The sequence below is a fragment of the Falco cherrug genome, chromosome 3 (assembly GCF_023634085.1).
Source record: "Falco cherrug isolate bFalChe1 chromosome 3, bFalChe1.pri, whole genome shotgun sequence".
Classification (NCBI taxonomy): domain Eukaryota; kingdom Metazoa; phylum Chordata; class Aves; order Falconiformes; family Falconidae; genus Falco; species Falco cherrug.
Window position 1 is genome coordinate 37,155,987 of NC_073699.1, and position 121,896 is coordinate 37,277,882.

At 42.3% G+C, this 121,896-nt stretch overlaps 1 protein-coding gene across 14 annotated transcripts; it reads left to right on the forward strand.

Annotated features, from left to right (window-relative positions):
- Window positions 1-5,019: 5,019 nt before the first annotated feature.
- PAG1 (phosphoprotein membrane anchor with glycosphingolipid microdomains 1) lies at window positions 5,020-121,167 on the forward strand. 14 transcript variants are annotated; one of them, XM_055706511.1, is made up of 11 exons: window positions 5,023-5,446; window positions 31,790-31,849; window positions 33,517-33,566; window positions 46,095-46,193; window positions 72,814-72,878; window positions 98,712-98,923; window positions 101,194-101,245; window positions 101,783-101,879; window positions 104,832-105,421; window positions 109,782-109,841; window positions 111,801-121,167. In XM_055706511.1, the coding sequence occupies exons 6-11, from the start codon at window positions 98,799-98,801 to the stop codon at window positions 112,146-112,148; spliced, it is 1,272 nt and encodes a 423-aa protein (XP_055562486.1). In that variant the 5' UTR covers window positions 5,023-5,446; window positions 31,790-31,849; window positions 33,517-33,566; window positions 46,095-46,193; window positions 72,814-72,878; window positions 98,712-98,798; the 3' UTR covers window positions 112,149-121,167. The 14 variants fall into 14 exon arrangements, with proteins under 14 accessions (XP_055562495.1, XP_055562486.1, XP_055562489.1 ...); XM_055706520.1 differs by lacking the exon at window positions 33,517-33,566 and having other exon boundaries at window positions 5,020-5,446; window positions 104,835-105,421; XM_055706514.1 differs by lacking the exon at window positions 46,095-46,193.
- The last annotated feature ends 729 nt before the right edge of the window (window positions 121,168-121,896 follow it).

The following is a 121,896-nucleotide window of genomic DNA, read 5'->3' on the forward strand; positions in this document are numbered from 1 at the left end:
GACACACAGCTCCATTGGGCTTCTCTCCTTCCCCCTTGGTGAGAAGCAGGGAAGTGGGCTTCCTCAATGGTGGCATCACAAAGAAAAATTTAATTCATTTAATAGATTTCTCTCTTTTGGAGAAAGCCTAGGCCCAATGCTCCTGTCAGAAGATAGCTTACTTGCTCGCAAGGCCGGCAGAACTAACAATGATGGTCTCAGATAAATTGGCTGCACGAGGAACTGCTCCTTTGACCGAACTGTTTTACATGCCTCAACCATAATGCAATTTGTCATTGATTTCAGAGATGCAGCATGTAGACATCCAGGCTTTCACAGGATTCTTTTGGCCTGTAAGGAAGCTCTGTTAGGCTATTTATTTTGTCCTCTTGATGGTGGCATTTTCTTACTGATGTGCCCCCTTGAATAGAAGCAATGCCTTCCTACCAGCCCCCGTGCCTCCTTTGAAGTCCCCTTTCTATCCCTAATGGCTTGATTTCCAGAAGTGATGGTACCCTCAGGTGCTTTTTCTCCTTAAAGAAGTGAGACTGCTCAGACCTCTTGAAAACCAGGCCAACAACGTATGTATAGAGAAGTAACTGTTGTCTTTCTGGGCAGCTCTGGGCAATGTCATAGTACGCTTTGTTAAGTGAGGATACAGTCCACACTAGATGGATGAGAGGCTAGGAGTGATGCAGGGCTAGTATGAAGAAAGAAACACACATCAGTCTATTCCAATTTTTTTCTCCCAGAATGCAGGGAGAGGGAGCTGAGCAAGGATAAGCCTCTCCCCTGTCTTAATGCAGATAGAGAACATTAAATCACACAAACTAGCATGGGTGAGGGACACTGGAAGAGCTCGTTTAAACCCACGGTACTTCTCTGCAGTAGTCACCCATGGGAAATTTACACTTGTGTAGTTTGAAGTTGTCTTCTCTTTATAACAGGTTTGCTTGTACTATAAAGAAATGATAATATAGGGGATATACTGTACTTTCAAAAGATACTTCAGTTTTCCCAAACTACAGAACCCTGCAGGCTGAGAACTCAGATTTCCCCCAAATTACTTACTAAAACTTCTTTAATGAGTATTTCTACAGGAATAAAAGATGTGGAACTAGGACCACACTCATATTATATAAAATAGGAATTAATTTAGAGATTACATGGAACTGCAGAGCTGCCTGCTCCTGCAGAGCTTGTGCATTCCTGGGTTAACACGCATAAATTGACCTTTAAATCTGCATCTGTGGGCATCTAAACATAACCAATGGCTTTCTCCTGCCGTAAGGGGGAAGTCTTGTTCCTTCTCCGCCTTTTCTGTCTCCTCTGACCCAGACCTCTTCCCAGCCAAAGACCCTGCCTCCCCATTTCTGGTGGCTCTGGAGCTTATATGACTTGCCTGTGAGCTGATTCAACTCACTGACCCAGCAGAAAACTAGGCAACCACTTCTTTCCAGGTCACTTTTCTGCTTGGTTAGTGAACAGAACTGGTGAGTGAAAGGCTTCTTCTTTCATTCGCAGGTAGCAGAGCTGATAAAAGAGAGATGATGGGATTGCACAGCTGGGAACAGGGCTTCCTCATATGGGTGGAGGAGGCCTGCTGGCTTAGCACATACCATCCTACGCAACGGAAACATAACGTGTCTAAATTTGAACACCTACATCCATTTCAGACATCTCAAAATGCAGTATAGTAAAACCACCTGCCTTGCACAAGCACAGCTGAGGCCAATACCGTGCACCTGGAACACAACGCCTCCAGCAGCTTGTGCAAGCCACACTGCCCCTCTGCCTGCCCCCACCGCTCCCTCCCACGCCGGCTGGCTGGGCAGCCAGGGTGTCTGTGTGTGCCTTCACCAGCAGCTGGGATGGGGACTGATCCGGCTGAAAAAATAGCTTCTGTATCCAGCCCACTCCCAAAGAGTTGTGCCAGTACAACTCGGGGCAGTGCAGGGGCTGAACAAGGGACAGACATGGGTTATTCCAGCCTGGGTCACAGCAAAGCTTGTACATGTCCAGCTGCTCCTTGCCACTGCTCTCCCGAAATGTTACAAGCCAAGGGCTGTGACCTCCAGCTGCTCGCATGCCTTTTCCTTCAGCTATTTCTGTGTTAGTCTGCTGCCCTAGCTACTACCAACAGCTGTTTGGGCAAAAGGTTAAATCAGGTGCTTGACTTCTGGTTCTTGAAGGGGAAAAAAAAACCAATGAAAGTGCCTGAGATGGAGGGTGGGTTGCTACTACCTATGTACATTACTCTTATATTATTTGCATATGACTATAACCGTGAAGTTGCATAACACAGGCTGCAATGTAGGCTTGCAAGGTTTCAGCTGTCCTTCCTCTCCTGGTCCCTCATGCTGTTTTTTACATTCCTTTGTTGCATTTTGGCTTGTGCTAAACTGTAAGGCCCTTGTGGCAGGGACCACATCATTTATGTATCCGCACAATGCCTCGGATAACGAAGCTCTAGCAGTGACAGGGGCCTTTGGGAGCGCCTGTCACAGAAATGACAGGAGGGAATAGTCTCACTCTTGTGGGGTACAGAATTAATCATGTCTAAGAGTGCTTGATTTTTCCTAGCCCTTTTGAAGGACTTCATCTTTGCCTCTCACCTACCCAGTTCCTTTCCCTCCATCTCTGCCAGCCACCCATTGCCTTTACAACTCCCACCTACCCCTCCATTTTGACTCCATGGCTGATCTTTTCCTTTTGTTGAGAGATCACAGGCTGCCTCTCCTTTATTCTCTCTGCATCTCCTCTTTCCTTCCTGATCTTTGCCTGTGTGCTGAATAGGGCTGCAAATAAAGGTTAGTTAATGAGCAAACCCCACTTCCCTAGATTTAAAAGAGAAACATACAATTGGTGTTTTTTTTTCCTAAATACAGAGGAAGATAAATTAAACCAAATGGTATTTGGAGTTGGAGGGCAAAGAGGAGAGAGGAGGTGGGAGAGAAGAAAGGAAGAGGCAAAGGAGAGCCGCCCCTCTCCTTTGGAGCTGTCTTAGGCTTTGTTTACATTTTAACAGGGGTATAGGTTAAGATGAGAATATAAATTGTTACGGTAGTACCCTTTTTATACCACAAGTAATGACTCTTGTTCAAAAGCAAGTATATGGTTTTGATTTAGCTTATGGTTTTTGGAAGGTTCTTCCACTAATTAAATCCAAATAAACTAAGTATCCGGAGGACTGGGAATGTCTACAGTAAGTTTAAGGAGATGGAAATTTCCTGTGGGTTTTGGTGTGCTGGCATGTTTTGTGCATCCCTTGTGAAGACTTGAGGAAAACTGCATTTTGCTGATGACATCAAACTGTGCCAAGAGACACAGCAGAAGGGGAGTAGCTGCTAGAACACTGGTTCCTAGTCTTTTTGGACCTACACGCTACTGTTAGCCTCCAAAATTTCTTACAAATCACAGTGTGATTTCATACTTTAAATTGAAAACACTATGGAGACACCAAAGGGCTACGATGGGTTACCACTGCTTTATATGACTTCTGTGATCCTCAAGCAGAGCTGGGGAACCACTGGTCTAGAATGAGGGAGGACTGAGGTGCTGATTGAAGACTCTGCATATGCAAATCTTCACTGACCGTAACAACAAGAAACCAACACAATTGGAGGGGAAAGAGTTAAAGTCTCTTAGGTAGTCGGGTTCATTGCAGTTACCATGTGGGATGTGGATGCAGATGTTAGGGGTTTCACAAGGCCTGCATGTTACTAATGGAAGGATTTGATGGGAACTCTCTGCAAGAAGGATGGGCAAGGGAAACCAGAGAACGAAGTCTAAGAAAACATCATTAAGTCAGCTATAACGTGGCATGTTAGGAACAGAGGAGAAAAGCAACACCAGATTGGTAAAATCACATGCATCAGCTGGATATTACAAGAGCTGGCAGGCTACAAACTAGAATAATACACATTTTGTTGCAGGGGCCATGTGGACGCACATGGTGTCTAGATGGGCTATACTCTGCTAGACATGGACTACGTTGCCCAATGAGAACAGAAGTGGTTGGATGAAGAGCTTAAAGGAGGCCCAGAAGAAAAAAAGCAAACAAATCAACAGCGGAACCCAACAGCTGGCAATACTGAAAGACAATATGAAGAAAGGAGCAGCTCTGAGGATTCATTGCATGGATACGCATGGAGATAATAAACTGAGCTGTAATCTTGCCAAAGATGAGGTGAAGATGAAAATGCTGATGGTACCACTGTATTTGGATTATTGAAAAACAAACACCCACTCCCACCCCCCTGCAACACTTTCCTGCGCAGGCAAAGCCTTGCTTGGTAAATGCAGATTCAGGCTCAAACCCTGAGCCAGCCACATGTGCGGTATCGGTGTTAGTGCAGAATGCAATATGAGGCTTGAACTTGTTCTCGGGAAGCAAGAAACTCATTGGGTGTTAGGTCAGTCCTTACATCTGGGTGGAAACTTAATAGTAGTTGTGCAATTTCCCTAAAAAATCCCCACAGATCTAAGTTAGGCGTTTTTCGTTTCCTGCCTTTGCACTTACAGTGCTTTTCACTCACAGTCCTTGCACTTCCCTGTATCATGTAAATATGGTTATTTCACTTAAGGACCTTGGTACAACATTAAAAAGCCACCAATAAGTACGCGGAGGTCCCTTTTGTCGTAATACCCGTCTTCATTAGACATGCTCACTTTACAGAGGAAAAAAAAATAACAGGACGCCCGGATTCCTCCTTTTTTCCTCCTTGTGTAGGCCGACCACCGGTGCACCCTCCGGCCGCGCAGCCTGGAGGCAGCGCGCCCGTCTGCGGCACCCGGGGGCGCCCGCTCCAGCAAGCCCTGCGGCCCCGGGCCCCCGCGCTGCCGGCGGCCCGCCCCCGCTCCCCGCTGCTCGGGGCGGCCGAGGCACCCCCGCCCCGGTAGGCACCCCCGCCCCGGTAGGCACCCCCGCCCCGGTAGGCACCCCCGCCCCGGTAGGCACCCCGGCGCCGGCTGGCGCGCCCGCCTGCCCCCGAGCAGCCTGCCTGCGCGCAGCAAGGCGATGCGGCGGCAGCCGCGCCCGCGCAGTCTCCGCAAAGGCGCGCTGCGGGGCGCGGGGGGCGGCGGGGGGCGGCGGGCCTGCGCTGCCCGCCCACGGCGCTGCCGCCGCATCGGTCGCCTTTCGGCGCTAGGCGCGGGGACATGCGCACTGCCGCGCTCCTGCCCGCGCTGCGCTCCGCGGCCGCGCTGCGTCCCCCTCCGCCGCCTTCCCCCGACCCTGCTGCTGCGCGGAGAGGGAGGAGGGGGAGGGCGAGGGGGAGGGGGGAGAGGCGAGGAGAGAGACGCGCCGCAACTTGCTGCTGCTCCTCCCTCCCCTCCCCTCCCCTCCCCTCCCCTCCCCTCCCCTCGCCGCGCCGCTGCCCGGCCCCTGCGGGCTGCGCTCCGCGGGCAGCGCTCCGCGGGAGGCGGCGTTCCCGGGCGCGCCTCTCCGCGGGGCCGGCGCCTCCCGGTGAGTTGGGGACGGTGCGCGAAGTTGCCGCGTCCGTGTTTTGGGGGGCTGGTGGGTGCCGTCGCTGAGGGCGCGGGTCGCGGCGCGGCTGCGGGCGGCTGGTGGCGGGGCCACCGCAGGGCTGCGGGGCTCGGCGCGCTCCGCAGGGCTGCCCTGCCCGGCCGCGGGCCGTGCTGCGGGCGCGGCGGCCATTTGGCTGCCGGGGGCGGGGGGGCCCTGGGCCGGGAGCGGCGGCAGGTGCGGGGCACGGTGCGGGGCACGGTGCGGGGCGGGCAGGGCTGCGCTTGCGGGGCGGCTTCCCGGGCGCAGCGCGGCGGCGGGGCTCAGCGCGCCGCCCGGCTCGGGGTGCTGCGGGTCAGCCTCGCAACTCTGTTTTCATTCAGATCCTGTTAGGTGCTGACAGACTCCGGTTTGTTTCACGGCGGCATCAGCGCTGGGTCTCGGAAACTCTTGAAGAGGCAGGGATCGCTGGGGGAGAGCAGGGCTGCTTCTCCCGGCGCGGTCAGAGCCGCAAGCACAGCTTAGCCCTAACGCACCGTTTGCTGCTCGGAGCCTTCGTTGCCCTTAGTGATTCTAAGAGGGCAAAGGAAAAACCGGCAAGCAGTCATAGCAAAAAGTTGTGTAGCTTGAAGTGTTACCTAGGCTAATGGATCCGGTTATCTAAATAAACAAACATCGGGATTTCTAGGTGTCTGAACTGTAATGCTTTGAAGGATGGAGGTCTTTAACCTTTCTTTCAAATCTGTCCCTCAGAGATTTGGGGTTAAGGAGAGTAATGTATCATCCGTGGTGCTGAATACTGGAGTTGATAACATTTGTAAAAGGAATGGCCTCTGAAATAATACCGAGCCATTAAGCAATAAATGCAGAAAAAGAGTGAGAGAAGGAGCAAAGATCAAATTATGGCAGACAATATTTTCCCCCTTCCTAGCAGCCGTGCTTGATTAACTTTTATCTGGAGTTCTTGCTTTATTCAACTTGAATAAAACAAGAGCGCTGTGTGAACATGAAGCGAGTCTTCCTTAGTCCTCTTGAAGTCTGTCTGTGTTGCAGTTAAACGATGATCGGAGTAGTGTCTGGTAAGAGCATTTGCAGAAGCAAGCATTGCTAAAGGTACCCAGTAGGTAAACAGAAGGACGTTTTCGTTGTCTTTGTTTCTCTTCAGCAATACAGAATTAGAAATTTCAAATTCCAGGGTTTGTTATTCTACATCTTTAAAAATTTTGCCCTGATAAATGTACCTGTATGTGAGGTGCACGGCGTCAGTGTAGTGCAAGTGCCTCCCCTTCCTGGAAAAGTCATTAGTTCAGGGGTTAGCTTATTTAACAAGGGCCAAATCCTGCAGCCTGTGGAGCATATCCTGTAAGGGGTAAGTGTCCTTTGCCCTCGTTGAAAACAAAAGCAGTGAGTACATTATGTGCAACGTCCTGCAGGCCTGAAGTACAAGAGCAATTTTATGTTTAACCAGTATTTCAACACAGGATTTTATTAACATAAAATCATCGTTCAGGTCAGCAATGGGGATCTGCAACTTTCAAATGAGAAGCAGATCTGAAGGCAACACATTGCTCATGTGAGCGAAGGTGGTGGGATATACCACTCAGCAAGCTCACCTATCTTTTGTTCAGTTCCTTTTATGAAATATCATTTAATGAGGAAAAGAAACAGGTATTCCATTGCATTTTAAGCCACAGTGCTCCTCATGAGCCTCATTGCCAGGCACTTCGATGTGAATGTGGCTTTAGCTCATGTATTATATACAAATGACTGCTACTAGATAAGCTTTAAATTTATTCTACTATTAAAGTTATATTGATCTGAAACTGGCAACTGGATTTCAAGTCCTAAATAAGAAATGCTCAGTAATCTAGGGCTGATTCATATTTTAAGAAGCACAGTTCTGAGGAATCCACAAGGAATGTGGATCTCACAAGAAATTCTTACTGGCTGTTAATGGCATTTAGTTAAGAAGCGCTTGTTCCTGGGGCAGTGCGGACCTCCTTAACGCACAAAGGATTTAAATCTGTTTATCAGCTCATCGATGTCCATGGTAAAGTGCTGTAGAGTTCAATGATTGGAACGGGACACAATTTTCTTCCTTGTGGAAGATGGAGGGATGGAGGAGGGAGGGTCTTTTTCAAAGTAGTTGCAACACTGTATCATCTGCAACTGCAAAATATAATTTAAGAGTAAGATTAATAGACAAAGAAGGCTTGGAAACATTATTTAGCACTTAATTGAAACAATAAATCATTCAAATAACATAACCCAGGCTCCTATAGTAATGCTTGTGCTTCCAGGTGTTGGGAATGGAGCAGATTTCAGGCATGGGGCGTGAGGGTCGCTCAGCCCCAGAGGTGTTGCGGGCTGGGGGCCGCGCTGCGGCCGGGAGGGAACTCAGGCAGGCTGAAAGGGCATGGAACGCTGAGACTTGCCCTTATCCACGGGTTGCCAGACTGGAGCTGAGAGAACCCCCTCCCAGGTTTGAGTGCTGAATGAATGGCAACGGCTGGCTCAGGCCCTGCATGGAGCCAGCAGGGAAGATGCACTGGATGAGGCCCTGGTGGTACAGCCTGTAGCTTGGATGCAGGGTGCCCTGGCTGCTTGCTGCCCAGCCCTGTGTCACACAGATGCTATCGGTTGCAGGTCTTACACTGTGTATAATGACACCAAAAAACTAACATTCTGGTGAGGGTGGAAGTTCAGGATGGCTTCTTTGGGAAAATGGTGTCTTTCTAAATGTTCGTATAATCAGATATCGCTTACATTGATTAAAACATGGAAAGGGCAAGCAGTGCACACTCATTTGTGTCACACTGCCAGTAATAAACTCTCTAGAAACCACTGTGCATTTGTGCAGGCTCTTGGAGGCCCTGTAAATCCTGTTAACAGATGAGGAAGCTGAAGCCTGAAGATTTGGCTGCCGGTTTCCTGAAGGGAGTTGAGATGTTCTTGGTTGCTGTTTCCCCATCTCCATCCTGGTATGCCTCACGCTCTGAATTGTCATGCCATCCTGCAGGTTCTCTGTAGGTCTCTCAGAGGTGTGTGTGCTGCATCTGGCTCACCTTCGCCCTGGCCCCTCACCTCCTGAAAACCCTGTGTGCCGAGCAGCAGCGCTGCCCTGCTCGTGAACCAGGGTAAATGCCAACCTGCAGGCGTCTGGTGACTCACTCGAGGCCTCAAGCTGCAACCCCCTCTGCAGTTTCACTCTGCTTTTCTTCCATGGTGAAGCAGTTTTTTTACAGCGCTGGGCCTGCTGTTCCTGCGCTGGGGAGGGTGAGCTGCAGGTGGTGGGACCTCCAAAGGCTGCTTCTGCAGAGGTGCACCAAGCAGAGCTGTCACGTGAAGATGATGAGTGACAGGAGGCGTTCCTGTGCTTTGTGCATGTGATATAACCAAGTTTTAATCAAAGCAGCAGCGATAGATTATTAGGGCAGATAAATACTGCCTTGTTACAGCCCTCTTGGGTCATATGTAAGCAGTATTCCTTTTAGAAAGGATGAATGAATAGTCAGTGTGAAGGATAAAGATCAGCATTGTTAATCACTCTGGAAGTCTTCCGTGGGAAAATGTAAACTCATGAGGAAAGACAGTGTCCATAAATGTCATTTAAATATTTAGATAATTTGAGGATAAAATTTTGGTATTAGAAGGCATGCAAGTATCAAGTCTTGTTTGGGTTCCTGTCGGAGATAACTAGGACTTGTACACAGCTGGGGTTGGTCAGTGGTGGGCTGTATGTATTTCTACGTAATGCTTTGCTAGCAGTAATGAAGAGCTTTTCTTCAATACCACCTGTGAAAAAAGGTCTAATTGTTCATGTCAAAGTGCAGATAAAAAGATTAGAGACTTGGGAGACTACATATGCTTAAACTCTTGTGCTTCAGGTGGGATGAACTCTTCACTTCTGGTGCTCCTCGGTGAGCAGTGTGCCAGTTGACCTTATCTAGGCTGGGGCATGAGGATGATCATCCACTTACAGTTTGTGGCTGTTGATGCATCTGCAGGATGAGAAAGAATGACTCCAGATGGGAAAGAGTGGTTTCCTTCCCGCACACCCCCCCCCCCCAAATAACTAGAAATTATAGGAATTCTTCCTCTACTGATCCTTGATTTCATAACTCTCACAAAAGTTTCTTTTGTCCTTTTCCAGTTCTCAGAATGTGATACAACCCTTGAAAAAAATCTGTGCGCTTTCATGTAAATACCATGAGGATGAGCCTTTGAAAACATATCTTAGCTGATGTTGATGAATAAACAAACTTGGCCAGAGTAAATCTTTTCATCTAACTTCAAGAGCCACACTGTAATGAAGTAAATATAGATGTACTTAATGGGCTCCTTTCATCCCAATACATAACAAACTGTCTAAAGTAATGCAAACAAATCTAAAATGGATTTTTAAGTGGGGTTTTTTTTTTTTTGGTTGGTACTGGCGCAGTTAGTTTAGTCTAGCCAGGTTAGGATGGGAGTGGAGCATGCTCCTTGGAGCTTGGAGATGCTGGGTTGAGCACTGTCCTAAATGGGATGGGGCAGAGAGTGCTTGAGATACTTGGCTCTTCTCCAGTGGTTGTTCTGCAAAAAAGCCAGAAAGTGCTTGTTCCACGTGTGGTTTAAAACATGTTATTTGATGAGCTTCTCCCCACACTCATCCCTTTGGAAGGCAGGCTTCGAGGGGCAGCGGAACCTGCAGAGGCTGCTGTCTGCTCTGCCTCTGGGGCAGCCTGCGTGCAGTTCGCCACCGCTTGGCCAGGCACTAACCAGCCTGGGGGGCTTGCTCTGCAGGACACGTCCTGGCAGGGCTCCGGCCTGGTTCCTGGGTTCAAGGAGTACCAGAATTTGGTGTTAAAGGTGGCCCCAGGGCCACTGTGACAGCTGCTGTAGACACAGGCACTGAAGTATGACAGTGGTGGCTGTGTTGACTTTGGCAGCATCTTGTTGGTTGGGAGCTGTGGGAAAAAGGAGCTCAAAGAACAGTTCTACAGATCTGGACGTTCACTGTGTGGCAGTGGGTTTGATTTCATTTCAGGACTTGCAGGATGACTGTTTTCAATGACAGCATTTGTAAATAAATTAATGACTTATTGTGGAAAGCGTGCCTAGCAAATACAACCGTTTGGTGTCACTGGCCTTGCTTCATTGAGAAGACCGATGTGTACAGTTTGTATTTCTCGTATCACAGAAAGAGTCTTTAGATCTGCTCTTTAAAAAGCACAGTTATAAAACAATTTTACTATAAGGACAACAGCTTTGTTTTGAAAAGCATAAACCCTGTTTTGAAGAAAAAGACCATAACTTGGTCTTACCTTTTATTAATAGGAAAAGTTCAGGTCCATTTCATTCCATTGTGGAATAAAATTCCATTCAAAGCCGTGCAATATGCTTATAAGAGTTTGAGTATTAGACTATTTAGACAACTATGTCAGCATAATTACAGAAATTCTTCAGTATGAGATTTTTCTTTGCTGAGATCTTGATGAGTGGGAAATATTATAAAGAATGATTTCTGTGAGTGTTGGAGGAATTCTGTGAAGGAGCTTTAAATCTAGGAGACTGTTGTACTTTTAAAAACGTAACAGTGATTTACTAACGTCTGGATTCAACTCACTCTTTGACACCTCAAATAGTCAGACATCCAATTTAGCTCGTGTCTGGTTGTGTTGTGCCATGTGTACAGAAGTGAAACGTATTAAAAACTGTTCAGCTTCGGATGTGTTCATCTGGGGATTTACTCATAAATAATTGATAACCCTCTGAAACAAAATCTCTTCATTACTCCATGGATTGCTCACCTCTTCCCTCCCATGCTCATTGTTCTCCCAGGCGGGGGAAAGAAGGAGGTGCTGCTTTAATGAAGGTGTACGTCAGCCTCCACTGCTCCTTTCAAAAGGTCATCCAACTAAACAGCGGCAATGAAATGCTTGACAAAAGCTGAACATTTTATTGTCCTACGGAGATATGTGGCATTCCAGTGTTTTAGAGGAACCACTTAGCTGCTGTATTTAAGACTTCTTTTCATCCTAGCATAGAAGCAGTGCTTATGATGAATTACTAAATCAATGAAGTGTTTGTGTCTACCGCACCGCAGGACAGGACATCAAATTAAAGGGCTGTTTGATATGCAGTGCCAATTACAATTGTAATATTTGGTCTTGATCTTTCAGGATTTTAGTGCTGCTGAGTATCCTTGCTCAGACTGTTGACTGCAATGGGACAAGTCTTTGTGAGCTGTGGTTTCTCTTTTGAGCAAGAGTTTGCATGATTGAGCTCCTGTTTACCAGACATTGTAGTGATGAATTTCCTCTCCTGCAAAAAGAGCCGTTCTGCTGTCCACTGACTTAATAAACCACTGACTTAATAAAGTGTATTTGAGTTGATCTAACAGAATCTAATCTTAATGGAAAAAGTGTCTTAATGTAAGATCAGTTCATCTTTCTGATGACTTGATTGCTTTAGAGTTATTAGCCAAATTCTGTAGCAGTCTTTAAAGGTGCTAATACTTGCTTGCGGTTTAATAGCACTAACTATGGCTAATGTACAGGAAATGTTCAAATCACATCATTGAGAGAGAACCCTAACAAATCTTACAGCTATTTTAATGTGAGGTTTCAGATGTTACTCATGTTTAATTGGAAGGTGAATGCTATAAAGGCTTTGTCAGTCTGTTGTTTCCAGATGATGGCACTTTCTATGGAGGAACTGTAAGTCCCAGAGCACTGATCCCAGCTTTCAGCGGCAGGATTCATAGCTCAAACTCTTCCTTTTTCACCTGGCAGAAGTGTGCATCTGTGGTGTTGCCTGGGTTTGTGTCTTCTGAAAAAATACTGGTTTCAATCAAATAAAAGGAGAAATAGTAATCACGTTCTGGCTGATATTGGAGAAAACAGGGCCTTCTGTCCTGCTTCTATAAACCAAGAAGATTAAGCTTGCTTATAAAGGATTAACAGAGCTCTCTTCTGTCAATTCGTAGTGGTGTAGTCAAAGTGCCTGATTCTACATCAGTGGAAAATCCATTATCAATCAATGGGAATTTTGCAGCTGAAGCCAAAGGGATTAGAGACTCCTCATTTGGAAGTGACTGAAGGAGAGAAAGGCATGGATATGCTTGTTGCCATGTGGCTGTGAGCCACCACGGGCGTGTGGCCACAAAAAATGGGATAGAAAAATCTTAGTTTACCCCAGGCAGGCTATTTCCAGACATGCATGAAAGGGCTAGTGCTGCTGTGCAGGGCTGCAGAGAAGCTTTACCTGGAGTGCCGCTGGTCCTGAGTTGTTACGTCCAAGCAAGATGATTTCAAAGTGGAAGAGGTACACAGAGAAAGATGACCTGAAGTCAGTCCTCTTCTAGGGTTTGTGCCATGGTGGGAGAGAGTTAATGAAGAGGTCAGGCTTGCAATGGTAGGAGGAGTTCGGAGGAGCAGTGGAAGATGGCACAGATTTGGGGGTGAGGGGTGCAGGGGAGCACGGGTGCTTACATCATGCTCTCTTACCTGATGCTACTCGGGCTGCCACCCAGGCAGATTGGTTTAAGAAACTGGAGTGTAAGGGAGATGCCTGAAGAAATTCCTGAAGCTATTGCTGAAGAATTTGCTACTGGTGGTGTTGAGGGTGGTGTCCTAACATTCTGCATTGCCTGCAGAAGTTTCTTCCTTTAATAAATAATACCTACTTTTTGTTCTAGTAGAGGGCGTAAGACCAACAAACAGACTGTCAGAGCCTGCGAACTATAAAAAACCCTGTGGTTCCACCAGACTTACTTTAATGAGGAATGTTCACCAAGCACATTCCAAAATAAAATTTCACTTTCTTCTGAAAGACTGTCATAGAGCTTAGCTTAGAAGTAGCTCTGATCCAGAGCCTAGTTGTGGAGAAAAGCATGATCTCCATGACCTCTGCTCCAATGTTTGGTAGGTACTTTTCCAGGGCTGGAAGCTAATACATCACAAAAAGCTATTCAGAGTGAAATTTACACTTTCTACAATTATTTGGTAAATGTGAATATATTGTTTTGATCTGTTATGATAGGCAAGATTGTGTCATTTAGTTTGGCAATTACAGCGATTAAATTAATTTCCTTTACTTTTAAATGCAAAATAATTGAGAATACATCATGAAAGGTTGGGGCTCTCTTGTTTGTAGCTTCATCATTTATTAATCTAACACACTAGATGAGAGGCTTTATAGATTTGCTTGCCTAAGGAAAAAGAAGAAGAAAATATTGAAAGGCCAAAATAGATTTGTATATTCTGTCTCACACTTCTAGGTACTGTCAAGTATTGCCTCATTTTTAGTACACTTTGTAAGAAAGGACACTGCTTTTCCCCCAGAAGGGTAAATAGTACCCTAATGCTTAAATAGTCTTATATTTGGATAGGCAAAGTCCTTTGTGCAGTTCCTCCCCCTCACACTCTTCACATAGAGGTATAATGTTGTAATTGGGCAAGCAAAATAAACTGCAAATGAACATGTCATAAAAAAGTACGTTTTGGCACTATCCTGGCCATCTGAATTGACTGTCCTGTTTACAGGAGGAAGTGGGGTTTGGCTTGCGACTTTCTCTAATTTAGCCTTTTCAGAAAATGGTGTTGGCCCAATACAGGCAGGTGGTGGAATAACAGCTCAGTGGGGGCAGGAATGCTCTTATATCTTACCTTTATGTAGCTGGAGGGGATTTGAAAATTGGATATTTCTCTCCATCTCTGCAGCTCCAAGTAGCCCCGACACTGCCAGCCATGGATTAGTGAAATAAATCCCTCATCTTCATAGTGAAGTGGAAGGTATAAAGAGCATTTTCTGTCTTTTTTTCCCCCTTTTTAATGTGTCATTTGCTAGCTGGCACAGCGACCTCCATTTCGTGACTCTTGTGCTGTGACTTGTCGCAGAGCTTTTCTGTGTGGATTAATAAATCACTCAAGGGAGTAGTAGCATGTGACATTATGCATGTGGTCCTGAGGTAAAGTTACCTATAGACCATATATAATGAGTCTGTACTTCAAATATTCTCTGTTAATGTGGTTTGATTTTTCTAATGTAATTTGCTTTCCTATTTATCTGTTTTCTTAACTATATACTTGATAGTCAAATGGGTTGCATACATATAGTCACCTGGTGTTGCCAGTGTAGCTGAATTTGGAAAAAAATATCCCTGGCAATTTGGTACATGAAATTTGCCAATGCGTTGGGAAATGTTTTTATGCTAGTTACATAGAGGTACAACAGTTCAGTTTCCCAGGGTATCTTGGTGGACAGTCTGTCAAATCTTTTAATTTGTTGTTACAGTCAATTATATTGACTGAGGTGAAAGCAAGAATTAATCTTCTTTTCCATTCTTAAAGTGAAGATTTAATTTCATAGTCTTAATTTACATTTCAGTATCATTTGTGTGTTTTAATTTGTGTGAGTGAACCCTGAAGCCCTTACTCAATTGTGACTCCGTCTTTAATTTTGCCTATCAAGTTCATCTCATTTCTGGAAAGCACATGCACCAGGAATTGATTAGCATTAACAGTCAGGTGGATGGTAGGGAAAGAAGTGATGTCTGGGTCTGGTGTGGGGCCTAAACAGTTATGATGAATTGATAGATGCTTGCTTCCAGGTGATTCTGTTACCATCCTCCCAGGGGAGGTTTAGATTGGATATTAGGAAAAAGGTCTTCACCAAAAGGGTGGTCAAGCATTGTAACAGGCTGCCCAGGGCAGTGGTTGATTCACCATCTCTGGAGATATTTAAAAGACATGTAGATGCAGCATTTGGGGACATGGTGTAGTGTTGGACTTGGGAGTGCTGGGTTAACGGTTGGACTTGATGATCTTAAAGGTCTTTTCCAACCTAAACGATTCTATGAGTCTATCATTCCTCAACAGGTTTGGTTTAAAAACAGCCCTAGAGAAGTACTGGAGAAAGCTAACTAGCCCAGAAGCAGAGGATTGATTTCCCACCAAAATGGGATGTCATTATCATGAGGAAATTAGCTGAATTATTTACTTGGCAGGGAGGTAGCCAGCAGCTCAGCATTTGTTTCCCATTTATTTAGGGCTCAGGCATAGCGTGCACAAGTAGCATGGTGCAGTTGGTTCCCAAAAGGCACATCAACACCCACAGCTGCCCTGGGAGGAGAAGCCTGGTCTGTGAAACCAGTGATGGGACCCCTGAACTCCTGCAGGGGTGGCCTTGACAGACCTGCCTGGCCATGTCCTCATTTCTAGCAGCTGCAGGGGTCTTGACAGGGTAGGTAAGGTGGCAGATAATGGAGCAGCGGGAATCTTCTCTTAGGGGTTTTTTGGAGGCAGGCAACCTGGGGGTTTCATCTCCAGCTGTAGACCATGGAACCTGGAAGTGCTGGAGTCATCCAGCACCATGGGATGTGGCTCTGTGCAGAAGCAAGGTGGACCAAGAAGCGAGTTGTAGATACCCCAGGACAACAAAGCTCTGGAGGTTTAGACCCCATGGTTGGCAGTCTGGGAACCTGGAAACCCTTGGTTGATTTTTGTCACTTCTTTGCTTCTCCCAGATGTGGGAATTACTGAAATGTTAGTTCTTGGACAGTGGTGAAATTGCCAGGAGTTGTCAGTTTTAATCAGCAGTAAGTACCTTTTTATTCAGAAAACACAATAACCAAGAAAATTTGTTTTCACTTGGTTTTCTGAACTAGGCAGGAATCATACGTTGCAGTGCTGTGGTTCCCTGGGAAAGAGAATTTCCAAGTCTTTGCAGTTTCTGTGTTCCACCCAGCACGATATGTGCCCTGCTCCACAGAGCAGTTGCATTTTCTGTATTAAGTATTAGCATGTATAGTTAATTACACTGATGCTCCAAAAAAGCAACAGCTTTAAACAGAAAAGGCTTCCTTTCACTGGAGTCTAGAGGAATTAAAACAAACAAACAACCCTCCAGAATTTCTGTGCCTAAGCTATCTGTCAATAGGTAGCAATTGATTTTCTGAGGTGTAACTCTGAAGTGTTAGTGTTCATCATTTAAGAAAAATCATGCTCCCTGCAGTTCATCAGCAGCTGGCACTTAGAAAGATTGAATTCAGGAAAAAATAAGTCTGAAGATTGCTGTAGGTGAATGTCCAGAGCTGACAGATTTATACCTTTTAAACACCTTGCCACCTGGTTTTATTAACACTCCAGTACCTGTGGTGTGTGTCTGTATCAGCCTTATTTTATGCAGATAAGGAGCAAGCTCTCGCAAACAAAAAATAAAAAATTAGTCCTATTAAGTGAGTTGCGTGCTAAAGAGTGAGGTTTCTTTCGGTGGCAGGGAGAAATGCAGAGCTGCTTTCTCTTCCTGAAACTGGTGTTTCAGTTAGGCGGTAGGGGAGTGTTGTGGCTGAGGGCATGCACTGCAAGCTTAAACTTCTCTCTCTCCTGCGTTACCCTCTCTAGTGGATTTTTGTCCCTCAGCCCTGGCAGTGGTGGGTGTTTGATACGGGAAAGGGTTACCATCCAAAAGAATGGTCTGGCCCTTTGGTACATATGGAGCTTTAAATTAGGGGATGCTGATACAGTGCAGATTGTAAAGTGGAGCTTGCAGCAGGATGTAACCAACACGGGTCGTTTACATGCTGACAGGAGTCTGGCTTCCAGGGGGGCAGCTGTACCTGTGGCTGGCCCCAGCTGAGCAGCGCTGTGTCCAGGGGATGTCACCTTCTGCTCCGCTGCAGAGAGCGGCTAGGAATTATCCCACATCCAAAACTGGAACTGGTAAGTGGTATAGCTACCAGGAGCAAGGGGAAGTGTGAAGTTCTGCCCCTCAGGAGGAGCAACCCCAGGCACCAGTATGTGCTAGGGGCTGGCCAGTTCGAAAGCAGCTTGGCAGGAAAGGACCTGGGGTCCTGGTGGACACCAAGTTAGCCTTGAGCCAGCAGTGTGCCCTTGTGGCAAAGAAAGTGAATGGTGTCCTGGGCTGCATTAGGCAAAGCATTGACAGCAGGTGGAAGGAGATGATCCTGCTCCTCTGTTCAGCACTAATGAGGCCACACCTGGAGTGCTGGGTCTAGTTATGGGTTCCCCAGTGCACCAGAGGCATGGACATACTGGAGGGAGTCCTCCAAAAGAAACATGAAATTATATAAGGCACTGGAGCATCTCTTCTATGAAGAGAGGCTGAGAGAGCTGGGGCAATTGAGCCTGGAGAAGAGAAGGCTCAGGGAGAATCTCATAAATGTCTTTATAGACATATTTATAGACATGTTTAATGTCTTTTCATTATGCCTGAAGGGTACAAAGAGGACGAAGCAGGCTCTTTTCAGTGGAGCCCAGTGACAGGACCTGGGCACACACTGAAACACAGGAGGTTCCCTCTGAACATCAGGAAACACTTGTTCAATGTGGGAATGACCAAGCACTGGCACAGGTTGCCCAGGGAGGAGGTGGAGTCTCCATCCTTGGAGATACTCAAAAGCCAGCAGGACGTGGTCCTGGGCAGCCAGCTGTAGGTGGCCCTGCTTGAGTGGGGGAGACCAGATGACCGCCAGAGGTGCCTTCCAACATCAACCATTCTGTAATTCCACCAAGTACACTCTTAAGCAGCTGTGCTGGCTGGCAGTAGGACCACCTCTGTGCCACCTTCTTAGCAGGCAGTCTTTTTTTAAGAGAGTGTGTTCTAAAATAAGAGTTCTCTAGTTCTTAAAAAATTTGAAAAAGATTTTCCATTCTGACCAAAGAAAGGGTATCGACATATTCTTGGTACTTTGTGTCTGCTTCTCAGTTCATTTTCACTGTTTTAACCTTCAGGTTTTAAAACAAAAAATCTCTTATATGCTCCCTAGATTGTACAGCAGGGATGCAGTATCTGTCATCATCTTCTGATCCTGTAGGATGTGTGCCAAAGAGCAGTTATTTCATCCCTGTTCTGACCGTGTATGTGAAAAATAAGCAAAAATCTCACTCTTTGCAGTGACTGGAGCCTGTAAATGTTGGACAAATAACACTTATTGTGCAAGCCTCTTGTCTTGCTTTTTCTAAGTATTTCCCTTCCTTTAAAGCCAGGTTCTTAGTAGCTCTGTTTCCAGGCAATTTGTAGCTGGCGTCATGTCCCATGTGCCTCCATGGAATAGCAGACGAGGTGCTGAGTTTAGCTGTCATACTGATAGGCCTTAAGCAGTATCATATGCAAGACTCAAGGCAGGAGACTTTTATCAACGCAAGCCTAGAGAGGGCTTTTGTTGTAAACCACAATGGTATGGTGTGCCACCGTGTGTTTCCTCCTCCTGGCAACTTAACAGACGCCTGGAAACAAAGCCCACCAAACGTGCTGCTTTTTGTGCACATGGGAGCAATGTAACTGTTATCTGTGACCTTAGCCTTCTCATTTTGGCTTGAAAGCTAATTTTGTATTAATTACAGGCATAGCTTTAATCTTTGTCAACAGGACAGCAACAGTAGAGTTATCCTTTGACTATTGATGTCCAATTTGGTTTTATCCCCTGACTCTCTGCAAAACAAGGACTGAAGCATTTTTCATATAAATTTATTTCCTATTCATGATTTTTAAAATTCACAAAGAGCCTGATCTTAGATATACTGTGCTGCCTTCTCAGTGTAACTACTATTGTTCTAGTGCAATCCTTGGAGACTGTAGGAGGCTTTCCAGGTCAGGAATAAAGTTTTTTGAGGTGAAAGAAATAGGAGTGGTCTTAGCATAAGTGGTTTGATTTTCCCAGAGGAAAAGGAACATTCTCATTTTAGGAGAGGATGAAATCCAAGCCTTTACACAGGTCCTCCCCAATTAAAGGCATGCATAAGAGCTTAGGTACTGTTTAAGTTTTGAATTTATTTGCAATATCAGAGTCTTTGAAAGAGAAACAGGTGCACGTGTGATAGAGTGACTTAAGTTGTCAGTGACCTGCAAAATGAGTGAAAATTTCTTCCTTTAAAATCTGAACTGGGAAATGGAGGTAGACTTAGGTAGGAATAAGTTTAATCAAGAAAGATATTCCTTCCTATAGAAAATATATTTTGGTCTTTGATTTTGGTACCTAAAGTCTGTGGTGTGCGAAGAAGAAATGCTTGGGAGGATTTGAGTTCGTATGGCATTTTAATTAATTTTAACATATCTAGAAAACTTCAGAAACAAACTTCATTGTTAACCAAAAAGTTGCAAAGTCTGACAGGCCAAAGGGTACATGAACAATAGCTGTTGAGAAGATTTCCATGATAACTGAAAAATGTAGATTTTTTTGTAGATCACTTTGGAATTTGCACGTTCATACGCCTTTGTGGCTTCAGAGTGATTATACATGCAAACCCCTGGTGCAGAGAGGTGACTGCATGGATAAAGTGACACTTGGTGCTACTCTTGCTCTTTATTATACAAAAGCTATGTTTATTTTTAGTTTTGCTCATGTAAAAAGTGCAACACTCCTAAAACTGAGAAGAAATATTGTAGTTAGTATTTTCATCTTTTTATTGCAGCTAATTGATATGAGACAGTGATGCTAATATCTGTCAGGCTAGTAAGAAAATAAATCAGGGGCTTTTTTCTGTTTTATATCATTTGCCTTATACTGCACATGCGGCAGGAGCAGTGAACTCGAGAATTACACTCCTCTTGTATTTAGACAAACTTACCACTTGTAATACAAAGAAAATACACACCAAGACTTCAAAGAGTTTCAGAAAAGGTCTGAATTGTGTGTGTACATATCTATCTTTTAACTTTTAGGGCTTTTTAGACACTGAAGTACCTTTCCCACACCTGAATAACAGCAGACCAGTTGAAAACAGGAGAAAGTCAGGAGGAAGAAAATTAGTACCCTCAGGCTGAGCATGGGAGACTGCTTAAACACATTGTAAAAGTCATATAAGGCATCTACATCTGTATATAAGCAAGCAGAAACAGTGGTCTGGTGAAAGAACAAATGTTAGGAGTTACTCAGACTATAAAGATATCCTCGAGCATATGGATATCTGCCCCTAAGGATTAAAAAAAACCCGAACAACAAACCAGCCAGATTGCGTTGAATTGAATGCAAACTGAGCATGCAGATCTGAAAAGGACTTTGAAGAGCAAAGAGTCTGCAACATAAAAGTAAATGATGAACTATGTATATATCTATCAGTAGGTAGGTACCTGTAGGAACACTGATGGGCATGCAGGGTCACCGGGCAGGACATCGGAAAAATGAGAAATTAGTTTAATTGGTTGTTGCAGGGGAATTTGGGCAGGTATTGCATTGAGTAACAAAGATAAGAAGGTGTCAGACTGCTGAGGTATCACAACAGAATTGCTGAAAGAAGCTGGAGAACTGCATACAGAGGTGTCACTGTGTGTTGTACAGTGCATAGCCAGCACTCTGAAGAGGCACCACTGCTGACAGAAAACAGGCCATGTGTGGGGATGCTGCAGCTGTGATTTGTGAATCTGAGCACTAGATTTCACTTAAAAAAACCTGAAATTTTTGGCAGAAAACAAATAGTGATTTTGAACAGGCTGGCAGCGACAGTCCTGGCAGGGTATGAACTCCCAGGGGGACAGTTTCTCTCCTCAGCCCCCTCCAGCCCCTTCCTTTTGACTTCTGCTGCTTTGCTCCCAGGTGGGTGGGCTCAGCAGTCCTGCTGCCTTCGGTTCCTGCCACCTTCGGTTCCTGCCATCCTGCCTGCAAGCCCCTGACTCCACCATCTAAGTCTGTCCCCCCCCAAAACTAACTCATTCTTGATAAGATACTAATCTTCAGCATCCCTCTGGTTTGTGAAAGTGGAGAAAAATAATGGGAAAAATGGGTGCTTGGCCTTTTGGATATTTCACGAGAAGGCTGTATTATTTATAAATTATTTATGACTTTGAAACTACACGCTTTCTCCCCAGGTTATGTGTCTTGTATAACTGAATTGTATGATTTACCTTAAATTGCCCATCTGCCATGCATCGTGAATCTCCATACAGTGCTGTTTCTCCTCTCCTGTACGGCTTTCACTCATGGATAAGAGATTTGCATAAAATGATTTCTTCATGTAAATGTGATTGGGCTGCAGCTCCAGCATCTTGTTATAACGTGTGTACCAATCCCATTGAATTGCGCTAGCATCCACCTCACTAATTGAATCTATTTGTTTGTTGCTATAGTTTTGGGAATTAACAGGGAGCAGGATGCATGTACTGGTGTGCTTTTACTGCAGCTTTCATAGTCTTACCTTATCCTAAGGCTTCTTTGAAAAAAACCAAGAGGTGAGGGTTGAGGTGGGGGTCGGCAGTGCTGCAGCTCGTGCAGAGGCCGGGGTGGGAGCCAGGGGCTGAAGTAGGCTCCCCAGGGACCCCCTGGTTATCTGCGCTGGTCCTGAGCCAGGCAGCCAGGGCCCCTGTGGGGACAACTTGCCCAGGGCCAAGACAACCAGCATAATTAAAATGGTGCATAAGCTGGAGAGATAAGGAACCCTGCAGTTCTGGTTGGTGTCATTCAGGCTGCGATGTGAGGCTTGCTGGGGGTCTGTGAGATGCCAGGGTGTGTGAAGTCTCTGCCTGAGAACAGAGCAATTAAAGCACCTCACGGACTCTTCCTGCACCTCGCTGCTCCCAGCAGGCTTAGCCTTGCAGTTGTGGTTTGGGTTTTTTTTAACCCAAATCACTGGTTTTGGCTGAACTTCATTCTTGGAGAGCCATCATCTCTCAGGCTTTGCTTTCCTTGCTCAGTGTGATTTCTCTTTCTGTTCTTCCAGCTCCTTTAGTAGCCATCTTGTCCCAGCGTCTGTGATCTTCCTGGCTCTTCCTTGTCTCCCCTTTACCTGAAGCATGAATAAATCAGATAATGAGACACAGGCCAGTCATCCCTATTACTTTGTATTTGTATGCATATGTATGCCCTCACCCACTCCCTTTTCTCTCATCTTTCTGTCCTTTTCTACTGGAGGATGAGATTATCTTTTGGTGTGTATTTAGCTGCAGTATGAGTAGCATTGGCTAATGGTATACATATTTTGAAAAACTAGAGCTGTGTTGTAGTGTTCATTTGAGCTAGTAATGCCTAACAAATTGCCATGTAGCCTAGCTTGTAGTCATCATCAATACAATGTTTTCCTGCATTCAGGTTGTCATTGCATAGTTTTATGTTTTTGAAGTTGTAAAGGAAGATAAAACAGAGTTGGTACAGCCTCTAATAATTATTTAATGCTTTTTATACAAATGTTGATGTGTTCTAAATAATGGTTTATGGGAAAGATCTAGTAATTTAGGTAATGGTAATAGTGTTTTGATCAGGTGTGTTGTAAATGCAGAAGTTGGAGGGTATTTTTTTTTTTGAAGGCTTCTCCATCTTTCTATAATTATCAGATAGATAATATGAACTTGCCAGATCCAACGCGCTAATGATTGCCTTCCAGCTTTTAGAGAGACAGAAATTATACACTAGCAGTGTCTGAACGAGATTCTGCTTTGGTAGTGTAATAAAACATACAATACTGTGCCCTCTTGCCATTGCATAAACATCCATGATTACATCCTTGATCTTTCAATATAGAAAATAATGAAGATGAAGCTAAATTTACTTTAGGAGTACTCAAATGGCTATTGATGGCTTGGGAATGCTGGGTTATCAAGAGCAGATGAACTGCTCTGCTGTTGTCTGACACTTTGTGGGGGTGTCTCATGAATCATTTTCAGGTAAAAGGTAAATGCTCATACTGTCCAATTTTGCTTCTTTTAAATTGCTACATTTTTCAGCTTCGTCTGCAGATTTCCTGAAGCAAGCTCTCAGTGGCTGAGATGTGGGGTATTTTCTTATAGACAGTCCTTTTTTGAACTGGCTCTGAACTGTGCTGCCTGATTAAAGGCAAGTCTGCTAGGATCGAAGCATGCCATGATCATCTGCTGTGCTCTGTTCCACAGGAAATTTAGCGCTGCTCTGTGCTGGGCCATTAGGAGAAAGGTAGAGAGGACTGTGTTTGGGTAATATTCTTAAATATATCACATACTCTCAGTGCCTTGCAGTTGGGTCTTAACTAATGGGGAAGGGAGCACTTTGGCTGTTGTGCCACTAGCCATTTTATGAGGTTGCATCTTGCTGTATCTCACTTTTCAAGGAAAGATCTGAAGCCCACTAATACCTCTGTGATGAAGGGACTTCTTTCCAGTATTTACTTTCTTCTAAAACGCAGTCAGTATGGGAGATTACTACAGAGGAGCATGGAGACTTTCAGTCTTCCATACTTAGTGCCATCGCATTGGGATGGTGTGGGCAAAGGAGGAGTCTGAGGTAGCAGGTAAGCCTTTGGATGAAGAAGAAAAAGAAATCAAAAAGTGGTAGAAGCTGCAGCAACAATATTCCTGAATGTGCAAGAAATCATCTAATCCCTAGTTAATATAAAACACTCCTAAAATCACCAGAGCTTTTGAAATTGGTTTCTTGGTTTCAGAAGTGAGGGATGCAGCCCCAAGGCAAGGAATGGCATGGATTTACTGGGATATAGCTACAGAAAGGTCTCTGGAGATAGGAGACACTAACTTCACCTCTTTTTTTGGCTCAAGAACTGTGAAACAGATCACACGTTGTTGGAGAGTACTCTGCAGGACATGGGGAAATTCTGGGAGAAAGCTTCTGTAAGCTTGTTCCATTCTATTTATTTTGAAAATCCATACATTAGATACCACTGTTAATAGTGTGTGTTTTATACTGGTCAGTGTTAGAGGAGGTGAGGCTCAAGTTCTGCTGCACTTGTTTCAAGGTGCATATAGTAAACTCTTGCTGGATATCTTCATATCTTGCAGCTGGATTTCTCTAGCTAAGGTGAGGACGGAAAAAAACATTGTCTGAGGCTTTAAGAGTGATTTGGGCACAGAACCCTCAGTTCATGGGTAACTAGAATACCAGGAAATAGACCTTTATGGTTTTGGATGACTGCTGCTTATTCTCATGCCTTTCCTTTCTCTCCCCCACCCTGGGTCTTCCCTTGAACTTGCTCGAGCTGATTATATGAAATTGGACTTCATTGGAATGACTGCAGGAGCAGCAAAGTCTCCCACACATACTTCTTTCCAGTAGCTAAGAGGCTGCTGTTGACATCTGAGTGTATTGCTGAGTTGCTTTAAAAATTTCTTCTGTACTGGGTCATGGGACAGGTTTTCAGCACTGTATTTTACCCTGATGCATCTATAACTCTAGCAGCAGCCATCAGCAGCATCACTTCTGCAGCTTTTTCAACAGAGAAATAAATCTCACTGTCATTTTTCCTGGGCTCTGCACACCAGTTCAGTGAATTAAAATGCACAAAGAGAATACAGTAATAGGGGGTGGGGGGTGTACCTGCCAGCTACCATAGAAGTCATTAAGGGCATGCTTAGACTAGTGGGACCCAGGAGCACTCAGATCTGGGTATACACTGCATGTGACCCATCAAGGTGGGACTGGGGCAGGTGTGTCCCCCCTCTTCTTGTCTCTCTCCCTCCTTTGCAGTGTGGTTTCTGCAGGAGCAGCACCTGGATATGGGTTTCAAAGGGAGTCCCCCACACTCCTGCTTCACCTGGCAGCCTCTGGAAACCTGGGGAGGGCTCTAGTGGCAAAAAGACCAGAGTGTTTCTGGCAGGTTTTGGACCTTTGTTTACTTAGAAAGGTGTTTTTTTCACTTTCAGTCACAAGCACGAAAAAGGTCTGGCCACCCATGTTGCTTGCCTCTGGTACGGTTTGGGAGCCTTGTCCCTTTCTTGTCCAGCAGAAGCTGAGGGTCATTTATTCCACCCCCGTGGCTGTATCTGGAGAGCACTAGCTGTGCTACAGGCAGTGCAAGGATGGGAGGCATCAACACCCTGCAGAGCTGTAGCTGACTGCTCACAGCCTCCCACAGATGCTGGGTGTGAGAGATTACAGGGCAGGCAAGTCTAGTTTTCCATGGGGAGTACGGACTCCCTATGGCGGACCCTCAAGCTGTTGGTGTGGCTCAAGAAGACAGTTTGAACAAAACCCACAGCTCACGTGGTAAATTGGTATGACGCCCTTAAGAGGCACAGAGCATTATTGTTTCATATTTTGAAAGAACTGTCCTGTAATACCGGTCCATTTTTATTACCTACTGCTTTATGCTACTGGTGCCAGCAGAGCTGAGAAATGAGATAAAGCAAAAGATATGTTCTAGCCCAGTTGTCCCTGAAGTGTGTATTTTATTGTGACTGCATATGTTCACCCTCTGCTTTTGACTAGACCTGTTTCTTTCTACTTCTGTGTTGCTTCTCTTTTCCTAAGCCTTATTCTTGCCTCTTTCCCTCACTCACAGCTCCCCTAGGTGTATTTCCCTCCGCAACCACACTTGCCATTTTAGCAGTCTGTACATTTTCTCTTTTTGCCCAGAAGGACTTCCCTTACTTTGTTGTTCGCTTGACTCCCTGTTGTTGCCAGTCTCCCATCCATCATCTCAGGTCTCTGCTAGTGCCTCCTTAGCTCTGTGTCTTCCTGTCTCTGCCAAGCCAGTGCCACTCTCCCCTTGTACCAGCTGCATGTGAGATGGGTCTCAGCTCACCTTGTTTTCATCCAAACAGTTCCTGATCTCACTCTCCTTTTTCACCCATTTTTTTTCTCCTTAGCTTTTGCCTAGATTGACTTACTCTCTCACCCTCCTTCCTTCCTACACTCTTGCCCTCCTGCATTCTGCTTTTCTCCCTGACTTCTCAGCCAGATTTCCTTGCCTATCCCTAACCATCACCTTCCCCGCATATCTCTTGGTCCCAATTTTTCCCACTTCTCCTTACTCTTCTCCTGTTGCCTTACTTCTACGCCTTTTTCACAGGTTTATGCCTTTCCCATTTCAGAAGGCAGTAAAAAGCATCTCTCTGACATAAAGCTTTTTCCTAGGTAATGTCAAGTCCCTGCTTCAAAAAGTAGTGATACTCACCCTTCTCAAAGAAAAAGACCTTTTGCCAAGACCTTCTAACTTGGGAAGTGAGAAGTACTTTTTTTCAGCGTTGTTTTCAGAAGTACATATCATTTTAGTGGAGATACTCAAAATTACATTTAGCGTGAGGCTGCCTTTTTTTAAGTTGAAAATTGTTCTGGAAATGGGGAAGTGCCATCAGCTGTAATAAGCAGCACTGCTGCCAGCCTCACCTCTGGTACTTATCATCAGGATATGCCATTACAGTTATCAAAGTCCGTTTTCTCAGGATGCTGACAAATACATAGTCTTGGGAAGATTTAATATGATGCTGCAATTTTTACAAGGCTCCCAGTAGAATCAGTTGTCCAAGGAGGAGGTGCGTGAGCAGTGAACTGCTGCCTACCTTGCGGATTTGTGAGAGTTAGCTGAGGAGTGAGAGCCCCACTTTTGAGTTCAGTACTGTTTGGGAGTGTGTGTGTGTCTACCTCCTAATCTTCCTTGCTCCAAGAATAGTTCTATATACATAAATAAAAAAATTATAAATAATAAAAAAAAGAAGACACCTCACAAATTACAGGAGCTTGTATCACCATAGCCTTCCCATTTTATAGAAGGGTCAGGCTGGGATGCTGGTATCCAGAAGAGGGTTGGCAATACTGCAGAAGATTCACAACTGTTGAAATAGATTTGGGGCTTTTAAATGGATAAAGTTGAAGAGCAGTTCCACCAGCCTTATATTGTGCAATGTCTCTCTGTCACATTGTACTTTTTCCCAGATAGTAGAAGGAAGACATGATCCCCAGTGAGTTAATAAGAGTATTTCTTCCATGCCAGGAAAAAAAAAATGAAAGGAAAAATGAGCTGCGTAAGATTTGCCTGTGACATTTAAAGTCTAAATCTGAGTTTGTCTGAGTAATTTATCTTTGGGTATTTGCAGGAGCGAGAGCAGGAGAATATGAATGAGTGCATCTCAGTTATGTCTGAGCTTTCTGATAGATAAAGAGAATTTTTGGTGGCTCCATCTGGCTGGAAGGTCTATCTGTGTGATCTTTTCTCCAGCAGATGGAAGACAGCACTAGGAGGAGTCCTTTGATTATCAAAGCATGGGAATTACTCTAGTGCAGTATCACCCTGAGACACCACTTTCTTTTAGTGACAGGTGATGTTTTTGGGATGTTGGAGAGCTCATTTTCCCCTGCTGCACTGAACATGTGTACACCAGATTTTCTTTAGCAATATTAAACCTATCCACCTTCTTTATCTGTTACTGATGAGGAAAGAAATGAAAATACAGAGTGTCTGTGCGGAGAACATAGCAAGTACAAAGGGACTGAAGGAAGAAGATATGTTTATCAACTTCATTAATATTTCTTTTACAGTCTGCTTGGATTCTTGGAGTTTCTATGAACTATTTTTTGAAACATGTAAAAGATGATTAGATAGACATTAATTGAGGTTTTTCCTGAGTGGAGAAGTTCTTTCTCAAAGAGCATAGCATTTTTTATTTCCCATTACAGTTGGCTTTCTGCTTGCACACGTTTGCGGTATCCCACTGAGCAACTCACACTTCTCTCAAGACTTTGCAACATGCAGTATTGCATGTGAACCTACCAGCAGTCCTGCATCCAGATCTTCCTTTAATTTCTAGGAATGACATTCAGCTTATTCTTGTGGATATGAGGAGTTAACTAATGGAGCCAACATCAGCTTTCTGTGAATTGCCTACCACTTTGGCCTGTTACCTTCTCCCTGTATCTATCAGAAGGCAGCTATTAGTGTCAGTCCTTGCTTGGAGAGAGGATGAGAAAGGACTGCAGCCATGGGAGCTGTGGTTCAGCAGAGTTTCCTCAGGTGCCTGGGGAAATGTCTGCTGGGGAAGACAGACTAATCTTTTCTGCAGTGAAGCATGTTCTGGTCCATGTGGAGGAGGGTCCACCTACCACATAGCACTTTTTGGGGATTGCTGTGTTTCTAACAGGTGTGACTGGAGCACTATGTTTATTCTTCATCCTGTACTTGTTTCTCATCTGTTTTTCCCCACAATCACACATCACGTAGAGTCGCTTGAAATACAGCTGTTTTCACCAGCTGCTTGCTGGTGAAAGGACTGGAAGGAATGCCGTATGAGGAGCAGCTAAGGACTTTGGGCTTGTCTGGTTTGGAGAAAAGGAGGCTGAGGGGCAACCTCATTGCTCTGTACAGCTTCCTGAGGAAGGGAAGTGGAGGTGGATGATCTCTTCTCCCTGATATCCAGCAATGGGATGTGTGGGAATGGTTCAAAGCTGCATCAGGAGACGTTCAGACTTGACATCAGGAAACATTTCTTTACAGAGAGGGTGGTCAAACACTGGAACGGGCTTCCTAGAAAGGTGGTTGGTGCCCTGAGCCTGTCGGCATTTACCTTAACAACATGCTTTAACTTTTGGTCAGACATTGGACTAGATGATCATTGTAGGTCCTTTCCAACTGAAATATTCTATTTTAGTATTTTACACTGGCTATGCAGTGGAATTCACCTGTGCTAATGATATACAGCAGACCATGAGGTAACAAAAGCTGTGCCTGTGAGAGCATATTTGCCTCAGCCACCACTACCCTTGCTCTGCAGGAGGTTAGGAGAAAGTCGTTTGAGGTAGCCCTTCCCTGCATGCAGACTGTGCCTCTTGCAACTTATCTGTGCTTACCATTGCAGATCAGGGTGAAGAGCTAGCGGCTGAGTCACAGCTCTGTCCACATTCATAAAGATGCGTAGAGGTCATCTTTGTTATTAGGAAATACTCATATAGGGTGTCTCACTGTCCATCCAGATGGGTCATCATGTATGAACTTGCCCATTTTACTGCATAGCCACTGTAGCCTCATCTGTGACATTAACTTGTGTTTGTACAGTCAGTGCTTTGTTCCTCAGAAACCTGGAGCAGATCAGGAGCAGTCAGGTTTTGTGTGGGGTTTCTGAAGTGACAAGAATTATTTCTGTGGAGCTTCCCTGCGTAATTCACAGGTACAACTTGCTACCCAGCCGATCACTGCCTGTTTAGTTTCACCTCTTGCTCAATCCTGGTTTTCAATGTGAAATTCTTAATCATAGTTCATGTCCTTTCTTCAGGAAATGCCATGATAGTAATCTCAGTGTTTGTCTTTTGCTGTCTTTTGGTACTCGTCAGCACCAAACAATACAGAGGGGACACTGTAACACTGAGCTTCCAACTGTCAAACCTCAAGATCCTGTTACAAAGAAATTAGGACAGCAACTGGGTTACTCTACAAGCTTTGATTAAATTGAACTTGTTTACTGCCTCTTAAATATTTTCTTTGTTTTATTTTAATTTTTATAAAACTTTTCCTACCTTAAGTAACTTTTGTAAACTTATTTTTCTATTAATACCCTAACATGGCTGGCTGTAATCGGCATGTGATTAATACATTTAATGGAGTTTTGGTCTTGAATGCAATACCTTTGGCACTTTTCCTGATTTTTTTCTCTGTGCAATTCATGTTGGCCACCTGAGACACTTTCTGATTTTTTTGGCATAACATACATTTTGATTTTGTAGTTGATAGCATTATTTTATCAAATAACCTGATAAATTGTTACAGCAAGACTGCAGCAGCAGCCAAAGCACTGATCCTTTCTAATGGTGCACTTTACCTCTGCTCTATTATCACTGCCCATTTCATTATTTGCAAGTTGATTACAGCTGCGTTTCTCAGGGGCTATGAAATATTCAGCAGCCCAGACTAGCCTGGGGAGAATTGCAGGCTTTGCAGCCAAACACCTGCCCTCAAAGGCAAAGAGGAACCAAAAACTTCTCATGTTTAAAATTGATGGGGAAATTCCTTCTTTGCTGTAGCTTTCCCACAACGCTGACTAGAAGTACATGCTAATTAAAAATTGTTGCTCTACTTGTGCTTGTCATTGGACAAGGGGAAGAATAAGAGTAAATATACAACTACTGCATTTCTGCCATACTTGCTTGGCTACAGCAAAGAAGGGGAAAAAATGTTGGTGTAATTCATTGCCTGTGTGAGGCAGTTGGTGTTCTGGGTGGAGTTGGGAAAAAAGCTCTCCATTAAGGGCAAAAATTAACACTACCGGTATGTTCTCACACTTTGTCTCTCTGGAGGACTAGCCAGGAATGATTGACTGAAATGTGCAATATTTTACAAAGTAGGAAACAGATAAGGTTTTTATAAACAGGATACTTCATCATTAAAGTAAAGAAACAATTGCTTTGACCTTGACACTGAATGAGTAAGGCCAGCATTGTGATAATTGAGAATGTAGCTAAGCAACAGTTCTCCAGGAGCTTGCACTGCTTTATTTTTAGTCGACTACACCAGTAAAGGGCAGGGGGGGAAGGAGGAGTTGAATGAGCAAAGCGACTGTTAATGCTTACAAAAAAGAAATTGTTTCTGTCTTTGTGCAAAAAGTTTGAGTTGTAATATGCACTTATACCGATTCTAATTTGGGTTTTCATCAGACGAAGTAATTGAATCAGTGTATCCTTCTGTGGTCTGAACAAGCAGATAGTCTGACTATCTCTGATTTCTTAAGCTGCTTTACAGACTTGAGTCTCTTCTGAAAATTAATGGTGTAGAAGAAATGGCATATTCCTTCAGAAATAGTCTTATTTTATATCTGTTTCTGCTTACTTTGGCAGTAATTACATTTCCTAATCTTACTGGTTAGCACTGTACAGGCTCATTTACTTATTGCTCTAACTTTGGTTTAAACTAGTCTTAAAATACTATAGCAAGCTAGTTCCTTACAAAGTTAACGGTCTAAGACCCTTTAAATCTGAAATACGCATTCAGGGAGAGGAAAGTACTTTCTTCTAGCTAAGTCAATTTACAAACCAAGTTAGTTTAATTTTTCATGTAGGCAATGGAAAGAAAATCAGTCTGAGAAGTTTGACATTTTTATTATATAGGCATTGCAGGATTGATTGCAGCCACATGGCCACTCCATTATCCCATAACTGAAAGTATGTGTTGGAAGGCTGGTGCTAATGGAAGGTTTGCAACCTCTTTACCTCTCTCTGTTCCTGGTAAATCTCTCATCACTGACCTGGATGCTCTTTCTTTAGATAACAAACCAATACAATTACTAAGTAACACTGAGTTTCTGCTCATAAAACCCAAGCAGTTGCAGAAATCTCTCTGAAGATACAATCAATGCATGGCTATAAAATACCCTGAGTTTACATATAGGAGCCTTTAATTCTGTTTTGGTCTACGAAAGCCATATTATTGGCAACATTACATAGCTGAGAGAATAAAATTGTCCTAATTCTCAACCTAACTTCTTTATCAGATCTCTGAAAGTCAGAAGGTAGTAAACAGAGAAAAATAATAAAAAGGGTTTTTAAAACTGTATTAGTTTCTTGTGTTACTTAAATACAGGAAGGAAACCTTTTTCTAAAGTACTTTTCTCCGGATATGATTTAAAATCTGAAGAAATAGAGGATAATGTGTATTGTCTGTTATGTTCTTATAGTGTGGCATAATTGAATTCAGAATTGTGAACTTTTTTTTTTTTGCCTAGGAGGAAACATTTGTCGATATTGTGTATCACTTGAACATCAAGCTCTGCAGAGACTTGAAGGTAATTATATATGCAACTGCTTTTTATTTCCTGTGGTGGTCAGCTTGGCTTTAGTTCAGTTTTCTGTAGACCACTGTAATTTATGAACATGCCGGTGCTAAGCAATTAAACTGGGTAGCAGCAACATTACAGGTAGCTTTTACAGAAGCTGTAGCTTACACTTCATGATCCATGATGTGCTGTGTGAAATTGCCAGTGTGTGTGCATATGTATAAAATAAAGACGTGATACATTTTGAAAATGCAGTTGCTGTTTCCATGTGTTAAAAAGCGGCAGTACCAGTGCCAGCTGAAAGGTAAAATCAGCTGGATGTGGGCTTGTATATGACCATTCAGAAAGTCCTTCCTTTACCCCTCAGCATCCCAGTCTCATAGCTGGTTGTCTTCCTGGAGCTGTGCAAGAGGCATCACATGCTCTGCAGTGCTGGCACAGGCTTTCCTGCCCCAGGTGATGGGAATTATCATCAGTGGATCTGTTTAGGTCAAGCAAAGCAATGGCTGCCTCATTAGAAATCATCATCTTTTCTCACTTTGCCAACTGAAAAGCTGTTTCTGCTGTTGCAATTGCTGTAGGTGCCGCAGATCTATACATTGCATTTGGTTGTTTCAAAGCTTGTTTTGAAAGGTCTGTGTGGTCTCCATGGGTATGGACAGAAATTAAATAACAAAATAGACAGGTGGAGGTTCATATTTCATGTTCAAATTACAAAAAGCCCGCTGCGGAGGGTACAGAAGACAATACTGTGGTCAGGAAGTTAGTCTGGGTATGCACTCTGCAAAGCGTATCTGGTACATTTGTGTGGAGACCAGTGAGATCCAGTCTTCACTGCGTGGTCTTGGTGTCGCTTGTGTTCATTAACGGAAGGTCTGATGAGATTTGAGCAATGCCAAATTTATATTGGGTTGTCACTTGAATACTTAACATCTCCCAACACCTGGCAGATAGTTCATTTTCAAACACTGCAGTTATTTTTTATTCCAAGTATCCTGGCCTTTGCTGGGTGGCTGTTTCTAAGTGATCATAGAATCATAGAATCATTTAGGTTGGAAAAGACCTTTAAGTACGTAAAGTCCCACTGTTAACTCAGGACTACCAAGTCTACTACTAAACCATGCCTCTAAGCGATGCATCTACAAGTTTTTTAAGCACTTCCAGGGATGGGGATTCCACCATGTTCCTGGTCAGCCTGTTCCAATGCTTGACCACCCTTTCAGTGAAGAAACTTTTCCTAATATCTAATATAAACCTCCCCTGGGGCAACTTGAGGCCGTTTCCTCTTGTCCTGTCACTTGGTACCTGGGAGAAGAGACCAACACACACCTGTCTACAGCCTCCTGTCAGGTAGTTGTAAAGAGCATTAAGTGATGATATGGTACCACACCAGATTTGGTTGTATGTAATGCACTCAGATTGTGGCTGAGTTGACTGGGAAGATCTGAAGTCCCTTTCTTAGCACAGTGATAGCCTTGAAACTTTCCAGGGAACTGGTGCTTTGCTACTGCATACCGAGCAGGTAGTCATTACTTACAGGATAGTGATAATATCAGAAGCAAAAAACTTTCAAGGTAACCACATTGCAATAACTGACCTGGTGCATGTCCCTAGCTTTTCCTAAAGGAATGTTGGTTTGCTCAGACAAGCTAACTGGTTTAACTTTTCCTTTGCAGAAACAGAGTGCATCTCTTGTAATATACTCAGCTACAGCTTGTCTGACCAGGTACCTCCTTAGCTACAGTGATTGGTTGTATGAGTTTGTGTGGATATACTCCGAGTCTTTCTCTCACTCTCCTTTTCTATCTGTACGTAGCATAGAGATGCTTCAATGACAGATCTTGGGCCCATGAGAAATGCATGAATGTAACTGATGTATGATTCATAGAAACATTGCTTCTTGGTAATATTTGTCTTTAAAATGAACGTAGAAGTCCACGAGCTTGGCCAGACACCTTGGAGATAAAATGAGTGTAAAATGAATTCAATACTACTCATGCTTCTGGAGTCTTAGCTTGTGGAAGCCAGAGGACTGTGATGATTGTTTTTAAATCTCTCAAAGATAAAGTGTTTTAATCCTGAACTGTCATTCTCTGTAAAAGCTACTCAGATCTGGAGATGAACCACCTCTGAAAGGTGAGGGGGCTTTCTCTCTTCCCTTTTGACTAGCTCATCATTTTGTAAATATTTTGCAATCTTTTTGCAATAAAAATGCATTGGTGACTCTGATGTGTGCCTAAATGACCTGGATAACCTGAACTCTTGCACAGGAAATGAGAAACGATGAACAGGCTATCATGCCATGTAATCCTCCATCAGCATTAGGCAGCAACACAGTGCCATCTGAGCACAGCTGCAGGTCCAGCAAGTTATCCTTCCAGCTCAAAAAAGCTGTGAATCTTAGAGCTGGGGAAAGAAAAAAAAAAGTTTTATTTGGGTTCTAGAGTCTTTTAAAAATCTGGATGTAGTTCTCTGATCCCATTTATAATACTGCCAGAAACAGCTGTTTGGCCTTGACTGAGGCTGGAAGGTGAGGACAGGATCCTTTCAACTGGCTGTGTTGGTGGAGACATAGTATTAAACTTTAGCCTGGCGGCTTGGGATTTTTGACTGTGTAATACACAAACAACCCCGCCATGGGTGAGCTGACTGGTTCAAAGTGAGACTGAAGGAAGTACCTTCAGATGGAGGTGGGGAAGGCAGGTGTGGCCTGTGATGAAGGAGGCTGGTGAACTGAGGACTTGTTTCAGCCAGTCAGGCTGCTGAGGGTCTCAGTGTGGAACCACATCTCCAGGCACGGCACGCACAGAAGGGTCTGGGTATTTCGCTGAGGGGTTCCTCCCCAGAGTTAGTATGGCTCTGCCACATCAAGGCCAAGAGGTTACAGCCAGTGTCAGTTTTAGGAAGCATAGCTCTTTATTTAAATAGTATCAAAAGCATAAGAAAGTGCGAATCAAGTGGTCACTGGTCAAGTGTCCAAGGTCAAGCGATCCTGTCAGCCGAGGGCTGGCAGAAGTATGCGCTGTGCAGTTGTTCCGTTAGAAGTGGAGGAATGGCGGTTTCCTGTGATAGGTGCCATGGGGTGAGGGGTGCGGGAGGGGTGATGAGCAGGGCAGGGTCTCTTGGGTTGGTCTCTGTAGGAGGACAGCTGTGTTTGCAGGCTCCCCCTGGCAAACTTACATCTCATGGAGGACACGGAGGCCTGTTTTGATGTGCATGGTGGCCATTGCTGGGCTTCGCAGAGGTTTGCCCTGTTCCCTGTGTCTCTGCTGTTGGTTGTCTGGCCTGGCACTGGCATGGTGGAGGCACAAGGCGTGTGGCTGAAGGAAGATGTGTGAGGCAGTGAGCTCAGTGCCAGCAGGAGAGGGCTTGCTGGCATCTGAGCTCTGATCAAGACTGAGGGAGCAGGGTCAGGAGCCTGGCCGTGCCCACCACCAGAAAGGCAGCAAGAGGGGATGAGGAGGTGCTTCTCTCAGAGTGGCTGGTGCATGGGACACATGGTTCGCTGCTTAACATTTATAGCTCGCCTGTGTTGGAAGTTACTCAGGAATAGCTGCTCTGCTTTCGGTTCCCATCTTACCCCTTTCCCTAATAACATCCACGTGCAAACAGCCCACCACTGCGCCCAGGCTGGGGTTTGTATATATACAGCATTAATAAAGAAACACACAAGCCTCAGCCTGAGCCACCTCTGTTTTGCTTGTGTGGGTTTTTTTTTGGGGGGGGGAGGGGTTCAGGGTTTTGGTTTTTGTTTCTTTGTGGTTCTTTTTTTTTTTCTTGGTGGGGGTTTTTTATGTCTTTTTTTTCTGGGAAGCCCTCTCTCCTTGTCTTTTAGCATTTTACTTTGAGTTGGTAAAAGCATTTTCTCTCTGTGTTGATGTTAATGGGCTCCGCTGTGTTGGCTAGCATGAGCCTCAAGACATCTCTTATCTCTGCTGCCATCAGCGGTAGCTTCTGCATGTCTGCAGGTTTCCTTCCCCAAGATGTCAGGTTTTCCTTATGCTTTCTTTAGATTGCCCTTCCAGATGGCCAGCTCTCCTGCAGGAGTAAGAACCCCCGGGCAAGGGCACTCAGCTGCAGCTCCTCAATCTGAAAGGGTCATAAATACGTGAAGTTTGTGCTTTTCATTACACTGAACGTAACAGGAGGAGCTGCCGTGTCAGCATGCTCCCAAGGGGAGGATCTGCACAACAGCAGGGGGTTGAAAAAAACCTTTTGAGAGCAATGTCCCTGGGCTGGGTGTTGGTGACTTGCAGTCAGTGATCTCAGAGTTCATCCGTGGGTCTGACTGTATTTGCTGTCTTGCCCTTACCTCTTTGTTTCCTGCCTCCTTTGCTGTTTGCATGGGCATGTTGCTGAGCCTGGGTGCCTGTGGCTGTTCTGAGGGCTGCTGGCAGTGAGCACCAGCAGCTTGCCCCCTGTCCCAAAATAACCCAGCCACCTCCTCACGGAATTCCAGCATTAGGTTGATGTTTGTGAGGAACATGGTGGCAGGTGACATTTTTGAGGAGGTGAGGATCTGTGAGATTTCAGCCCCCTGACCCTGGTGAGCTGGGAAGGGAGGTGATACGCCATCAGCAGGGCCTGAGTGCTGCTGTGTGGCACAGCCCAAGCTTTCATGGTGCCTGGAGGATGCCTAGGTGGAAAGAAGGAGGTGCCGGAGTCAAGCTTGTGCAGGTCCACCTTAAGTCAGGTGTGGGAAAACAAGTGAGCAATCGATTGCTAGGATGCTGCTCACGATGTGGTGTGCTTAACATAACACGCCTTCTCAGATGTAATGTAAAGGAATTAAAGAACCACCTCACAAGAGGAGTTAAGGTTGTTTTATTTATCTATAGATAAATACTTGTGTATAGATATTGTATAGAAGTGGAGCGATTCAAATATTCTTGCGGCGCGTTTGCATCTGCAGGGCTACAGCGGTGGGTGTCTGAACCATGAACTGCGCTGACTGCAAAAATAGGCTTACGTTGCAGGAATGACTAAGGCAATTACAGAGCTGCATGAATGATTAATTTACCCTGCTTTTGTTTTACTTTTGATCCCAGGCCCTCTTAAAAAAACCAAAGCAACCCAAAAACAACAAAAAAAGCAATTTTGGAAGAAGTTGTTTTTAAAATAAAAAATAAGTGTTGTAATAACAGCTTGACTACGCAGATGTGCACCAAAACTACTCCAAGAGGAACAGAATAAAAAATCAGTTGCTACCATATCTGTAGCATGAATATTTGAAATTTGTAGACAAGTAATTGCCAAATACTTCGCAATCAGAGTATCTATTCACATTTTAGGAGGATAATGTTATTCTTCAAAGAAGATATGCAGTGACATAGTGGTAGTGCTTTCTCAATAGCTCTCCTTTAAGCTCAGTTTAGAAATCATTTGTTTTGATGTTAAAATTACTCCACATATTTGAGACAGACTTCAGCTGAACAACTATCTAACACGTGCTAGACACATATTGATTTTATTGTCTTGGCCCAACGTTTCCCCTGGGCATCATATTATTTATTCATAAGTAGAAATGATGTCTGACAGGCAGTTAGAAGGGTGTAGAGCTGTAGTCCAGAAACAATGTGAAAACCTTTGCAAGGACCCCAAGAAATCAATGTGGTGATGCTAAAGAGCAGCCTTTTAATTCTGAGCACACATTCTTGCAATCATTCAGTGTGGAAAAAGAAATTTAAATAACAAATAGTTACTATTAAAACTGCAGGCCTAAATTTTCATTCATCTTTATTCCAATTATTCGAGCCAAGGTGGAAGTAGGACTGAAGGCAGCTCGCCAAGCCCAGACACCTTTCAGCCATAAAGCAGGCTTGCTGCTCTAGCCCTAATTTGCACATTTGTATGTAGATTTCTGTTGGAAGTAAGATATTTTTATCAATAAAGATTTAAAACCCGAACATTGTTCAGAGAGCCAAGATATTCCTAAAATCTGCATGATTCATAGCCACTTACTCTAATTGATTGTTAGACTGATGTCTGTACAGCAGATTAAAATAATAAATAGCTGGTATTTTTAGAATGTGAGTTGAAATATTTTGATAAGCTAGTCATTGTGATAGACCTGTTTGAAAAAAATTAGGCAAAAGGAGATTTGTTCTGATTTTGTTCATTCAAAATTAGATCACAGCATACTATCAAGCAGTATTTGCTGGCGGAAGAGATAATTTTATTTCCAAAAGTGTTTTGTCCACTGAAAAAAAAAAATCAAGCTCACAGGTAATCTTAGGAAAATTTTTAGCTGACCTTATAGTTTTCTCAGCAAGATAAATAACTTTGTTGGAGTATTATATTTGAAATGAGGTAGACATCTGAATATCTTTTCAAATCAGGCCACTATGGAATTTGTTTCCTGTTATTTAAAATACTGATAATGCTGAAAAGTCAAAAAATAGCACAACATCATGTAATTAAATATTTCATTTTAATGTATAAACACAAGGGAGCTGAACTAAATTTGTTCTGGTGTTTCTTGACTTTCTAGTACTTGACTTTGAACCTCAATGTTCATTGATATATGGGGTTGGGAATTTCAAAATTTGCTTTGCATATTTTGAGGGGGAGGGGAAATATAAGAAAAGAAGTAATTTCAACTCTATATGCATGAAAGTTACTGCTTTTCTCTTGGTTAATAAGAAGGTCATGTTATTTACAGTGAAATCAACGCACGCATTAACCTCGCGGAACTAAGAAGTTAACATGTATTCCTTAGATTTAAGGTCTGCAGAACACCTTATAGTCATTTCCCCCAGGGAAGGCTTTGACCTCTTCAATCCTGAAACATCACAATAAATGCAATTTTAAATCACTCAACTGGGACAGCATAATCTGCGTCCGTCCAGAATAAGTAAGAGTGCCTGAGGCGTGCACATATTTTTATTTTATTTTTTCCCCAGGAAGTGGTATGGTTTTAAAAAGAGGGGAAACATTCGATACCTCTTGGTATCGAATCTAGGAAATCTAGGTATCTTCTAGGAAATCAAACGTATGAACTTTCGCATTTAGTGTTCTGACATATGAAGATGGCATTGGGGAGGCACTACAGTGTTTTCATATGCCTGTCTTCCATGGATTTGAAAATCTAATTTCATTTGACTATATCTGAAGGAAGTGTAGCAAAAATGACATTTTTCTGGGCTATTGTACATGTTGCAATGGGCCCATTTTTTACAGTTGCTATCTGATGAGAACTTGAAGTCATGAAAATACTTCATTTCTCAAAAATGGATGCACTTTGATTTGCTCTTGCCAATGCTTTTGAATGCTGCTGTTAACTTGCAAGAGTTACCATGTATTTGCAAGTAGGTTTTAAATAACAAATTTACTGCATAGCGTTAAGAACGTCTGAATGTTAAGTAGCAACTTTAAATGTCACTTTTCCAAACTGTTAAACTACAGCTGTAATAATAATTCTTTTAATCTATTTAGATAGCTGATAGCCAGTCGATTGATGAGGTTTGTTCATCCAAAGCTCAACTGCATCTCTCTGCCTCTCTGATCTGTTTTCTTAATTTAGTTCTGTCATTACTGTTGTCAGGAACACAACTCTTTGCTTTTGACAGCAGAATATCCACCCCCAGATAAAGCACTAAAACATGAATATACGCATTTTCTGCTTCACCAGCCTGGAGTGCTCTTTGGGACCCTCAGGCAGAGGAAGCCTTCACCAGAGCTGGTCACCTGAGGTCCCGCTCTAGTCAGGGGAGGGAAGTAGCTACTTTTAGGACATGGTCCATTTAGCATCTTTTGAAGGCTTATTTTATTGTATGGTGAGTTGCATCTTATAAGAGCCTTATCAGGATGCTGTAGGGGATGCTGACAGGAGTGTATGTGCCCAGCTGTGGGATGGAATTCAGCTTCAGACTGACACACACATAGAGTTACTTCTGAGCAGCTGGGTCTTCATGTGGATGCAGCATCTCTGTTCAAGTCAAGACACCCTCCATCAAGTGGAGGTGTCATCCCTGCAGCTGGTGGAGCCTGGAAAGCAGTGCCACTCTCCCTGAGCCAGGTGCTGCTCTGTGGGATCTCTTGCTACAAATGACCAACAGGGCTGGATGGGACACAGTGTTCTGGGGCTCAGTGTGCTCTTCCAACCTACAGTTACTTAGGACAGTGATATATTAACAAGCTGGTGTGTTACCTGTTGGCTTCCCTTTGGATGTTGATTCTTACTAGCTTTTAAACAACATAGTGAAGAGCACAAAGCAAAAAAAGAAAAAAAAAAAAAGAAAGGTAAGCCATATTTTAAACAAGCATTTCATTGTTAAGGTTTATCTGAATACAGTACAGCAAAAAGGGTTTCCTTAATTTTGCAATGGTGTTGTGTTCCTAAAATTTTTTTCTTCTGATGCTTTGCTGGAACTTTTGATGAGACATGGTTGATTTGGAAACCAACATTAAAAAGGTCATGTATGGGAAGAAGGTGTCTGTTGCCTTTTTTCCCCCTAAACAATAATTCATCTGATGTCAACATGTCTTTGGTGAAACACCTTGCCTCACCAAACAGATATTTTCAGAGGCGTAATGAGAGGCTGGGGGATACTAGGCCCTCCTCACAGGTCAGTTGGATAAAAGGCAGCACTGTTGTTGATATTGTCATCTGCTGAAAGGCAAATGTGTTTTGAGGCCAGGGTTTGTTATTGAGCTTAAATGGACCCCAGATGTCTCTGCTGTCTTAACTTTGTAAAATGGCTGAGCTAAGGAGAGGACAAAAAATATTATCTGAAATATTTTCTAACAGAATTAAATAGCAAATCATATGTAATCATATGTAAATCAATTTTAAAAGACCAAATTAGCTGTAGAACACAGAAGTTTCCAACCATTGCATACAGATATTTTAGGAGCCATTAGAAGGTAGTAACTCATGAAAACCAATTTAGCTAATGTCTTGGGATTGAAAAATCAACCATGAAGGATGCTGAATAAGGCATGCTTCTCCCTCCAGAGATGTCAGTGGACTGAAAGGTGTTTAGGAGCCAGCCCTCAGGATGCCTGTGGTCATGAAGCAATGCCACACCTCAGTCTCAGCATGGTCTACGTGTGGCTTGTGTAGCTTTTACCTTGTTCAAACCTGCTGTACAAAGAAATTTGTTTGCTTGAGCATTTCTGTAATAGGTATCTATTGCTTTTATAATAATGGTAGTAAGAATCAGCCTCATTTCATATCCAAAGCCCTTCTGGCCCACCCCTCCACATATCCCCCAGTTCACCTGCAATATCAGCTTCATCGCTGACCTGCCATGTATTCAAACCGGTATCCGTGGGCTTTATTCACTGCTGTTGCCAAAATTAAGGATGAGCTGTGGGCAGACATCAACACACTTAACCTCATTTTCTCCTTTTAAATCCCTTCTTCTAATCCCCTCTGCTATAATCCCTGGGGAAAAAAAACCCCTAGGTTAACAATGTGTTACAGCCACTGCTTCTTATGTTGACTGATGCTGTTTCTTTGTTTCCTCCTACTTCCTTGTCAACCATCCACTTATTGGAGTGTTTTTATGCTTAAATGTGACTGTCTGAGGCAAGAACCACGTTTTTTGTTCTCTCTGAGCCAGCCTCCAGCATGCCATGTATGGGACTCCTGGATGCTACCGTAATGCAAGGAAGAGAAAATAACAGCTCAGTGTTTCACAGCTTGTATGGGTTTTTTTCATAGCACCATGTAGGAAAATGAATGTTGTTATCGTATGGCAGGTGAAATTTGGTAAAGTAACTTGGAAATTAAAGAAATTTGGAAAGAAGTAACTCAATGTGTGTGTCTCAGTCTGAAGCTGAATTCCATCAAACTTTCAAAGGTGAAAAATGAACATTAATAAGAAATGTTCTTACATTATTTCTGTTTATTTTGAATGAGCTGGAATACAGACACTTTTTTTCTTAAGGGCTTGTGGCGTTCTCAGTATTTGATATCAGATCTCCCAACACTTCTGTTTGCAGGTGTATGTTCAGCACTGCTGCAGATGAGGACTGTGGGAAATGGGAGATTTGAGTATGGATGGGACATTTGCTTACTGTTTTCCCAAGCATCCATAGGAGCTCTTTACCAGAACCTATGTCCTTAATTTAATCATAACACTTCCTCAGGTCTCCTGCCACAATGACTTTATGCCTTCGGGATTACGGAACAAAGGGAACATAATCCTATGAGCTGGCAGTACTCAGAAAATCAGTAATATAGGAGCCTTCCCCTACACCTTTGTTCATATACCCCTACTGTCTAGACCATCAGCTTTCACATGAGGGCATGCTGCGTGCCTGGGCCACAAGGACAGGCTGAGGCAGGACAGCAGGCGTTAGGAGCTGTGCTTTCAGGGCAGCATGTGTTTTGCCACAGCAGGCACATGCATGTGGCAGCGTCACAGGCTCTGCATGCTGCTGCAGCACTCAGCTGAGCCCAGGTGGCTGCTCCTCTTGGGAGAGCATCAGCCTCGGCAGATTCGGGTGGGTTTGTGCTGGGACCACAAAGGGTTCCTCTGCACCTGCATCACGTACGGAAGATTTTTACACCAGTACTATTGAAATATAAATATTATAATGAATATAAAATAATCATTTTTACATAAAATACCTTACTGGTGTTGCTACGCTGTAGTTTTCTTAACATTTGAGTTAAACTTCATTGTCTTCTATCATTTCAAAAAGGGTTACGTTAATTGGAATAGTACATTCAAGTCAAGAAATATTTGAGGGACAATAGTCTTCCTGTAGATCTCATATCTCATAAAAAATCTCCCGAGTGCTGTTAAAAGCATTTGCTTCCTTTTATTGAAATGTAGGGCCTACATAGAACACATGCCAGTGTAGGGTGGGATAAAGTTTTAGCTACCATTTGGGATAGGAATATTGTAATTGCCATTGAATCTATTTTTTAATATCTCTATTGGCAAATATGGGGGTTGAATTCTTACACAGGGATTGACAGTATTCCCTTCCTGAAATCATGCTAAATCTCAATATATGGGGTTTTGGTGTATAGGAACATCACGATTTTAAATGTCACTATCACTGACACTTTTTGAGATAAGTAACATATACCAAGGAGAAACTAAACTTCCTTTTCAGTGGTGTAAATCCTCTTTGTGATGCCTTTAGATGAGCTGTTATGCTCTCTCAATAAAGCAGATACTCTTGGACTTCCAGGTACTTTGCATCTTTGGCATGGAGAGTATCTTCATTTTGCATGATAGACTAAGAGGAATGCATCCATGTCAGGTTGACTGAGTTGACGATGGTGGATTGAGGTTGCTGGCATAGGTTGGCAGAAAAGTTACTGAATAGGAGAAGTACATAAACATTATTTACATGTCTTCTGTATTTGCAGGATGTTTGTCAGTATGTGCATGTGTAATGCATTTCTAATTGGTGCTTGAATAAACATAGGCAGGGCTACACTACAACACTTTTTACTGGTGTGAAAGAGGTCGTGGTGTGAAAAGTTAAAATATACAAAGTTCAGTCTCTAAAAATACGTGAAATAATACATTTCTTGCTTATTGAGGAAGTCATGTAATGGATCCAGAAATTGAAAAGATTTAAAACCACAAAATCAGAAGTATTAGATCAAGCTTTTCCAAACTGAATTAAAATATATTTGAAAGGAAGATCTCTAAGATGCAGCAGAGTTAGTTTATTTTTGTTTCTCCAGAAAGTCTGAACTGGACCTCTGTGTTCAGGGTTGAGGAACAGTTCAGCACTCTTGGGACTCCAGGTGCAGGGACTTCCCTCCCTGCGGACAGTCAGCCAAGCTGCCCGTTACGATAGCACTTTCTGTCATGCACATGCTGGGCTACTCTCTGCCACTCTCGGACCATCAATTCAGTTTAAGCAACTATCACATTGTAGCAGCTTGGCTTAGTAGTGTCTTGACCCCTCAGTTATGTTCATCACTGTGACTAAAACCTACTATATTCTCTTCCAGCTATTTTTTACATGGTGTAACTTAATTGCCACTTGGGAATTTAGGTTGACTATTGTTAGCAGTTTAATCAGTGAAATATCCACATAATACCTAGTTCTTCTAAAGAAAGTATTGAGCACTCTCTGCCTTGACAACACCAGGAATGGATGTGGGCTTGGGCTTTCAGCCTTACCTCTGAGTGTTCTTATATCTGTTTTATTAAGAGACTGTATCTTGTCTGAAGCCATCAAAACCTTTTAACTTTTAAACTTTACGGCCATCCATTGAACAAAGCAAGCTGCAAACATGCCATTGAATATAAATTTTCTTCAGAGCTACTGATGGACTTTTCTTCAGAGCTAGTGAAGCTGTAGCCTGCAACTTGCTTCGAGGTAACTGAAAAAAAATGGGAAGCATCGGTCCTATCAATATACCATCGCTATGCTTCTATTTAGAGGCCTTTTAAGCCTGCCTTTGCAAATGATGCCTTAAAGCTTTTAATGTTCTTGCACTGCAAGAAGCTGAGCAACTTTTTCAGTGCTTATTCACAGCATGTACTCTTGGCATATATTCCTGCAGTCCACATCAGGCAGAAATCCCTCTCAAATGAAATGGGCTTTTTGCCTGACACAGTCTCTCATTCTAACTAAACTAGCAGTAACAGACTTAACTATAAATTATTTTTTACTCTGTGCACATTCCCTAATAATTACCCTGAACTAGTAAATATTTCGTTGTATGAGTGAGATACAGGAGCTTTTAATTCTTTAAACTCAGCAACCGTCTTTCATTTCAGGACTGGTTCTGTTGGAAGAGGAGTTTGGTTTGTTTTTATAGTAAAAGAGATCACTCTTGAAAGCAAACCTGAGAGTATAATAGGGGCACTACTTTATGAAATTACTACCTTATAATACATTAAATTTGGATTTCTTCCCCACTGAGCACCTTCTGCATTAGAGATTGGGGTGGCCAGGTCTAGGAGGGCTGGATTCTTTTTTTAGTGCTTTTATTTATCAGGTATGCATTAATATTTAGAAGAGGCTGATTCATGCTGGACTACATTTTCAGTATGGATTTAATTCCACCAGGAATCAGGGTAGTGGAACGTGGTGCATGGCAGCTGGCACAACAGCATTTTTAATCAAATGATAGATTCCAGCTGGTGGGGAGTCAACTGAGTTCTATAGCAGACGTGACTTAATGCCGATCTTCCTTATTTCTTCAATAAAATGCATTACCTTTGCATATTAAGCAAATGTAAATGGAGGAAGGGAAGTGATGGAAAGCAAATTTGTAGGTTTGCTAGAAATAAAACTAATCATTGTAACTTCCTAAGATGAATTAAACAAGGGAGAATGTGGGGTTTTGTGTTCTGAGTGATAAATTAACTTGGCCTCCTCTCACATGTCATGAAATAATTTCTGGTTTGCAGGTGCGCTTGTGATTGCAAGGTTCATTTGCTATACTCTGTCCTTTAATATTGCATTTGGTGCTTTTTAGCTGCCTACTCCTGTCACTGTCACCAGGCATCATCCTTACACTGGTCGTCAGCCTCTACACGGTACTTGCCTGGCTAGGTTACAGTGTGGTGGTGTGAACAATTAATGCCAGCAGCAAAGTGGGGGTCTGTCTGGTGTCACTGAACTGAATATTGTTTCAGACAGGCCTTTTCCAGTAATGTCTTTTTTTGTGCTCTCACTAGAAGTGTGAAGATTTTGGTAAGATTCAGATAATGAAGATCTTACCAATACATAGACCTGAAAGAATGTAATTGTGCTGTGAAGCCAAATGTAATGGTACTGGAAAGGTCAGTGCATACTGGAAAATGTCAACAGGTGCTGCATTGTCAATGATTTTTCTTGTTAGCTTCTATCCCACAATCGAAGCTTAGTGCTTAGCCAGGACAAGTGACTTATTCATTACTTGATGCTCACGGGGGCTTAGTTCATGCTGTTGAAAGAAATGGCAAATGCCACAAAACCCCCATATGTTGGCTAAGGCTTTTCATCTGGTTTTCTCCCCATCTGGAAGCTGTAGGTGACATATGCTGACGAGTTGTCTTTCTGTTATTTCGCTGTTGGGTGTCCACAGAACCGAGGTGAAGTTCAGCATCACCTCACCAGAAGCAGCAGGGTCTTGGTGGGAGCAGGTGCCTCGCTGTCCTGTCTGGAGCTGACAGGCATGAACCTTTGAGGAGCTGATAACTCCCATCCCATTAGCTGGAGCTGCAGAGCTTTGGTATTTCAGAGTCCAGCCTGAAGGTAAATAGAGTATGAAAAAGCATGTCTGATGTGTGGAGACCCTTTCTGAGCGGAGTGATCCCTGTTCTCTCCTTGTCCCCCTGAGGTCACTTGTTTCAGTCAGGAGCTGCTGCACAATAGCAAGATCAAAGCCACTGGAAGCAATCAGACCTCTTGATGACATCTGCTGAAAGTGTGCTACAAGGTAAGCTTTCTCTTTAAAAAAATAGTTTCTTTTTACTTTATTTGTGTGTTCAGAACTTCATCCTTGGCAAAGGTCCTATGGAAGAGGAGTACTAAGGAGTATTTTTATGTAGATGTCTGCAATTAACATAAATCATTAATCCAAGCTAGCAAGAGAGTATTGATTGCAGTGGTTTTGCACTATTTTCTGACAAGATGGAAAAGGGGTGAGAGAAAAACAAAGCCAAATTGATCTTATAATTTCAGGAGTGGTCTTGAAAATAAAAATATTCACATAGCTTCTATTTATTGCCTGTATTATTTCCATGATGCTTCTGTACTTATTATCTGTTTCTGACAGCATTGCAGCATATACCTTTTGTGTTAGGTTTGGTTTTGCCATGTCAGTTGCCTTGTTCCTCGTGTAACTTAGTGATGCCATGAGTAAGTTTAAAATGCTTCTGGATGTAGAAAATGCACAGAAAAAGAAAAAAGTAGTCTGAGATATGGCAGAATAATAGGAGTTTGAAGGAGATACTTAGGTAAGCTATATGGCAGATTAATAGGAGTTTGAAGGAGATATTTAGGTAAGCTTTTGTATTTAATATTATGAAAAGTTCATATTAAGCTTCTGTTGTGCATTGCTAGTTCAAGAGGTGTGCTGGAACCCTGGTTTCTTGTGTCTGCGACTGGTCAAACCCCCGAATTTATTTTGGTGCAAAATGCTAGATTAGAAACTTCCTTTTTTTCATACAGCAGCTAAACTGGGCCTTTTGAAAACAGTAATGAAACAATATAGAGAGAAATTCATCCCAGAGCAGCCAAGTGTATTTTGGCCAGGCATTTTCCTGTAGCACCAAGAACCCAGCCTCAGCAATCTTGTCTGACACATCCTGGACAAGTGCTGTATAACGCAGTCAGCAGCTTTTGGACAGGCACATGTATTTCCCACTTTCTCCTACTCTCTCTATTCATCTGGAAATCTTAACCCACGTCTGGGAGATATTTCTAACTTCAGCTTTCTTAAGCGGTGACATATTACTGCGGGACATTTCAGTCACCTTCAATTTCAAACCAAATTTAAAAATGTGGAGCCATCTTTGGTGATTTAAACTAACCTGAGCAAGCAGTGGATGTGTTCACATTTTTGGAAGAACCCTGTTTGTTAACAGGCTTTACGTTCTCTAAGGTGTGTGTTGATGAGCATCAAACAGTTGAGGTTGTGATGACTAAGTTAAAAGTAACAGGTTTGCCTACAGCCTTATTGACTGGAATAGCAGTAGACTGGTTTTTGTTTGGAGGTGTTGAGTTTCAGGTACCACCTGCAAAGATTAGAACAACAGTCTGTTGGTTTTAATGAAGTTCTGTCAATTCAGAGGATTCGTTTCAATGAAAACCGTTAAATGAAGGGTAACAGATTCATACTGGTCACGTAGTTTAAGAAAGCAGCTATTTCGGAACTAATTAGTCTATTTATGAAATAATCTAATAAATATTTAATGATTTGTTCAATTCTTATAAACAAATATTTGTGCTTGTAGATACTAATTACATGAGCAGAGCTCTTCACTTTGCATAGGCAGAGTTATATTTGTGTTGAAGTGTTTGTTGTATTCATGCCAAAAAAACACCAGAAAAACTCATTAAAGTTCTGATCCTTCAAATGTGCATGTGTTTAACTTGACTGTTCAAATAATGTTGCTTTGGCAGTGTCGATTTCAGTACTTTGATCATGAAATACCTCGTGTAAGGAGGGTGGGAAGCCATACAGAGGTAGTGTTGATCTGTATGAACAGTCATTAGTGAGTACATGTTGCACCCTTCCCTGGAGGCAGAAAACCATGTTTCTGCTGAGTTGCTGGGTATAACAAGATTGCTCACCAAAGATACTTACTGTCTTGAGATCCGTTTTGCTGATGCTGTCTTAGCCTGAACTCGAACTTGAGAGTGACTGTTTCTGTCTTTTGCTGTGCATGGATTTCTCCGGGTGCTGCTCGCCAGCATTCAGGCTTTTACTCCACCAGATGTTAGCTGCAACACCTTCGGCTCAGTTCCCTGAGCTAGACTAGGGATAGCACAAAGACGTCTATAGATGTAAACAAGAATATTAGTTGAGTGTCTTTACAAATAACAGAAGATAATTTGTTTGCCCCGTGGAAGAGGAATGTTTACTATCTAGCAAGGAAGGAAAAGTGCTTTCCCTCCAGGCTTTACTAAGCAGAAAAAATTACTGCAGCTTAAAGCTGACTGGAGTCCCTGAACCTCTCATGTTAGATACCAGCAAATCCTCAACTGAGATTTTTGGGATACAAAAGAAGAACCCTGGGGACTAACAGGGAACAAGCTAGGGCAAGGTTATGAGAGAAGTATAGGAATAAAATAAAAGCTATTTAAAATTCATGAGGGGTGGGGAAAGGAGATCCACAAGAAGATGACAAGGGTGGATTTCTGTGATTGTTGCTCCTGAAGGATGGCTGGCAAACACTCCACCTGACAGCATTTCATATGCATTTCTGCCTGGCCAAGATCTCATTTATAATTATAACAAGGTATTTGAATTTCTTCTGCACTACTTCTGTGTGGAGTTCTTCCTGCATTGGTTTTCATGTTTATTTTCTCGAAGGAGAAAAAAAAATTGCAGACTTCCCAAATATTCTAAGAAGAAAAGCCAGCCGTTTATTTAAGCTGGCTCTCAATATGCAAAAAGATGCCTCCAAAAGAAAATGCTAATGTTTGGCTTTGAGCTTTCCTGAGAACACAAATAAACTGCTGTTTATTTTTCGTCTTCGGAGATTTTTTAGGTGTTTTTATTTCTTCCTTGTTCTTTCAAGCCTTTTTTGCTACTTATCTAGAATCTCATGTAACTTTGATATTTATCTTTGCAATAGAGTAATTTGCATGAAGATATGCAGGGGTTTGAGAACGTTTTCTTTACCAGTAGACTTAATAGGAAGTTAAAAATCATCTGTTTTCTATTCGGTATCTATTTTGAAGTGCATGTTGAAAGAGACATACGCTGCCGCATGTGTGATGAGGCTAATTCTGTCTTTGCCTTAATGGAGTCATTCACACTGAGCTTCCATTCTGATGAATTCAATGAGAAATTATGAATTTAGTTTCACAGTGGGCTCTCAGGAGGTTGCTTTGTTACAGCACTGACTCCTTTCTCAAAGTTCTTTGAAACTCATCCAGCCCTAAGTCCACCCCAGCCTGCTGCTGCCACTGCACTCTGTTCCTTGAGGAACATCCAAGGGAAGTTAGGGGTGGCTGAAGGCTTCAGGAGGCTCCAGCACTGCTTTGGATGCAGCCTTACTGTGAAATTAAAATCAAGTCTTGGTAAAGCGACAAAAACTGACATGCGTCAGACTATCCTAGTCTACCCAGAGTTTTGTTCTCTGAGGCTCCCCATGGCACTCCCAGTACCTTTGTGCATCAGAGACTTGTGGAAATGGAGTAGCTGTAAAGGTGAATTTTTGAGTGGGAGAGTTTATCCTTGACTCCACAGCATTTGCAGGTTATCTAAATCAGGGTTATTGCTGAAGGTGGGCTGTGGCCAACCACATGGTCATTCTGACTGTCCGCATCTGAGCATCAGTGAATGGCATTGAAGGATTTCTTTTTAATGGGCATGTTAAACATGGTAGAAATTTAATTTTAGTGTTGTCAAAAGTCATTTCTGATACAAATGATTTGCTGGCAAATGAGACGTTAGGTCTACCATAATTTGGGGCTCATCCAAGTTTCCATCCCTCTAAATGCAACTGATCCAAATGATGGTTCAGCTGTGCACAGTGCTCTTTGGTACTTTAGTGCAGAAGAGTCATTCTGACCGCGATGATGAGTGCAATAGCTAAAACCCTAATACATTAATAACAAAATGTGCCTGCCATCACCTCCTTGAAAAAACACTGAAACCCCAGTGTGGTTGGCTGTTGCTTTCATCCACTGCAAGTGGAAAATGCTTTAAACAAACACCTATTTCAAAGTTCCCTGTGGGCATTTTTATTACAGAATATAGTGTTACTATTGAATATCTGAAGATACCACAAAAATTTTATTTAGATGAATAATCAAAAATTAGCAAAAAATATTGGTATCAAAGAAAATAAACATGTCTTAGAATAAAACCCTCTATAATGAGTCATATCATATTTTATACAGCGATCACAGTGTATAAAATATTCTGGTAAAATTTCCCAATTCACATAGTTCACTCTGCAGTGGTATGCTCACAAAGATACTCATCCCAGCTTTACTAAAGTAAGGACAGAAACATTCTTTTAGAACCTAAATATGTTGTGTATGTGTAGTAGAAATATCTGTCGTTAGATTACATTGCATTTAGGTTCATGCTGACCTGTCTTTTCTTTTTACTTTGATTTTTCCCTGACTTGCAGTTACAGAAGTCTCCAAAGATTACAGGGGCAAATGCCTAAAAGTGCTCTCTAACACTTGACTGAGGGGCTCTGACAGTGTAATACACACACTTTAAGCATGCTAACAATTGAAGGATAGTGCTGTATGCACTACAGAGAGTTTACAGAAGAGGTAAATGGGGATTTTGCGGCTTATGATGGAGAGTCTTTGATATACCAGTTTCAAAAATCAGATTAGGGTGTATATCATTTAAAACTCTTTTTCAGTTGTGCTGTAAATTTAATGGCAGGGTTTTTTGAAATGAGCTCTTGTGGTCTGCAAGGAAGAAAATCAATCAGCGTGCACCTTTCCATTTTTCTGTGTTCTTGGTAGGGATGCAATTAAATTCAGTCTGAAAGGTCACAGTGTGGGGTATACATTAACCTCACACTAACCCTGTATATGATACTACCACTGAGAACAAGTTAATAAAGGTATCAGTTGGAGCTGTATGTTTGTTCTCTTTTTTTCAAACGTATCTGTGTTCGCACACACTTCTAATTACATCTTTGTGCATAATATTAGCAGATATCTGGAATATTTGCAGTGCTGCTCATTAGGTTGTGGGCTGTTGTACAGTGGAATGTACAGCGGAGTTACGCAGTTGGTGGCCAAAACCACTTAACATTAACTTCAACAAATGAGTTTAATGCAGGGATATGCCAATGAGACAAAGCTTTATTTCATTTCCAGACTCATGATGTTTAAAGCAGCAGCTGCAAAGAGTGGGTTTAATTCCAAAGTGCAGTAGAGTTTCTGGATGCCATTTGCATTATACACATTTGCTCCAGATGAGAGAAATTAAATTTCTTACTGAGAATTGGACAAGTACTTTGGTGATGAAGAGACTTTTGACCTTTTTAACCTTTTAAATTAAGTTATGGGGAGGTATTTGATTTTAGGTTTGATTTGGGAGGCCTCTTTAAAGAGGAACCATGTGTTTCCCATATTAGCTATTAAAAAAAAAAAACCACAACCCCCCCACACAGTACAGTGTGACATTAAGAACAGCCATGCAGTTTCAGGGACAAGTTAGAGAAACATAATATCCAGCACTTCTTTTCCAGGGACTAGCAGTGAGATGTCATCAAATTTTACTTTTAAAAACATTTCTGCTCCTCCCTGGAAAGTAATTTATTGTTATATGAGATTGCAGAGTTTCTAAGGAACATATTGAAGAATGAGGTGTAAGAATGAGAAGTATAAAATCTATACTTCAAATTATGAGATAGAGCCAGGGGAAGTGGATTTGGGTAAATGACAGCCTGTTAGGCCAACCTCTAAAGCATATAATATTTTAAAGCAAATTTTGAACAAGGTAATAAAGTCAGGGAAGCAATCAGAAAATGCGATAAAATAAAATAAAAATAAATATTTTGTGCCAAGGGTAGCTGTTTCATCTTTTTCAGGTCTGTTGCTGAGGAAAAGTAATAGATGTAATCCATCTCAGTTTTGGTAAAGAATTTGAATATGGTACACACATGGAGATTTATCAGTATGGTAAGAGAATGAGATTTATAGAAGAAATTTGAAATAGATAGAAAATTGAATAAAGGGGAGATTGCAACATCAGTCTTGAAGCACGAGTCCTGGGTCAAAGGGAGGCTGCCAATTAAGTTCTTCAAAGGAGATGAAACGTTTAATATCTTCGTATCATTGTCACAAATAAGCAGTAGTACGCTTCTGAATTTACAGATGACTCAAAGGTACGAGTCACTGACATTTCAGAAGAGGATCATATCATATGAGAAGGGTTAGGTTTTCTTCCAATTTGGTGTAATAGGTATGGCATGAAATGTAATTGTGCAAAGTGCAAGGCCATGCTTTCAGAGAATAAGCATCTGAATTTAGTCTGTGAGCTGGGAACTCATCAGCTGAAAACCAGGAAAAAATAAATACAGCTATAGCTATATGAGGTAGTATAGGACCAGGATCTTAGATCTATGGCCTGTTGTAGATCTAGGGTCCTAGGACCTATTCTGTCTAGGATCAAGCTACCAGTATGCTGCTGCTGTTAATAAGATACATGCATGGCAAGAGTGTAGTGGGTGAGGTATTTCTAGCAGGGAAAGAAAGTATTAATGACATATTTCAAAATGTTGACAAAGCACAGTGGGAACAGTGTGCACAATTCACTTAAAAGAACGATGAGTTCAACCTGGGGCAGGCACACAGAGGGGCTGTCAGGGCAATCGGGGGGGACGATGGATTGCATGTTGTACCAGAAAGCACTGTAAAAACCTTGGCTGTAAAAGCAGAGGCTGAGATCCTGCTGTCTTCAGGAGGTTAAATATACAGGGAAGAGAGTAAACACAAGGGGGGAGACGAACTAAATTTTGGGTTACATGACAGTGTGTGCCCAGAAGGTAAACGGACCATGGGTGAAGTGAGGCCAGGCAGTAGAAGGCAGTCCCTGGTTATCTCTGAGGTTCATGAACAGCCCCTTCTTGGTGCAGCAAAGGTAAAAATAAAGAGCAGCTCTAGGATGGAGTTTCTTCAATTGATGGAAGGGACTTGGGACTTTTCTTGCAGTCCTGTGCTCTTGTATATATTTAAGGTGTTTCCTTTGAGGAATGGGATGTGCATGTGCTTGTCTGCCTGTGGATGTTTTAATTAAATTGCTAGCGGCTTCTATGTGTTTGAAGCATTCCCCAGTGGCGTATGTGTCTGTGCTGCAGGCAGCATGAAAGAAGATGTGTTCTTGTGCACACTGCTGCAGCGCAGCAGGAAAGGGGGACACTTAAGTGACAGCAAACGCTGCATCTCCTGGAGGGACAGTTGTCAGTCACATCCGCTTGTTCTAGGTCCTTTGCTGCTGTGGGAATGTGTTGAGTTTCTGCTCCTCTTTGGATGATCAATGATCACTGCTCATGAAGCACAACCTAAAGACTGCCTGCTTGCAGAGAAATAGGAAAGCTCCCTTTCTACACCACATAGGTTTCCCTCTTGGAAGACTATTTGTGCTGCGAAGGAAACTTCAGCAGTTTCACAGAAGCATAGGAGGGCTGAGGTGGGAAGGGACCTCTGGAGGTCATCTGATCCAACCCCTCACTCAGCCAGCCACCTAGAGCCAGTCGCCCAGGCTTTTTAATATCTCCAAGGGTGGAGACTCCACTACCTGTAGAAGTTCCCCTGTGGGAGTGGGTTGAAATCATGCAGACAGACATTAGGTGGGAAGATGCCTAGAAGTTGCAGCAAGGTTTGGGATTGGAGTGGGATTTAGTTAGCTAAGACACTGGAGGTTAGAGAGCACCGAGTCCTGATTGTGTGCATGGTCAGTACCACATCCCAGTTTACATAGTTCCCAAAGGCAGGCTGGAGCTCTTAAACGGACTCTTTGGTCAAGCTGACTTTCAACACCAGGCACAGTGTAGGTAAGTACCAGCTCTGCTGTGCCGCTTTCCAGCAGCACGTGCTGCCGGAAGCAGGCGTACAGGTACCCTTAGATACTGTCATTGTGCCATCAGTGCCCTGAGCAAAGCATGGCTTCTCTGCTGCTTAAATACTGCCCTTGGGAGAGGACCTTGGACACCCAAAGGAGGGAGCTGAATGTGAGAGGAGGACGTAGCGGGTGGTTTGCTGGGTCCCAGGGTCTGCCCGCAGCTATATGGGCAGGCCCAGAGGGTGGCAGCTCAGTGCCAGGCCCATGCTTTTGATGCTCAGGTCAGAGCTGGTGCCACTTCTCCTCCACTCTTGTCACTGCTTGTCTTGCCTCCTTGCATTGTGGTCCTTGGCAGTCCATAGGGCTCTGTAGATTCTGGGAGAAATCATGTGTCACAATTTCTGTTCTCCCTAATCTTGATTTCTCAGGAAAGAGAGACGTTTGTTTTGTTCATTCATATGCTAATGCTCATGCTTTCCTAACTGCCACACAAGGAAGGAGTGGAGATGACAGTTTTTTCCACTTAGGGCACATAAAGCTTGCTTTTTGGATTAGCCATAACAATAGTTATCAGTAGCAGGGTTGTATCCTGAAGCATCTACTCCATTTTTTTTCTTAAGATTATTCTCGACCAGTTTCCATGCTTACATTGTTTACTCTTGACATGAATGACTATTTCTTGCAAATATATTAAACATATTTATCAAGTTTTTATGGCTGAAGCAGGTTTAATATGCATTTTTAGGAAAGTATTGGACAGATTTAACTGTTGTTATTCCAAGAATTTTACTTGCTGATTTACTCTGCTTTGAGAGTAAGATTGCCTTTTGTGTCAGACATGCAGCATGGCAAGCCAACAAATGTGAGAACCAAGAGTGACTTGATGTTACAAACAAGAATGTGTGATTTTCTTTCGTTCATCTAGTTCTGTTTAATACCAACAGAAATGACACATCTCCCACCTTCGTGTGAGTACAGCTTCTGCATTTCTACAGTGAATCCAGAAAAGCTGGCTCAGGCCTTTCTCCAGAGGACAGAGGAAGCTGTGACACTGTCCACCAAACCCACCACTTCTCTGAGAGAACGTTCCTTCACAGTCCAAATGAGGGAAAGGGCGTGATTTTATTTTTCATGGCATAAAGACCTATGAACATGCTCAGGAGCTATACACCTCACTGTATAATTTTCTGGTTCATGATGCCTTAAAATTGTAGGGCAGTTTTATTAATTTTTACACAGCAGTATTCAGGGATACACAGGGGTTCAAGAGTACTACTTAACCGGTATTTTCAACTTTAACTTGAAAACTGAGGATCATGGGTCACTTAATACCTCTTGAATTTAGTACAGGTGATGATCACTTCCAGCCTTTTCATTGCCTCTTCTTGAGGAAAGCAGAAGGAAATACAGACTAGCTTGCTCAAACATGAGAGGTGAAGTGACGATGGTCCTCATAAACTCGTTGCACAAAATGAAGAAAAATGGCCCAAAAGTTCACATCCTAATTATTGCTGCAGTTGTAGTGTGGAAACTATTATGTTTCAGGGAATAAGGGAATACTTGCTATTCCAGTCAGAGACATTATTTTTGTATTATTACTATCAGCATCAGGATTCTGCCAAATGAATATATGTATCCAGACATTACGTGGTCTTTTGCTTTTCACACTTCATTTTTTTCTGTCTGTCAATGAGTGCAAGTTCTTTCAGCATGATTTGGAACTTCTTAATGGTGTCAACAAAGAAATGTCCATTCCCACACTGTTAGATAAGTAATTTGTGGCTCTTCTTACCCTTGGGGTGGGAGAGAATCTAAGAAGATTATATTACAGAAGACTGATTTCTGCTCTTCATGTAAAATGAAAATCTGTTTCTAATCTAGTTTGAGATAAGAATTCATAGTGACCATCTGCTGAAAAATGAAAATTTTACCCATAGTAATTTAATTGTAAAAAAGTCTGGCTGAAAATCTCAGCTCTTTTTTTCTTCTTTTTTTTTTTTTTTTTTTTTTTTTCCTCCCTGGATAAAGTTTCCTAGTCTGGCATCTCAGGGAAAAGCATCTGCTTCAAAGATGTCTTTGGAGGTTCTGATTTATTACTCTTTACGTTTTTAAACAAGTTTTTCCATCATGCTGCCTTGTACAGCCAGTTAGAAGTCTCCAGCATGTTGTGGGCAAGCTCTGCATTGTCTAGTTTCATCTGACTTCATTAGAGATGTAACCACACTTCACTCCTTAATACGAATGTCTTCGTTCATCTTTTTCCCTAAAACAAAAGAATTGACATTGTGCTTTTCTTTCATTATTCACAGATTTGACATACTCTTTCTACTAAAAATGATCATGCCTCACATTTCAGCCTATCGAAAAAAATTTATAAGAGTCAGAGAGAGGGCTAATAATACTTAGAAAGTCCAGTCTGCACTTGAATTTTTCATTATCTTTGACAACCTGTTTAGAAATTCTATGTTTGTAAGTTCCAGCTTAGATTTTCAGTAGGTCTCAATATGTATATTTATTGCAAATACTTTGTACTTAGGCTGTATTCTATCCTCATGGGAACTTTTTTCCACCGGACATTCAAATAACGATGCTTTAGTCACATAAATACTTAGATAAATATGTAACACTCACGTTAAATAATGTACTTAAATTAATGTAATATATTGACATTAATCTCAATACAATTGTAAAATGTTAATTGCATGTGCTTGAATATTCTTGCTGCAGCACTGTATTAGGTTAAGGATTCTACCAGGTATCAGAGGTGAGCAGTGTTCCCAAAACTCCTTGACCTGGTTCCCTGCAAGACAGCATCTAGAAGCCAAACAAGGAGATGAAAATATCTTTCACAGCTGTGACAGCACAGCATATGTTACTACTTTGTGTGAAAATGAGCAGAGACAATATAAACTGCATTTGGCTGATTACTCTTATGGTGTCTTTTCTTTGACAATAAAGATGCCGTTGGCAAAACCTATCCAGAAAAGACAGAGTGAGTATTCCTGCAGAGACTGCCTAGTAGATTGGGATGCTTCTGGCATACAGATATTTGTAGCAGATGTTTCCAATTAACTGTAATAATTCTGAAAAATAAATGAACTTTCTTCAGAACCTCTGCTATGAATATTGATGTGGCAGGGGTCTCCTCAGCCTGGAAGAGCCACAGTATCGGCACTTGGGGTGGAAAGGATAAAAAATTAAAAAGTGACAATTTGGCTCAAAAGCTGAAGGTCCAGGTCCTTGTATGGGGGGAGAACAAGCAGAGAACTTTTCAAAGAATGGAATCATAGAATCATTTATGTTGGAAAAGACCTTTAAGAATATCAAGTCCAACTGGTAACCCAGCACTGCCAAGTCCACCACTAAACCATGTCTCTAAGCACCACATCTATGCGTTTTTTCAACAATTCCAGGGATGGTGATTGCACTACGTGCCTGGGGAGCCTGTTGCAATGCTTTTGTCTCAGTTTCTCTGTACTTCTTGTCATTTCCCCTCTGGCAAGCCCTCCCTGGTGGTCAGCCCTGAGCACCTGCCAGGGAAGGTAGCCTGGCTCCTGAGGCAGTGCCAGGCAATGCCACCACCTGTCCACGATGCACCGCACTGGATTGTCATGCCCAGGAGAGAAATTAATTTCTGCAGGCCAGTGTGGGCAGTTGTGCTAAGCCCCTAGATAAGCCTAGTGCCAAAATGAAAGGATGTTTTCCTTGGGCAGTGATGCTTCTGAAGACCACTGTTGTCTATAGAGACTTGTGAACTCATTTAAGGGTTCAGCAGCTCTCCACGCAGAGCTGCATGGTTTGCTTATTGGAATGTTTCAATGGAAACATTCTCAGCAAGGTGTGGAAAGCTGAACGTGATGCGGCTGTGTTATGAGACACCAGAGCGAGTGTGGAGGTTTCTGGTACAGATCTCCTCAGGGCCTTGGGACTCTTGTTTGTGTTCCACAAGCAGATGGGAAGCTGTACTGTTGGGGGGTGAGAGGAAAAAGGCAGTCTTTCAACTTGCACACAATTTCATAAGGCTTCATTTTAGCATAGTTACATTTCTTGTCAAGTCTGCGTTGCTTTATTTTCTTCCTTACAGATGTATTTCTTTTCATACCTGTAGCTAAGTCTAAGTGGTTTTAATTTGAACTTGATGATTTAAATATTTTTCTTCGTTTTATTTTTTTAAGTACACCAGTATTTTTGCCACTTCTACGTATTACTCTTCATAGCTTTGTTGCAAGACACATCTTTGCTCTGATTTCAGCTAGCTTTTCCTGCACTTTTACAGTCACATATTTTTAATTTTTCAGCTCATATGGTAGATTCCACTTCTTGGCAGTGATTGCAAGCATCCCTAGTGTCATTTCTTTGCTTTTATTTTTGCTTCTTTCAAAAGCTAAAGCCATGAATGAGATTATTTGAACTAGGCATGCTCTGTTTTAAGATTCCCAACACACACTCCATGGGAAAAGCTTTGATCTTCTGGAGCTCCTGCACGTGTACCAGACAGAAGCTGGGCCTCACTGGAGAAAGGGAACTGGTGCAAGGTTAGCTTGAGGTTTCTGAACTTTATTCCAGTGAAAGATACTAAATCACACATCACACTGGTGATGGAGGAGTGATGGGCTTATCCAATGGCCAGAATCAAGTATCATTAGGCAACAAGGAGAGTGCTTCAACCTTACATATTTTCCACATTCAACTCTCCGAAGCATCCTCATCTGTAGCGTTCATGAAGTATCTTGTTTGTGATGCTGCAAAGTCAAGGTGCCAGCTCAGAGCAGGGACCAACCTAGCCATGGGGAACAGAACTTCCTGGCTGGAGTTGCTGCCCCAATGATATGGCTGTCAGCTGTAACAGCCGTCAGGGATTAATCTTCCTTTTCATTCCTGTTTATCACTGCTGCCCTTTTACACGATGAGAGTATTAGTGCAGTTGCAATGCAGACCCATTGTGCAGGACCCTGTTTGCTTCTGTCCTTTGACATGAGCCTTCAGTTACTCCATGCTTCTTTTGGCTTCTAGAAATACAGCTTCACAAGCTGTAAAGGGTCCGTGTAATGTTTCTTTAGAGAAAGCCCAGCTGACTGTGTATAAACTTAAGCCACTTCATTTTCTGGTACTTTACTTCACATTATCCACTTCCAGTAGAGAATTGCATTTTTAAGAGACAAGAGCTTTAACATTATAAAATAGTTCCTTGCAAGGCTTTTCTGAGGGAATTGTTCACAAAGCAAACTTCCTTGCTAGTTCTCACCACCTGGGAGTGTCTTTTCTTTACTGCAGAGTCAGGAAAACACAGAAGATAAGGTTTTTACATTCCTAAGTGATACGAATCCTTCATCTGTGCAGCTCTGTTTTGTTTTCATACATTCATGTGCCCTTTGGACACTATTAGTAAGAATATACAATAATATAGAGGGGTAGGGCTTTTGCTTTTGTCTTTTTTTATGTGAAGGCAGAATTGAGGATAGCAAGATGGTGCTAAGTCAAAATAATCATGTCTGTAAGACTTTTAAGACTAGTGCTAAAATAAGAATGAGACATGACAAGGGGTCTTGAGCAAATGGAAATGATAAAGCTGGAAACACAAACGTGAAAAATAAATGGTTCCTATGAACTTCATCTGTATTGAAAAAGACTATGTCAAGAGCGGGGTTTAAATTTTTTTGGCTGCACACTTGCATGGGACAGAATGTCGTTAAAACAATTCCTATAAAAGCTTCTTCCTAAGCAGGCAGATGTCCGGAGAAATCAATGCCTGACATGGCACTGCAGGCTCGTGGCGGGCGAGGCACTGGTGCTCCTGCACGCTGGATCAGGTTCTGGGCTTTTCTGCTTGCACGGAGCCAAAGCATTTCTAATTATTTCAACAGAGCAGTATTGCATGAAGACTTTTATAGGCAAGAATAGGATTAAAAGTGGCAAATAAAATGGGAATACAATCTTTCAGATTATTTGCAGTGGTTTTCCCTGTCTGTTTTAACCACTTCCTTGCCAGAGTGCAGTGGGAACAAAGCCGTGGTCATCTCAAAAGATTTTCTAGGCATTTTGAGAGATGCTGTTGCAGCATATATGAAGCATTAATGTAGTGTTGCTTTGGTGTGCCTGGGGGATTTATGTTGTGTTGATGCAGTGGCAAATCAAGTAGGCAATGTCCAGTGCTGTGGGTGGTACTGCTGACACTGTTAGAGGAGAGGGACAGGAGCAGGCAGCGGGGGAAGAACAGGGATGTGGCTGCAGCAAAGGGCTGGCTGAAGAATGGAAGCGCAGAGCAGAAGTCAGAGATGGTAGGTCACAGGTAACAGCAGACCTTAATTGGTTTTGTCTTTATATCTGTGAACAGTGGTTTTGTACATGTAATTATACTGTGTGGTAAATACTTACTTTCTCTGGAGGCATCAGTTTGTCCGGAGGCTTCAGCTGCTTATCCTTTTATGACCTCTCCCATGTTAAATATTGTTATAAAAAAACCAAATAGCACTGTGAGTGTTTTACTTCTTAAAAGAGGAGCCATTGGTAATTATTATTGTATCAGTAAGAAGCAACATAATAGCCTGAGTATTTGACACCTCCTGTACTTATTGACAATGTTAAATTCATGCAAAGTATGGCCACCTATTTAAATGAGCAAATATCTAAATGGCTGCCTAACTTACTTTTTTTGCGTGAGGCTCGTCTTGGTCATAAGCTCATAAAACACAAGCAAAGTAAGTTTTGTTTTATCAGGATTTGATATGAATGGAAAGACTGCACTTAAAAGGAAAAAAAAAAAGCTGCTTCATAGAGGCAAAGAGATTTCTCTGCGTGTACAAGACCTGTAATTTTTGAAAGTGTGCCTGCCAGCCCAGGTATATCTGTGCTAACGGATCTCTTAGACAAGATCTGTATATGGCTGGTATTTCACATTCTTAATGTCTGTGTTTTAGTTTTGAAGAGGTTACACATGTGAGATAACCCACCCTTATTTGAGTTTATTTTCTCTACATTCTATAAAATTGGGAAAGTAAAAAATATCAGGAAACCTGTATTAGTTGGCCTGATTGGGATTGTCGGCTGTGATGCTTCCAGTGGCAGGGAACAGAAGCTGGTTTCCTAAGGCATGTTTTCCAAGCTGATGTTCCTGGATTTGTCTGAGCAAAGACTCAGGCTTTGACTCACTATGACTTCTGGTGTCTAATACAGAGAGAATGCTAACAGCTACCCCAGAAATCTGATTTTAAAAGCGCTGGAAAAAGAGAACTAATATTTTGACTTTGCCTTCATCAGACAATAAAAGCAAAGGTGGAGAGGGTACAATTGCCGTTTGTTGAACATCATTGCTGAAACACTTCAGAGAAGGCGAGGCTTTCCTAAACATACTGCATGATTAATTTGTTTCCTCTGCCCTGCTGATTCCAAACGAATTGTTTCTCCTTCTTGCAGTGGGTGCAAGACTCATCTCCCTGGCTGTAAAGTGAGCAGACTTTGCTGCCTGCATTCCCACAGCAGCAGCAAGTGATCTTGTCTGAAATTAAGATGCTTTCCATCATCACGGGACTGTCACTGGTGCCTCAGAGGCAGCAGCCAGGGTCCCTGTGGGGAAGTTCACAGCTGGCTGCGGCTGCTCCGACGCCTTCCTTGCGAGGAGAGGAATGCACATGAAAAAGGAGAAAAACTGTAATGAAATCCATTAGCAACTGTTAGGAAGGAAACAAGCTAGGGTAGATGAATTTTAGTAGAACGAAAACTATTTATACAAAGGCAGCTTCTGTGTTGCAATAACTGATGGCTGTGAAACAGGGTGACCTCTCTTCCCAGGGCCATGCTGGGTGGCAGGACAATGGAGGTGGGGAGCCCCAGCCTTGCTCCCTGCTCCAACAGGGCACAGAGCACCCCAGGAATGCTTCCCGGCTGTGGGAGAGGTGCTGGCAGGAGTACTGCCCTGCTGGCTGCCTGGCCACTGCTTTCTCTGCTGTCAAGGGAAGGGAGCTCTGTGAAGGCCAGGCTGTCAGTACAGCAGGGGGGGTTATGCTTTGGGCAGGGGGAAAGCACATGGTGCCTTCTTTACTTGTTCATCTCCCCTCAGGCTTAACAGAAAATGTTTTTCTCACATCCCTGTCTGTCCATCTGTCTGCTTTGGTGTGGGAGAAAACACATGCTGAAGCCCATATAGTTCCCGTGGATTTAATGCAAATACTGAAGAAGAATTTCAAGATTTGGTTGTGTGGGTTTTTTTCTAAAAGTAGGCTCTTGTGATCCTCTGCGGTATGTAATTACATCTTCTGGCAAAGCTTGCTTGATTAAGCAAATCCCATCTCTGATCTCTGTTTTAGGGTTTTATGCTAGCATCTCTCTCAGTTCAATAGGTAGGGATAGGCAGTACTGTTTACTGTCTTGTCCAGTGTATTTTATCCAGTACAGTGTCTCGAGGTGGTGAATAGGCTTCTGCTAACCCACTGGCTTTCTCAGCAACTTAGGTAAAGATGACAGAGATCACATGAAGTAAAAAAACAACCCACCTTGGAATCATAGAATCATTTAGGTTGGAAAAGACCTTTCAGATCATCAAGTCCAACTGTTAACACAGGACTGCCAAGTCCACCACTAAACTATGTCCCTAACCACCACACCTATGCATTTTTTAAACACCTCCAGGGACAATGATTCCACCACATGCCTGGGCAGCCTGTTCCAATGCTTGAAATCTTATCATTTACAAGTTAATGCAGGATTCCTTAAGCATCGCGTTCAGTTCCCACTGGCAGACTGATTTAAACGGTTGTTTTGTAAAGACAGAGACATGCAAATGTTCTTGGAAATCCTCCTTGTCTGCATGCCAGTCAGAGTGGTGATGCTCTGCATCAAAATCACTTTCAGTCCACTCTGTCTGCCACCTCCCACACAGAAGAGGAAGGTGGTAGGTGATGGCACGCAAATGGCAGTTAGCTGCAAAATTCATCCACTGGAATGAAGGCATCATGGTAGACGAAGGCTTTTTGGTGCTGTCTCAGCAGCTTCAGTTTGGCATCACCTGCTTTATTGAGCCGTGGTCCTGTAGAGACATATTTAATAATTACAGGCTGAAGTCTCTGTTGCAGATACTGGCTTTCATATATCAAAGGCTGGTGGAGTGGAGGTGCACTGAAGGCTGAGCCTCTGCTTGCTGACTGTGATGATTCTCGATGCTCGAGCTAATTTTCGTGATGATGATGTTAGTTTAAAAAAAAAAAAATAATCAAACAGAACAACCAGCTTCTGTCATGGCCACGCTGTGTGATCAGGGCAAAACCTTTATGAACAGGTACCTTCAGAGCCTTTAGAGAGCTCCGCTGGTGGTCGGACACTGCTGGCTTACCTGGCCGCTTCACTCTCAGAAGTGTTTGTTGAAAGTATACGTGACAGTCAGGGCAGGGCCCAGTTTCTCAACACGCTTGTGTAAGTGTGACTTTATCAGACACTTGGGAGTTTTGCTTTTTTAAGTTTCCATTTGAATTACTCTCTACATTCTTTCATTCCAGCCTTCTGAATCAAGTTTGAGTGAGGCTTTCAGATACATGCCGATCCATCCATGGCAAGTATTGCTAAAGGAGAACAAAGTACTGAAGGACAATATAATGTTAGATAAAAAAACAGGTCTGATCTCTCACAGGTAGTGTGGAGTCCAAGCAAAAAGCATAAAATCCCAGGACAGCAATGGCAGAAAAAAGCTGCAAACACTTTCTGTTACTGATCTGTTGTTCATCTGCATCAGGAGCATTATGAATCTGAGGTGCCAGCAGCTTCTTTGGGCTGGTTTGTTGTTTTGGCTTTTTTTTTTCTTTTATACCAGTAACATAGGTCAAACTTCAGGCAGTATTGCTGGATTTCAGTCTAGGGCCACCTGAAGCAGATGGACGGGCAGCCAGCTCTCTGCTCTGTCCTGTGGGTACTTAGGAGGACAGCACGAATAGCCTTGGTTATGTTAAGTAATGTTTGACATAATTATCCAGCTTCATATTAATGTTTTGAAGAGGGTTAAGGTTGTCCATCTTGTTTTTCCTGCTTTTTAAACCAGGTTTCACTGTGAAGGATATAGTACTAATCAGAGACCAAGAACTGTTAGCTGACAGTGTACATCCCATCCTGGTTTTCCTGAAATGAGTCTTCCCATATTGGTCGTTATCCCAATTTACTGTGGTTAAACAAAAGTTTCTAAAAGTGGTTTCTTTTAATTTTTTGTATATTAAATAATATTTTAAATTACATAAATGCTACAGACATCTTTAGTACTGATTCAGTACTCAAATGCACTTCAACAGTTTCTATAGAGCAGTAGCTCTGGTAAGAGGACTTATATAGTTTGTGTAAATGCTTGTGCAGAGAAAATTAAACCTTAATAATTACATTCCATATAAATGCAATTCCCTGAACAGAAACAGTTTTATCTGTTATGTTTTTGCTTAGTATGATGCCACCACTTCTGGCAGCAAATCTGGGATAATTCGGACAGGTCTGACAGGATCAGGACTTGGATATGCAAGTCAGTTGTAGGAGGCAGGATGCAGAGCAGTCGTGGCTGGTTATGAGGTAGTGACACAGGTATCCTCAGATGCTTTATCACAGCTTGTCAGCAAATGACAGGAGGATGTCATTCTTTGTCTCTTGCATTTATAATCTCAAAATTAAATCCTTAAATTGTAAATAGATTTTTATCTTCTGGTGGGTGTTTTGCCAATTAGCATGGTGTCACTTCCATTTCCAGAACCTCTGCCCACTAGTTTCCTATAGTCTGGCCAATTATTTTGAGCACACTTTAATAAGATTTGACTTTTTTTTAAAAAAAAAAATAATTATATTCCCTTGTGCATTAGTTTAGCAATTTGATTTAGATAATCAGATCTTGTCCATATATCCAAATAATTCAAGAGAGTTTCTTCTGGTTAGCTATGACAATATAGGATAATGGATTTGCACAATTTTTTAACCAAATCTGAAAACATTTGAATGTCATGAGTCAGAAAGAGCTTTGACCTGAAATTTAATTAAGGAGTGGAAAATAGGAAAAATGGGAGGATGCAGGAGAGGATTAAACAAAAAAAGAAAATCCCTGGTCATTCAAGACTTTAGTCCTGTTAAATGGTCTAAAAAGCTCTTGTCATAGAATAGTTGGGCCTTATAGATGACTGAAATTTGAAAATTAAGAAGAGTGGAATATGAAAACTTAATAATGTGATTTCTTTCTTTGTTTTTAATAAATTTGAGCAAGCTGCAGGGGAGAATAAAAGGTAAGCTGAAGTTGAAGGAAGCACATTTGTCGCTATCCATGTCCTAATGAGTAGCTTTAAAAAAACATATATAAGTATTTAGTTTTGACTGTAGCAGAGTGAGTACATTTGGTCTTGTCTGGACAAAGCAAGCCCAAATCTATCAAGTATTTGGCTGAAAAAAACAGTTGGAAATTCTGGTTACTACAAATGGAAACCAAAGAGCCATGCTCAAATGCTTGATAAATACTGAAAGCAGATGAGGTGAAAGTTTCAATTCCATTACCGGTGCTAATCAGACAGGTGGAAAGAGGAGAAATAAATTTGCAAGACATCAGGTGTTCTTAAAGCAATGCTTCACTGAACATATAGTAGTTCATAATTACACTAATGCTGCAAACTAACTTCTATAAAAAAAAAGATTTAACAAAATGTTTTGCATTCTTGTAATACAGAATATTAAACTGAGATCATATTGGTACACTTTAAATCTTCATAAGGCTTTGACTTGACTGCTTGAAGAAGGGGCTTTAGACACATGCTAAACATGCCAAATTAAAATCCACGTGGCCATAAGCCATGTGTAACTTGTATAGATGATGTATTCACCTGAGTTAGTCAAGAGCTTTTAACAGAGAACAGACAATAGATCCAAATGATCTGTGTCCAAGTAAAATACTTCAATAAGACAGCTCAAAATGAAATACAGCCCTCTGCAGCAGTGGAGGCAGTCTGGCATGTGTGTGTCTTTGGCAAGCATAGGAAACATGCAGGTACTTCCCAGGACTGGCAAGCTCCCAGACGGAGCAAAAGGTGATGCTTGAAAAAGTGTAATCATGTGTTTAGTCCCTGGATCTTCCATAGATGGAGAGAACCTGGTACAATCCTGCACTGGTCTCAGTGGGTAGAAGGACCTGGTGAGGGGCACATACTGATGCTGTGCAGTTCTACAAGTAAAACTGTCACTGGAAGTAACGCTCTTAGAAAGTTAATGCAGGAAGGGACAGCAGTGATGAGTTTGACTGGAAAAATTGCAAGGGAAGTCTAGAATAAGCAGTGTTATCAAATTGGTTTTCATCAACAGCTAATCCAAATTTAACGAAGATCTCTAGGGTTAAGGCTTCATTATCGCCTGATGCAGGCTGAACACAACTGTCTTTGACTAGTTGAAGATTTGATGTAACACCTATTTAGGGAAGTAATTTACAAGTGTAATTCTTATCTGTATAGACAGAGATGTTCATAAGTCGCTTAAAGATGTTTGCTTTATATTTGCAAAGATTGAATTTGATATCGGGTATCAAAGCGGCAGTGACTAAGCCTCGGCATACTTCATTGGAGAAAGAAACTCTTGGTCATGTGTTTTCTGAAAACTGAATGTTGTATCCCACTGTCTCTTAGTTGTAGATGTAAAGTGGGAGTGTGAACGTATGTGTGGTAAAAGCCTGTGAGCAAACCAGATTTTTCAGAGTAGCAGTGTACTAAGATGTCTAATAATCCTTCTGCAGCTCCAAAAGCACATACTGCACTTGCTGTCCCTGCCAGAGTGCGCACTGTGCTCCTTCCTCTTGCATTTTTTTACAGAAAAGATCTCTGAAACTTTCATTCTGCGCTTCCTTAATCCATCCCTCCACTGAATGACAAAACTCTTTGGCCGCCTAAATTGCCCTGAACAATATCTTTGTGGGTTTACACTCTTTCTGAGCTAAGGATGTGTGAGATAGAGGTGAGGGACATCTCAGGTGGATGGTGGGCAATCCAAACACACTGGAAGTTAATGGAGTTACTGTGTGGTTACACCAGTGAAAATTAGGTCATTTGCTGTACTTCTAAAATGTGAGAATAGTCTGAAAGTATTCATTTTTCACATGACACTAAGATATAATGGTTGGATCTTTACATGCCATAGATAGGAAGAAAGAAAAAGTAAGGCCTTTAAAAAATCAAAATCAAATAGGACCACGAAGAACCAGAGAAAGAAGGATCTCCAAGGAAAAAAATGATAAATTATGTCAAATGAACCACATAGGTAAATGATAAATCTCTCCTAAATGATTCTATGATTCTGTTCTATGATTCTATATATCTGCTGACCGATGTAAATACTATGAATTTTTGTTTTCACATTTGAGTTTGTGTACACTAAGTACAACATGAGCCCTTAAGTAAAACCTGGAGGTGCAATTTCTTAGAGATGACGTGAGATGGCACAGGCAGGCTGTCGCACTCTCCTCCTCTCCACCCAAGATTTCCAAGAGAAGGAACCATCATTAATGTTCTTGACTACCTCCAAGCCGAAGTATACCATTAGACATTTTGTATTAGGCAACCTATTGATGCTATGTTGCGGTTCCCAAGTGTTGCACAGTAAAAAAGGAAAATGTTATGAGCAGAATAATGCTAAGGAGCACTGATCCATGTTGACTAAGAAACTTAGGAAAAGCAGAAAAGGGAGGTGGCCTGTAGGACATTGCTCTTGATTATACTTGACCTGGTTTAGTTGAAGTAATTCTGCTTGCCTGTAGCAACAAGTGTTTCCTAATGTATTTTACCATTAGGTGTTGTGTAGACTGGCCTCATGCAGTCATCAGTTAGGGCATCCTTTTGATTCTAAATAACTGCCTCAGCCCTTTTTTTTAAGGATAGAAGTACATGCATTTTTGAGATTACTTACATAATTCTACAGAGCAAAAAAAGATCCCATTTGAGACTCATCAGCTGTGATGCTCACCCTGGAAGCAACTCTGAAATATGTTTTAAATATTTAAGATATTCTGTTGAAGAACATCTGATTTTGTTTATTGCCATGGAGTCATAGGGCTCTGCTGATATGAACCAATCCTGATACTGCTTAAGTCCATTTGGCAACATCCTTAAGACAGGTAACTTGATCTTCCTAATAGATAAATTGAAAAAAAAATCCTTAAGAATTGTTATTAAAAGATAAAATTAGACAAGGTGGTTACTCATTTACAGCTCTCCTTTCTCAACTTAATTTTGCGTACAAGATGAAGAGTCTTACTGGGCTGTTACTACCCACTGGCGCTGCCATTCAGTTCTCCTGAAGATGATGTTGGAGTTTGGCCTCAGTGAAATGCTTTGAAATGAGTTATTTTCAAAAAAAGTTTATAAAGTCCCTCCAGAAATCTCCCTCTTATTTTGCTGTCTCGTGTTACAAACTCATAAGTGTTAATTTGGAAGTGGCATATCTGTGATTGCTCGTTACTCAAGATACCCCTTGCCAGTTCTCCAAAAATTTAACAGCAAAAAAGCCCCGAGAGCTGGGGCACCAGTGATGGCTGCCTGACCCCACTGGCGATCCTCAAGCCTGACCTGGTAGGACCTGCTAAAAGGATGAGATAGGGCCCCTGGGTGTTTGCCAGCAAGTCACCAATTAATACTGATTGCATGGGAAATTATTGTAACACTGCGATGGTTCATCAGGGACCTGGAATGAGTCCATAGCTGTGCTGCACCCTGGCGTTGTGTGTCCCTTGGTTTTTGCTTCTAGAAGAAAATGCGTTGTTGCTGGCTGCTCTGTTCAGTTGCAGTGCTTTAAGATCCGAACTAAAATTACTGTGAAAGAATGTGAAACAGCTAGCATCTATCATGGAGGTTGGCTTGGGAATATTTGAGTTAAACTGTAAAATTCCAATTGGTTTCAGAAGGAATCATCTCCGACTCCTCTGGAGCCGGGCCAGATGGCTTCTCATTTTCTTATAGGAAAGAAAACAAAGCTGAACTTACACAAAATATGTGCAACATGCACATAATAGTCCTTTCAAAACAAGAAAAATACAGACGTCTGATTTTAAAAGGTCTTTCTGCTTTGTCTCTCTGATTTCCAAAGGGAGCTTTGCAGAAAACTTGGATTTAAGATGCTGTCTTCCCCTCTTCCTAGTGACAGCTGTATACATCTGCTGAGGATGTTATCGTCTCATCCTACGGTCACTTGTTAAGTTCGTGAAGCATCGTGCCTTCTTGAAAATTAAACTGATAATGCTGTGGGGAGGGAGCGAGCAGCCAGCGTGCTCAGAGGCTCTCTGGAGTGTGGTTCCTGAGCGGTGCAAGAGCAGCTGCTGCATCCATGCTCTGTCGTGCACATTGCACTTCAGCAGGGAGGGGAGCTTTCCCAGCCAGTTTGGAGAGGCAGTCGGTGGCAGGTGGGGTGTGTAAGGCACGGTGCCGTGTCATCGTGCTGCAATTTTGCCTCTCTGTCCTGCTCTTGGAAAGGCAGACAAGGCTTCAAGTCATAAATTGCATTTTGTGTAGCTCCTCCCCTATTTCAGCTGCTTGCTCACACAGCCACCCACAGATCCAACACAAAAATGTGCAAAGTGAGGCAGGGAGCACTCTCACCAGCGCAGATTTCATCTGCCCCCTAGGTGCCAGGGTGCCCGTCGTGCGCCGACACCATCTTACCCCTCCTGAATGTAACAAAGCTTTGGCTAATCACAAATACATAAGCATTTTCTCCCATCCATTCTCATCAGCCTGTACTCCAAGAAGAAGGAAAAAAAAACGTCCGGGGCTGTACATGAGTGTGCCTTTGTGCCACTGTTGGTTCGGCGGGTTGACAGAGGCAGCATTGTTCGCAGGCTGTGGCCGGCTTGGCAGCCAGAGAAGGTGGGGATCTGCGCTGCGAATACGGAATCGGCAAGGGGCTGAGGACAGGGGTCAGGAAATTCCTAGAGCTGCATTAACAGCAAGAGGGAGTTTCCGAGCATCACACATAACTTCTCCTGGTGTCTTCTGCACAATGCAAACAGGGTCCAGGATGAGGAATCCTTGTTAATCAAAGGTAATGTTTTTATCTTTATAGCAGCACGGGAGTGATTGCTGCTATTGGGTTATTAATTACAATGTGGATATACGACAGGGGGAAAAGTTGCGAAGTCCACCGTACTCCTTAGGGGGATAGAGCTTCATGGTGGCATTGTGCTGCCGCTGAGGGTTATTGAAGTTTGCCTGATCCCCTTTATGTGGGCTTAGTTTGCATTACAGTAATGAGAAAATCTCTGTGTGTTCTTATCAGAGGAAGAAAAGATCATTTAGTCTCCTTCTCCAGCTTTCTTACTTTTTAAGCCAGAAGCTACTATGTATATGCAATATTAAATTGATTTTGCTAATAGAAATACATTAACTTATAGCCATTAGGCAAGATAAATACTTCTTCCTATTACCAGAGGCAGTTCCTCACTCCCCCCCGCAGGTACTACTCCCTGGGGTATAAAACACCCTGTACAGCAGCAAAAAATTAACATTTGTTCCACATCCCTCAGCAGAAAGAAAAATCGTTGTCGCATTTATTTTTTCAGCCAGTTTGTAATAACTGTGATTACGCAGACTGTGCTAAACAGATTTGATGTTGTGATGCGGATACCTCTCCTGTGTTATGACTACTTTTATGATATTTTTAGTAGTTTTTAAATTACTATTATTTTTCTAGTTTAAAAGTAAAGATATATTTTGTCTGAGCGCTTCTTCAGGTCTCTTTGCTGTTCTTATTGCTGTCTGTCCCTTGTAATTGTTAACTATATTTTTGAGAGTGTGTACTGCTATTTGGGGATGATAAGGAGCGTGTTCTTAAAAGTGCATGCCTTGGAGCTGTGGCTGTTGTTCATTTTGTGTGCCCAGGTTGATGTGCTTTTAGGCTGAATGGGCTCAGCTGTGGTGGGGACCCCCCAACACAGCCCCAACACTGGAGCTTTTAATGTCACAAGTGGCATCTGAAAGATACTGGGGGATTTTTTTGTTGATTTTTTTTTTCTAAGTGAGGTTGTGTGTGTATGTGTGTAAAAAAGAGGAGAGTATAATTTGTTTTCTGAAGGACTTTACTCTTTTCTGAAAGTGGGGCACCATTCGTTGCGTGTCATTCAGGAGAATGCAGCTTGTACCTCCTGTTTACCCGATGGCACGTAGCAGCCCCGGAGGACACATGCTGCTTTTGTGCTGTTGTTTGGTTTTAATCTTTAGGGAGCAACTGTTTCGAAGAATAAACACATTGCCTTGTAGGAGAAACTCCACATAACATCCTGCTAGTGACAGCGGCAGCCGCTGCCCATCATGCTGCACATCCCTCTGCCAAAATCGGTGGGGCTTTGCTGGCTGGCCAGCCAAAGGCCGGGAGCTGCAAGCTGGGTAGCCATGAGGGTGGTTGAAGGAAGTAACGTTTAGAAGTGTTAAATTAAAACCGCAAGGCTGCTAACTGCTTGCTCAAAACACAGTATCTGAGTTTATCTGGCCCTCAGCCTGGGAATTTGCAGCATCCTCTTTGTGAAGGAGAGTCCACCCTACTAACCCGTACGCAGTCCCCCAGGCTGCTTGGCATGTCCGGCACCAGGCAGGCAGGTGATGCGCCTGTTCCCTCCCTCCAGGCAGGCTTTCCCTGTGCCCCCCCCCCTTACTGAGGGAGAGGGAAGCCATGGGCTCCAGCATGGGGGAGCCAGGTCCCTGCTCCCCAGCTGGTCAGCAGGGATGGAGGGATGATGCTGGACCCTGCGTCCTGCCATGTGGACATCAGCATTTTAACAGTGCCCTTCTCATTATGGAGGTGTGTTCCAAACAACACCAGCTACAGTAAAGAAGAACATTTTAAAATAGTAATAAGCATGTTTAAACCTGCCTAACATTTATTTTATCTATCAGATGAGATATATTTATGGTCATTACCTCCATGAGAGGAGGAAGTGAGACCCTAGATTAGATTCTGTGTCTTTCAGTGGTTTTCTTGCACTTGTCAGGGACCAGTAAGTGTGGAAATCCCAAATCAGAGCTTGTCTGCACAAGAGAAAAAATGGAACCAGAATAAATAAAGAGGTTGCAATTCGCAACTGTTTTTCAGTGGATGCTTTACTAAAGACACTCGTATCAGAAAATAAAAATATATGTGGATAAATGTGGTTTGAGATTAAATCAAAATTCATGGAATCATACAATAGTTTGGTTTGGAAGGGACCTTAAAGATCATGTACTTCCAACTCCCCTGCAACATGGTCCGCTAGACCAGGGTGCCAAAGCCCCATCCAACCTGGCCGTGAACACTTCCAGGGATGGGGCATCCACAGCTTCTCTGAGCAATCTGTTCCAGTACCTCACCACCCTCATAGTGAAGAATTTTTTCCTTGTATCTAATCTGAATCTGCCCTCTTTCAGCTTAAAACCATTAACCCCTTGTCCTGTCGCTACATGCCCTTCTAGAAAGTCCCTCTCCACTGCATAAAAGCACTGGTCATTTATTATTGTGCATACACTGCCTTATACTGGTGTAGAGCCTGTTACATTACTTTTACTGCTGTGTTTTAACTGGCAAACACAAAGTTTTATTTGCTGTTATTTTAAAACAGTGGAGCAAATATGTCTCCCACACATAAAATAACCCTGCTTAAAGTTCATTTGCTAGATGCTGTGTGCCTCATTTATACAGTGACTTTTATAACCCATTTCCTCCAGAGTATGTGACACTAAGCGGGAAGGGTCAATTTAAAATAAATAGCTTTTGCTTACACAGTCAACTTTCATCTGTTGTCTGTGTTTCTGTAAACAAAAAGATGCAACAGAGCTAGTGACGGATGTAAGCACAAGCAGAGCCTTTACAGTAACTTCTGAACTTCACTTCGTCTTTTTTTCAGCACAGAAGCTTTCGCTTCCTCACTGGGAGAGCCTGTATGAAGACCTGTGTGGATGGGGGTATAAGGTAAGGAATACACCCCCTGAGAGCTGGGGGTTTGAAGTTCTTCCTAACTTTGCATTGCTACAGGGTTCCTGCATGAGAAGTTGCTTCACTCTGCCTCTGATTTCTTCTCAGAAAGACTTGCGTATGGTAGTCCTGCATTGTTTGGTAGTAACAACTATGTGAGCAAAATTAACTGTTTACTGTGTAGATGATGATAGGTCTTAAATGCTGTTGAGTTTCACTGTCTTGTGAAGTTTTATATGTGTACTTTTTCTCTCCCACAAGCCTGAGACAGTGCCTTTGGGGAAGGGATCATGCTGTGTGGCTGGTGTAGCTCGTGGTGCAGCACGTCCCTGTGCAGCACTGCTTGCAGTGTTTTGTTCAACTTTGTAGTATTAAATTAAGAATTTAAAATTCTGATCCCCAGAAATACCATCACCTTGTGGCCCTCTCCTCGCCAACTTCACTTCTCTCTCCTCCTCCTGGGTAGCAGCCCCCATCGCCTCCACAGCCCCTCAGACATGGTGTGCCCGAGGCTTTTATCTGCAGGCAGACTGATGTTCCGGAAACAGCATCATTCTTACCTCCTCTCCCAGGACCTATGTGTGTTGTGTTTTACTCTACCTCACGCACTGAATGAACAAATAAATGGCCAATAAATGAAGAATCTATTTGAAATACGATGACTAAAAAACGTGTAGCTCTTCTGATTTGGGGCTCTAAAAGGCAGGCTTTAAGCAGTGCTAGGAAGATTACACTGCCTGCACAGATACTACAAAGTCTAGCACTGTTACTATCGTGTGCTGCTTGTTTCCTTAATCTCCTTGTTGAGAGACACACAGATTATTCATCTTAATCATCTATTTCCGCTGCATAGTAGGTACAGGAGGAAATACCACAGAGAGCTCTGTCACTGGGAAAACGCATCATTTGAATGTGCAATGCAAATATTTTAGCTAACCAAATGTAAACATTGTTTTGCCATGGGATGGGAAAAGACTGTCACAGACAAAAATGAGTTGACATAAGACTGACCCTGTATAGATGAGATACAAAATTGTGTTCACACATTTTGGTAATCAAAACAGAGCCCTTAATGAATTGCCTAGTGTGAAAGGGATTACAAACACAAATGTGCTTGACACAAGACAATCAGAAGGCGCTGCTGTATTAACGTTAGAAAGAAGGACTTTCAGGATTCATGGAGATCCGGGGTCCATGGGAGGGATGATGTGAAATGAGAAAGATGAGATGATGAAATATGTGAAATGGTAAGAACTAGAGAGAGGCTGGAGAGCCTGGAGGAGAATCTAAATCATAAGTATGCTCTGAATATCCATGCTGCTACATGCATCTGGCTGTGACTTGTGTTCACCTTGTCAGGACAGTTAATTCAGAAGTTTCCAAAGTTTAGAAGATGGTAGAAGCAACAAGGATACTAGATACAACAAGAAGCACTTCATTCACAGGCATGCTGTGGATTTTTTAGTTGGTGGATTCAAAGGAAAGCAGGGTTTTTAGGGAGCTCAGAGTGGTTGCTCATTAGCTCTGCCTACACTGGCTTTGTAAGTGCTTGAAGACTTACATTCAAGTGGTACTTGGTAGAAACGAGACATGAGGTTTAACTTTTGGTGCTGAATATAGTCCTGAAGAATAGTGCTGTAGCATAGGATCCAGAATCCTCCAGATACCACCTGACTTTATCATGCAGTAGGTGCTAAGCAGTAGAGAACCTAAATGGTCTTTGGATGTTCATCAGATTCCTGAGCAGAAGAAACAGCTGGAGATTATTTCATTGGCTTTATGTTCTAGCTTATGGATTGTTAATATCAGAAAATGAAGAAATGGCACAGAGGATTTAACTAGACTCCATGGATTGCGAGAAACTAGTTAGTGCTTATTTCTGTCGGCATGGGCCTATGTAGATGCCTAAGCAAGTAAGGTTTCATTATTGGAGTAGCTGGAGGATTTTTTTATTTTTTCTTGTGTTACCAACATTGGGTAATATATTAACATCTGCCTCACATTTGCTACTTCTTTGTTCTAACAGCTGGAAATTTACATTTACACATAGGCCTCAGAGCTAAAAATGTCATTCCCTGGGTTAAAAGCCCACACTGATTTTTGTCATTCTCCTTGTGAGGAAAGGAGAACTGGAAACACAGGGAAAAGACAAATGGGAAGGGCAGCCCCCAGATGATAAACGCATTCTGTTGGAGCACAGATTAATCATGCATAGCATAGCCTAAGAGTGTCATTGTCTGCTGTTACTACAGCAATTTAGCTGTAGCCAAATGAGCAGATCTATTAAGAGTAAAAATTATCTGAAGACAGCAGAAGAAACCAAATACTTAATTCATCAGTGAAGAGAAAAATACAATAGCGTTTTTTTCACTGTAGCGGAAATTAAGAGCCTTTTCTGTGTGGATGAGAAGTGTTTTGCATAGATGAGAATAATTTTGACATTATGCTTGAATAAAAGTTCTGTTGCTAGAAAATCAATCATTTTACTCAGTAACTTCATGTAACTATTCTCTCAAATATAGATAATCCAAATTTCTTTACCTCCCAGAGAGATATATCAATTTTTATGGGAAAGTATGAACACATTCAAAAGTAAGAACTTCATTTTTTCTCTTTAGGAGCAGGAAGCTCATATACTTTTGCTGAAGTGCAGTATTGTGTGCTTTTCCCCTCCCCCCCACCAGAAAAAAAGATCTAAAATGGCATATTTTAGCACAGGAAGAAAGGTAGGAACAGATTACTTTGTAGTGCTGAATTCATAGTGTCATTTTTCTAAAATAAAATAGCATTATTTGAAGAAGGGTTTTAGATGGCTGATGAGAGAGAGGGAATTTAAAAGAAGGAAAGGGAAGCCAGTTGAAAAATTTTTGGAAGGACAGTATAGACTTCAGGGAGAAAGGGAATTAGATAAAAGAATCTGTGAGAGTGGGAGTAATAATGTGAAGGGGAACAGACTGTGCTGGTGAGATCTTTTGGCCTAGGTTTTTAAAAGAATTCAGAATATGATCTACAATCTTTGTCTTTGTTTAGGAGGGGGAATGGGAGTTTTTCCATTTACAGTAAAGTGGAGTAATAATGCCATTGCCCCAGCTGTTAAAATATTTTACAATCTACTTCAAACTGCTTATTTGTTGCAGTGTTAAATTATGGATCGTTGTGGTCAGAAGAAAGAGAGAAATTGGGATTGATCCCCCCAAATGGGGTGAAAGCATAACTTATGCTTCCCTGAGAGGGGATGGGACCGCTAGTCCATTCCAGCTTGTTCTCACTCCGTTTGGTAAGAGACTGTTTTTTAGGAAGCCTCTTTGGTTATAAGTGAACAAATCTCAAGGTTCACATCTGCGAGGGGAACTTGGAAGCCTCCATCAAAGCCAGGGATAAATAGGATGCATATTTTGAGCCTGAAAGTGCTGTGTGAGGGTGGCTGTGCAAAGCACGTGAGGACCATGGCATCCCAAGCATCTCTGGCATACACTTGAGAACTGACTTGTGTAAGGCAGTGTTTCTGCAGAAGGTGGATGGGCTGCATGGCAGCTCCTGTGCCTACAGCTGCTTCAGAAGCCGCTTTGTCATCATGGTACATAGTAGTCCATGATCTTTGCCTACTTAGTCATTTCTATGTAACAATCTACACATTCATATCTACATATAACCTAGTCCAGACCGACAACGGTAACTTTCAGCGTTAGATAAATCTGCCCGCCAGTTTAATTTATACTTGCACTGTTATAGACGGTCAGTAACCTTAGACAACCCACTGTCATCAGACTAACTTGGTTTCTTAGTTTTGCTCTTGTGGCACAGACAGGTAGTTCCATTTCAGTGTCTGTGAAGTAAGGATAGTATGCTCCAATAATATTTTACATTTACACACCACCTCTCATTCCAGAGTACTTTATAAATCTTATATATTCAACACCACTGACCTTTCACAGTCCCTTGAGAGCAGAAGAGCAACCGTTTTGCAAAGGCAATATAAACCACAGGATTTTTTTCTCTATAATACTGGGGGGAACCCATTAATTACAGAATGAATTTTATGTTCCCTAAGCTACAGCTTCAGTTTGTATAGACCTTTATTGAAAATTTCCTCAAGGTAAGGTGCATAATCCTACATTTTGTGTACACCATTAACAAAGACCTAATTCATCTTTCCAAGACTGGACCTCTGGAAACGTTTCACTATTGCTTCTAAATGAACATAAAGGTATCACTACCTCTATACCTTGGCTGTCATTTTATCTGCAAATTGTCACCTCTTCCTGCAGGATCTGCCCAAAACATAGTCTGTATTCCCACTCAGTTGCTGAGGATCCTCCCATCTCAGTGTGAGAGGTACAGCAAAATAGGTGTATCAGAAAACCTAGTTAATTTCTTTTGAGGGATTTAAATGTATCAGATCTTTTGGGGTATCAAGCTGAAGAAATTCAGCATGGCTATGCATTGGGCCAGCATATGCAGAGGAAAGATGAGCAAAGCCAAAGGAACAAGGAGGAGGGACAGTGTCAGTGAGTTAATCTTCCTGGCATTCAATGCCTCTTCCCATAAACGTTTAGAGAGCAGTCCAAAGCCTGCTGAGATTGGTTAGCATCTGTCCCTGTATCACTGGAGCCATGGGGAAAGGCAGTGGTTGGTGAGGGAGTATGTGAGTGAGGTCCTTTGTCTGCTAGGGAATCCTTCTTGTGGTGTGCTTGTGATCCGGCTTATGTGCAGGACTACCTCGGTGGGGTCTGATTCCCTCTAATAAAAAACTCCAAGGGAGCTGCTTTTCTTATTTTTAAAGAAAAAAATAGATATGCAGCCTGTTCTAGTACAGTATTTGCCAAGCCAGCCGTTCTGGAGGTTTATTTGGGCCTTGTTTAGTCTTTTGTTTTAAACAGGACAGCAACATTTCTATTTCAGTTGTACAATTCAGCAAATGGATTACAAAACTGCATTTAACTGTGAATGCCACGGATGGTAACTCAGTTAATAGTAGATTAAAAGAATCTTTACATTTTCAGTGATTGTTTTGCCATTTTTCTCTCTTCCTAGCTTGTCTGGGTCTAATGTGGTTTATTCCATTTAGGAGCATTACTGAGACAAAAAACCCCATTAAAGCAGGCATTGTAGTCTTTGTTTTGGTTAGCACTCAAGACCGCTAGATAATGATGCTTAAAAAACCCCACCACCTCATGTTTCTCTCATGGTCATTAGTACTGTGATCACCACCGACCTTTGTACAACAGTGTAAGTCCTTGATTTTTTTTCTTTCAAAATCCCAGAGCCAGCTGTGAATTCCTTTAATATGGCCTGTGACATTTGAACTGTAACAGATCAAAAATAACAGTTCTTGCTTTTTCAGTGCTCATACTTACAGGAAATCAGATCTTTGTATGCAAGACTTTTGGTCAAAAACTATCACTACTAGCTAATATTTTGCAAAGCTATTTTATTGAAGTGATTTTCTTTCATTTTATTCCATGGTGAGACTTTCTAGACATTCAGACATGTACATGTTCTTCTCAAACAGCACCCTGCCCAGAGAAAGATATTTGCTCCACTCCTACCAACATAGGACCATTTCAGTCCCAGACTGATACAGGCAATTAATATAATTTCCTCACATCATGTTTAAACAGTGACATGTAATTCTAGGACAAAGCCTCTCAGCACCTCTTTCCACCACTCGTCTGCGCTCAGAGGATGAGCAGCTGCTATTACATGCTAATGTCTTTTGAGGGTGAATGGCCATTCTAGGACATGTTATTAACTATGTGCAAATGGGTGCATTTTCCATCCTCTTGTACAGAGTTGACCTCACATACTGTTCCCTTTACGGGTTTTAGGTTTGTTAACCAAAAAGAAAAATGAGAAAACTTATGAGTTCAATGAGTGGGGCTTGGCATCTTGAAGGATGAGGAATGTCCATCTGCAATTACATGCTCTGGCCATAGGGACCAGACCCCTCACCTTACAGACGTGCAGTGTTGCAGATCTCTAAGGACAGAAGGCTAGCGAGGTCAATTAACATTTCTAATAACACAGGTGACATTTTACCAGTATTGCTGCATTTTACCTACTATAGATGAATACTGCTGTACCTGAAAAGAGGCACTCACCCTAGTTTTCATCCTTTATTCTTGCAGACCAAAGTTGCCCTTTGTTTTCACTAACCTGCCAGCTCCAGGTGCAAGAGCCCAGCAGTCTCCTGAGGTCTCAAAGCAGCTCATCAAAGCCTCAGAGGAGGCTGATCGCTTGTTTTCCGGAATGTATTTCTATACCGAGATAAAAATTGCTGCTTTTTTTCCCCTCTCTTCTTCCTAAAGAGGAAAAAAAATGTGTGCATGAAAGAAGTACAGCATACAGCGATTTGTCACAGACTTGCTTTGGCTTATAACTCTGCAATATTACTAATGACAGTGTGTTTCTGGCTACGGCCATCCCCGGGCCCCAGCTCCAACATGTAGGGGACTCATGAGGGACGAGTGACCAGGAGAGCTAAATTTATAAAACATTCATTTTTGTTGGGCTGTTTCATGATTCACCACACTTTCTGAGGTTTGGAGCCCTTTTTTGTGGTTTGATCGTATTGCAGCCCAAGCCAACTAATCTGTATGGTTTGGGATTTTTTTTTATGAAATTTGCTCGCTAGAGCAACCAGTTCTGCTCTGTTCCTACTATTTGTTTTGTCTAGCCTTGCTCAGAGTAGATAACTAATGCAGTAGTTAAAATACCATCATGTTAATGCTTTTTGCTAGGAATGGAAAACTGCTTGTCTCGGAAGCAGTTAAGCATGAACCAGGCTGAAGAATGAGCTTCGGAGTGGTATAACCCTGGATTTAGTCACCACATTAACTGGATTTTTCCTGTTATTATTTTTAGTTAGATAGTTGCTGCAGTTAAATTAAAAGGTCTCTCCCAATTTCTAAAAAACAGGAGAGAAACAAATCTTGGAAGATACTATCTTAATAAAATCCATTTTAAAAATGCATAAATCCTCACTTGTGAATTCCTGGTAAACGTAGAATAAATTCCCACAGTTCATGATTTCTCCTTATTTATTTAATTTATATGTCATTATAACTCTGAGTGAGGCTTTACAAAACCACAGGGACACAATCTTTGCCCTAAAGAGATTGTAGCTGAAATTAGACACAGCATACAACCAATGTCTTCAATAGACAAAGCAGGATTACACCAAATAAAAATGGTTCATACTGTGCATATTGTGTATGTTGTAAGCTTGTGATAATACAATTTGTTTGGAAAAGACCTGTTTGCCCCCCCCAATGTGGTGATAAATAACAACCTCTGCAATAAAGCCATCATTTGTCTTTGCTGGTTTAAAGCAGAAAATCTGAGACACCAGTGACTAATCATTGCTATCCTAAGGGCAATTTAATTGAAGATCTGTATTTAATGGAGAATATGTACAGTGGCATATTTGATTTTCTAGATGCTGTGGCCTCCAAGGATCTTCACTCCATATTTAGACCCTTCTTCTAGTTTAATGATATTGCTTGCCTTGTGGTTTTTTTACTACATGATGAAAGTAGAGCCTCTTGGAGGCTCTAACAGGACTTCCACACTTTCTTCACCCTTCATTTTGGGTACACAGTGGATGAGAAGATTTAACTGAATTTTAAGTAAAGGAGTGTCTTAACTCCATACAAGAGCTCTTTTTCTACTATTTAGTTACAAGTACCTGTGTAATATTTTGTTTCTGGGAGTAAACCATAATTGTGAAGTACATCATTGTTTGAGTGCTCCTCAGCAGAAGAGGCTACCATCCTCATGTAAATACTGCATATACTTATATCAAATCCTCAGGCTTTATTTTGGCATTTGTATATCTAGACCTTTTGTTTAATGGGACTTTGGATAACAAACTGAGGTTTGGCCACTATTTCCAGAGCTCTGCTAACATACAGCTCATGACATCCCCTCTCTGGAGTGGGTAACACATCAGTGGTGGGAGCAACACGGGCTAGGCGGGGGGCAAGGGGCTGGAACCCCCATCACCACCTTCTCAGCCCCTTGGGCAGGCAAGGATTGGGGATTTTTTTTCCCCAGCAATTTGCTGAGATATGAAAGGGAGTTAGTGTACCTGCTCACCTACCCCACAGGATTCTGGTATGGCTAATTAGTCAATATTTGCAGAGCTCTGTGAAAACGCTTTAGAAGTGCCAATTATGAATTATAATTACCTTGTGAAGATGATTGGGAGTCCACGTTTGCATGTTGATTCAGGCCACAGGAGAAAGTCTTTCAAATAATGGCTCTTACTTAAATGACTTACCTATTCCTTATCTCTTGTTGTGTAGGTTTTATAAAGATGATGAGAAACACTAGTTTACCCTCAGGAAAGACCAGTCTGACTGTTTTTAATAATGAGTTATGTACTTAGTCACAGTAGGTAAATTTACAAACCGAGCAGGACACACTTAGAGATCGATTCTGTCTGTTCAGCAGATGGTTTTACACAACAGGCATCAGGACGAGCCTGCTGAGACTTTAGAACAAATACTTCTAAGTAACATTGCCATAAGCCTGTTAATACAGTGACAATTACTGTTTTAAACTCTGCAGAGCTCCTACTTTATTTATATCCCATCTGTTTACTGAAGTGTAATATATTTACTCTGGGAAGAGACTCAGTCTCAGCAGATTTACACTGAAGGCTGACATTTAAGTTTCAACTTACTTTCAAAAAATAGTAATTAACGTTTTGCACTAACTGCAGGACACTTAGCTGTTTTTTTCATAGCAGCACACCAGTGTTAAAGCAAGAATAGCCTACAAAAGAAGTCCATGACTGACAAATTTTGAAATTCCTGGAATTTTGATGGCAACAAGAATACTTTTGTATTTTTCTTAATGTCTCTGATTTCTTCTTGTAGCTTTATAAATGTTGCTGGTCTCTTTAACTGGATTTTTTAAAAATTATTTTATTATTTAATTTATTATTTGCTCTACTTTCATGTAAATTTGTTGGGCAAATAGTTGCCTGTAATGCAGGTTTATTGTTTTAATGTGTATATGTGTATGTTAATGTTGCAGTAAATAAAAAGAAACTAGAGTTGCACATAATTCCACAGAGGAGACAAGGTTCTGCCTGCAGTTACGATATGAGAGGAACTGGGAACAGAATTAGGCCAGCAGTTCCCTGCATACCTATCTGTTTGCAGTAACATAAAATTGCAATGAGGAAGAATTACAGGGAAATGAGCACTTTAGAAGAACTTTTTTTTTTCTTCAGAATATGGGTCTTTCGACAGTTGTTTGCTAATCCTATGCTTACACATGCATTCTGTAGCCGCATAGGGATGTTTAGCACCATGTTGATATGAGTCCACACATTGATGCTCCAGTAGAGGGGTCTTAAATATTCATACAATTACTAGTTTCATGTGGGTTTACTTGCTTCTTCTTTACCCACAGTTCTAGGCACCATCAGATAATCAAACATTATAGGGTCTGGGGTAGTGAATGTTTCTGAAAATCCGGACATTCATCTTTTGTCCTTCCAGCTGGAAGGAGTGTGATGCTCTGGCATTGTTCTACTTGGAGAAAAGTGTTCTGATATTAGACTAAAATGTTTCATCCCTGCATAAATCTTTACAGCTTTCTGAGAAGGATTTAGCGCTAAGAACATTCAGCCTTGTGTAAGAAATTAATGTAGAGAAAGATGCTTGTATCTGCGTAACAATTAAACATGATGTTACTGGTATGAGATTCAAGTGCAAATGAAAACTCCTAAATTGAAGCAAGTACCTGCAAGGCACCGTCAGGCTGTGTTGTAGTCAGTGGCGATCGGGGTCACCTTCAGGTGCCCACGCAGAAGCAGCTGGTGCCATTTGAGATGCCCTGGAACATCTGGGACATTTTTTGTAGTCTCTAATAGCTATCTGAGAAGCATGAGAGTTTTCTGTAGGTCCTGTGCCATGTCTGCCAACCACATCCAGACGCGGGTTGCATCTACCTTAAGAAAGCGTATTGAATACTGTTTTAAATGGCATAGGCTGTGCCCCTTGGCCTCCAGCTGCCACTCCAGAGGGCACAAATTGCCTGCAGTTCCTGCATCAAGTTGTCCATCTCAGTGGACAACTGCATAGACACCCAGATAGCTTGGATGTCCTCAGACAACTCAAGTGGTCCTAGCTGCCAGTGTTTAGGCAACTGATGGCATCCACGTGGGCTGGTCAGTTGCATCCCTTGTGAGGCTCCATTGCCTGGTAGTCCCTGGGAGTGCAGGAGGCTCGGACACGTCGTTCACACATAGGCACACTTGGGTATCTCATGCATCTCGTCAAGGATGGCTGACTTCACCCCATCATGTCACACGTGGTGTTTCACTGAGCCTGCAGTGCTGCCTGGGACTTTGTTGACAGGAAATGAAAAAACTAGGGAAGGGCTGAGAGGAGGAAGACAGGAGAGAAAACTGTAGCTGCTGCCAATGTTGCTGCTCTGCTGTGCTCTGTAACTCAGCTGATGAGAAGCACTGTGGATTTGACCCATGGTGTCCCAATCCTCCAGCCTCCAGCTGCAGAGCCACAGATTGGCAACATGGGCAGTTAAGCCAAGTCAGAAGCTGCACCGGGGGAAATCAGTGAACCTGAGGCTTGATTGCTGGGCAGCACCAGCACAGAGGAATAAGCTGGGTGTCAATGACTGTCAAATGACTGTTCTTCCGAGACAGCAGTAGGTACTCTGTGGTAACTGGCTTGTTTTCTTCATCTGTTTGGGCTGACCTTAGAATTTTCCATCATCATTTTGCCTTTTCCTTACCTTTGCTTCACCTGCATTCACCAGCAGTGCTGCCTTTGCCTATTAGCAGTTGTGTACCAGGGGATGTACTTTTTCTTCTTTTTGGCAGTTTCCATGCACATTTTGCTAGCTTTTTTGCCCCAAACCTTTTTGGTGCATGTCAGCATCTTATCTGTTTGCATGCACTAGGAACGATGGGAACCATGATCTATTTGGGTCAGTGCATGCCTGTGCGTAACTATTTCAAAATGAGGGATTTTCTAAGAATAAATTTTACCTCACGGATCTGGTTCTCATTCATTCCCACATAATAATCTGTTAGCTCCCTTCTGCTATTTTTTGACTTGTGAAACCAAAGTGAAAAGAGTGATGAGTATTTCTGTTGGTTTTGCTTTCTTCCAACAAACTCAGTCTTCCATTTATTCTGTTCACTGAATAACTCACAGAAATACATAGCAAAGCAAGTAGTTTAGCCGCTGCCCCAAAATTAAGGTCTACAGTCATGTGTTACAAGTCAGCTGTAATTTCAGAAAAGACCCTCTAAAAGGATAGCATGGTTGTTTTTCTGAAAGTAGTGCATCAGTTTGATGTTGTGTCTAAGTAAATGCAGATCTGGATGACCTCTGCTCTTCAGGCAGTTAGCCAGCTGTTCATCCTAGTTGAGAAAATCTTTCAACAAAAGGAAAAATTAATTTACTGTTGTTGCCATCAAATTAACGTGTGTTTCAGCTTTCAATAACTAATGGGTCACCCTCTCGATTTGTGAATGGTTTCTTTGAGGTCTGTTTCCTTCTGCAGAATCTGATTGCTTTACAATAGAACTGTCTCCCCAAGTGACTGAAAAGGTTAAAAAAAGGTTTGTTTACCATATAGTGTTAGGTTATCCTTTAAAATGAGCCACGTTCAGGAGGATATTACAGCAAGCGTCAGCACATCAAATTTCTCAAAGGGTAAAGATAAAACAGATGAAATCCAGAGCGTTTGGTGAAGGAAAATCAGACCTGAACAGGGCATTATAGCAGTGATGTAATGGTAAATTGTAAAAGGTAAGTAGCTGTTGAAATTGCTGGGGTGTGGGGGGTGTATTGTAGCTGAATGTGTGCTTGAGCTGACTTCTCATTATCACATATATATTTGTGTCTTGTATGTTACTTAATGTTATTTATCACATTTTAGGTAAGCAGTCCTATTAATTCCTATCATTTCATTCTCTTTCTGAGAGAGTGTTGTCATGTATTTCTTGTCATCTGCTCTTTGTATTTCTGACATGCCCTACCTTTTCGCACCACTTGGGCACCCTAATATTAATAGGCCATGACCAAAGTGATCAATAGGTGATGATATCAGTACTGGTGATTTTATAAGGAGTTTGTGTGAGTACGTTTGATTGGTGTACTCTTACAGAAAAATAATTCACAGGGGAAGAGGTGCTAAAACAAAAACATTTCTCAGGGTGAGAAACTCTGGGCTGATGGCAAGGGTGGCGGTGCCCTGCTGGAAGCACAAAGCCCCGAGGTGGGTGGAGAACTGACGGCAGGTCGTGGGTGGCAGGGGTGGGTGGCAGAAGGAGGCAAGATGACAGAGGTGGAGGCTTCCTGGCCACGCAAGAGTGATGGCAAGAGCTGCTTTTGTGGTATGTGTGCACATGGACGTGGGCACGGATCTCTGGTGCGTGTGTGTCTGCGTGTGCGTGTGCATGTGCCTGCTGTGGGCACATCTGCAGAGCTGAAGGACTCTTCTTAGCTGCTGTGTGAAAGACGTGCTTAGTACTGGCCAGCCATACAAAGGCTTCGAGCTCGCTGTCTGCTCTTCCCATCATCCATCACCAGTTTAAGACTGTTCTTCTTCTTACCTGGTCTGTCTTGACTGTCTCTCCTGTCCCTGAAGAACAGTTATCCTGTATCCAATATGGGTTTTCATCAAACTCCAGTCTTACTTTTCTTCAAAACCTTAACAAGACCAGGTTCTGTGGGGAAAAAGTAATGATGTGGGTCAGCACAAAACCCAAACCTGGGAGAAGAAAAGCCAGGCTGGTTATTGATTGCGTGAGATGATGTGATGCTTTGCTTGTCCTGCCTACCAGCAATTGCTTCTCTGTCATCATGCTCTGGCTGTTCATAACTCAAAAGCAGTAGCAAAACTGTTTGCAGGAGGCATGATGTATTTATCCTTCTCTCTGCAGTGCTACCCATATTGTAGTGCTTCCTGCTAAAAATAACACTAATGATAGTAACGTGGGAAAGCACAGAGGCAAGGGAAGTCTCACAGCGTTAGTGAGGCTTAAATTGCAGAAAAACTGATGCCAACAGGCAGCAAGAAGAACAGACTGGAGGAAAGGGAAAAAAGGAATTTTTTTGAGTCATTTGTTATTCATCAGATTCAAGTTTACAAGCTATAGACCAAATTCTGTCTACTGATTCTTGCTCGGGTGCAAGAGGGGTGTGTTTTTATTAGGGGTCCTGATTTATTCACGCTGAGGAAATGTTCCGTTTATACCAAGTTCACACTGCAAAGAGGTAGGTAGTAGATGACATTCAGACTGGAGATATCCCTTGAAACAGTGTGAGAAAGTATTTTGTCAAGTCCGTTTCCCTTACAGATAGTTTCCTAAACATCCAGCAGTCAGGAGAAAGACCCCAAAGCCGTGACAGGCAAGTGCATTCGCTGGATATGTAAATGCAGTATTCATACATAGCTTTGTGGAGGATTTCTTTTCCACAGCGTATGAACCAAACATCTCAATTAGATCCAGAAGGGGAAGACCTGGTTTTCATTAGCTGTGAAGACTTTCAGAATTACATTAGTTGCAGTTCATTAGATCTTATAATTGTATTTGCTGTGTGCCATGATGAGGGAGTGAGGGGTTTGGGTGTGCGTGGGGGCAAACCAGCTCATAGACCGTTCCCACAGGATCCATGATTAGCTTCTGCTACCTCAGTCCATCGGGATCAAGCCCAGAGTTTTTATATTTCCTTTTCCACAGCGGGAAAGCATGCAGATAAAATGCACCACATGCCTGGACGTTGGTGTGGGGGCAGGAAACACAGCTGGGTTTATTTTGCCTCGCTACCCCACGCTGCTCCAGCTGGCAGGCAGGACAGTGCCTGCGCTCAGTGGGGAGGTGAAGCCACAGGGTCTGCTGGACTGTCACAAGCAAGTGGTGGTTTCATTTGCCTCAGCTCTGCTTCCAGTTGAAAGAACAGAATGACATCATTGTGCTAGTCTTGGAGAGAAATTGCATGAATGAAACGGGGCAACAGTGTGGGGCCGTGAAAAGACCTGGTGTGCCAGTGCTGTGCCCACTGCGCGAAGGCTCAGCTACATTTTCTGTTCTGATGCATCAGCCAAGGAAGCCAGCTCAAAGGGGCGCATCTGAAGACCTTTTCCAGTAGGTCACCACACGTTAACCTCCCCTGGTTTTGTCTGTGATTTATAGGTATCTCCTTTTCCTAATTCTAGGTGTCTGAAAGTTCACTGGTCTATAAGAGAAGTCTACATATGACCAGCTGTAAAGGTCATACCTGGTCTCCTCTACCCATGAAGGTACTCCTCTCTCCACAGGCAGAAGATAGTCTTTACTGACCATTTGGAGCATACAGGCAGCAAGTTTTGGTTATTTTTAGATGGCTGAAGTTAAGGCAGCTCCTTCTCCCAAGAATCACATGGCTGTGTCTCCAACTCAAAGGAGAAAAGGAAGATCATGTAGATGTGGCACTGGCTGGGGACACGAGGTATAAGGGATCAGTTCTCATCTCTGCCAAAGGGCTCTTCAAAAACTGCCAAATCCTTCTTTGTCTCGGACATTTTTTTCATGACAGGGAAGTTAGTTATACAGGGATTCTCTCATGTGCTGCCTTGGTCTTACCTAGGTAAAATGTGAACTCTTCAGGACAGGGACCATCTCCATCAGTGAAGAAGGTTCTGCATATATGAACCAAATATTTAAGAAAAGCTGACATTCCTGATGAAACAGAAATGCTAAAAAGGCAAAAATCACTGTATTGAATCAATTAGAGTAACAACAAATTTGAGCTTGAAATAGCTCCTCACTTTTACACATCATAAGGTGAACACTGTTTTCTTAAAATTGGTCTGTCACCAAATTAAATGACTGACTGCTGCCTCTCTTGCTGTGGGATATTATACAGCTCAATTCTCACTAATTCCTTTTGCTTCAAGATTATTTAATCTTAAATATAACAGGCCCTTCTGATGTAATTTGTGCTCAGCCTCCAAGGACCATCACTTAGCTTCCCTGGAACACTCCTGTCTTCCAGGCTTTCATGTCTATACATTCTATACTAGCGTCAACACTCAGTAATCTGGGATTTTTATATTTAAAATTATTCTGCTTAGATTTTTCGAAATTAGAATGATTTAGGTGTGCTTCATTTGGGGGGGGGGGCGGGATCTCACTCAAGGCACATTAAAAGGCTCTAATGTCGTAACAGTTGGATACAAGGCATTTTTAAAAATTCTCACTTTAGGTAGCATTAATCTCACTGGAAGTGCTAAAATTTTAGCAATCTATAAGTTAAATATTAGTGGAAGTCATTTAGCCTTCTCCTGTAATGAGATCTCTCAGGTGGGATCCCATAGACAGCATCTGGGTGAATAGAAGCCTGTTTTTAGAGATGTAAACATGTAGAAGTTGAATCCCACTGTAAGTAGGAGTCTTGGATTCTTTTTTTTTTTTAAATAAAAAAAAGTCCCACTTCTTCAGCAGCATTTCTTTGGGGACAATCAGAACATTGTGTTTTGCTGCTGCGTATTTTGCAATCTTCTGTACTTTTGTAAGTTCAGGGTCTTTTGGAAACTGGAAGTAGGCTCTGGGAAAGTATTATCTATCTGTTGTGTTTCATGGGCCTGATTCATACACCAGTTTGAGAACAAGTACGATTGCCGCAGATTTTAGAGGTCTTTTAGGTCAGATAAGAGACAATCTCTGTGTGTGCCCACCTCCCAGGCTAGGGGGGATTTCTTTAATTCCGTTATTATTACCTGAGTTTGCAAAAGGGTTGCTCAAAATGTTGTTGCACTTGCAAAGACTGAAAGGGCACTTGGTATGGTAGAATTACATAAACAGCAATTATAAACAGGCTGTGTTTAATATGTAATAGCATCTAGTTCCAGGAAAAGCAAAGCTATCAGGAGTAGTTGTGCCAGAGCTGAAAAACACTTCACAAAGACAGCTTTCATTTCTATATGCTCTAAAGTATGCAGTAATTGTGGTCTAATTACCTCACTGCAGCCAGAAAGCAATATGGGATATTGTGGGGGTGTGGGAAAGAGCACAATATGCTACAATTAAGTTGTAGTCTTTGGCATGGTCACTCATCAGATAAGCTTTTCTGCTGTCACATTTGAGACAGTCATTATTTGGCTGCTAAAGCCTGGGGAAAATATGTGGTGGTGTTCCTAAGGAGCTGTTTCACAGAGACTTCATTATAGGTTTCTTCCTCAGCAGCTGGCCAAGCCCAGCCGATGCTCTGCATTTGCAAGCTGTGTCCGCAGCGCTCCACGTTTCCCTGCTTGCGCTGGGGGGCTTTGTACTGCTGGTGGTGAAATGGGGGGTAACATTTTTACTCACTGTGGGATGAATTAGAGAGCTTTAAGTTATTAGTTTATAAACCTGTTTGCTCAGGACCTGATTTATAATGGAAGATACCTTTGGCAGAGATTTGTGAGCACAGGGTTTATACACAGAAAGTGAACGTGGGGAATAAATGTCCTAGCTATGTGACAGGTTAGGGACATGATGATGCATATGTTTTAAGCCTAGCATGCAGACTGTGTTTCAGTGGGATATTATGTTCACACACAATTGTGCTCGCCTTTCTTTGAAAATCCAGTTTTGCAGTCTGCTAGAAAACCTTGCTAGTGACATCTCTTATTTTCTAAAATTCTTCACCATTTTAATAGAAACTATTCTGCCACCTTGAAGCAAGTACTTGAATTCCCATGCTTAATTGTTCATACAGCTTCCCTTATTCTTCCTACTTTCCCAAATGTCTTTCTGAGGAGGAGAGGCAGTATGCAATGCAGGCTTATATGGAATTGCTAAAATTCTGGTAGGAACAGAGAGGAAAGTGTGCAATGAGAAGTCAGGTCAGCTTTGAATATGTTGACCTGGAGGTGATGTGGTCTGACAAGGCATGAATGAGCTGATAGGATATGAATGCAGATTGTGGTGTAGATGAGCATCTGCTGTTGCAAAAGCCATTTTTAGGTTTTCTGCAGTGCCACAGATGGATGGGTTCAGAGAGACTTGGTTTCTCTTTAGGAGGTGCTAAGACTTAGAAGGGGTTAAAAGTGACCAGTGTTTTGGGACTGTTCAGTTTTGTCTTAGATCTGTTTTTGCATTACAGAGCACACACGTCCTCTGATAAGCCAGCTATGATTTCTGTAAAAGTAGATACAGTGGGGAATTAGATCAGAACCTCATTATTCTGCTGCTTCACAAAGCAGAAACATGAACTGTTTTGAAGGCTTATGGCACGCACAGTCTCTGCAAGGCTCATCTGACAGCCTGCAACAGCAGCACAGTCCGTGTCAGTAATTCTTTCCAGCATCAGACTTCCAGGACCAGGCCTTAATTATCTGCACATCTGGTCTCCTGCAGCAGTTCTTCGCTGCTTAGAATATGGCATGTCTGTCTTTAACTGTTCTCGTTAAACAAGTGCTGCCACGGAAGCAGCTTAAAACACGATGGCACCAGAAGAGCTTTAATCTGTTGTAGGAAAGGGTTTGTGCTGATTTAGTGTACAGGAACCCCAAAAGTGAAATGCAGGAGGTACTGCATGAGAAAGGTGACCTTGGTGTGAGGGTTTGTGTAGTTCAGTACTGGATCTACATATAAACAGCTAGAAGCCAAAACAAGGCAAAGCAAATGCAGAAATAGTAACAGGAATTGGTCTTACAACTTTTTTACAGTGCATTTGGAGAAACTTCACAATCTTGATTCTAGTGGCATTGTGGTGTTGGGAGAGGTTCTGCCAAGCTGTTCAGTCCAAACAGCAGTCCTGTTGCCTGTTGTCTCCAGAGGCATTTAATTACAATTGTTCTTTTCCACCTAACACCAATTTAAAGCAAGAATAACATTTATGTATTCAGGCTGTTCCATAGTATCATCTATTTTAATGCAGCAGTGCCTGAAAATTATCTGAATTTTCTCTGATAAAACTTCAACATCTTTGTACTTACTTTATTAAGTGCTCATGCATGCTTGTTGCTATTTTAATAGCTTAATACAGTTTTGTCACCTAAAACAGAGGTGATTGCCTGAGGCAGAAAACGGAACTGGCAACTGGCAGAGAGAAAGGAGCTGCTGAGAGGAGCTGGAGTGGGTAGAAAGCTGGGCATGTCCTGTGGTGGAGGAGTACTGAGAGAGGAGAAAGGAGCTCTAGCACAGGGGGATCGAGGACAAAAGGACCCACTGTTATCAGATGCTCGGTCTGAGATATGAAAAATCTGGTTTTGCCAAGTTAGAACAGCCCAAAGCATAATTTTGGCTGCAGTCAAAAGGCTCCTTCCCAAACTAATCCCAATCACAACTCGGGAGTTAGCTCTGGTCAGGGACCACTCCTGGCAGACAGTTTGGATACAACCACCATTCTGTGGTTTATAAGAAGGTTTAGCAATATGGGCTTGGGCTGTACCATGACCACTGGCTGCAGTACAGCACAGTTATCCCCGACATGTTTAATTTACTGCTATGGATGTAACCTTAATGTTCAGAATACAACTCCCACCAGCTTCTGCAGACAGGCTTCAAACCAGAACCTGCAGTAGGAGAAGCCTATGAAAAGTGTGGCCCAAGTATTTTGCCCACACAGAGACAAATGCAGCCCTGATGGTGTCACAGAATTTGGGTCTAATGCCATATGAGGTTATGCTGTCAGGAATCCACCAGCGGTGGCAAGCTACAGAAAGGAGACACGCAGGAGCTGCCCTCCAGCTGCTCTGCCATTAAAGCATGGTGAGGCCATCTGGTAGAAAAGGTCAGAAAACAGTTTCAATTTAAAATCAAGAGGTTTAAAGAAGGGATGTTTGGGTGAAGTAAGGGTGCTTTAAGATCATTTTAACCCAATTCACCATAGTGCTACACCTATAAGCTCACATCAGGAGCACAAATGGCATTTCCCTGCCAACGACATGGTATTCGCATGCACGCAGAGAACAGTCCTGGCATGGATACAGCTCTAGACTGAGTAAAGTACATCTGCCACGTCCTCCCTCCTCTCTAAATCAAGCGTGTAGTTTGATGTGAACTCTTGTTGGTGCAGGATTTGTGTTAATAGATTAGCTTCATTCGGGTGCTTTCTTTAGGGTGACCTGAGATTTTTACGTACAAGGGATGCTCTCAGTCTTGGGGCACTTGGAGATACACTGCACCCACTGATGCCTGAGCTGGGTCTGAAGTTGCAGAGGAAATTTTCTGGAGAGGGAATAAGGTAACAGGACCTCATTAGGTCTCCTGTAGGATGCTAGCTTCATAGAGAAAGTCTGTTTTTAGAATTTGGAGGAACAGAAGATAAAAGGATCTACATCCAGGCGTTTTACTTGCACCTGCAGGACTGTTTCTGCAGCTGCCTGTTTGTTGTAGCCTGGGTTTCTGTTCTAGTTTTGGGTTTGAATGACAGTGCTTGCAGCTGGATGTAGACAAGAGGACATTAGTTTCATACTTCTCAGCCCCTGTCTCAGTTTGTGGTTCCACTTATCTTGTACTTCATCATTTCTTGGTTTAATGCAGCTCTCCAGGGACTTGCTACCGGAGCAGTAAAAATCTAATTTAAAAATTACGAGCCTCTTCCCCAGTGTCCCCTCTCCCTCCCAGGTCTGCATTGTTGGGGTGGAGGGGGTCTTCCGAACTGGGGGAACTCACTGATCGCTTTTGCGGTTTAGCAGCAGGTAACCGAAGGCACCGGGAGCAGAAGCGGTGGGAAGGAGAAGAGAGCAGCAGGAGGCCAAGCAGCTCAGGAAGGAGCCCTGTAACCGAAGCTCGGTGCAGAGGCGAGTGCGTGAAGCTCCTGGCATGCCCCTGTTAGCCGAATCCAGCCTGACAGCCCAGGACAGGGAGTCGCGATCCCGCAGCCCTCCCCGAATCTCTCCTGTCCTGTCACATTTGGCTTCTCGCATTCAAAGTCGCTCAGTTGTCAGAACAATTTCTTCTCTTGCCTTGGCTCCATCTATAATTCATTAAGAAACGCAGAGAGGTGAAGCTGCCAGCTTCCCCTGCTCTTTCCCCTCTGGAAAGCATGGGCCACGTGTGGTTTGCAGCAGGACATGAATGAAATGGCTGTAAACCCAGAAGGCAGGGGGAAGGTGGTGGGAGAGGGACACAGCCATCTTCTGCTAGGCCTCCCCAGGCCATGGTGTCCGCCTCTCCAAAGTCCACCCCATACGCGCTTCACCGCAAGCTCCTTTGCTCAGAAAACCCAGGTCAGATCCTAGACCTGAAGCACACTGGATCTGTCAGTTCCTAGGCTTCAAAGGAGTTAGGTCTCAGTCCAAGCTTTTGTAGCAGCTTCCCCACGAGTTAAAATGTTCACTCCATGTGCTCCCTAAAATTGCAGCCTATATCTTGGGCCCAGAACTGCTTCACCCCAGATACAGTTTTTTATTCTTCTGTTTGACAACAAATTTGCACTTGCACATTATACACTCCACTCATCACCAACTCGGGCTGAACTGCCTCAGCTCTGCTTTATCCCTGCAACAGCTGCAAGGAAAAATAACACATTATTCACCGTGAAAGTGCAGGTCATGCGATGAAATACCCGTCTTTCTGAAACCGCAAACATAATTGGGCACTTAAGTGCAATTTTGAGGAAATAGCTACAGGCATTATTTGTCATATACGTTCCACTTATGGCAAATATTGATGTCTAAAAAGCAAGAGAAAATTCCCACAAGAAGGAGATATTATATTCTGTACAGTGTAAGGATTAGTTTTCTGAACTGATTGTGGTTTTGAAATGTGAACTCAGTGTCATTTACATTTTGCCTTAGATGAAATAACCAGTTTTCTTATCCAGGTGTTCCAAGCATGTCTCTACTACTCTTCCTTAGAGTTCAGCATCACCACCAACTTGTGTGGAGATTTCTGTGGGAAGGGTACAATGAAAGAAATCATCTTGCAAGATAAATCACGTGGGGAAACAAACAAACAAAAAAACCCCCCCAAAAAACCCCAACTTCAGTTGACTGTTATTCTGTCTCAGCAATGCCTCTCTAAAGGTTAAATGATTCAAGTCTGGCAGTCTTTCGCGGTGGAGGCAGGACTTTTTCAAGCCCAGCAGATGAAAGGCCCCGTGTAAGCTCCATCGTTAGCAGCAGGGTTTGCATTCAGCCCTGAAGCACCCTCGCAAGAGCTGCAAAGCCCTGTCCCCGCATGGGGAGACTCACCAGAGGGCAGCACAATATCACTTTTTATTGTACAAGCAGGAGTTAACGCTTTCAGCTGTCTGAGAGCTTTTTGAAATTATCTGCTTGTTGTTCCATAGTTATGATTGCAGATAAGTTTCTCTTTAAAGCTAGCCTCTGAAGCTGCTCCAAAATCCATTATATTTGGCGTTTTAGTGTCCAGGCATCCACCAAGTGGAAGCAGAAGGAGTCCTGATGGTTTTGTTTTCAGTGCATCTCTCTGCCAGGTTTCTGTCCAGGGCTGGTCAGGGAAGCAGATGGGTGCTCACCCAGCCTCACGTATTTCAGAAGCTCTCCTGTGTTAATAGCACCAGCCTGAGTGAATACTACTATTTCAGCTCCTTGTTTGGGAGGCATTATCCTCCCCCCTCTGCTCTGCCCTGGTGAGGCCACATCTGGAGTGCTGTGTCCAGTGCTGGGCTCCCCAGTTCAGGAGGGACAGGGAACTGCTGGAGAGGGTCCAGTAGAGGGTTATGAAGATGATGAGGGGACTGGAGCATCTCCCTTCTGAGGAAAGGCTGAGAGAGCTGGGCCTGTTCAGCCTGGAGAAGAGAAGGCTGGGAGGGGATATCGTCAGTGTCTACAGATATCTTAAGGGTGAGTGCCAAGAGGACAGGGCCGGGCTCTTTTCAGTGGTACCCAGTGACAGGACAAGGGGCAACAGGCACAAACTGCAACTCAGGAAGCTCCACCTGGATGTGAGGAAGAACTTCTTTACTTGGAGGGTGATGTAGCACTGGCACAGGCTGCCCAGGGAGGCTGCGGAGTCTCCTTCTCTGGAGACATTCAAAACCCACCTGGATGCTCTAGGTGCAGCCTGCTCTAGAGGAACCTGCTTTAGCAGGGGGTGGGACTAGATGATCTCCAGAGGTCCCTTCCAACCCTGGCCATTCTGTGACTGTGTGATTAAACAGTAGGAGTAAGCCCCCTGATGGCACTTCATGAGAAGAGTTCACAGAGGGTGAATGTAGGAATGCTTTTTTTGTATTATAATTATATTTATTTCTGATTGTCCTGTGTGCTGAGCACCTTCAGGTCCTCTAGCACTTTTGCCAAACTCTCACTGTTCAAGGAGCTAAGAGTCACTGGTCACATCTTGCCTGCTCAGCTTCCTTCATGTGGGGCTTCATCTGCCGTCAGTCTGTTCCAATTTATTACTCTGTTCTGCCTGCACAGGTAACTGGTGTCTCCAGCAGTTGCCTCCCCTGGTTCAAGTGCCACTGTACTTTTCCAACCTTTTCTGACCTCTGTCCCTCAATTTACAGTCACAGCTTTGGTATGTGAATTCTTGCTCTTTTGCTGTAGATTAAATGTATCTTCTGTCCTTGGTCATTCTCTTTACGCCATTTGGCTTCTGCCTGGCAGGATATCTCATGTCTAGCTTCAATCTTACACTTCACTCCTGACATTCACATGTAGGTCTCCCTCATCCCTCTCCCTCTGATCTCACTCCTTTGTAAGTTCAATCTCAACTCCATCTGCTCCTGCTTGTCCCAATACTTCCTAACTCTGTACTGAAGTCTTCAAAGATGCAGCTTTTCCATGAAGCTGCTCCCCATGCATCCTTAGCTTTCCTTAGCTCAAATATTATCATTATTTAAAGGCCAGCAGCCTTAAGAATATATGTGTAGAATAGAAGAATAACTTTTCCTTCCATGTTAGCTTTTGGTACATTACTTAGTCTTCTGAGAGGCATGTAGTATTGTTCTTCAGAGTACGTATAAAATCAGGAACTTAGTAGTAGAAATAATTTAAATTATATCTTTCAAGACAACTTTGTATCTGCTTTAAAACAAATAAACATGTGATTCTGTTTTAAGAAAAAAGAAAAATATTTTGCAATCCCTATTCTTTTTCTTATATTTTTATTTTCCCACTATTTGGAGGGGGGGGGGGAAGGAAAAAAAGGTTTCATTTTCATTTGCAGTCTGTCTTTTTATTTCTTGGGAAAACTAAGGAAGACAACAAAAATGCTGAAAAAAGGTGGGGTTTTTTTCCAAGGAAGGAAGAAAATTCCTGAAGTTGTTTAGTCTGGAGAAGAGGAGACTCAGGGGGAATTTATCGCTCCCTACAGCTACCTGAAAGGAGGCTGTAGGCAGGTGGGGGTTGGTCTCTTCTCCCAGATAACAAGCAACAGGACAAGAGGAAAAGGCCTCAAGTTACACCAGGAGAGGTTTAGATTGGATATTTGGAAAAATTTCTTCACTTCACTGGTCAAGCATTGGAACAGCCTACCCAGGGAATTGGTGGAATCACCATCCCTGGAGGTAATTAAAAAACATGTGGATGCGGTGCTTAGGGACATGGTTTGGTGATGGATTTGGCAGTCCTGGGTTAACAGTTGGACTTCAAAGGTGTTTTCCAACCTGAATGATTCTATGACTATTCTATGAAAATCAATATTTAAAAGGCAAAAAGATAGGAAAAAAGAAGGTAAAAAATCTTTCAGGAATAATTTTTATGAGCTTTAACAGGGCAGAAAATGCCTTTGAAAATTAACAAGAAATGAAAGTTGGAAAGAAAAATACTTTCTATTCAAAACACTTAACAAAGCTTTGGAGCTAGTTAAGCAGCCAGTGCAGTGCGCTTTGTAGTGTTTTCTAAATTAGGGCAGTCCATCACTTCTACAGGGATCCATCCCAGTGCATGGTGCCCCTGCACCTCATCAGACAGGTCTTTGCAGGAATTAAACCAAGTTTTCTCCTGACTAAATCTGATTCCACTTCTCTTAAGGTCTCACCGTTTCACAGGCAGTGATGTGGCTGTGACTTGGTGCAGAAATAACCCCAGTCTTGCTTTAAAATAGGGATGAGGCAGGGCTGTATCAGATTCACATCTGCAATATACATCATCTTTAGAGTGGCCATCTGTTGCTTTTACATGTTTAATTTTTCAAGCTCTACCAAGATAACCACAGAGGCACATTGCTCAGCAGTGGTCATCCCCAAGGAGCGCTGGCTCTTTGGTGTCAGTACTCAAGGCTACCACTAAGACATGTATGTGCTTTGGCAAGGTGTACGACACTGCTCTTCCCATCCTGTGTATTTATGGGTTTGGAGAAGTTACAGATTATCTGGCTTTCTTGTAAGCTGGCCAAACGAGAAATATTTAACTACACTTTGAAGTTTGTCTTTACAGGATTGGAAACTTTTTCCATCTTTTGTTCGTTTCTTCCCATTTCAAGTTATTGCAATGCCATTAATACCTAAAAGAAAAACAAAGCTTTTATCCACCATGGATAAATTAGGAAGAATTTGTTCTTCTTGGAAGGTGTCCAGAAGCCTGATCCTGCATGGTAGAAACCAATGAGCCCATTTTATGTAGGAACAGAACTGCTACTTGTAAAAGCTGCCCAGTCACGTAGCTTATTTGTTAAGTTTCTTTGGCTGACTCACCAGATTTCCTTTGATGTGAATGGCCTTCTTCTGGAAATTAATCCTTTTTTTCATAAGATTTCAGTAACAAAATGGTAATACGGTGGGGTTTTGATACAGATATGACACTAGTACCTAATAGAATTTGCTATTACAAAGTGTGCTTCTGCTGAAAAAAAGAAAAATGTACATACGTATTTCATATATAAAAATATGTATATGAAAATATGTGCATGAAATTAAAGTAAGTCTTAGTGGTTTTAGACGTTATTCAGTCTTATGTTTGTGCTACTTTTTCATTCCCAATAGACAACTGCTCATTTCTTAGCCATTGTATTCTATTTCAGCATTCATCAATCTTGAAGTCTGACTGAAACCCTGTAATAGACTTTGCATAACCTATTCCTAAATTTTGGAGAAATTGATGTCTTCAGCAGTGCAGAATGAAAGACTTCTTTTTTATTTTTGCCATGTTAACAGTGTATTAAATTGAAAATATGTATAAAATTTTAGAATATACTGTATACCAAAAACTTATATATCGTAAATACCATTTGCCCAGGATGTGTCTCCAGGGGCTGCTGTGCTGTAGCAAAAGTTGCATTTATTCAAGTTGTTAAAAATTGTTCTGTCTCCTTTTCTTATTAGTTGTTTTCTTAGACTTGGGTGGGGAGAAGCAAAACAAGAAAGTTCAGTATTACTACTCTCCAGGCTTACTATTAAGAAAAAAAGCATTAAGAAATAAGACTAGATCTGATCTGCTGCAAGAAAGGTTTTTGTGGCATTCCTTTCAACGACTTACCAAGCTCATTTGTCACTGTACTTTAAGCACTGAATCCCGTGCAGGCAGGAAAGGTTGAGAGGGAAGGAGGCAGGCACCTGCTGCATCTCTCTGTTTGGCTTGTTAACTTTGCCGAAGTTGCAGTTGGTTTTGAAAGCTCAGTTTTCAATGGAGTTAACAGATATCACTGCAAAATAGACTACTCTGCCCCTCAAAGTGGATTTATGAACTTCTTCCTCAAAATACAAGTACAGAGATACTGTTACCTTTTATCTGTGTTGAGACCGTAGATGAGTAACAGCTTGCATTAATATTTGACAAGGTTTGTTTTGTGTCACTGTCAGAAATGTAGCTGAAAATCTCTTTGGCTGGCTGGCTTGTACATGAAACTGTTTTTTTGTAAGATCTGGATGTGAAAATCTCTCCTGCCAGAGTTGTAGCTGTCAGATTCATTATCTTCAAAATTTATATTAACTTTTAATGGTGTTTTTCTTTCTGCAGAAACAGAAGGTGCACACAGCACAGATGCCAGCCCTCTCCAAGGAGTAACCTCTTCAGCCCCGAGTGACACCACCTCCCGCTAGTACCATGGGGCCAGAGGGTGGTTTCTTAGGCAGTGGACAGGTCCACGTCATCCTGTGGGGAAGTTTGGCAGCCATGACAACACTCTTGTTCCTCACCTTCCTCATCTTCCTCTGCTCCAGCTGCAACAGGTAAGGCTTGGGAGCTCAGCAGGCAGTAACGGTTCTTGAGTCAAATAGCACGGGGATTGAAACAGCTTCACCCATAACTAGTTAGCAAGAAATACCAAGAACTTAGGTATAGAAATTTTAAAAGTACAGTACAAAACCTGTTTTTGGAGCAAACCTGAATTTGAACAATTCTGTCCATTCTAAAATCTAATTTTTTTTTTTTCTTTTGCTGTGAAGGAAAAGCACTGTTGTGTTTGCTAAGTGCTTTCTCCTAAGCTGAAGCCTGGAGCACAGATGGATGCTGACTGTTAGCAGGTCACACTGCTAACCTGAAACTGAGAAAATTAGGTGGGCCAAACAGGACAAAAAAAGCATAGGTAAAAGGGAAAGGAAAACAATTTCTATGTATTTCAGCTTTGCTTTGGCCGTTCTTGAAGACTGGGGAATTGGCCCGGCCATTCAAGCCAAAATGAGTAAGAATCAATCCGTGATACTAATTAATGTCTTGTATTCATTCCTTATCCTTATTTTCTTTTCTGTAAGAGGGTTTAATTTCACCAGTACAGGCACTTCTGCTGACTTTATTTATTCACATTTCAAGGCCCCTTGCTGACACAGGGGCTCATCCGTGCGGATAGCACAGGGGAGCTGGGCAGCCTGCGCTCAGCCCGCGGTGCCCGTGCACCTGGGCAGCCCAGTTGGACCCTTCGCAGCGAGGAGTGGGACTGCTGTGGCCCGTATCACTACATTTTGCCAGCATAGCTCAATCAGCCAAGTTTATAGGCGGAAAAAAATCTATCCATAACTCAGTACAGCAGCAAAATGTTTGTTTTGGACCCTTATGTCTATAGGAGCATGTTCTTTCAGCCATTCAGCATTAAGAGCATTGAGGAAGCCTGTGTAGCCATAAAATACACTATATTGGTATAAGGTGCATCTACAGTGGAATTCTTTGCTTTTCAGCAGGATTTCTCCAATGCCCACATTGCAACAAATAGTCGTGGGCAAGACCAGACCCCAAAAGTTAGTTGAAACCCCAAAAAGTGTAAGTTGGAACTTGTAATTTCATGTGATTCAGGAGAAATGCTTTTGTAAGCTGTTAGGTGACATTTCAGTATCTTCCTATTCATCACAATTTCCTGTGATACCTATGTTAAAATAGTAGAAATATGGGTGGGTGGGTGTGTGGGGGTGTGTGTGTGTATTTATTTTAAAGTATTAAACCTATTTTAAAAATCCTTAAGCCCACAAACATTGCATTTAGGTACCTTGTTTTGTCTTGTAACACTCCAGTCTTTGAAACTTCTGTAGAAAGATGTGTTTAAAACAGAGTCAAAGCACTGAGTATGTCTTTGCAGTTACACAGATACATTGCCAGAAACTATGTGGTGATGCTCTAATTCTTGTGTTGCTAGACACAGTATCTTTCATTTCAGGTCATTCTGTAGGGCAGGTTATTTGCAAGTAAATGCAATTATGTAATTTTTTTTCCTAACTTACTGTTCAAAAATGGCTGAGAACATGGAAAACTGAACAAAATCTGCTCTTTCCAAAATGTCACAGTCAAAAAAATTTCCAGAGAGGAAATTAAGTATTTGTAAACTTTAACTCTGCTCTGCATCACTGCATCTTTACTTGCTCTGTTTTTCTTACTTCCCAGTTAGGTAGGATTTTAACAGTTGCTAATGTGGGAGGTGTGGTGCATTGCAGACTTTAGAAGCACGGATTGCATGTTGTCAGTATTTTCTCACCTTTTTGCTTGCCTTTTCATCTAGGGGAAGGACACTATTATTTTAAGCTCATAGTTTATTACAGTATCTCAGACTAAGAGCTGTAATTCCAAGATGAAGCATCCTGAGTGGCAGTAGGCTGGATTTTGTGGGCCTTTTCTAATTCTTTGTAGCGTAAACACCTTTTCCTGACACAACTCCCCAGGCAGCCTGTCACCAAAACATTTATCTCATGTATCTCTGAGCATTTCAGACATGATTAAATTGAGGATAATAATATTTTTATTATCATCAGTTACTTTTTACTGTGATCTTACACTGAACGAGAAAAAGGTGTGTGTGTGCTTGTTGTACCTCTTCAGGTATGTTTATCACCACCTTGCCTCAATGGTGACCTTACACAGAGGTCATACCAGTCCCTGCAATAATTTTCAATTACTCTGTTTTCAATATTATTGTAAATCACAGTTCTGTTCCCTGCGGTGTCTAAGGTCTATTAATGACTGGCGTTTGTACATTAGCATAATCTGTAGTAACAGTTCGTATGTCTTTTTCATTAAGGGAAAAGAAGGCCAAACATCAAAATGGTGATCATGAAAATCTGATGAATGTGGTAAGTATTTATTTCTGGCAACTGATGTCTGTCTTGTGGTTGGTTTATACCAAGCTCCTTGCAAAATACTGCAGATTGGAAAATAGCCCAGGAATTTGGAGGTGGTTGACCAAGGGAAACTTTAACAGTTGCAGAACAGGAAGAGGAGGATAACTTGTGCAGACCCTGATAATCTGCACTTTCTCAGTGCTCTTTCTGCCCCCGTTGCACTCCCCATCTCCCACCTTTCTTTCACAACAACTGCAGCACAAGTGCAGTGTAGCCTTTGTCAGCTGCTGTCTTCTCATGGGTTAAAGCCATGTCTGTCACTACAAAGGTTGGAAGGGAGATCACTCCGGGCATGCTTGCATCTATTTGTTTTAACATCTGTAAACACAGGCACCTAAATCTTTGAGTATAGTCAGTATGATTTGACTCCTGCCAATAATACCTGTGAGTCAGACCTCCCAAGATGACAATGAAATTCGTCATGTATCTATTTATGCAAACATTTATTCCAATCCAACAGGGATTAGATCTCACTAATTTGTGTTGCAGCCTTCCGACAAGGAGGTGTTCAGCCACTCGATTACAAGTTTGGCTACAGAGCCCCCTCCAAGCAGCGACCAGAACGGGGCACTCAGCAATGGCGAGGGTGAGTGGCACAGCCCCTGCAGGTGGGCTGAACGGGCAGCGCTGTCCCCTGGCTCACACCTCCCACGCACATTAGCTGCACATCGGTGATCCCTCAAGTCTTGGTTTTCTAGCCATCGGCTTTCCAAGCACACAGTCACACCATTTGCCTGAATACACTGCGTTTCACTCTGCTCGCCTCCGGAGGTCTGACACCAGATCAGCTGCTGTATCCCAGGGCAGTGGCCAGGCATGCAGCACTCTGGAGGGGCAGTCACTCCTCTTCGCACAGGACACGATTCACATAAAATTTATAATCCAGTTAAAAATGCAGCAAGCACATTTGCCTTGCTGGGAATTTAGCAACACATCCTATGGAGAAGCTGGCATTTAGGCTGCATCTCCACTTCCATGCTGGGCATGCTCTGGCACAGCCCTGTACCCCGGCTCCCAGTCCTCCACGCCAGCCAACACCAGGAAGGTGCTAAGGTCCTCCTCGGGGCCACCAAGCTACAGCTGCAGATTGACCAGGCCATCAGGCAAAGACTGCGACATTCCCTAATCTTGTCCAGCTACAGAACTGGGATGTGACCAGAAGATGCAGTTGCACCTTCAAAGCTTCAAAAGCACTCCAGGAGGCTGTGGAAGTATTTCAGGGCCTCCTTCAGGGACTCCAGCTTTGGACCATAGTCCTGCACTGTGCGAGGCTGTTGCTTGTATTTTTGTATTTTAGAAAACAGGCAACATAAATAAGCGTCCTTTGTTTTCCTTAGTCTTTGCTTTGCTGAATGCTCAAAATGATTTGCAGTGAAGTACCAATGGAAAATATTTTGCTCAGCTGCACCTAAAAATAAACTTGCTCTCAGCTCAGAGCCGCTGGGAGCCAGCTGATGTCTCCACACTAGGCATCGACACTGGGGGCTGCGCTCCCAACTTAGAGCTCACCTCCTCATCTCCTTGTGTAGCCAGAGGCCAAGCTATTCAGTCTTTACCCCTCAGAGACAAGCATCCAAAGGAATTTTTAAACTTTGGTTTTGCAGCTGATCACTGCTCCCATCCATTGTCTTGTTGTGTGTTTCGGTGTGTAGCTAACGGAGGAACTCAAAGCGCAGAGCAAAGCCCTGCAGAAGGGAAGCATTTCTCTTTGCCACGAGTCGACACACATGCAGCCATCAAAGCCGCTACTAAAGGTGCGCTGTCAACCAGCAGACAGTTTTCAGGCCACCTGATATTACACAGCTTACACCCTGCATAACAACCCTTCTGAATAACAGGAACCGATGTGCTTTCATTTCTTCTTTATGCTTTATGTATTCTTTCTGTTAATAGTGCTTTTTTTGCTGTTTCTACTAGCCTTTTGAGCAGGGGTAGGGCTATGGAAGCAGCACCATCAAATGTTGATTTTTTTCCTTTTCCCAACCTGCCAGCATTGTGTTTATCTATGTCAACCCTTATCTGCAGCAACCCCCTCTGTGCTACTACCTATAACCACAGGTGCACAGAAACACGAGCTCTCATTGCTTCTGATTTATCTCCCCCCAGGCTGAAAGGGGTGGATGCTCTCATGCTCTGCACAGCACAGAAATTCCTGGAAGCAAGGGCCAGAAAGGGAAAATGTGTTCCAGCTTCTTCAGGATGGTTCCTGATGTCCTTCAGAAAGTCTCCAGGCATCCCGGGGAGTGAGTAGGACACCTTGCCTGTCTGCTATTCCTCCCTAGCTGTATGCAGGAGCCAAGTGAATGGAGAAGGATGTTTTCCTTTTCTTCTCCCATTTGCCATTCAGACAGCTATTACTGTCTCACACCTCCAGTTCCATCCCGAGTTTTGCTGTCAGGGTACAGCTCCCTGCGGGTGCTGACTGCATGAGTCCGCGTGCCCTGAGCACAAGAGAAAGCAACATCCATGACAACCACTGAATCAAGGGTACTGATTGCTTCAGCTACTCCTTATGTCATCAGGTCAAACACACTGAAGGAAATGGAAGAATGGGTTGATTTTGCTGAGAGAGTACCATAAAAACTGTACTAAGAGAAATAAAGCTGTTCAGAAGGGTCTTTTCAAAGAAAAAATGTGCCGTAAAGTTACATACCATTTACTACCTGAAACATGCTTGTATGGTTTCACGTATACATCCCTGAATGCAGACAAATGTCACACATGTGCACTGCAAGATGAGAAGTCCCATAGATTTCAGTCCCTAATACCCTCTAGTGACAGTGACACGTCATCCACTTAAAATAACATGTTCTGCCTAACACTACTTTCTGAAGTCTAGTCTTCTCTTTTGTGCATATGGCTGGCTCGTTAGTAGGTTGTCAACCTACATTATGTGCTGCGAGACTAAGAGAAGCATGGCATAGCCTTCCAGTGAGGAGCTTCTGCTGTAGCACGTGGTGTGGCTGACTGCGGCAGGGCTGAGCAAAGTGTGATTCAGAGAAGATTTTGGCCAGCATGTTAAACAAGGTGAGGGCTGGGTAGGGAGGAAGCAAGAGCGCATTCCTTTTTGATTCCGAAGGACAGGAAAATGGAAAGAGGAAGATCTAACAAGGCTTTTTGTAAAGGCACTTGGTTCGAGGTCTCCCACCAGTGTTCCCCATCTGAGACTATTGAGCAGTCTGTAAGCATTCAATGCCACTGAGTACAAGCCAGCTGAACATCCATGCATACCCGCACCTGCCCACCCATCCGCTGTTCTTACTGTGAATGCTGTTACATTCACTTGGGGGTGCATGGGGTATACTTGGGAGTATTTAAGATGTTGTGAGAAAGATATTTTAACAGTGAAGTGCAAAAATCTCTGTAGCTGAAACCTTTTGGTAAACAAAAAGCATGATGACCAATAGACATTTCCAGGAATTGGTATCATTTATCCCTTCCAATGAGAGACAAAACCAAAGTGATGCAAAGAGTATCAAATAGTACTCAACATATAGTTACACCTTTGATTTAAATACTTCTGTATCATTTTCTCTAGTAGTCTCAGAGGACAGTACAACTGCCTGTATCCAGCCTTATGAAGAAGTACAGACATCTGATCTGCTAGATCAACAGGATAGTCTTGGAAAGTCTATAAAATGTCACCAGAGTCGTGAACTACCCAGTATTCCCCCTAACAACACCATGGAAACCATAATCTCAGCCAGAAATGCAGAAAATGATCAAGGTCTTGGAATGGAAGGGCCTTATGAAGTCTTGAAAGACAGCTCCTCTCAGGAGAACATAGTTGAAGACTGCTTGTATGAAACTGTGAAGGAAATCAAAGATGTTGGAGCAGCAGCCGGCATGGAAGGAAGCTGTAACAGCAAATCAAAGGCTTTGCTGACAACCTCTGAAGGTCAGAATCAGATTCCTGAGTGCAGAATTGAATCAGCAGAATATGCGTCTGTTGACAGAAATAAAAAAAGTCGCCAAAGTGCTAATTCAGAGAGCCCTCTTGAGAACACACCAGATGTAGAGGATGAGCTTCCCCCTCCAGTACCCATGAAACTTCTTGATGAAAATGAGAATGTGCAAGAAAAAGAAGTGGAAGAAGAAGTGACAGAAGGAGCAAGTAGACCAGAGAAGGTAAATCCTATAAATATTTGACCACATCAAACAGCCAAATAATGATAGAGAACATATGGGTGGTAGAGGATTATTTTTTTTAATAACAAAAAAATGCCATAAAACCCCAACACTCAGGGTGATGCAAGACTCTAAATTATGGAAATATGAAAATGTATAGTATAGTCTTTGCATGAGAGGCTGGTACTTACTCTATTGCAGCCTGTATTTTGGATTGCTGCAGTATGCATTTCGTAAGACTTTTCCCAAATATTATCCAGAAATTGCGTAGCAGACCTCTGCTTCTTTGTTTAATGGTATTATACTTGTGGGAGCTATTACAATAGGTATCCACTATCTCTGTGAGCATCTATATCTTGATCATACCCTACCCCTGCCTTTTTTTTCCTAATGAAACCTCAACTTACAAAAAGAAGAGAGGAGCATTCTTGGTGGATGCCCTAACTTGAGATGTGCCTCCTTTGCTGAGCTGCCGTGACTTAGCTGTGTTACGCATCTGCTCAAAGGCACGTGTCTCATGTCTCTCTGTAAGAGAGAGGGACAGGAAGAGAGAGGGATTGCAAGTGTAGGCTTTTACATTTGTCAGATTCTGTATGTCACATGTAAACAGAGTAATGAATTTCTACCTGCTGAATTCTTGGCCAAAAGTTATGGGTTTTTGTCAGCTTATTCTTTCTCCCAGGCCAGAACAAGTTAGTGGGGAACTCCTTGAAAAATAAGAACGATGACATTTTCAACAAATTATTTTCCCATTTTTAGTTTTTCACCAGAATTAATTGTAAGGATGCTCTCAGGTCGTTGCAGAGTTTTCATAAACTTGAGTTTGCATTTTTCAGAACTAGTTAGAGAACTTATTATTAATTGTGAATGAAAGAACTGTGATTTTAGCAGATTAATATAGTTTTGGTGTCTGAGTCATCAAATAATTTTAGGGTTTGATGAAAATTTCCAAAAAATCCTTAAGATGTGATGTGACATTTCAATGTAAACATTTACCTGAAAAATCGTAGCAGAGTCGAGGTACTGTTCCTTGTTTCTGGTTATTCTGTTACTTGAAGTATTTCAGTAATCTGGGCAGAGGGCAGAAACATACCTTGTTAAATAACTGACTGACTGTGTAATCTATAAAGCACAATAGAGTCAAATAAATAAAATGAAGAAGACTACTCATAATATAAAAATTCTTTACCTGGACTCTTCAGTGCACATTCTTACAAATAATGAGCTTGTTAAGTAAAAAATTAAGATGTGATTGTCATCAGTAATCCACCAACACTTCCCCCCTCCCAAATTCAGACCATATGTAACGTCTAATTAAACTTTTAGAGAAACAGCTTTCTGTAACAGTGACATTTTTTCCTACCAGGTGTGAAAAGGCTTGCAGAAAATCATTGTATGTCCCAGGCACCGATACAAAGGAAAAGCATTTGCTGTTCCATAGCTCCCCAGCACACCATGTATACAGTGTCAGTAGCTGCAAGGAGTGGGAATTGATTAAAATGGTTCAGGTTTTGAAGGATTAATCAAGAGATGACACATGCAGTCCCCTAAGTGCCAGAAAAAAGGTGTTTGTCTAATTAAAATTTATTCAGCGCTAAAGCCATCCAGAGTTAAAGCTTCGGCAGCATCAGATAGTTCCCATGTTCGCTGCTAGGTACATGCATTATGCATCGGAGTGTGCACCTGTCCTGTCCTTGAGAGCTACAGCTCTTGCAGTCAAACAGACTCCATAGGCGTCTCCTTCTGCTTCCTCTCTTGTGAGCCTACTTACTTGTTTAATGTGACATCCATATCCCAGACTTTGCAACCTTCTGCCCTGACCCTGGGATGAAGAGAGAGGCTGGGCGTAAGTCATGTGAGTCTCTCTCACTACATTTTACAAGTAGGCTTTGGTAGGGCACAAAGAAGGGATGGGCAGGGAGGCTGCTTGTGTAACCGAGACTTGTGCTGGCCAGCAGGGAGAGAACAGACCGTGTCCCAGCTGTTTCAGTCTCACCCTGTAAAAGAGACAGCCAGGATGGCCCCCAGCCCATGCCAGCTCCCGAAGCACGCTCATCTGGGATGAAAGCAATAGGTAGACAGAGCCAGAGACTGTTCCATTATGTAATAGCAAGAAAAGGATAAAGTCTCCTTTCAAGAACCAGGCGTGCAATAAAAGGGTTAAAATTAATTATCTAAATTTGTTGTTGGCTGTGACCCAACCAAATCCTTTGAAGGTTTTGGTGAAGAAAGACACCTTTTTACAGGCCTCTTTCACCTGAAAAAACTTGGACATAGCTCTTCTAATAAAACTGGAGAGGCAGAATGATTTTTTTTTTTAGATCTTCCTTTTTAATTAAAAAAAAAAAAGGAAGTACAGATCTCATTTTTAATCCAGGTCTTTCCAGAGTGAGCACTGGTAGACATGCTTTCCATGTGTACATCTGGCTGCTGCCATCTGATTTCAGACTTGCTCAGCCTGAGGATGGGCAAAGCATCTCTTACAGATGCACCAGAGGAGAATGGTTGTCTTGTTCTGGTGCCTGAGTCAGGAGCAGCAGCTGAGCCCAGGGGCAAAAAAATCAAGTGCTACTGAGGAACAAAAGGAAAGTGAAAGGCAAATAAGGACACATGCTCTTTGTTTTGCTGTTGAGGTTTCAAGCCTAAGTTAAAATATTGCTGGGTAGAAGATGTTTAGGAGCAACTATTTTTTTCAGTTTCCAAGATGAAAATATCCTTCAAAACTGATGTGTCACAGGTTTTACATGTAGAAGAACGCTTAGGTCCCAGGAAAACAAGAACAGGATTGCCAGCATCCTGGGGTATTTGTCAGTACTTGAGTGGGAAACTGTAAAAGGGGTCCTGATGTGGTGCTTATAGACACAGTGATGAAAGAAAATAATTTCACTGAAGATTTTGCAAGCATATGTTTGTTTTAATGCATGAGGATGAAATTAGTAACAGCACAAAAAATATCCTGCAAATAAGAAAAGACTAAACTGAGCTGCTGTAGTGAAGCGGATCCAATAAAAGGCCAAAGTATGTTTGAACAACTTCTTTTTCTCTGTTTTTCTTTTTTTTTTTTTAAATTTCTGGTTTTTGGTGAGTAAACAAACCACAGGTCAAAGAGCACATTCTCCAGATGGTGAGACAGGGAAGCCCCCTGGGCAGCAGCAGGCAGACTTCAGTGCACTTTGGGTCCAGGTCTTCATTAGAAGTGTCCCAGGGGTTTGAAGCACGGTATTTACCAGAAGTAAAAAAACCAAGAAAAATGGAAGTAGGAAAGAATCTGTTGTAGTGAGCCTCTGTGGAAAAAAGAAGTCTTGTGTGTCTAGTACGTGCCTGGAAGCAGTATTTGATTGACTATGCTAAAAACAGCTCTGCTTCTTCACCTTGGTCTGCACTGGAGGAGGTCTGAAGCATTTTAGGTGAGAATTTGTGTGAAACTCCAAAATACAGCCCATTACAAACAGTGCTGAAAAGCTCCCGCTGAATCACTGTGGGGCAGGAGTCCAGCACAGCTGCCCCACCCCAGGGAGGAGGAATCCCAAGGCTGCTGTGAGGTACCGGGGGTCTTCATTGATGTAAGGCCCTAAGATATTTTTCATAAGAGAAAAATGCTTTATCCCCGATGTTTCATGACCTAATTTCTATGAGACGCTTTACATGCTTGAAGTTAGATTTGATACCAAACCAAGCTCTCCATCCTTTAGTAACTTTGCTATGTGAACTGGACCCAGCTGATTTGAGCCGAAAACTCAAACCTTTGCGGGTTGAGCTGCCCATCTCAGGGTGGGTTGCAGTACGTCTTCCCCGCGGTTGTGGTCTGAGCGGTGGAAAGGCAGCGCTGCCGTGCGCCCCTGCACAGCTGCTGCCTTTTGGGGGGGGGGAGGAGGGCACGGTGCCTCCCTTGCAGCACTGCCAGGATCCATGGAACGAAGGGTAACAATCATTGGGAAGGTGCCGGCTGAGTTTTGGTCTTTTGTCGTCTAAAACTGTATCTGAAAATCACGTGGAAGGCCAACTAGTGTGTCACAACAGCTGACTTTTAATTGTTCAAAGGCCTTTGCAGACTCTGTCTTGCTTTGTTAGAAATGGAAAGGCAGGGATACAGCAGAGCAGAGTTTGGTTTAACCGTTACATTATTTTTACCCTTTTCAGGTCAGGACAAGAGCAGATACATTAAAAAGCACTACTTAGGGCTACCATCTCCAGAGATGTACTCTTGATATTAGGGATATTAGCTATGTAAAATGGAACTAGTGAGCAAATGACAGTAAAATATAATGTAATGATTGTAACAGTAGGGGTTTATTACAGGTTTTGGACTGTTGACTGGTAATGAGCCTTTTTTTTTCTTTCTTTCTTCTGTTTTTTACAGAGGCTTAGTTCGATGTCTTACAAGTCTCGAGAGGAAGATCCATCTCTTACAGAAGATGAGGTAGGTTTCTTGCATGAAATTCAGTAGCTAACTAGAGACCTTTTTGCAGGCAGAAATTAGCATAAGCTCTGCATGATTAAGCAGGATCTAAGAAAGGTGAAATTTCTCTGAAGGGAAAATGAAAGCTGAAGTTTCTCTTCACATAGTTTGTACTGCCACATTCCTAAAATCAGAGGTGTTCTAGCACATGGCTGTATCAGGACAACAGGTTAAAAAAATAAAAATTGGTGTCAGAAAATAATGGGAGGCCATAATTAGCTGATCATTCGGGCAGCTTCTTGATTTGGATGCTGAGCTCTACTTAAGAATAATAATCAGCAGCCCTTTGAAACATGCTCCACCTTCCCCATGCAAAGTGTCTGGGGCACTGGGAAATAAACAGAAACACAGTAAAAGCACTGGAACATAAACTGTTCTTTAAAATGTCTGTTAGTCAAATAAATTGAGGAGACTGAAACAAAGAAAAACAGAAATAAGATTGCTTGGGATCATCTCCAATACACCCGTGCAATTTATAAATATGTTCTCCGGACATAAAAGTAAACACAAACTTGGCAATGAGCTGAGTGAGCTAATGCTTTCTCTGGGAGGAGCTCTCCCAGACGTTAATGAATAAATTGATCCTTGAGCTGGGTTAATGTAATTAATGCTGGAAAGGGTACAAGTATGGATGAGCAGAAAAGCCATTTTCTGTTTGGTTGGCTGAAAACAGTACAAAGAATTGCAATCTGCACCTGGATGTCTCTCTTCATTAAAAAAAAAAAATTAAAAAATACAGAATTAACAGAAGCGATCTGGTTCACCTGCACCAGTCAGTATTGCTTAATGGTAATGGACATTTTCATGTCAATCTACTATTTTAATTGGATTGATACAAATCCAGAGTGGCCTTGCATGCTTGGGAAAGACTTTATATGTAACAGAAGAGTTATATTGCAATCGGGGTAGTAGGTACCAGAGAAGCAGTGCTGGGAAATTCAGCTGTCTACCCTGTGCAAGGAGTGGTATCCACTTGGACTGGGAGAGGGAGTCAAGAGTGACTCCCTGTGCTTGGTGCCAGCCCCGCAGTGAGCCCTGAGTGGAGGGACATGTGTGCATGGGGGCTTCTCCTTCACCTCTTCATTAAGGGCCACCTTCATGCATTTGTTTAAGCATACCACCGCCTCAGAGGGGATTTTTAGAGCTAGGAGTGAGGCTTTGGCTCCCTCTCTTGTGTTTATAGTTGCTGAGAGGTTTCAGTCTCTAGTCTTAAGTTCTGAGATACAGTGACTGCAGTGCAGCTCCTCTTTGTAGGCAAGTTTAGTCAACAGAACAGACCTTGTGTATCAAAATGGGCACTGACTATTTGCTGTTTTCTGGTGTGGATCATTTATGTCCTGATTTTTCATGTTCTTTACACACGACTTGGTGGCTCCTTGGTTCTGCCTATAAACACAATAAATAAGTACTGTCCTACTGAGGTGTGTCCAAAAGCAGTAAAGTAGCCGCTGCCATTAAAAATAATAATTTTTAAGAACCCAAGGATCAGAGAGCATCATTCTCCTACATTACAACAGTGATACCTGATCGTCCCTTTGATGCCTGTCTCACCATTGAGCCCAAGCTGGCTCCAGGACCACAGCAAAACTTGCAAGAGCTCCTGATCACAAAACCATTCCCTTTTGTCTTGGGTCTAATTTGCCTGCAGGGTATTTATGTTCAAAGAATTTTTACATTTATAAACTTCTTTTTTAAAGCATTTTATAAAGCATTCTTTTTTGAAAGAATATCAATTTATAAATGTGTGCCAGAAAAGAAATAATTTGTAAGAAATATTTTTTTTTTTAATAAAGGATATGTTTTTACTAAAAGATCCTGCCCTTTCTTAAGTAACAGACATCCTTGTGGTGGAAGGGGTACAAACTGGCACACAAGCTTTATGCCAAGCTGAAATACTCAGCAGGTGTCTCCTTTTCCTAGATCTCAGCCATGTACTCATCAGTGAGTAAGCCGGGACAGGCCATCAAGGCACTGGATTCTCCTTACACCTGTATTCAAGAAATTGCATCTCAGAGGTCCCCGTCTATTTGCAGTGGCCTTTATGCAAGTGTGAAGGACTTTGAAAACACCGTAAATACTACCACTGTGCCTCAGTCAGCGGACAGACCAAACGGGGAGCTGGAGCCTGACTATGAAGCTATCCAGTCAGTGAGCCAAGAAGACAGGACCTTGTCTGTGCCTAACACAAACCACACTGCTCTTTCAGGGGAGAACGACTATGAGAGCATAGGGGACTTGCAGCACCACAGGGATTTCACCAGACTTTAACTACTCTAGCATGCAGATTTCTCCGCTGGCATTTTCAGAGGAACACATGGAGCATGGAGAGGGGAATGCTTCTCCTTTTGAGGAACAAGCTTAAGTAAAGAACAAAGGCTGTGAAGAAGAAGCATGCATTTCAGCCAGGGTGTGATACCCACTAGGTTATTCTGGGTGATGGATGGAGGCTCACAGGAAAGGGTGCGTCAGGTCAGAATGACAACCAGGACAACGTAAAGGCTTCTTTATTGTTAGCTCCAAGAAGACCAGAATTTGGGAAGAAGTGCCATGCTTGTTGTCCCAATAGGATTACATACCAAAAAGACTGCCTTTACACAAAGCTAGCTTTTCATTTTAAGAGACTTTTTTATGTCATTTGCGTCAAAGTGTTTTTCAAGCATCATTATTCATTCAAGTTTGGGCATCGGCATCGTTGAGCAAATCATGGATCATTGTACCTCAACTCAGACTTACACAGGGCTGGGGAAGGCATACTCACTTCTATATCTTTTGGGGAGCTCTGTCCACATTCGCTGCAACTAAAGTGCAAACAGTACGTCACAAGGGACCTACTCCAGATGTACTTGAATTAATTCTGTTGGCTTTTTCTTTTTTTTTTTAATGTCAAGGGCTGTAGAATGTGACTTGCAATATTTGAGAAGTGTACTGGTATTTGTAGGGGTTTTGTCTGATTATCTGTGAAAAACCACTTCAAAATTGCAAGTGACACCCTTAGCATTCTTGCTCCATTCCCATCACTTGCACACACATATACCTACGCATACACACATCAGACAGTTGTCATGTTGCAAGAAGTTGTGCAAATGAATGCATTGGCATAACGTTCAGTCTAACCTTAATAGTGTTAAGTCATTTTTTGAAGATTTTTGCCCTTTTTTAATACTTAAAATATTTTAATATGTTTGCCTGGTTTATTATATAGGAAAATTTATGTACTGTGTTGAGTGGATGATGTTTTTTATTTTCACAACATATTTTTCATCTTCAGAGTTTTTGTAGATTAACTTATTGTTTTATGTAACAGGAGGAATCCCATTCTTTCTTTGGGCTTTATTTGGTTTTCCTTCAAAAAAAATTCTTATTTCAGAAGTATGTAAACGAACAATTGCCTTTTTTTTCTTCTTCTTCTTCTTCTTGGGCAGGGATGTGGAACACGTCTTGCTGGTTTTAAGCTCAAAAAAACGGAGTCTGTTTAAGAGTACACTGCCAAAGGGCAAAAAAGAGGCAGAAGAGACAGTGGGATTTAGTCTGGGATAGCCGCTGGTCCTCCTTGTTCCTCTGCTAAAAGGAGCAGAAGGACAACCAAGAACTTCTTGGGGCTCTGACAAGCAATGTGAAAGCCAGTAGCTTTTCAAAGATACCAAGTTATTCTGTTACTGTTAAAAAAAAAAAAAAAAGTACAGTGCTTGGATGAAATTAGTAGGTACTGGGTTGATACTTATGTTTTCTTCAAGAATAGTATAATGAATAGTATGATAGTACAATAGTCCAACAGTAGAGAACTGGCATTGTGTGATGGGCATTTGTACACTGCTATGTGTACACATGTGCATATATCCCTATGTATATAAGCATACACCTGTAATTTGTACCCAAGTATAAATTATAGTCCAAACTTGGTAACATTCAAATACATTCACATATGTAATATCTGGCATGTGCTTGAAGAGTAGTTTATTTTTAATCCTAAATAAACAGTACATAAACTGAAGTTGGCTTATTGCATAGCAGCCAAAACAGGTTTAGTTTCAGCTCAGTTGGTACTGAGTTTTGATATGCCAGAGTGAGTTCTTCTCAGATCACTGGCCAGCGCTCAACGTTACTTGGTGCTGTAAAGAAAAAACACAGATCTGGTTACACACAATTATTAGAAATAACTTCATAACTGAAAGAAATGTACAGATTTATGGAGCTTTGCCTGTAAGTAGTGTGGCTCTGAGGAGCAGTGCAAGTGTGCAGTCAAACTGCCTGCAGGGTGATTCAAACTTCATGGATCGTGATTTCATGCAACAGCGCAGCACGTTTGATATATAACTCTGTTCCTTTGAGGAGAAGCAATTCAGACCAGTCTACATCCATCTTGTTCTTGACCATGCTGCCATGCTTCCACAGCTGCAGCAAACCCTTTGCTTCCATTTCATTGCAGTGCTTTTTATAGCTGATGTCAGTCTTCCTTTCTGGAGTTTTTCTCTCAAAAAAAGTTTCTGTTTCTGTTCCCTTGAATGTGAATTCGTGAAGTTCACCTTTGACTGTTCTCTCCTTCTACTTCACACTGCTCAAGGCCAAAGATAAGATGCAGCATGTTTCAGAAGTACTGTTGTGCTAAGTCCGGAGAATTTCTGAAGTATTTAAACATGTCTCTGCTGTCTGTTCCTTGCTCAGGGGTACAGGTTTATATATGTAGACCTTAGTCTGACTCCTGCAACTTAATGGCAGGCATACCTCAACTCCTGAAATTCCCAGATACATCTCAAGCTGTAGTTATCCCTTAAGGATTGTCTTACTCATTACATGGATGACTGCTTTTGGAGAAACAGTAGCAACATGAGGTTTGTCAGGTTCACTGGATTCAATTTCAAGACCAGTTTAAAGATACGAGTTAATGCCAGTTAACGATAACAAAAAAAAAATAATACTAAACTCTTGACTGTGAAATTTTAAAGTGCATAAGAAGAAAATCAGACATCACTCTAGAAGTGCCCCAATGAAGATCAGCAAGTCAAAGGAAGGAGGAGAGCTGCCTAGTCACTCATCGTGGTCTTTCAGAGCAGGATCAAGAATGTTGGTTTGGAGGAAGGGACACGAGAGTCAGCTCCTTTCTTCCTTCCTTTCCCCCATTCTAACAGCTGCTCCTTGAGACCCCCAGACTTTTCTTTTCCACAGTGAAATCCCCTCTCTTTTTTCTTTTGCTTCTATTTTTAACCTGCCTCATACCACCTTGCACTGGGAGCTGGTACTATGCAGTCCTGCGGCACTGGCACAGTCCTTCCCATTTAAATGACTCTCAGGCTGGTCACAACCTTTTTTGTCATCCACCAGACCTTCAGCCTGGTAGGGAAAGAGCTCAGATTTTGGATTGCTCCTTGCAGGATGTGTACCTGCCCTCAGCCATTGAGACTCCTGCACATTGGATTCTTGAGCGCTGCAAAAAGGAGTTGCCCTCCTGAACAATTCTTAAGTGAATAATTACATCTCTTGACAAAGAATCGAGCTTCTGTTCTAGTTTGTGCTTCCCAGAAGTAAGATCTGCTCCTTTATGGCTGTTCTTCCTTTTCATTAATATATTGGATAGAAAGATTTTTCCAACAGTAATCCCCAAATAGATTAATCCGAGTGTGAAGAAAAAGGAGTTGCTTCTGCTTGTCTCTTCATTGCTATTTTTTTCCTCTTTCTTTCTTTTCCATATCCCTAAATGAAATGTCAACATCCAAAATGAAGTAGTTGTTAGCTGGTGATCTTTTCTGGGGAAGCTTCACGGTCTATTTCTTTGCCTCCATTTTTTGGCACAACTATAAATTGCCACAGTAAGGCCAAGACAAGCTCTAATGTGCGTATAACTGCACTAGTGAAAAGGTCTTTTCCGATTTCCTTCTGGGAACCAGTAGAAATAGGAAATGCAGTCGGACATCTCTTCCATGAATCTGTGTCTCCTGTGAGAGTTGTTCTCACCACATACCTAACCCAGTGCTAACCCCATATGTAAACCAGTCACCTCTTTCTACCATGATGAGTGCAAAACTGCTTTCTCAGTCACAGAGAGAAATAGATTCTTTACAGATAGCTGTAGCACAGGCGTGTACCTAATTACCATGGTTAGATCAGTTATAGTGCCTTTTTTACTAAGTAGCTAGTTTTCCATACTGTGTTTAACTCGAAAGTATAAAGGGACAACCCCAGCACACACTTGTCTTAAGTTAGACACACCTTTATAGAGACCCATTAAATGTATTGGACCTCAATTAGCACTACAATAGCAATAGTGTCTCACAAACATCCTCTACAAAGCCCAGTAATGTAGCTATGATGACTAAGCTTTGCAATAAGAATTATCTATCAGTCTTCTTTTGAAGGACCTAAGTTTTTTCAACAGTGAGCGTTCAGGGAGATGGTGGTCTTTGTCCATGTCAACTGTGAACAATTAGTTGCTTCAGTCTTTCTATTAATATCAGTTGCAGGCTTGCTTACATGTAGCAGGATTCATGGGGTGAGGGATGAGTAGGTGTGGGGATTCATATTCATGAGTCACCCAGAGCTGGAGCATCCCCACTGCAGCAACTGGCTGAGGATCAGCTGCCTTGTCCTTTAAGCCCTCCTCTACCGTGCCTTCAGGGAATCCATCCTGCAGGGATTCTGCTGGGCTGCGCGCTTCTCCGTGGCTCCCTGAACAGCTCCTGTCCACTGTATATGCGGTGCTCTCTGTTCAACCTTTCAATGGTGCTTTTATAAGATGCTGGATAAATGGTGTCAATGTGCTTTCTGAAAGCTGATGTGTAAAGCTGTGACACAGAGTGCTCTCTCTAGTATTGTCTCCTTCCAAGAACTTAGCGGTAACTGTGTTATTCTGACGACAGAAGGCTGACAGGGCTGCCCTGTCTCTTGTTCATCCCACGCACAACCAGAATGGAGTCACCACGCGCAACGAGCCTAGGCTGGGCCACAGCTGTTTAAGGAGCCATTCAGGCCAAGTGCCTTGGCTTGAAAGTTGTTAGAGAAACGACTTTCATCTGTGCGGTGTGGGATTGGAAACCTCACAGAGCTGGGCTTAAGGACTTTTCTCTGTCTCCTATTGTGCATATGCGTTTGTTTGCAACATGACTGTAAGAAATCTGTTTCTGCAACAAACATTTTAATTTGGGCCACACTCCAATAAGGGACTGCTGTTAGGCAAACTACCAGTTATTTTAGATGAGTGTTATTTATTTAGGTTGGAACATGCCTGATTAAGGCTGTTACATGCCTCACAAGCAACTTGGTGTGTGGTCTACTGCAAAACGGTAGAATGCAGAAAGATGCTCAGCCTGACAGATGCCTCTGTGGTGCTGTGCTGAAGATTTTCAAGGGCAGGTTTCTTCCTGGGATCAGGGAGCATAATTGCTGTTAATATGATTTCATACCCTGGTGCTGAAGTTGATTGGTAGGATCTCTTTTGGGATGGTCATGGCTGACGACGTTGCTAGAGCAGATCACGGAGTGGGGGTGGGGAATAAAAAAAAAGTATTTTTATATCCCTTGCTAGCTAGCAATGTATGTTTAGGATTATGCTAAAGGTAAATGCTATGGATGGAACATCACAGAGATAAAAACACAGGGTTCCCTTTCTTTAAGGAGAGATAAACCCCTTTGGTCGGCTCAGTATGAAAGAACCCAGGCTTACAGAAGTTATTAAACAACAAAAGTATTAAACAAATTAATTGTCTATGTGATAATTTTCCAGCGGTGCCTGAGGGTATCACATACACTAGACACTGTTCTTTTCCTGTGGACAACAGAAACATGAAAGCTTACTTGTAATACAAGATTCCTATTGATTAATTGATAAAACTTACTTTACATGTGAGCCAAAGGTCAGCAAGAGTGTCTACACAATGTAGATATATTTAAGCCAAGGCTAAATGATTCAGCTCAGGTGTTGTAAGTAAAATCACCAGAACAATGTAGTAACCCTACTTGGTCTGACTTGCTGACATAGCTAACTCCAGCAGCCCAGTTTCCATAGTAAATGCATTAATTGTCTTTGTATTACATACCCATTGGCCTGTGCTCAGTCTATAGATAATATAAAACTTACAGTTCTGTTTTTTGAAGTTGTGAGGCTTTGTTTCTGGAGGTTTTCAGTTTCAAACTGGTGAGAAGGACACTCGCTACAAATATGATAGCAAAGTGCCTAAAAATAAAGATGTTTCTGTAAAGGTAAAGGTGCTCACCATCACTGCACAGCAAGTTGTCTACTGTATGTGGTACTGTCTTGCCATACACATTCCTAAATATTGGCTTTCGTTTGTGATATTCATTTATTATTATAAGAGCACAGTCTGACAAGGTTTGTCTGCAGATTCATTGTCTAATTTTAACTAGCTTATGTTTATTACAGAAAATGCAAAATGAGATTCTTTGTTCAGTTTAGAAGGCAGCTATGTTATTTCTTATCGTTTATGATAATGCAACAGTCTGTTTAGATGATTTACAAAGTATGTATGTATCACTTGACTTCAACATGCTTCATTTGAGATTCAGAATGCCTCCTGTTCACTACAAGACAATGTTACCAACTCTTGGTATTTTAATCTTGTAATACTGGGGAGGGGGGTTAAACCTTATGAATCTTATTAAGAAAGCAAAAACCAAAATGACAGTGCTGATTTTTTGACTTCCTAATGTCTACAAAGAGACTCTTACATTTTAACTTTCAGAACAGGTTGGATTTGGACTACCCTGTTATTTATGGAACTGCTCCTCCCTGCCAGGTTCAGCCATCACCATGACTATCTCTTTTGTCCTTGATGAAATATGCAAACTGTTCAGAGGGCACAGAAACTACATCCCATAACACTTCTCAATTGAACATTTTTAAGGTGCCTGTGAGATTTAGGAGCTTGGACTCAAGTCAGATATTTGGGGAAATGACATCCTGTCTTGCAGACTTCTTTGAAGGTCTTCACTTTCAAGGCAAGAAGTTCTATAGCTTGCAAGCACTCATCTGATATGGAAAGATGTATGTACAAAAGAGGTGAACTAGTACAATGGTTAAATGTATTAGTAAGAAAACACCTAACACCTCAAGAACCTTCCTTCTCACGTGTCTGAGGATACTGGAATTTGGTCTTTGTCTCTGAGGCTATTTGAGAATGGTCACATAACCAGTCTCCTCAGAACACCATATCAGCAGACAAGTCTTTGAATGAGCATCTGGATCACTCTGGTGGCTCCTAAGTTTCCACATGTACCACCTGCACGATTTCCAGCAGGGCCTGTCTCTACTTTGTGGTGATGTCTACTTAGGAATGACCCTTTTCTTCCCAGTCTTGACCCCTTTAACTTAAGAAAGGGGGATATGAGCTGCTTCTCTTCGGTCTGACTAGTCTTTCTAGATGAAAGTGTGCTAAGAAAGAGCCCTCCTGCAAGTCCAGAAAAAGAGCATTTACTGTCGGGGCAAGACAGTATAGCCTACTGCAGCAGCTAGGGAAAAAAGGTAAAAGGAACAATAGCTAAGCACTTCACCCATGTCACAGACTACCTGTTTAGAAAGAATTTTACAGTAGAAGAGGTTACCGTTAAAAGACAGTTTGCTGAGAATCTCACAAGAGATGGATGGAATTGTTTATTCTTCTCAGTCCTGCCCAAAGAGGCAGAGGGAAGTCCTCTCTGCCCCACCATGATGCAGTTTGCCAATCTTTTATCAAGCCTCCATATCAACAGAAATGAAATGAGTAATTAATTTCTGAATACATGGGTTTGTTCTATCATAAACCCAAAATGCACAGAGGTAGATGCACTAATGTAAGTACCATGTGCAGATCTGGACTTGCACAGATGTTTTTTTGCAAAAAAAACCTACCACGCAAAACCCAAAAAACAACCCCTAACTGGATTACTTTATTTAAATAGAATTATTTGCATGAGACAAGGGTGCAGGATTTGACCCTAAGACAGAGTTTAGAAGTTTGGTTTGGTGCTAGGTATTTTTGTTTGTATTTTCAGTGAAATATATTTTCCTTCTTTTGTGTTAGCAAATTGCTGTTACTTTCATAGGAGCAACAAAAAAAGTCTGGTATATGGATAATTATCTTTAATAGCTAATATTAAAATCATGCCTCAGTAGGAGTCACTTTAAATTGGGTGCTATAGGAGCTTCAGCATAAAATACATGGAACATTGAATACTTAGAACATAGTGGATAAATATTTGTCATGACAGACATTTTCATTTATTTTATCATTTTTTTTATAATGGAAAAAAATATTTATTATTGGAATGGTTTTCCGTCAATGTTCACTTACATAAGGTTCTAGCAAGAAACTATTTTCTGGACAACATTTGATTCTCTGCTTACTGATGCACAATTGCAAAACGTCCTCAACCCAGTATGAGCTTCTGAAAAGAGAGGATTAGAACTGTCTCTGGCTATCTTAGTGTGGATACAGTTAAATATACTGTGTAGTTCAGATCTGTAGGCAGTGAGGGCAGTTTGAAGAAATGACTGTACTATATAAACCTGGAGTCGGTGCATGCAGACTTCTGAGATGGCACTAGCTGAGGCTTGTTTGCTACGTGATGGGTTATTTGGCTTGCTACCTGTTTGAAATCAATATAGTTTTATTAATATCACTGCGGACACTGAAATACTGTAGTTTTGCAGATTGTATGTTCCATAAATTGTAGCTTGACTATAATTGCAGGGCTTATCCTACCGTTAGAGCAGTTCAGATCCAACACTAAGTTGCATTATGTAAATTGAAAAATGCCATGAAATTCCTCTCAACATTTTGTAGTAGTATACACGAGCTGATGTAATTTAGTCATATCATTGTTCTGAGAATCTCATCTGATGTTTCTAGCCAATTCAGCTTTTGGCTGCTGAAAGCACAGTAGGTAATTATGGTTATTTACTGTAAATGTAGACAAGTCTTATGTAAATATTTCAGGGGGGAAAATGCTACATAAACATATGAGGCAGTTATCTAAAACTAAGAACATAGGTCAATAATATAAAACACAGGTTTTATTTATGTACAGTAGTATCCCAATATTTACTTGTTTATATGCAGGAAAATATCTTAAGATTCCGTACTGTATTCTCTGAAAGCTTTTAAAAAAGGCTCTGCCATTTTCTCTGGCTAATATATTTGCAAATAACTTTTGAATTCATTGGAAATCCAAGTAAGTGATGTCAAATGGGAAACGTTACACTGCAATGAAATTAATTAATTCAAAAATCCTGGCAAAATTCATTGGATTGAAATCTATATATGAATTCGATATCCAGACAGAATAAAACACAATAAATAAGCTTTGTCTTTTGTTTGGTTTTCTTTAACCTGTGCCTCTTTTTTGTTATTTTCTTAACAAATATTTTATTCAGTCCTTGTAATCACCTCCTTCTGAAGGTCTTGAAGTCTGCATTACTTGATAGAATTTTGTTTGTTCTGGGCATTTTGTGCTGATTTCATTACCTGACAAGAACTATTAAGTCTCCCTTCTGTTATATAGCACCTTACTCCTCCCAAAGCCACAATCTTGTCAAGATTCAAGCATGCACACCACAGCACCAATTTTAAGCAGGAACGCACATGAATATAGTGGCACCATGGTCTTTAATGCAGGTAAGAATATTGGATTTGAGCCTTTGAAAGATGTGTAGCTTTCAGCATTTTTAAAGGGCTGCAATTACCAGCCTTATGGATTATCTTCTGAAATTGCCATGGCATTCAATTCCTTTTTCTTTGCTGAAGATGCTCACAGATTCTGCATGTAATACAAGGAAATGTCATCTTTTAAGCGTGCCACTGGAGCAAGGCTTCTGTGTACACTGGAGCATGAGGCAAATGCTTACCTCGCCTGCTGGGACTTGCATTCTCCATGAATTGCACCTTCCTCCTCATTATCTTTAATTACAGAGAAGAGAATAGCAGCTTTACCCATTTAATACCAAGTAGTTACTGATGAACAGCTTCCTGGAAAATTCACAGTGCAGTCACGGATTAGTTATGCTGAGCTGGGAGGCCCAAAAAATGAGACT

What these genes read in the sequence shown, in the direction of transcription:
- PAG1 (XM_055706511.1), top strand. Translation starts at nt 98,799, where the DNA reads ATGGGGCCAGAGGGTGGTTTCTTAGGCAGTGGACAGGTCCACGTCATC. An exon ending in GGCACTCAGCAATGGCGAGG is followed by an intron (nt 101,880 to 104,831) that starts GTGAGTGGCACA and finishes CATTTTCTCTAG; the next exon opens with TAGTCTCAGAGGACAGTACA. An exon ending in GAGCAAGTAGACCAGAGAAG is followed by an intron (nt 105,422 to 109,781) that starts GTAAATCCTATA and finishes TGTTTTTTACAG; the next exon opens with AGGCTTAGTTCGATGTCTTA.